The 108984-nt window shown below is 40.7% G+C and overlaps 1 protein-coding gene across 1 annotated transcript; it reads right to left on the bottom strand.

Moving 5' to 3' along the window:
• Positions 1 to 1995: 1995 nt before the first annotated feature.
• Positions 1996 to 87802, bottom strand: nrxn1a (neurexin 1a). Its single transcript, XM_084741093.1, has 25 exons — positions 87531 to 87802; positions 85010 to 86437; positions 77462 to 77479; positions 76625 to 76654; positions 56993 to 57294; positions 54742 to 54765; positions 52029 to 52190; positions 48511 to 48582; positions 47954 to 48178; positions 46589 to 46736; positions 45107 to 45237; positions 43950 to 44202; positions 37541 to 37744; positions 34718 to 34744; positions 30496 to 30618; positions 28590 to 28971; positions 27962 to 28152; positions 27419 to 27592; positions 24789 to 24908; positions 22766 to 22947; positions 19468 to 19639; positions 18423 to 18512; positions 17005 to 17315; positions 7466 to 7544; positions 1996 to 4627 (listed from the first exon to the last, which is right to left on the bottom strand). Exons 2-25 carry the CDS (start codon positions 85740 to 85742, stop codon positions 4326 to 4328), a joined length of 4455 nt encoding a protein of 1484 aa, XP_084597219.1. The 5' UTR covers positions 85743 to 86437; positions 87531 to 87802; the 3' UTR covers positions 1996 to 4325.
• Positions 87803 to 108984: the final 21182 nt, after the last annotated feature.

Here is a 108984-nt window from a genome sequence, read left to right as displayed (position 1 = left end):
CTTTAATGAAAAATAACAAAGGTTTCCATTTCTTTCAGCGACCGATAAAACAATAATATGCCAATTTACGTGTTCTGGACTATTTTTTTGGCTTTGAGTAGTTGCCAGGCAACCAGCGAGAAGTACAGCAAGTTCCTGCTCCTAGCAGAAGAAATAATAAGATAAATAACCCCCCGTAATTGACATTTTTGAACTTCTCTTTTGTACAGAAGCAAACGATATGAAGCGTTAATTAATGAGCCAGAGAGGAGGGCTCAACTGTCCCAGAATCGGCTTTCAGCTGTCCCAGACTTCCAAGTGCTTATTTTTTTCATTTTACATAATAAATATATTTTAATAACTTTGTTTCAGCAACTCACATCACTTAATTGACTCACTGTGGTCCAACATGGAAGTTCTGCTAGTTGTTCCCTGCACTTATGTCTGAAAAAAATGAATGTAAGCCAAGGTGTTTGTCTACAATCATCAATATATGTAATGTTGTAAACTGCAGGAAAAATGCAACAATATTGGAAATTTACACACACACACACACACACACACACACACACAGAACATATCTCACAGTAAACACTTTATTCTAAACACCAGGGCAGTGTGTAAGTGTGTGATGTAGCATAGAGCCAGTGCCACCTCACATTTTTTTAAATTTTAACAACTAACAATTAAAATTATTTATTATTCCGTGACACATAATATAATAATTTTATTTGTAATGATACATTTCTCCGGTCCCAGACACTGTATCTCTGTGTCTCATGTGCTATTTTTATTGTCCCTGGGACAATGAGACATCATTAATTTTGAGTTTTTGCTCACGAGGTGCTGCTGGAAAGGTGCATTTTTTAATTTTCGGAGAGCCCCATGCAAGTTTCCCATTTCCAGCCTTTGTTGTTAATCAAATCTAATCTTAACCAGCCTCTGTATATCTAACAGGCAGACACGACAATGTTCTCATTTAACTCTCCACCAGAAATGAATCACATTTCCAAGAACGCTGAACTTTATATTTGCACCAATGTCACAGTTTGGTCAGTAACCCGGATGCACGGCAATTTTGGAGACGCTATGATGTAATATTAAATTTAAGCCCAATTTAGAGTGTCAAAATTTCAGAAAAGTTCAGGAAATATGTGGAATCTAAAACTCACAGAGAAGGACTCGGTCAGCAGGAAAGAGCGCAATATTTTGAGAAACTAAAGTTAACAGGTGGTGAAGCTCTGTACAAGTTTGCTCCTTCGTCTTGGAACAACGACCTGATGATTTTGGCTTCTATTTCCTGTCCTGACATTGTGAACTACCTCGTTTTCTGCTGCACACACACACAGCTGAAGACCTTAAATGTTACATGGTGTGTGAATGGATGAAAGAGGCTCAGCATCAGCTCATCAGTGAGGTGTATTGTGAAAGCCAAGGTAGGTGATCAACTGAACTTAACGTTTTGGACATTTAACTAAATACAGATTTTTAGGATTTTGTTTCTTTTCTTCTAGAACTACTTTTTGGATCAAAATGCTGATCTGCCATAAACAATCAAAACGTCCCTCTTCAACCAATTTTTTTTAGAGAAACTCGTGTGGTTGACCAGAATTGACCATTTTCTGCACCTATGCTGCCTTTGAATGTGACTCATGATCATGATCTCAGAGCTTTTAGACAACTTCCACTTATAAGGTCGTGAATACTGCAAGAGAGGGGCGTTATTATGAACTCTTCTTGTGAATATGATAAACGTGACCCCATTTGAAGGAAGCAAATAATCAGGAACAGCGGCCAGTTAAAGATGCATTGTCTATGGCCAGTACTGCCGATATGGCCGGCCTCTGGATTGATGATGCATCGTGAAAACTACTCCTTGAAGATCTGCTTGCTATTTGTTTGTCGTAATTAGACTCTTATCTGCTCTCATGGTTGCGGGCGATGTGAGACAGACACAGCATTGTTGTCTGCAGGGCAGATGGGAGCAAAAACCAACACACAAAATGCACTCCGGGCTCACTTGGGTAATATTTTATTTACTCGTTAATCTTCAAAACTATTTTTCATAATAAATTTCCACTTTATGTTCATCAAAGAACCGTAACAATAAAAATAAAAGTAAATACTGTAGAAAAATTGTACATATAGAAAATAAACATGGTTAATGAACACCTAGATGTAGAATCCCATTGGTTTGAGACACCTCCTTTTTGTTTCAGATGGCAACACAACAGAGATAGAGGGAAAAGAAAGCCAGAGACACGGAGGAACTGGGAAGGCAGAGAGGGAAACATACGAAACAAGGGGAAAACAAGAGAGGGGAGGAACAGGAGGTCAGAAAGGCCAGTTAAGGATGGAGAGAATAAGGGAATATGTTAAGTTAATTTTTGACATTATACTTTGAAGTCTCACACACAGTCCTTTTCGTGTCCTTTCTCGCCCTGGTCGTTTTGCATGCATCTGACTGGTTGGAAGAACTCGAGGGGGCTTGTTCACGTCATGGCACTGTTTGTATTGATATATCGTGGAGCTACAATTCTTCAGACACTGCAGAAGTCCATAAACAGATAATTATACTGTAGCCCATCGGAAACCTGTCCTGTGTTGGTCACGCCATGAGTATTGATAATTCAGTCATGAAGACAAAAGGACGCAAAGAGAAAGGGAAGAGAAAAGGGAGAGCCAATGAAATCAAAGCAACTCAAGAAGTTGTCATATAGCCAATGGCTTCATGAACTGGACTTTTCTATCTATTAGCAACACATGGTAACATTTACTTTGTTCTGTTTTTGATTCTTTTCCTCGGCTGGTTTTTGCTATAAAAGGTGGTCGGTTAGAGCAGGTAATAGTGGGTGTGGCCGATAAGACATCAGGCTTAGAAAACAGGTCGTGGCCTGTGGCAGGCGCACACACATCCAGGCGTTGCAACCTCCTCCTCCACCTCTTCCCCTCCACAAACAAACAAACCTACCACCGCTGGACTTCACAGCACAGCTCAGAGACTCAGGCATGCAGCACACTCGAGATGGTCACACTTTAGTCGACGAGGATTTCGAATTCGGAGATTTAAATCGTTGTTGAGTCCCAAAAACCATTGTTGAAGTGCGTATTTAGGAATACTTCGAGCCAAGGTGGTAAGTTTATGATGGTGTGTAACCTCTGGAGTTTCAACGCGGTATAAATCACACGGAGTAAGATAATTCACGTGCAATAAGACCCCCCCTCCCTTCCCCAAAGAGTCTATACTGCCCAAATGTTCTTCATATTCATCATTTGTCATTGCCATAACAATTATCATAATGGTCTTTGTCATTTTTCACCATTTTCTTCTTGTATTCAGTCTTATGAAGATATGGTGGGTCTTTAGCATTGCAGGTATGCGTATGTCTGCTTTATATTTTAGTGTGTGTGCTGCATGTGTGTGTTTTTGCGTGTGTGTGTGTGTGTGTGTGTGTGTGTGACACCACAGTGGCGTCTGTAGGTAGCATCTGAAGTCTCAAGTATCCTGTCCAGGAAAATATCTCTCAGTTTTCTGCTGATTCCACCGTCGTGATTTACAGGGCGCCGTAAAACATCAGCTCTGCAGCGTGAAAACAACCACAGCCCATTCATTATATTAACGGCACCAGCCCTGCCTCCGCCTATTCACTCGTAAATTCACTGTCTCTATGGCTACACCCTGATTTTTCTGTCCCGTTGCTCGGGGCTTTAGACTTGGACCGTCGGTGTGCTTGTTTCTTCGGTGCTTCGTCGAGTCCCGTCTGCTAACAGGGAGGAAGGCCAAGAAGCTTGGAAGAGACACTTGGTGCTTTTCTTGGTACTTGTACATCATCTTTGTTCTCTCGCTCAACACACTCAGTCTGCCATGTGCTTCACTTAAAGTCTTCCTCGACCTCTCTGAGTCCAACAGGAGAGGTCCTGCTGTGGCAGGGGAGTGACTGGTCTCTTTTATCTCGCTGGCCCCCCGAAATGGTTCTTAACTGGGAGTTGAACTGGTGCTTCTTTAAATCATTTGGAATGGTGTTTATGTTCATAAAACGAGCCTCTCTCAGAGGCTCTGCTCATTGGTAAATACTGTACAATAAGGGTCCACGCCCTTGGGCCAGTCTGTATGTGTATGTGTGTGTGTGTATGTGTGTTTGTGCTTAAATGTGTGTGTGCTTGAGTGTGTATGTTTGTGCTTGCAGGTGTGATTATTGGAGAGTAAACATTAACATCAGCATGTCTATGTCAGTGTGTATGTGTGCGTTGTTCTTTTTTTTAGAATATATCTATTTATGTACATATACCATTATATATAAAGGTGTATGCGTATATGTCTGTCTGTATGTTGGACGTCTTCCGCCTCAGACGTAGTACTCCTTGTCTTTGTTCTTCTTGTTCTTGGAGATCTTGGCGATGCCCAGCGGCTTGTCCTTGGTGCTGCCGTTGGGCTGCGTGGCCGAGTTGCTGATGTAGTTGCGGCTCTCGTCCACGTGGTAGGAGCCCTCATCGCGGTTGCGGTACTTGTACATGGCATAGAGGAGGATGAGGATGCAGAGGGCCGCCGCCGCTACGATGCCCACCACCATGCCCGTGGTGCTGCTGCTCTCCCGCACCACTTCAGACGGACCCGGGAACACCTTCACCTCCGGGAGGGGAGGGCGGGCTGTAAGGGGACAGTGGAGGCATGTGATGTTACTACAGCCAGACAGTCAAATATTATCAGCCCAACGGCCTATCACAGCTTTATCTGTCTACATTCAGGATTCAAGAACATTTCTGTCATCGTCAGTAGATTTAAGACTTTTTAAGACCATGTAATTTAAGACCAATTTCACACTGGTACTTGCAAAAAACACAGTCTTTTCACAAAATGTGCCAATCCAAATTGTGTAATGTAAGACATCTTGTCCTTTCCACATTTCCACAAAAACTCACTGGTTGTTTTTGATTCCATGTTGGTTTTGTTTTTTAGTTGTGACAGTGTGACCAATATCACATTATCCAGTCAGTCTCTAAGACCTGTCAAAATCGTATTTTAATACATTTCATGGCCTAAAATTCAGATTATTAGGCTAGAGACTTTTCAAAGACCCGCAAAAGCCTGCAAAAAATGTTTATTGTGTGTTTTTCTCTCTTTTGGCAAATGAATTATACTTGCAAAGTAAGAGCATGGAGGTGGAAACTGAGTCGGTAACCAAAACTGTAAATGATGGACACTGAACACTACGTTAAAGAGGCGCTGGATTATTTACACAATATAATCATATGTGTATTATTAACATAAAATCAATATTTCACTATTTAAATACTGGGGTTATTGTTAATACAAATATATCATGACACCCCTAATATATATTTATATGTTCTTATTAGTGACTATATATCGATATCTGTTTTTTCACACCCTAATATCGGTATCAACATTGGCCCCAAGAATCCAGTATTGGTCGGGTTCTAGACGTTACATTACAGTTTTCTGCATGCATTATTAATTTGTATTACATGCCAAGGTGATGGGTGGAGAGCTGCAGTGAAAAGATAAAATGCATCATCATGATGAATTATTTGACGTGTGTTTTACATAATTCTACAAGCTGGTGAGGAAGGCTGCAGCTTTGAGCCAAAGCTGTTTCCATATTATCACATAATGTGTAAACAGATTACATTACACCATGTTGAGAGGAGGGCCAGAGCACAGGTGCACATTACATCAATTTTTATTACATACATTTGACACTTTATGACATACACAGGCAGCGAGGGCTGCAGGACGGTGATATATAACGCCGTATTAAAAGACTGTTGGTGAAATCATTTGCATATGAAGTCTTTGGGCTGGATGGAGACGAGATGAAGGAGGGAAAGAAGGGAACAGGAAGGATTGTGGCTGAAGTAGTTGGACTAATGCAAAATCCAAAACACAGGAGGCGCAATATTTGTAAAAGGCAAAATATTTAAGTTACATTCTGTTACATTTAAACAATGACAAAAGACGTAGTTTGACATCTGAAGTAGCAAGGGATCATGGGAGTTGTTTCCTTCATTGTTAAACAACCATAGCTGATGAAAATCTATCTGACGTGACTCAGGCAGAAATCATATTCATGGACGAGGTAATATTAAAGTTATGTTAGTCACAATCGTCGACTTCCTTCCTCACTTCTGACAGGAACTAGCGGCTCATACGAAATGCACAGATGCCTTGAATAAATTATGGATATCACCGAGTTTGACCGTTGTTGGAAATATTTGAGATAATGCAAGTATACAACTCAACAAAATATACAACACAGGTCGTTTTTAGAGATTTTTTAGAGCTGCAATGATTCATCGATTATGAATCAAACATTAATCAACTTTTTAATAATAATAAATATATGATATAATTAATATTTTGGTCCCTTTGCTCCTTTATGTCAGTAAACTACATATATTTGGGTTGTGGGCAAAACAAGACATCTGTGGAATCATCTTGGCAAATACTGACATTTTTCACAATTTTCTGACATTTTACTGACCAAACAATTAATCAATTCACTGACAAAATAACTGACAAGTTAACTGACAATGAAAATGAGTTAAATATTGTGGTGCTACAGAGACACCCTGACCTACAAATCATACTCTACAGGCTTAAGCAAAAATATTTATTTGGTCCAGATCCTCACAAAAAAAAAAAAAAAAAAATCACACCTTGATCATTTTAATGTTTTTCAGTGAAGATGAGAATAATGCTGCAACAGTGATCATCCCCTCCAATATTGTGAATCATACCACCATTGCATAATCAGTTAAATTAATCTCACTTCGATATTTCTTCCACGTTGTTCAGCCACAGAGAGGATGAACAGTGCAGCCAGCTGTATGATAATTATCGTGTTTGTATCATGATTTTACTAACTGTATGAGATATGATAAAATATTCAAAAAAAGGCAGCAACAAAACTTGAGAGCACCACAGATCATTTTATTGGTAGCGATGCAGTGATGAGTAGATATGGGCTTTAATTATGATGGGTAAGAACAGAAAGAGTGGTCGTGTGACGGGCTGTGACTGACTCTGTGTGAAGCGATACACAGTTACCGTCTTGTTCAGACGATGGAGCCTCCATGTAATATGGTGCACATGACATAACTTTGCCATTCAGTGTAGCGTCCTGGCCCCTTCTCAAGTTTTTCCATTATATATGTTTTTGTTAAAATATGATCATTTCATTCACAAGTACAATTATTCTCCATCTGGTATAACTGGATGAATAAAAAGGGATCAGGGAAGGTGAAGGGAGAGGAGGGGGCGAGAGCAAGGTAAGTGACGGAGACAGAGATTGTGGAATGGATGGAGAGTGTTAGGTAATGCCTGGAGGCAGAAACCTAAGTGGAAATGAAAAATTCATTGCAGCGAGCGACAAAGCGGTAGCAAAGAGCTGAGCGACACTGAGTGTGGAGGACACATGAAAAACAGAAAGAGTCAAAAAGGCACGGTGCGGTGTGTGTGTCTCACCTGAACTGGGGTCACAGGGATCGATGTCTTCATCATCGCTGGGACACTCAGCCGACGCCACCAGCAGGTCGTCTGCCGACTGTGGAGAGAGGAAAATTGGGAACATGAACAGACATATATAGACTCATTACCCACCAACATCTCCAAGCCTGTGCTCCACACTCCTTCTGTTTATTTTCTACATGTGTGAGCACACAGCACCAATCCATCGCCCACCCGTTCTCCAGTTTGCCACAAACACTTTTTGCCTGTTACGGCCCCCAGCGATGGCAGGCGGCCAAAGCTGGAGTACCAAGGAGAGAAGAAGAAAGGAGGAGGGAGGAGAGAAACAGTGAATCTTGTTTAAAACCACAAGGGGACAGCCAGTTATCATCTCCTACTCTGTTGACCCTCCCCCTCTTTTTCCTTCTCCTCTGGCCTCTCTATCTTCCACACCTCCTCTGTTCTGTTCTGCTCTCTCCATCTGATGTTGGCTATGTGTTGGAGAATGCGCAGTGTGAAGCCAAAGAGAGGAATATTTCATTAAAGGGATAGTTTGTATTATGTGATGGTGGGTTTATAGTCAGTGTGTTACCTACAGTTGATGGCGGCGGACATGCCCCAGTTTGAAGAAGCAGAGAGGAGCACCAGCACAGAAGCTAAGCAATAAACTGCTATGGACAGGTTCAGAAACAAAAGGTATTTTAACCACTTTAAACCTAAAAAAATCAGTTTAACTGTACGCAAAATTTAGAATATTTTGCCACTTTAACTTGATGTCAGACAGCCTTTTCTGATGTGAAACTGCCATTATGTAAGCCAAATATCACTCTCCCCAAACTAACCAAACCCCACAGGTGAAATGAGTCATTTTAGCTGGCAGAACACAGGAGTTGCTGATCTACCGCTGCATTGATCTGTTAGTTTGTTTGTTGTTTCTGTGTGACTTTGGTGAATCCAAACTATCCTCTCACAACATCGAAGTCACACAATAGCACCAACTGACTAACAGATCGAGGCAGCAGTGGACCAGCAACTCTCATTTATGCAAGGCAAAATGACGGGATGTCTGCAGTGAGTGACATTTGCCTTGGAAAACTGCAGTTTCCTGTCAGAAAAGGCTGACTGACAGCTAGGTAAAGCAGCAAAAAATATACTAAATATACTGCACACGAAAACTTTTTTAGGTGCACCTTTTTTAAATGGTTGAAATACCATCTGTTACTGACTGCTTAGCGTCTTATTTCTGCTTCTCCTAATTGAGGGTGTGCCGACCAGCATCTACTTTCCATGCTTCCTTGTCTTTACTTGCGGTGGCTCAAGTAATCCTAACCCTCCCTTTAAATATTACAGCTAAACACTTGATGGCTCATTAAAATCTCCTTTATTTTAACACCTCTCCATAAGCACCATGTCAATAACCCACTTACACTCAACCTCTCACCTACAGCAACCAACTAATATCTCAACAACCGCTCTTTCTCCGTGCTCCTGCTCCCTCTCTGTGGAAAAAAAGAGCCCTTTTTCCTCTCCATTCCATCCCTGCTCCTCTTGTTGCCATGGCAACTCTAAGTTCAGGCTGTTAAAAATGATGGGGAATAAAAAAAAAAGGAGTGTGCACCCTCAGTGGGGACCTGTGCATTGATTCCAGCCAGAGCGTGAGGAGGAGAGGGGAAGGGGGGGAGGAAATGAGTAAAAGATAGATGGATAGAGGGAATTTTTAGGAGAATTGGGGAGAAAGAGAGAGAAAAGCAGACGAGATAAAAAAGAGGAGGAGGACTTCAAAGTGCTGCGGTCTTTACTTAACACTGCGCTAATGTGCTCCGCATATTCATGAACTACTGTTAAACATCGCCCGCCTTGGCGCCTCGGCATGAGAGATATGAATGTGTGTGTGTTTTGTGTGTGTGTGTGTGTGTGTGTGTGTGTGTGTGTTTTAACCACACTGGGCGCTCAGTGCCAGCACTAAATTAAAATTGGATTGTGATGCATTGCAGTAGATGTTAGTAACCCACAGAATAAAGGAGGAGAGGAGAGAGCAGCAGAGCTATAAAAGAGAAGAGCTCTAGAGAGGCAGATTACAACCAGACCAGAACAGATTCTGAACCAAATCAAAGTGCTAAGTGGTCGATGATGTCTTAGCTGAAACCTACAGGCAGTAATTCAAACAGAAATTCATTAAGCCTTCTCTCTGTCCTTGGTTTCTGTTTCCATGCCTTCATGTCTTTGTTAGAACACAGATTACATAAGGTTAGAGATGCAGCCACTTAGTTTATTCATCTGAAAAAAGCCCCACCACACTGTCTGTGTATGGTGTGGTCTTGGTACTGACAAGTCTACTGTGGTTTTAGTTTGGCCTGAAACATACATTAGGTTATTGATGCTTGACTCTGTCTCTTTCCTTCACTGCCTTTCCAATCAGTTCTGCCCACTGGGCTGTCAAATGCTGCTAGGGTGAGCTTAGCCCCTGGAATCCAGCCAGTCAATAAACCGCGTGCCTTTGCCAGGATCCAAATAGCACAAGAACCAATCAGCCAGTAGGAAACACATCACCCCCCGACTGTCACCGATCAATGCCGAGCCACCATGCTCGATTATTGATCCAAAAGAGACACCTATGTGCCCTTTGCGGGAGCCAGTTTTGAATCCTGATTTCAGCTAAAACAAAAGTAAATTCACCAAAGGCCCCTCCTCTCCTCTGATCTGTCAGCTGACCACCCCATTCAACCGGGAAGGAAGGTGTCAATTGGACTATTGATCCACCTATCACATGGGAGACAATGAACATGAGGACATGCCGAACACAACTTAAATCACATCGATGGACCACAGAAGTTTATAGAAGATGTATGCCCCAAGAAACCTCCGCCCCTCCTTCTGTCCCTCCCTCTTTGTCCCCATCTATTCAGTCTATCAACAGAGCATGCTGACATAATGATGGACACACAACAAAAGAAAAGAAGAGAAGGACATCTGCATGCTGAAAGAGCAAAATCTCTACCTGAGCAGCCGAACAGTGCCAACGACCGTCCATGCCTCCCTGACTGCCTAGTTCACACATAGTAGCTGCACTCTGTCCTCACACACTCTTGCAGGAGATTCAACAGCTTGTCTGCTACTTTCACAACTGGAAATCAAACATACACAAGCTCTATGACAGCCAAACGTGCTCCATGGGTCTCTTTCTACTTAAGACACATCTACACAGACACACAGAATCAGGCTGAAGTTGGCAGGCTGATGAATAGATCCTGACGAGAGAAAGGAGAGGAGAGAAGCTAGCTCCACTACTGCAGATGGTGAGATAGACTCATACACCGCCTGCATTAACAGCCTATCACTGAGAGAGAGGAAGGGAGGGAGGAGAGGAGAGGAGAGGAGAGGAGGAGGGGTGACGGGTAAATATGGAAAGATATGGAGGGAGAGAGAGCAAAGGAGAGTGAGAAGAAAGGAAAAGAGAAAAGTGAGCGAAAGGAGGGAGGGAGGAGAAAGTGTCTCCAGAAGATGGATAACGAAAGAAAAAGCGGAAGAAGAAAAAGATGTCAAAGATGTGGAGAAAGAAGAAGCAAGGAGAAAACAAGACAGAGATGGAGGATGGGAGCGAATGATGGATAGAGGTTCAGAGAGGGCTTGTGGAAGTGTCTGGGTCAGCTGATTCCTGAGAGCCAATCGGGGCACTGCTCGCTCTGAGCCCTCAGGTTTCTTCTATCTATCTAGTCTTCCCATCAAACACAGGTACACACACACACCTGAGCACAAACACACACACGCACACAGACAGACAGACACCAAACATCAAAACCAAACTGAAGCTCTGTGACTCAGAAGCAGCCTCTAGCATAAACACTCACACACAATCTCTCCTTCTCTCTTCTCCTCGCTGGTGCTCAGCTGTCATGCATTATTAATCCCTTCCACTTTTCAACACGCCAAAAAAATTCAATAAACTGTGGACTTCAGGAGGAGGCACATAACACACTCTTACTGCACAACTGCGAGGTGTAAACCCACAGGGCGACTTAGGCAGATCCACTCACAACGTGCGGCCAAACTCGTGCGAGAAATCGATAAATTAGTTTGGACCCCGGGCACCTTTTTTTTTTGGAAGACTCACTGCCCCTCCTCTGATGCAATGTGCTGCAATTCAAGCCTATTGTTCTCAATCCACCTGAGTGTTTGTGTGTGTGTTCATCTCTACATTGGATGAGGCCAGGTTGGTTGCCAGGCAACACTCAGGCAGCCTCAATGGAGAAGCTGTAGATTCTTCTTAAACAAGACAAGCACACGCGCAAACACATGGAGTTTGGAGGCCAGCAGGAGTGATTTGACTTGCGCGCACACACACACACACACACTCGCGCGCGCACACTCTGCAGCATGTTGAGCCTATCGTGGGTCTGACCTAGTTCTCATACAGTGATATTGACTCCGGTGCACAACTCTGCATCCCAGATTTAGCACCGACATCAGCATATCATAAAGTGCAGGAATAGTTCGCTTAAAAAAACACATCAACAGGGAGGGATGGAGAGGTGAAAGTGTGAAAACAAGCCCCTGTGACAACGGCTGTCACTCCGCAGCGCTATCCATCCCAGTCTCATATCCATTATTGATGCCTGAGGCTTAGCTCACAGCTCTCTGCGTTCTATTATTTATGTCTGAAACAGCTGGCGGTTTATACACAGAGGAGCTATTCTCTATGGGAGTCTGGATGGGAGAGAGCAAGCAAGCAGCGGGTAGTGGGGCTCACTATCTCCATGGCAACTTGTATCATTGGGAAAAAAAAAAAATCTTTTTCAGTGCGGCAGGCAGGCAGCCACAGTTTTATAACACAGAAGAAGAACTGCAGCACACACAGACGCCCACAAAAGAGCCCGACAACATCTCTGTAGTGATCCGAACAATGGAGCAAAGGAGTCTGAGGCGTACCTGCTGATAATGTATCCTTCGACATTAGCATCGACTCCACTATAAATACGCCTCAATAACACTTATGTGTTTCTATTGTAGAGTCCCATTTGCATCAGTTTACTAGACGCGTATTATGGAAAAGCTATTATGGCCTCCATTAACACAAACATTTCTCCTCCTATAATTTAGTGGGTAGGGACCACTTAGTCGAGAATTTGCCTTCTAATCCATTCATGTGAATGTGATGCAGCAGACAAATTATATGTGTGTGTGAGCTTTCTATTGATGAAATGTTTTCAGCTCCTATTTTTCACAGACATTTGATTCGTATATAAGTTTTGATATACTGTAGCTGATGTTACAGAGCAAACATTATTAATTAGTTATCAGAAAGTTGAAGAACATCAGAGAAAGTTTCATTTCATAGTGATGTTTTCTTATGATATCTGATTATTTGTGTCAGATGAGACTTTCATCTCATTACAGTGGTAAGAAGACCTTTCAGATATCTGGTGTTCCTTGTAGAGGGTGACATTCCCACGGGATGGGAATCAATTTCACTACTCATCATGGGACTGGGACAGGAGAGGGATTTTTTTTAAAATAACTGTGCAGTTCTATGATGAATAAACTCTATTTTCTTTATTTTGAACATAATAGTAGCTGTTTTGTTGTCGTTTTTTGTTCTCTCCTGTCTGGTCACGACATGTCTCGACTGTGGATTGACGGGAACATGAGAGGACAGGACTGGGACAGGACAGGAGTATTTTTGTCGGAATGGCAGGTCTCCTACACCTTTTCTGAGGTTAAAAATGCAATCACTTTTCAAGCATTTTCAAGCTTTTCCTGCACCTTACAATGGTGGTAAATGACATATTTATATACATGCACATATTCACTTTTTTCAGTTATAATCCAATTCCAGTTCCTCAATTTGGATATCTGCTGGTACCAACACCCTAACACCATTATCAGCAGCTGTCTTACTTTTCTGTTGCAGACTGCTCTGCCTGTAACTCCTGGAAACAAACAAAAAAAAACATGGAGACTACTGAATATCTCTCTCTTAATATGCTGCTACAGATTTTTTGGCTATGGACAGTATAATTGATAAAAACTACGATGTAATCTGGATTGCTATGTGGATCCATGATAAATTAAATATGACTTATTGGCTTGGATCGTCCCAACTCTAATACATATTGAACACTTAAATTGATTACTTCACTCATTCCTCCCATTAAATTGGGTGTTAACATTCTACAGAAGGGTGACAAATCAATCAATTAATTAATTAGCTGTAAGTGTCATTTGTCTTTGCCAGTATAAAACAATCACTATCACTGTTTGGTCAGATGGCTATGTAATGTAAGACTATGCCGTTACATTTTAAAGCACTTTCAATTACTTTATCCAAATCCAAGCACTTATCAAACCTTGAAAACGCCACATTAAAATTCAGGCATTTTCAAGGATTTCCAGGAGTGAAAATTCACACTCCCTAGTTCACAGTTTTGCAAATCAGTGATTATAACGTTATTTAACATTATACTAACATTGTTCTGTTCCAAGGAGCTGGAGCTGACTGATAAAAGACTTGTAAATCAAGGGCTAAACCTCTGATGTTTGAGCATACTGGTGGCTTAGAGAGCTCAGACACTGGCCATGTAATCTCAAAATCAATGGCTCGAGTTTGGCTGGGGACTTTAAGGCTAAAATGAAAGATAGAAAATAAAACAGCGAGCAGCAACTGGGATTTCAAAGTTGATTCCTAGTTGGACATTGGATGATATTTGGATTTTGCCCTCTTTTCAACTGGTAAAAGACGTGGTTAAAACATCAACATGTCACAAAACGCAATTTTGTTTAATAATTCTGATCATTTGTTCAGGTGTAGGTTGAATGAAAGAGACTAGTATGAAGGCATTTGAAATGAGGTCTATATGAAGACGTAATTTAAACACATTTAATGTTTCATGCAGAATAGTCATAAATATGCATAGGATGTATGCTGCCAACAAGAAGCTTCTAGGACATCATAATGGGAGAACTTCTATACATTAATATTAAATTGTAGTAAATTGCATTTACTGCTATAGCCAAAAGCACATACATACTTACAGTACTTATGCATATTGGTTACAGCTTTGACTACTCTGAAGGTATATGACCAGGACGTGAGGTATTGTAAGATGTTAGTCTTCAGGCTGGTAGACAGGCTTGAGAAACTCAGGTGACGTGTTTTAAAGAGCAATTAAGTCCACGTAGGAAGAAAGATGTGGTGGAAAACTGGGACTTTCATCTCAAAAACTAAGGAGCCCAATCTGAGGCAATTTTTTCCTTCTTAGTGAGAGGGTTCAAAGTCTTGATATTATTGCACTTTGTAGAGGATGAAAAAATTCACTGCTGCAAATCCAAGTGAAATATGGTCTAAATGTGAACGCTCAACGTCTTCAAATAGTCAGTGAAAAAAACAAAACTGTCACTTTTGAACCTATTGTGAAAATGCTCAGTGGGAACCTTAAAAACAACTTTCATATTCTCGTCTGCCTTTGACCTTAACTTGAGCTTCTTTAACTTCATTATTATCCATCTTGTGCTGAGAACAACCTTCTATTTACCTTTTTGATCGCTTTTAAAATATTTTTTCTAGAAATCTGATTGATGTTTTAATGTCTTATGTAAAACAGTTTGAATTTTCTTTGTGTACGAAATGTGCAACACAAATAAACTTGCCTTGCCTTGAGAGGAGTTTAAAACAATCCCACTCCTCCTGACATATCTTGCTCTCCTCTAGTCCTCGATTAGTGGGCTGTGTGCTCGCTAATCCTCTTACTGGTTTTGAGAAGAAACTTATCAAAGCAAATTAACACTTTTTAATTAGCCATTGTCACACCAAAGGGATGATGGCAGAGGAGTGATAGGACATATATGTACAAGATATCTGAGGTATTACATACAACCACACACAGCAGGGATTCGGTGGATTTTCCATACACACAACAGCAAAGTTGTTAGGCCCCGTGGCAAGTATCTTTTCATGGGGGCTGACAGACTGATTGTCAGCATTAAAGTTTTTAATCACAGCCAGAACTGAGAATTTTAAAAAAAGCAAGATTTCATGGGGCCTTATAAAAGCTCACTGGAGATTTGATAATATGAGTATGTAATGTGTTGTTACAAAAAAGTCACACACATTTCAAAAAAATAATAATTGTAGTAGAGTTTTACAAAGAATCTGACAATGCTTAGTCTTGGAAGGCTAAAATCCCCAATGCTTAGGCCCGGTGGGGTGCAAACTTAGGCCTGGTGGGCCACTGGGCTTGCAATATACTGGTGGAAACCCTGCACAAGCTGTCACAGAAAAACTTAGAGTAAAGGGTGACTTCTGTATTTTTCAACATGAACTCTATTTTCCCATGTTTTTGTGTCTATGTGACAAATGGGGACAACACTTTTTGAAACTGGTCCAGTATTGAGGGAGAGCGCTACAGCCGGCAGCAAAACTGAGTTACAACGTAATCCCTCCAGGCAACTGCGTGCCGTCAAAGTGCATCCTGTAAAAGTGCTTGTTTTGCCACTGACAACATATGATCCTTTTTGTTTTTTCAGAAACAGCTGTTTCATTGCTCATCCAGAGACGGTAACTGTATCCTCATCTTCATTCAAACTCAACAGAAAAAATAATTAAATTCACCAAACCATCTTTGTTTGTCTTTCCACTGTTCCAACAATCACTGCATTAGATGTGAAAATATTGGGAGAGGAGCAAGAAGGAGGTCGGACATTCGAGAAGCAGTGGGGAGAAATAGCATGTACAGACAGAATATTTTCACATCTAATACTGTGAGTTAAGGGTTTATTTCAACCAAACCAGAGTTGGTGATTGTTGGAACAGTGGAAAAATGAGCAAATATGGTTGTGGTGAGTTTTATTTTGTTTCTGTCAAGTTTTACGATGATAAAAAACAGCTGTATCTGGTTAAACAACAACAACAATGTATCTAACTCTTTTACAAAAAGGTGAGTGTCTGTGGGATCATTTCAATGTTGTCAGACACTTAGAATAACAATCTGAGCCTATCAGTGGCAAAAACAACCTCTTTCAGTGGATGTACTTCGACAGAGCACAGTTTCCCATGAGGATTAGTTTAGCTTGGCTTCTGCCGGCTGCAGCGCTCTTCCTCAATATTGGATTTTAAAAATTGCTGTCCCCATTAGTCACTCTGGGCACGTTCACACCAGCCTTGTTTAGTCTGGCTGGAGAATTTATCCCCTGGATGCATTTCATTAAGGTTTGTGTGGACGTCAGACTCGAACTTGGGTGTGGATCAAACAGCCGCTCACTGGGCCACTTCGAAAGGGTGGTGTTGAACTGTGTAAAGTGAACACTGGAGCGGTTCATCTCTGATGTGAACACCATTTGAACCAAGTGTACCATTGTATGTGTCATTTCATTGGTCTCCCTTTTTTGGTGACTGGTGAACAAAAAACTCACAACGAAGCAAGAAATGCCTGCATTATTAATCTATTTAAAACCTGCTGACTTACAGGACCTTTAGGTGTGAACTCGCTTTTAAGACACAAAAATATGGTTGAAAAATATCTACATTAAAACTTTAAAGTTTAAAACAGTGATTGCGCTCTGACCTGTTGTGTGGCGCCTTGTTTCCTGTTGGTGGCCGTGGTGGTTGTGATGTCACTTATGGAGGGGGCGGAGTCAGAGCGGTTGCCTCCAGCTGCAGCGCTGGACTGCGGGGTGATGGAGGAGGACGGCATGTCGCCGACCAGTCGTGCGCTGCCGTCCACTCTAATGTGCGGGTGCCCCTCGGCGGCCATGTTGAGGATGCGGAGGCCGTTGTAGTAGAGGCCAGACAGCTGACCCTGGAACATACCTGCACCCCGCTCGCCTCCACCCACACGCACCGTCGTCTGGCTGTTGAAGATGGTCAGCTGGCGACCTACATGGACACACACGCGCACGCACGCACACGCAAACACGCACCACATACACACACACGCAGAGGCACACACCAAGAAGGAAGGTGGACGGACACACGCAAAAATACAGTCACACACACACACATACCAGTGGTCACATACGTGCATACATACACACACAAGAGTGTTTGAGTGTTACACAATTCACCACCCCCAAGCCATGGTGAGAGGATGGGATAGATTAAGCATGGCAGAGCAAATCGAAGCCGTGGAGAACCGTGGAGAGGGCTGAGACTGAGAGAGATAAGAGTGAGGAGAGAAAGCAGAGAGGGAGAAGAGGAGGGGAGAAGAAGAGGGGGTGAGGAGACTGAGAAGTTGAGGAGGAGGAGGATGAAGAGGCAAAGAACAGAAGGAGAAGGAAGAGGCAGCAGATGAGAGGAGTCAGAGGGGCCCTGAGAAGACGGGGCTGACAGATGGTTGCTATGGTGATGGCTGTGCGGCACGACATTGTATTTGAAGGAGCAACAGACAGGCAGACAGAGAGACAGAGATCTAGAGAACTGTTGTAACAGCCCTATGAAGCATGCACAGGTTATAAGCTCTAGCACTGCTCACTGTTAAAGGGACTAGAGGCTAATTTAAGGAGCTCTGCTTTAAGTTTAGGAGGAAAACTTTTACATTTTTTCAAAAAAGCATTGCTCTATTAAGTTCAAATTTACATAATTCTTACATGTCACAATACTTTGCATGTATTTTAATTTGATTACAAAATATAATCTTTAGTAAATGCTTTATTGTTTACAATTTGATAATAAACAAAATTATTTACCAGTCTTAATAAAGCATCTTTTATCAGTACTTCTTTTCTATTTTCTGATTTATTCACATTTAAATCTCTCCATCGTCCCTTTAACCTGATATTATCAGATACACACTAACAAGATACGTTCACAGGCACTACAGTTTACACAGTATTACACACTACAGCTGCCCAACTTTTAAATACTTAGTTATGGATTTAGATTTTTAGATGTTAGTTGATGGTGCACAATAAAGTATATTCAACTGCCTTCAAATTGTATTTTTTAAAGCTCAAAGTTTTAAGGAATTTTAATCAGGGTTTTTACCTTTGTCGAGTAGCCAATCGTCAACTACTCGACCGAGCCGATAGGGGATTCGCTGTCTGGCGATGGCCAGGCGCTCGTTATCAATGTTGCCTTTAATTTAGAGATGAAAACACAGTAGTAATTACGCACATCCAAACGTGGTACAGGAGCTGGATACAAAAAGAACAGCAATGAAAAGAAAGTAATGGTCTGCTCATTGTTAGCATGTCACTGCGTTAAGGTAAAAGCTTGGTGTGAAGAGGAGCTGAATTCACTATGTTTCCAGTGAGCGGACTCTTACTCTCTGTTCATTGGGTTTAATTTAAAGAGACATTTCAGGGGTTAACATCTGCAAGAGCACAGGGAAATAATGTTACAGCTGCCACATACTGTCTATATGACTGACTGAGTTTAGAGTTAACATACAGGAAGAACCCTCACACACACCTCACAACAACTAACATTTAGCATTTTAGCTATCAGCTAACTAAAGCCTGCATCTCATTGTGTTAAAGACTACTATCTAAGATTACCACTTTAAATATAAAAACCAACAAATATAAAAACAAAGACTAAACAAAATACACTTTTACACTTTTTTTCTTATTTTTTCTCTCTAGTTAAACATTTAACTCAACATATGACATTTTTAAATTATTGTAATGCACCAACTGTTATTATTTTCTTTTATGGTGATGAAAAACAACTGACATCTGAATTGACTATTTTCATAAATTACCTTTAACACTATTTAACAGGCCTAACATGACATAGCTGGCTAGTATACAAGCTATTGTAATAATAACTATCTCATTTTATGGTTTAAAAAGTCATGTTTCATATCAGATCACACATATTTCATTTCAAACACAATAACATAAAACAAAGCTGCAATTATATTTCTCAACCTCAGTGTTTAAATATAGAAACATTGATAGGAACACTGATGTGATTCATCAATCAGGAGGTGGGTTGTTTGGACTAAAGTGTCGTTAGCTCTGTCCCAGGACAGGCAGTGCTGTGGTGGGTCAGTGGGTTGGGCTTATGTGGGCGGGGCAGGGCCTACCTGCGGGATAACGCTCTATGACCGGCAGGTCGTCCAGTTGGAGGGTTGCATTGCCTCCGCTGCGGGTGAACCGAATTATGTGGTACTTCCCATCGTTGACAAACTTGGAGCTCTCCTCGATGTTGATGTCATCAGTGCCAACATTAAACACTACTCTAATGTTGCCTTTGTCCTGAGGAAGAGGAGGAGGAGAGATAAATACCAATGAAGTATGTACCTGTCAGACAAGGACACGTTTTCTTTCGTGTTTGCTTGATGCCTAACATTTAGGGTTGTTGTGGTAACTGATACCACTATTGAAAGATGTCTCCTAAAATGCGGTACGACGATACGCAAAGTTCTGGTATTCAGGTAGGAATTGGTATGAAGGAAGGAAGTGTCTCTGAACATCTCAACTAACAATTTTTATGCCCATGTGACTGACTCTGTTTTTTGTATTAAAGGGGGACTCTTTGTCTGATTGTCTGGTTCTCCACATCAAAGTCTGTTTACAGGTCTTGGGCTGCATATGTGAAAAAAGTTGTACAAAGCCTTTTATGGCTCCAGAAGGAGTTGATAAATTGTTTGAAAGTTTGAGAATGAAAAAAAAGTTAGAAAGAAGTAAGCTTACCTGACATCTGTAGCTCACAGCCCTCATCTCTGCTTGGGCCATGTCTAGATGGTAACCCTAGATTTGCGAAAGTCTCACGCATGCACATTCGATTCAGCACAGGCTTTATGAGCAACAGAGTCTGAGGAGGGAGGAGGTTGTGGTGGATGAATGAGTTAAACCAATGATTTCCAGGGAGAAGACTGGAGTTTGCATCCAAGTGTGAAACTAAAAGTCAAGGTTTGTTGGTCTGTCATCTACTGCACGTCTGTCCATCCTGAGAGAGGGATGCTTTGTCAGTAGCTCCTCTTGTTTCTTTCACCTTTTCTCCATTAAAAGTTTTTTGGAGGGGAGTTTTAGTGTTGTACACTGTACACACAGTAAGGCCCCCTGAGGCACATTGTGATTTGTGATTATATACAAATAAAATTTGACTTGACTTGTCACATAAACAGTGGCTTTCTGACACGAAGTCTTCCAGGCAGAAAACCAGGATGGCAAACTCCTCCTCTGTGCAAGCATGATGTTTCTTCAAAATATGAAGAAACAACACGTTCAAATCTTGCAAGAATTTTGCAAATCTACAGTTACCATCTAGACATGACCCTCTACTTGAGGCTTGCAGCTCGAGCTTACATTAGATGCCACTAGTCTAATACACCTGAATCTGGACTGAACTATCTGCGCTTGGGTTGCAGTATGGTTAAATGAAGGCACAGAGTTTTGACAAAGAAGTGGAGTACTTTTAGTTTATTTATATTGCCATTTTGGCCATGTCTCTCTTGTGATGACAAAAATTGGTCTGTCCATCTTCCCACATTAGCGGTATACCAGGAGAGAAGTGCCTACTTGTGTGGTGAATTTCAGGCTGATGACGAGGATTAACAAGGTGCAACAAGGGTTAACACAGTACAGTATTATGATTACAATGGAAATGGAAATATGCAAAGTGCCTATGCTGCTAAATTAAGGCCTCCTGTGGGTAATTCTCATCACAAAACAGTGCCCTTGATCCAAATTTAAAAGACAGTTTTGAAGAGCTGTAAAACAAAAACTAAAACAGTAGCTGTGTGGTCAAATCACAGCATGATTTTCTCTGCACACTGCAATGTCCTCCGTAGCAGGACATAGACGTAACCACTGAGGCAATAACAGATTACATACATTTTGGCAGTGACAATGTGGTCACCAAAAAGGAAATTATTATTTATCCAAATAGCAAACTTTACAGTACAAAACAGATAAAAGGCTGCATTAACAGGGAAAAAAAAGCTTTTAAAACTCAGGACCATCTGGCACTCAGATCTGTGCAGACAGAACTGAACCGGCAGCTGAGAGCAGCAAGGAAACGACAGACGGATATTCTGGAGGAAAATTTTAATAGTTTTATCATCACAAACTCGAAACCAGCTAAGAAAGTGCTTTGTCACTTCAGATGGCCTGAAAATGACCGATTTAAATATTTTTTTTAATCTGAGGTTTGAGAGAATCCTCTGTGACCCATCCCACATTCAGTACCCACAGTATGAGCTATTACCGTCAGGCAGAAAGTATGGAGCTCAGTGATGTAAACTGAATCAGTTTAAGAACTCCTTTGTGTCTGTATCAGTTGGAATTTTAAACAGTAGCCTAAAATAACCAGAGGTTACGTAGTATCTCAGTGCAGACAAACAAACTGATTAAATCCTCAGGGTATGTAATTTTGCATTATTGTATTTCTATTTATGAACTATTTGTACTGTGTTTATTTATCTTTTTTGTGCATTGTGTTTATTTGCTGGCCCATACACATGTTGATGGTCAAGTTTTGTAGACTCCCTGTGGCTTTGACAAAAAAATAATTAAAATGATAAACAGTTCTCATTTCAACATTTTCATTTTCACTTGTGTAGCCTAAACACCAAAAGAAATGAAAAAAAAAAAAAAAGCTGTAATATTTTGTTAAATAAAACGTGCGTCAGAGTCTACAACTCAAACCTTCAACAAAATATATGATATTTAATATTTGTTTAACTTCAAATCAGATATGCAACATTCTTATGAATCTCATCATTAAGAATAGGTTATTGATTGACAGCCATCTGTGCAGTTTCTGCCATACTTGTGCGCTGTTTTGGCCTGAATAATATTGTTCATGCTGAATTCAACACTTCTTCATGTTTGTGTTACCCCAACCACTGAGCTGATGTCGCAGTTTTCACCAAGTTAAATTTAACTTTTTAAGATCTTTTTGAGACTGTTATCAGTGCAATTTCACGCCCATACTGGCAAAAAAAGTGCATGTATTAGTGTTTACTGTTTCCATGTTGGTTTTGAAGTTATCACGATGTGATAAATACATTTTTTTTCCCAAAAACAAATTTAAAAGTGAGACTGAAGTTAATGCAACTTCATCAAAGTATGTTTTTCATAATTCAGTCAATTTTGACCTGTCAGATTTGAGACATATCATTTTATTTTATTGATTTTAAGAGCTGTAGAAACCCTGGGTGTTATGCAGTAAACTGTAGTGTATGCATACATGGTACATGCAGTGTGGCTATCAGGACAGACCCAATGTATCTCATAAAACTCTGTGGTTACATAAAATCGGTATACGTAGTATAGTCAGTATACAGTATGCATTATAGGAATTATTTTTCTCAAGTATGAAAAAATATAATTTCTTTCTTTCCTCCTTAGAGTTTGAAGGTGAGGGTGTGTACTCACTATCTGCAGCTGAAGGTAGTCTCCCAGGCCAGATGCGCTGTCCACCCGCAGCAGAATAGCATGTTTCTGTTGGGTGCTGAACCCAAGGGCGAGCCGGTCTGCCCTGGTGCTGGGACGCTCATTAGGAGGCCACGTGTAAACCACCACACCTCCATCACGGCCAAAGATATAAGTGGTCCCAGCTGGCCCACACAGATAAAAAATTTAATTGCGAGCATGTCTATGTGCCGTAAACAGTGCTATCTATCATCAGAGAGCCCCTGCTGCAGATGGCAGCTTGCTAAATGTTTAATACGAAAAGGGCACAATGGAAAGTAATGATAAAACTCTAAAATGTCACAGTTGACTGGCCTTCCACATTCTGCTTGGTCCTCCTACACGATGAAAAAAAAAAATCAGTATTTCCCAAACTACTTCTCGAAATTACTGCAGGAGGCTGACTGTAATATCTGACTCATACAAATAACAGCATACAATGGTTTGACTCACTGTAGGGTGACTAAATAATCATTGCTTGCACAGTAAGGCTGCTGAGGATAATTTAGAGTCAAAAGCTAGAAAATGTAAAGAGGAGATTATTATGAGTGCACAGAAAGAGACCAGATTAGAATAATCAAACTGGAGACTGAGCAGGTAGTATTTTTGAGCCACTTCAGAATCAACAGATGACAGTGCCCTCACGTGGTGAATCTGATAAAATGCACGTAAAAATGCTTTGATTCAGTGTTGAAACCAACCAAGTCATCCAAGTGCATCAGTTTATAGCTCTGCAGTTCTATGTCAGGGGTAAAGTGAGACCGGGTAAGTTTTCTAAAGGTTAGAGACATTTAGGGTGAGAGTTCAGGACAGAAGGGCGTTATACACATAGGATTTACAAATGCATGTTTAAACCTGAGATGCCCAATCTGATATAGCCAAAAATGTTATCACAATAAAAATTGGTGATAAATAGTGATTTATGCTCCTGGGAGAATCCTGAAGAAACTAGATAGTAAATTCTTTATTGTCAGAACATGTCAAACATTTCCTAAACAGCAGAGCATTTCTGACTCTCTGCGGGTATTACTGTTTTAAATTATGAAGCAGGTTTGTAATGTGGCCAGTCTGAGCTGGCATGTGTCTTTAGCACAGTTTGTTCTGTTTTTGGTCAGATTGTAAATAGCTAAAATATCTCCAAACTACTGAAGTTGAGTGAACTTTCTTCTTGATGATGAATTTGTCCTCCTTAGAGCTGGTCAGGGACACGTTTTCTTCTGTGTCACTCTTACTCAATTCACTTACAAGCACTGCCTCTGTTCCTGCAACCAGAGTCTTTGCATTTTTGTGTTTCTCGTTAATTTTTATTTTGTTTTTAACTTTTATTTTAAATTAAATTTAGTTTCTGTTAGTTTTCAGAGTGATTTTGCTTCTTTCAATTTAGTTTTTATAGTTTGAAAATGTTTAGTTTCAGTTTAGATTTATTAGTTTCAGTATTAGTTTTATATTTCTTTATGATAATAAAGAGGAGATATTTCAGCAGTTCAGTAAACTCTGTAAAGGTGACTGTGTTAGTTTTACTTAACATATGCACCAGTGCATCCTCATACATGTTGTGTGTTTGACCAGATTGACAAAAACTAAAACTAAAGACATTTCCTGTGTGTCTTTATTTTATTTTAGTTAGTTTTCTTAAATCTAATTTTTAGTTAACTGATGTTTTTTCAAACCTAGTGTCAGTTTTTAGTTTAGTTTCAGTTAACTATAATAACCTTGCCTGCAACATGATTGTCTGTTTGTCTTTGTTTAAGGTGGGTGGGTTTAATTATATCAAACTTTTATCTAACGTTTGTTGTATTTCTATCAAAGAAAATTCTATTACGCCACTTATTGTTATTGTTTCATCGCCCAGCCCTTGGTCACACATACTATTACAACAGACAACAGCTCCTCCTACACTCTTACTGTAGCTGTCTACACCACAAAAACACTGAAATGTTCCCTAATCGATCTCGGTCTAAGAGTGAAAATGAAAGCAGAGACTCACCATCATTGCATAGCGGCCCAGCGTATGAAGTCATGCTGCAGTCACAAGTGAAGCCCTCCCACTGCTGCAAACAAACCCCCTGATTTGAGCAGGAGTCCTCTTGACATGTAGTGCTGGGACCTGCAGCGAGAGACGTGGTGGGGTGGGAGGGTGCAAAAGTTAGGAGGTAAAGATAAACGCACGCACTTTTTTGTGATTTTGTCTGGAGCCCAGTGTGTTCACAACAGTATGCCAGTACAGTATGGTTATTTTTAGACCACATTTCCGTCAAACATTTTGAAATGGCCGGGTAGACTGTTGTACTGCGATGGTGTCACGATTAGTAGTATTAGTAGAAAAGAATTGTGAGACTACGATATTGTGGATAGGCTCCCATTCTTTAGTTAGATTATCCATGAAACTAAACTGGAATCTGTGTCACTAGGTGAAAAGAGCCATATGTGGAGAGCATGCAGGTGGTGAGGCTAGATGAGTGGGGCGAGGACAGGAGGAGGAGTTAAACATAAGAGGGCAGAGTTATGTTTAAAGGCCTTCATCTCAATACTCTTTCTTCAGCAGTCTGTCACCATTCTCTCCCGGCCTCGTGCTGAAACCACGCAGGAGGAGAAATGTCAAAGCACCAAACTTACTTCTCCTTCGTTGCACTTCGAACTCGAGGCATGGAGGAAAGGGTGTGAAATGATTCACAAATGGAGTATTGAAGTTTAGGTTGGGAGTCAGTAGGAGGGGTTAGAGAGCATGCTGCTAGGCAACCCGGGTGGGTGGAGCTGTGGTCAACTCAAGTCAAGCGGTGGTGATGTCACTACTGTGATGAAGTCACTATGGTGGCTAGGAGAGGACAGGTCACCTCTGACCTTTGACTCTGGATCACTGGGATCCACACAACACTGGACATCACTGGGTAGTTTCAACACACGCACACACACAAGCACACACACACACATACGCGCACGCGCTCACACACACATTTTCCCCGCCCTCATACACGTGTCTCACATGCTCACACAAAGCGATATACCTTGCAAGTCAGCTTTCATCAATGTAACTTTTGTCAGCCAAACAAAAAAGCAAACAAGCAAATTAAGTTAGATGGTTAGTCAATGCACACAGATGCCTGTGAACTGCTGAAAGAGTGGAACAGAGAGAGAAAACACAATGTGCAGAGAGAACGAGGATACAGAGGACCGAAACTGCCAGATGCCCAAATAAATAAAGCAATAAATAAATGACTCAATAAATAAATAAATACATATGACATTAAATGCACCGAAATATTAAAAATAAATGTAATAAATAATAAGAAGTAAATAAATGTCCCATAAATTGATATTTCTGATTTAATTTGCTTCTGTATTTATTTATTTTTGCATTGATTCTCCTATTTATTTACTTTCCAACATCCTGTTTATTCATTTACTGTAGTAAATCATAAAATTACAATGATATGTCATCAGAGATTAAGGAAACTAAGTTGAAATACTCGCTTCTCTGACAACGACGCTATAGCCAGTATACTCTCCTTTGAAATTTCTATTCTGGCCAGGAACTTGTCTGTTTCACATTAACTAGAGTTAAAATTAATGCCGATTGCTCGCTAAATGAGTAAGTGTCTGTTTATGAGTTGTAAGAAATCATTAATGATCTTTTAGAAGGGGTAGATGTTTATAATGTCTAAATTAGGCAATTTGTTAATGGAGTCTGGCAGGCAGTGAGACAGACAGTCACTGAACTCCAGCTCCAGAGTGTGTATTTTCAGAGCCGTGGGCTGACAGTTATAAACACCTGATCAACTTACAGCGTAGGACTCTTGTTGAATCACTTGTTGAAGTGTTGTTGTCAAATTACAATGTTGCACTCATCTTGCACTCCTGCAGTGTTCCTGCAGCCTGCCTGAGCTTCCTGGACTTAAGCAAGGAGGGGGTGGGGGAACAACTCACCTTCACCTCAACCATAGATGGTATATTAAATAGGATTTCAACCCATTTAATATACCATCTGTGGCTCCAAGTTGCTATTTGCACTGCAGTCTTCATATTGCTCCTTTACATTTATTTCTATATTATTTTCCCTTTGCTTTTCCTCTATTTATTTACCTAAAATTATTCATATCTGTACTTTTTAATGTCTTTATGCCTTTCTGCTTCATTATGCAGATGTGTATTTTTTCTCCTCTTGGCTGATCGACATCACAGTGCATAGATGAAATATACACATGATTTTAAGGGAAATTTAGAAATAAGCTTGTGGAAAGAAAATTGGGGGCAAATAAGGGAAAATAATACACATATGCACACTTGAAAAATAACAGGAGCAAATTAAAGCAGCAATATCAATTTATGGGAGAATTTATAAATTAATTAATGCTTACATTTATTTTCTATGCATTTAATGGCATACTCACTTATTTATTTCTTTTTTCATTTTTGATTTTGGCAGTTTCGTTCCTCCACATGAGGAGGGGATGAGAAAAAAGAGAGTAAAATTTACATCTAGTAGACCACAAAGCTGGGTTAGTGGGTTATCCTAATAAGAGAGAGCATGAGTTAAACGAAAAACTGAAAGAAAAAGCAGTAGGGACATGGGACCAGGACAAGATCTACTGATGTGTTGTCTGTGTGTCTGCACCTCACCTTCACAGCCTCTCTCTACTTGTCCCATGGTTGCCAAGGCATCAGCCAAAAGGTCAGGGAGCCGGCCATTTAGATCAACTGTTGCTAGGCAACCCTGGAATCCCTCGCGGGAGTGGACCAGCTTAGGCAGGTCTCTGTACATCTCTTTGGAGATGCCCCCGATGTACAGGTCACCTGACGAAGAGCAACACGGTGAATGGCAGCTTCGTGAAACAATTAGATTGCCAGACAGTACCAGCGTCATTATTGATTTGTCTAGACATTATTTAATTGAATTAATTGATTATTTTTCTGTTTATAAAAGGTTAAAAAAAATAGTGAAAGATGTCTGTCACAGGTTCTATCAGCCCAAGGTCTTCGAATTGATTGTTTTGTCTGACCAACAGCCCTAATATAAAACAGAGAAAAGTTGCACGATTTCTCATTTTTAAAGCTGGAGCCAGTGAATATTTGTCTTTCTTATACCAAAATAAAAGGACAAGCATACATTTAATCAATTAAGTAAATTATTGCTCATTAGCACGATTGTATCTTTGTGCATACCCTTCAGGTCGAGGTTCTTGGCACCCATGGTGGTCTGCGTGGTGACTTTGGTGTCAATCTTGACTGTGTGGAGATTGTTAGTGTCTCGGGATATATGCACATTGTGCCAGTGGTTGTCATTTAGGGGACTGTTTGAGTTGCCTTTGATCAGGTGTGCTCCATTGCCCAAATCAGAGATGTAGTGTAGGTAGCTGGAAAGGGAACAAGGAAAGGAGAGAGAAGGGGTTTAAACATTTGAGGAGAGAAAAGGCAAATTAATCGTATTCATGATGAAGAACAACACAGGGTCATACACTTCAGGGCATTATAATCTGTCTTGGAGAAATGTAATTACAAGAGGAGAAAAAGAGCAGCTTGACTTGTGCATTTTTCATATTTGATATTTCAGGCTCATGGTCTAGAATTTTCTCTGGTTTTGTTAATCAAGGACAATGTAAGCTGTAAATCTTCAGTAAAAATGGCAAAACTGAACATGCAAGTGCATTTCTGCAAGACAGATATTACCATAAACACACATTTAAACTGCATAATAAAGTATTTTCCTTTTTATCTGTTGTTATACATGTTATGTTAAATGTAATGTGAAGACATTGCACTGATACCAAACACTATCCTTTGTGCAGCTCACCCTTTAACCAGCTCTACCACTATGAAGTCATTGCCGTCTCCCCTGTTGAAGAGAATAAGGCCGTCGGGGGACGTCGTCTTGAACTGCATGAAGAGATGCATGGAGTAGTAGGCCTGCAGCGTGGGCAGTGTGACGAAACTGGAGCGCGAGCGGAAGGTGACGGGGTCCGCCACGATGCTCTTATAGCCGATAACAGCGTTGAGCTCACAGTAGTCGATGTCGCCGTTCTTGCACAGGTCGATGTAGGGCATGCCGTTCAGCGCCAGTCCCTGAAGGTGGCCGATGAAATTGGAGGGCACGGCAGGCATGAAGCGCTTCTCCGTCACAATACCCGTCTCCACATTGTGGAACTCCAACTGGGTGTGGTCGCCCGCCATCTGACCTGGTGGCGGGGGTAAACTTCAGAGGTGAGGGCTACGGAAAGTTGGGTGTCAAGTGGAACTGTTCAATACTAAAACTAATACTAATGGTTATTACAACACTCGAGCTAACGATGACAGACTGAGATAATACTAAGTAGTGTAACAGACACTAATACTAACACTATTAGGGCTGCAACTAATGATGATGGGACATTTGTTGGGGTCTGTAGCAAACAAAACATGTTTTCTTACATCTGGAGAACAAGATTTGAAGTCCAGAACATTTCTGCAGCACTACTCTACTTAATTATAACGCTGTTTTATCATTCCATTTTTTTCTATCTATTTAAGAATTGCAGCTTCTGCGATGAGGACATTTCACTTGGCCATATTGCAATTTCCATTAATTGTGCAGTCCTCCTCATCACAATTTCTCAGAGCTCAAAGTGACATCTTAAAATTGTTTCTTTTGTCCAACAAAACCAAAAGAAAAATGACAAAGAACAGCAGCAAATCCTTACAATAAAGAAGATAAAACTAGCAAATGTTTGACATTTTTGCTTGAAAAAACGACTGAAAAGATTAATCGATTGGTTGCAGCTCTAAATACTAGACCTAAGGTAAGTAGTAGGGTAGTCATGTGGAAGCTATGATCACAATCATGATTAAGAATGATTATTTTCACTTACACAGGTATAGATGTTCTCTAAAAAAGAAATAAAACCCTTAATGTTGGTCTTGTAGCATTAAATCCAAAAAATAATAACAATATAAAATAGAGGTTTTCAAAGTGTGAGCTTCAAACAGTTTCAGTTCAGTGAATCAAAGTGAAAAAATATTACAGTAGTTTGAGGCTGCAACTAACTATTAATTTCATTATTGATTAAACTATTGATCATTTTCACAATTAATCTATTTGATATTTGGTCCAGAAAATGTTGATCACTGCTTCCCAGAGTACAAGTACTGTCCTCAAATGTCTAATTTTGTCCACAACCCAGACTGAAAAAAAGAAAAAAAAAAATCACATTTGAGAAGCTGAAATCAAAGAATTTGAACATTTTTTCGTAGGAAATGACTCATAAAAATTAATCAAACATCAAAATAGTTTGATGTTTGTAAAAAAATTGACTCATCGTTGCAGCTTCACATTAGTTATCACAATATTAATCAAAAGGAGAATAGGTTAATATGTGTTAATTGGTTAAAGAGATCATAGACACACTAGTTTTCAGACACTCAGACACTAATAAATGTCTTTGGACTGACCTTTTTTATGTATTTGTGTCTATGGGATCAAATAACATAATTATGACCCCGCAGAACAGGAATTTATACAGTCTAAGCAAGTAAAGTAAGGAGTAGGAGGGGGCACCTTCTGTCTAAGCTTTATCTAATGGGAGGCCCAGAGTCTCAGACTTTGAAAACCCCTGATATTAAACATATTCATATAGAATACAAGTAGATACCAACACAGAGACTCAGCACCTGGATTTATAGAGTTTAGTCATTTTATGGTGTGTAAGTATTGTTGCTGTGGTTACCTTCAACAAGCTGCAGGTCGTCCACGGTGAGTTTGAGGCTCTTGCCACGCCGGACAACCCTCACTGTGTGCCACTCATTATCATTGAGGCCCGACCCCGCAAAGATGGTCTCTGGGCCTTTACCTACACATAGCCCAGAGCACCATTAACATAATACACAGAAAAGAGGTGGAGAGAGAGAGAGACAGATAGAAAGAAATCCAGAGACAGAGACAGAAAAAGAGAAGTAGAAGAAGAATCCAGGCAGGTTGAATTCAAATTTAAGGACAGAAAGTGAGGAAATGGAGGGAAGTAGCAGAGGGAAGGAGTAACCATACATATCCGGGGAGACAAACACCTCCGTGTTGACACACTCGCTCCACAGATAGACAGACAGACGGACAGGTCTCTCTGCTGATACGCCAGCGAGACAGATGATGTGACACAGACAGACAGAAAGATTAACATAAATGGATGCCATGGGTGCCTAAGATGGAGACTGTGAGTCACAACAGGCCCACACACTGAGACAATCCATCTGTGGACACAGATCACACCGCCATGATGACCACCTACTGCCCACACATGCACGGACAGCACATTCACACCCCCCCGACTCCTAAACTGCTACACAACCCGCTCTCGCCCCCGCACACAGAACATATAGCCTGTGTCTACATGTCTTTTATTTTCAGCAAGGGCGCAGTACTGCAACGAGCCTCATGGTGGCACTAGACACACAGTGGAACATCAGAGAGCTCTCCAAGGTGCTGATGTGCAGCAGAATGAAAGAAGCTGAGCTGTCCTCTCATGATGTCTCTCTCTGCCCATCTACCAGCTCGCATCTTCACATAGTTGACTGCACACGTTTGACAGCAGACTGTTCCCCAAACCTCAGTGTCCCCGTCCTCCTACTCTCTACAAGCACCCCACCAACCTCGAACACAGCACCCACCGTCCCACCAACACACACACACATGCACACACACACACTCTTCCCTCCCTCCTCCTCCTCTGAGCCCTGTTGGTTCGAGGATCGCAAGTGAGTCTGCTTACGGTGACCTATAGGAGGTAATGATGGGGGAGGTGAGAAGTAAACTGACCCGAACGGATTCTGCTGCAGAAAATGTCAAGCATGTCTACATCACTCATGGAGGCACGCAGGCAGACACACACACACACACACACACACACACACATCTACACACACACACTAGGGCTGCAACTAACAATTATTTTCATTATCGATTAATCATTTAGTCTATAAAATGTCAGAGAAAAGTGAAATTGCACATCACAATTTCCCCGAGCCCAATGTGACATCTTCAAATTAAACCTGCAACAATTAATTGATTAGTTGTCAACTATTAAATTAATCCATGAATCGTTTTGATTCATGAAGAATGTGCAAATTATTTGATTTCAGCTTCTCAAATATGAATATTTTCTATTTTCTTTAGTCCTACATGACAGCAAAGTGTCTATCTTGGGTGAGCTTTGGGAAACAGTGATCAACATTTTCTGACATTTTATGGACCAAACAGTTCAATCAACTAATCAATGTTGACTAATCATTGCAGCCTCACACATACAGGTAAACAGGTAGAGAGAGAGAGAGAGACATGTTGACACGCAAACATAATTAAATGAATATGAGAAGTCAATCAAAGTGGATATGGCAGTGTGAAATGCATGTGTGTATGTTTGCAGAACTAAACGAGTGTGTGTGGTGCGTTCAGAGAGGACACAGGGTTCCCCTGAGGAGACTCAGCTGTGCTCTGGGCATGAGCATCTCATCCTGTTACCATGGATCACTGCCTAACACTGAGTGAAGGAGAGAATATGTGTATGTATGTGTGGGGTTTTCAGTGTGTGTGTGTGTGCGCGTGTGTGTGTGTGGGTGTGAGTGTGTGTTTTTGCATATGTAACCTAATACTCAAAGAATGAGCAGACTGATGTGAGAGTGAGGCAGTGATCTGTGTCAACCTGGGAACAGGGAGAGGCACAAATACACACCAATAAACACACACATGGAGACACACACATGCACCTATTTTGGGTCAGTGCTAACAGTGCGTTCAGCAGCCTGGTGAGCTCGGTTTAATGTGGAGCCACACTCTTAAGAAATAAAGGTGCTGACTAGAACCATAATAAGGTTCTTCTGCTTGTCCCCACAGAGAAGACCTTTTAAGGTACCTGGAACCCTTTCCGTGGGTTCTATCTCGAATTCAACATAAAGGGTTAAACCTTGAACCATCTCTGAGAGGTTTCACCCAGAATACCCTATGAGCGTTTCTACAGAGAACCCCTCTGAGGTGTAATGGTTCCACCCAGAACTGTCTCTTTCCAGAACTTATCCACCTTCTAAGATGATAATAAGAAGCCACCCAGATCTACAATTCACCCAGAGGATTCTACTGAGAACCGTTCTCTACTCCAAGGGTTTCATCTACAATCCACCCTGAGAACCTTTTATAGTCCAAAAGTTTAATCTGGAATCCAACTGGGTGGTTCTATCAAGAAATCTTTTACATGCAAAGGGATTCAGCTAAAACCCACCCTAGAGGTTCTACTAGAACCCTTTTATATTTCAAGGGTTTATAACCCACCCAGCAATCTAAAAATACCCTTTTTATTAGGATTTTACTCATCATCCTCTTGTCTTGTAAGGGTTCTATGAAAGGTATTATTTTATTTGACAGATGAGGCAAACAAATAATTAATCAATCCCAATTATCCCTATGAGGGATGAGCCCCTGTGTCTAAAAAGGGTTCTACAGAAGCAAATGGGTGGAACTGGGTAGAACCTCAGCACTTCAGGAAGAACCCTTCCGAAACCCTTATTTCTAAGAGTGTACTAGCGATCGCTGTGGCGGTCAACAGACAGTCTGCGCTCTGTGCTGTTAAACCAGAAGACAACGAGGCGAGACAATTTAACAGAGACAAAAGGGGACTGTTTGTTGCAGTGGAAACACAATTCAAACCAAATGACAGGCTACTGGAGATTATAAGAGCAGGATAATGAAAACAAAATTACAAAAAAGCGTTTAATATTTCATTAGCTCTAAATAACAAATGGCTTTTCTGCTGGATAAGCCTCAATCTCTCCCATGCCGAGGCTTTTATTTGACTGCTGAGTGGACTATTTCAGTGGCGCCTGGCTGTTAAATACATTTTTTCTCCCCCCCCCCACCCTCGAATATGAGATGTATAATTTATTGTATGCACACGGTGTGCCAGAAAAGTGGCTGCCTACTGAAATGTTCATTGAGACAACCGGTCTAAAATTGGCCGACAGGCATGCGGGATAGCAACAGCGCTGTGTGGCTAGTAGGGTTTCTATGGCAACTGCAGTCGTCCATTTCACCACCTCTTTGCCGTCACAGAGCATTCGTCTCTCTCTCACTCTCTTTGCTTTCTCTGTGGTCGTGACAGAGAGAAACTCCACGTGAGGGAATTAAACTTCATCAGGGATTCAGCTCCACTCGCAGCAGCATGAACAGAAACACACACACACATACACACACACGCAGATGAGCAATGAAAAGGATACAGAATGCACTAAACACACTGAATGAGACGCTAGCCAAAAATCCCTCATGTACAGTTTAGACAGAGACAACAAGCAAACAAAGAAAGCAACCAGACAGACATCGGGATGAAGGTGCGACAGAGAGAAACAGAGGGATAACACGTCTTTTGTCTCCGGCATGAAGGAGAAGTAATTACCCTGCAGCCCTGAGATGTATTCATCCACCAGTTACCACTCTTTCCCAACATGCCTAATTGTACCTGAACACCTCCTAAGTCAGGATTTTGTCCTCTTTTTTTCTTTGTCTCTTTCTTTTTTCTCCTCCCCTCCCTTCAACCCCCACCGTCCTCTCTTCCGTCTATCCTTCTTTGCTAAAATGGCCGACCTGGAAAACCCTGGCCCTCAGCAAAAAATCGCACCACTCCTGTGGTGTAGCTGAACATGCAGACACAAACACGCATATGTGCACCTTCCCTGTCCAACACACACTCTCACACACACACACATATATGCACGCAGACACACAGTAGGTACAAAGATATGTCGAATAAGGGATTACGGGAAGATGGACTGACAAGACAGAGAGAGTGAAAAATAGTCAGACAGACACATTAAGAAAACCACACACACTCTACCAGGCGCACACACACATACTGAGGAGGAGGAAGAGGAAGGAGGGGGAGGGGTTAGGTGAGATGGAGGATCACTTACTGGCTGTACAGTTTATCCTGATACAGTCTGGAGGGAGAGCAGAGCAGAGGGTTAATGCTGCACACATACACATACTCTCCACGCCCTGGGGACGCACACATCGACACACCCTGCATGCATATATACAAACACGCACACACACACTGCTGAGAAAACACACACTCTCCTTTGCCACAGGACCACAAACTGGATCGTATATTTTCATTATACAGGGTGCAATTTTTGTTAGTTAATAGAGTAAAATCTGGTTTCAGGGTTGGTGGATGTTCACATTAAACTGTTGACATGTTAAAGGAGAGTGGTGTGTCCCAACATGAGCAGTGTGCTCATTGGCTGCTCTGGCCTGAGCGACAGTTTCAGTCACCAATCAAAAGCGCCAGGTGACTGAAATGGGTCATGTGTGTCAGTTTGTCTGAGGACATCGAACACATCCCATGATTTTTGTCGCCCACCCAGAGCACAAATCTCTGCAAATGGGTAGAAGATTCAGCCCCATTATTATTACAGTGGAAATCGCTTATAGAAACCACAATTACAGTGGTCAACCCCTTGTATGGACCAGAAATGTTGCTTAAATAATTTGATTACAGTGATCAAGTAGTCTGCTTTCTGGGTTTTGTTTTGAGTCTTTTCATGCATATAGAAATAATATTCAAAACTATAGTAATTCTACCCTTTTTTTTTTTTTTTTTTTACTGTACTTTACTCTCATGATACTGTCTTTGCCTTGTGGTAACCCGTCTGGATGGCTACCCGAGGCTGGTGCTGTGTGCACATTGCTTATGGGTAAAGAATGTCATCAATGCAGAAATTGCTATAAATGCAAAGTGCAAATTGCTGGAGGGTTAATTTCACTTTTTAGATGTTGGTATAGCAATTAACAACATTAGCTTTAGCATAGCTAGCTCCAGAGAGCTTAAATTTGGTGGTTTCTGGCAAGTAAATGCTTCCTGAAAAGGTTAACTTGTAATGTGTATAGAATATAAAGAAGAAGAACTCATCCCCTTATTGTGATCAATTTGATCTAGACAGACGTGATCACTAAAAGCGGTTTCCACTGCATTTACTGTTGTTTTTACCCATAATGCCTTGGTGTGTCGTGTGGCGTCAACCACAGAAAAGACGCGGCTGCAGACAACCAGAGACCAACACATGCACCCCTCTGTTAAGTTTGTGTGTGTGTTAGCATGTGAGTGTACCTGAATTTGAGTGAAAGTGTGTCTGTGTGTGCGTGAATGAGTGAAGGTGAAAATGCATTTTTGCAGTTGAGCTGTACAAAAAAGAAAGGCATGTGCTTTTCCTGCAGTTATGTGTGGAGTGTGCTACCTGTGTGTGTTTGTACAGTTTGTGAGTCTTTGTGTTGATTGTTGCAGGTGTTGGGGATGCACAGGTCCACTGGGAGTGAGCAGAGAATGCAGCTTGAGGCTTGACCCTCTGTTCAACATAAAAACAACTCCTCTAACCTTCAGTTGTGTATGTTTGTGTGTGTGTATTTAAAAACATGCTGCATATGCACCATGACGCAGAGGTGGGACCAAGTCATTGCTCTGCAAGTCACACATAAGTCTCAAGTCTTTGCATTCAAGTCCCAAGTCAAGACAGGCAAGTCTCAAGTTATCCTGCTGCAAAATCTGCACCCGGTGACATCACTGGAAACTATGGGCTATTTCAGCTTGGATTTCTAGTCTTCACCTCAGCACAGCCAGAGGCACACTAGATTAGTATTTTTCTCACCTAACGCTATGTTTTGGCCAGCACAGTAATAGTTACAGGCTAAGGTAGTACATGAAAACATGGGTGCAGGAAACACAAGCTCACCCACAATGCTTCCTGTTACATGTAAGCACTGCTGCACGGCGTTATGAGCAGAAAAATCATTTCTTTGTCAATGTAGCACACACTGAGAAAGGTATTGCTTCAACTGATGACATTTAACATCAACACTAACTGGGCATCCACATGCAAAGTGCCAAATTTTCCCTCTAATAGTACTATGTGTTAAGCACAGCAGCATTTAAGTTAATTTACTGCTGACCACAGTCAAGGGAGGCAGAACTATGTGGTCACTGCAGCAGTTTGTGTGTCAACTCTCTGTCAGAGAGAAGAGAGAGCCTGAAGCGCTGCTGATACTGTGTATCAATACTGCAGAAAATAAGCATCGCAAGCATTTCAAATATTCAGTATTGGAATGTACAACACTAGATCCATATCCGTCTGTAATTTTTCAACCCAAATGTTTTGCAGACCGCAAATCATTGTCATATATGAATATAATTGTCTCTGGTATATTTTTTCCCATTGCAACTCAGTAACATAATGTTACTACAACTTGATTGGATGCTGTTGGATTGGTTGAAAACAAAGTGGATGTGGGGAATTAAGTGTCAATTTGCTTTTCAAATAAGATGCTTTTTGATCTGTGGGCTTGGGGTAACATATCAAGTATTTTCAAGTCAAAAGGCTGAAGTCCAAGTCAAGTTGCAAGTTTTTTTTTTGATTTTTTCAAGTTGAGTTTAAAGTCATCATAATTGTGACTTGAATCTGACTCATGTCCATGTCATGTGAGTCCACACCTCTGAAATGAAGTCCGTCAAAAGGGTATAAAGTATTTACCAAAACCTGTGAAACCTGTGTCTTCAACATAGTGAGTATAAACAGCAGAATCATCAGGATCATCAGTTTACTTTCTGGGGAAAATATTTATTAATCAACATTTAATAACATTCCTATGCAACAGCCAAGAGGCCAATATCAGCTGCATTCCCCTGACAAGTAATTAAAGTAACGTTAGAGAATCTACATGTTTGTGTTGCATGTGTGTACCTAGGTTGACAGTGAGTCGGACACGGCCCCCATCCAGCTCCAGACGGAGGGTGTCTGCGGAGTTGCGGGATGTGGTTGCCATGAGAACGCCATAGGCCCGCTGGGAGCGAAAGCGTAGCGAGACGTCCTCCGCCTCGGTGTGCATCGCCACAGGCAACTGCACCTTCATAAACTTACTGCCGTCGTACGACAGGATAGTCGCATCTGTACACACAGACAGAAAGAGAGACAGACAGACAGAGAAGGAGAGCGGATGAGAGAGGGAGGGAAAGCAGACAGATATGATGGTGGAGGAGATTGAGGTGGGTGGAAAAACATAAAAAAAGGAGACAGACAAGATTGACAAGGAGAAAACACATGAGGTGGGAAGAAACAAAGACATTTGACATTGACTGAATCAGATTTAAACATGACGAAGTATGTTTCAGCGTGGCGACACTCCCTTGTTCCCCCGCCACGTCATGTTCAAACTCCAAAGCCTTGTAGCTCCCTACGAAATTACCCCATCACTTTCCACCCTTAATTCATCATCACTCCCTCACAAAAGAGGGTGTAAAAATAGCCGCAGCTGGTTGGCTCGCCCCTATTATCCGGTTAAATCAGAATGCATGGCGATGAGTGTGTTAGCCGCCGTCGCTGACATCCCAGACCCTGGAGTCATAATGTAACAAGCTCAGGTGATCCCGCTTTAATGTCTTTTGCATACTCATTTACATATTCATAATCTTCTCTCCCTGCTACCTGCTGGGGCCAATCCCCGACCGCTAAACTGTTTACCTCCGAGGACCCTGTTTTTTATTGGCCAATTACATACACAGCTAAACACACTCTCCATGTCTCTGTGTCTTTATCTCTCCCTCTCTTCTCGTCTCTTTTCTTCTTATATCTTTCCATTCCATTCCTCCTTCGCTTTCTCTCCCTTTCGCTCTCCCTGTTTCCGTGGGAGACGGTCGGAGCCAAGGCGAAAAACAAGAGAACAGGAAGAGAGGGAGGCCTCATGAATACTGATGAGCTGAGAAGGAGGGAAAGAGAGAGATAGTGTGTGCATGTGTGTGTGTGTGTGTGTGTGTGTGTGTGTGTGTGTGTGTGTGTGTGCATGTCAGAATAAGTGAGTGAATTTAAGTGTGAACAGAGGAGGGTTTAGTAAAGTGAGAGCAGAGGGGGAGAGAAAATAGGGACAGAGCAAGACAGAGAGAAAGAAGGAGGGAGGAGGAGGGGGGAAAGGGAGAAAAGCTCTTGGCTAAAATGCAAATGAACCCTCATTAACTTGAGGAAAAAAGGAGGTGGTTGGCCTGTTATATCACAGATAACATAACTAACAGCCACACACACACACACACGCGCCCAGGCACACTCGAACACACACACACGTGCACACACATTTCTGATAAGGGAGACAGCTGACTAAATTTTCTCCACCACGGCACCTGACTCACCACCAGGCAAATAGAGGAGGGAGGGTTGGCTGGAAGGAAGTATGGAAGCCAATTTATGCCAGGGAAGGGGAAAAAAAGTGCAATGCACACTGACTGTGTCGCATACCATCACATCATTTGATGCGTGGCGCACACACCAGATGTGCTACATGCTACAGATGTGTTGTCAACGGTGAAAGGACTGAAACCAACAGCATGTTAATGCATCCATCAACACTTTCTAACATTCCTGTGGTTCTTAGACCCAAGCCCACTGGTTCCTACTGAAGAGATACATCTTTTAAAAAAATGGTCAAAAATACGTAGTTTCACTGTTAAAAAGGTCTTAATGATTTCCTGAAACAGCTGGTCACTGTTATTTTCAGCAAATGTCACTCTAACTGGAGTGAATGATGCATTTCTTGGGGACTTGGTTCGCTAATGACTATTTATGACAGCATATGGGCACGTCATGCACTGCCCTTTGCTTTCTCATAATTTTAATTAAGTGGTAAGTCATAATCCTCAGGGAGTATCTAATATATTAGACTTAGGGAGTCCAAATTTTAACTTATGTCATAATTTTGACTTAATTTTCTCATTTCCACTTAGTATCATGTAATTCTTTCGTGGATGGGGCATTTTTCATGCCTTTATTCAGATAGGACAGCTTGTAGATATACAGGAAACTAGGGCGAGAGAAGTGGGAGGCGACCCACAGCAAAGGGCTGCAGGCTGGAATCAAACTCACGGCTGCTGCAGCAGACTCACAACCTGAGTACATGTGGCAAGCACTCTACCAAGTGAGTTACAGGGTGCCCCAGTATCTCATAATTCTTACTTAGAAATGTATGTTTGATTTCCTGTTCAATCATTTTGACTGACTTCTCTTCTCAATTGGTTGACTGATCCGGGTTTTTCAGTGGCCAATTCCAATAATTATAAAGCAGGGCAGCCGTCATGTATGTATCCATTATGCCATGCATATAATAATCTAATATGCATTGTCTACATCTTAGCCAGAAACATGTTGTTTTAGATGGATTTTTTAAAATTCATGAAACAGAAAAATGCACTGGGCTATGCTGTCAGAACAGGACTGGTATTTAAGGGAGCGCGGGCTTCAGTATTCAACTGTACTATTATATACCTTATAACAATAGTCAGTAATGGCTTTAGAGTAGATCTATTGTCATTTAGGCAAGAAAAAGAAGTTAAAATTTACAAAAGACAACAGTGAATGAGGCAAAAGTTTACAGCGTGGTGCATTAGAGTTACACAGGACTTGAAACTTTGACTTTGTCACCACCTTTCCAAAGCTCACAAGGGTGAGCGTCAACATTGCTCCCCAGCAGCCAGCACTTTATCAGTATTGTGAACACAGACATCAGCCAATGGCGATTATCTCAAAATGACAGGCAAGCATCCCATCGACTCATAATTTTGATTTAGCATGAGCATTTTTATTATTTCAGTCCTCAAAAAACTTAAATTGTTTGAGAGCAATATTAACTTTAGCTAAAGGGGTTGTTGTTAAAGTCAATTGCAGATTGACTGAGACATTTATTAGGGCTATCAGGAGTTATTAAGATGTGGAGATTTGAATGTACTTTGTTTTGAACAATAACTGAATTTGCTCTTCTGTACTGAAAAATGAAGATCCAACTTTTCACCCATTGATGGATCAAGATTAGGGATGATAACAATTAATTAAAAATTGATTAATTGGTCATTAAAGAGAAAATAAGATAATTTATTTGATGTACTATCAAATAAAGATCTGAAGTATTATTTTTATGAGTGTGCTTCGTATGTGATCTGGTGTTCAGTGATATGTGTTTAATATGCAGGCCCATACATCTTTACACATGTTTCACAGGCTATATGATGCTGTCAGAGAATGTGCAACATGTTGCTGTGGAAATAAAGCTTTAATAGAAGCGGGAAATGTTTTTATGATTATTCAATTGATTGATTGTTAATGTTACAAAGGACCAATTAAGGAGTGCTTACAATTTGCAACCCTAGTTAAGATAAAACTTGTTAATTCCTCATATTTCATCTTTTTTTTGTCTTTTCCTGGCAGGGATGAGCTTCCATAGAGAAATCAGGACAGTAAGAAAAAAAATCCCACCAGTGTGAACAGCAGCAAGCAAGCAGGAGGAGGAAAGAACTGAAAATGTGTTAAGAGGAGATGTGCAAATGTGCTGCTAGAAATATGTGTGTGACCGCTCTTTACAAAATAAAAATTCATCTTGGAGCTTCGAGCGTGCAGACCATCTTTGTTCATTAAAGAAGAGAGAGAGGGGGAACAAAGGAGAGAGGGAGAGAATGAGGAAGGGAGGAGGAAACCGCAGGTAGAAGGCGTAAACATGGCCAATCACTCTCTCCATCTGCTTCTCCATCTGTGCTTCCTTTAATCCACTGAACCACCAGTTAGTGACCCCTCAATGCACACAGAGAGGGATGAAGAAAGATGTAGAGGAGAGGAAGACAGAGCTGAGAGAAGGAGGGAGGGTGCATTGCTACGATAAACATACACTGCGGATGTTTGTCCTCAGAAATAAAACATTTTCATATCAACGCCTTTCAGAAAGTCTGTGTGTGTGCGTGCGTCTATATCTCCTGTTAGATGATAGTACAATCATCACTTGAGACGCGTCAGCAGTTGTGGCACAAACAACATTTCTTCTCTTCTCCTTGTCTGACTCCATCTCGCTTCTTTCAACAGGCCCGTATCAGTCGCTCTGCCAATCTCTCCTGCTTTCCATTTCTCCCTCGGCCTGAATTCATACCTTTTTCTCATAACTCTCTCTCTGTCAGATTTTCTACTCCCGTCTCCCCATTCCTCCTCATCTCCTCACCTGCTGTCATATGGTGGTTCCAGCCCGCTGGTTCCACTCTCCTCTGTCACAGCTCCTGCTCCCTGCTTTCTGCACATTTCCTCTCCCATCGATTCCCAGTCTCTACATCAACAGCAAGTCCAATAGTCCTGTCTGCAGCTCTGCTTCCTCCCACCTCTTCTCTTTCACCCTCATTTGATCCTCTCCTTTCCCAGCCTCCACCTTCCTACTCCCACTTTAACACAGGAAATTTGTGTTTTTGAATTTAAAAAAAAAGATAAAGCCAAAGAGAGAAAAGCTAGACTATTATTATTATTATTGTTGCTGAGCAGGCTGGTTCATTTCCCAACCTGTCTCTACCATACTAACTTTCTACCTGCCATCCTTCCAGTTCTACAGATCATTTTCCAGGACTTTTCTAGTTCATATTCAGTGATGATCAAGCTGGTATGACAGACAGGGTTCACACCATACACTGATACATTCCTCTCTTTGGGAGTCTGATTTAAAAGTATAGGCCTATGGGCAAAACTTCAGATGTTTTAATGTCACTACTTTTACTACTGTCTTCTCATATAGTTGTTTTTAATGTTTTTCCTTGTTTTAAAGCTGTATTTCAATATAATAGTCATCGTATTTATTTTTTATAGTCTTAGTTGTTTGAGTACACTTTATAATAACCATCATTAATAAATGGTAAATTGTTAGTTAATTGAATTATATTTAAAAGTTATTTCACTGTTAACATTAAGTATTTATTAATGTTTGCTAAATGATTTGTAAATATTTAAGAGATTGTCACAGAGAGAGAGACAGCCCAGATATTTGAAACACTTTGTTGATTGTTAAAAATTAGTTTGTTAACCATTATTAACATTGCTTGGATGGCTATTAAAACCTTATGTACTTACATTACATTGAGTGACATTATATTCATGAACTTACATAAGTTACATACTTATTTTACCCCAAAGCATGATATTTTCGTTAACCTACCCAAATAGTTTTGTCACCTGAGCCTGAAATAGTAGTTTTGTTGCCTAAACCTACCCAATAAGTCTTGTGCCTTTATTTTGAAAGTCTGGGAAGCTGGGAAGAAAGCAATGTTAATCTACAAACCCAACAAAAACTACCACATTCACCAGCCAGCAGTGACGAATATTTACATTTGCAGGATAATCTATTTTATATTTTTCTGAGTTTTGGACATTTAAGCTGTAATTTCATCCAACCTGCAGGTGCCACCATGAGGCATTTCCACAATATAACCAAGAGAAGCCTATTCTCATACATAAACTACCATTTGAACAATATCATCCTAAATATAACTTCACTGTAAATGCAAACATTGTCCTTACTTAAATTAAATTGCATTGCATTTAACTTTTTAGCCCTTTCAGATGGCATTGTTATCTGTTTTGATTTGCTCTGATAGATTGCCTAGCAGTCCATTTTCAGTCACAGAAAAATCATTGAAATCATTTTCAAGAACACAAGACATTTGAGAACATTTTACTTTTTTTCCATGACTGGAAAATTGCTCAAGCCTTTTCCAGGTTTTCCAGGATGCATGGAAACCTTGTTAAACTAATCTTGGAAGCCTTTTAGTCTCAACAGTTTAGCCAGATTTTTATCTGCTATAAATCTTTATGAGGGTTCCTTTTTAACGCACATCAGAGTAAGGACTATCAAACTCATGTAATCTCTTAGGACGGTCCTTTGAAAAGAAAAGAAAAAAAACATAACTTAAAGGTATAATGAATAAAAAATTTATGGCCTCATATAACTGGTGATCATAATATATTTTCAGCGTTTGATGGAGTTATCTCTGACTTTGAAACTTCAGACTCTCCACCCCATACCATCTGTCTTCTGTCACTCATCCACTTGGCATTACTCAGTGTTCTCAAGCCAAAAAGCAAATGACAAAGCTGTCATCATGACTGTGTTTTCTCTTCATGACATATTATTAATTTTTCACAAAATGTTGCTGTTTAGTGACTGTAATTAGCCAGCTTACTCATCTCTATTGTGAAATGTGACTTCAGCACTCATGCCAATTACTACACTGGCTGCCAAAAGTCCAGCTGAAGTGTTATTCTCGTCGTCGTCCTCCTCCTGCTGTCCTACGTCCCACCACGTCATTCTCACCTCTCTCACAGGAGCGTCCCAGGTATCCCGTCCCCGAGCAGTCGCAGACGTAGCGATTCCAGCCCTCCCTGCAGATGCCATTGTGCTGGCAGGGGTTGGACAGGCACTGTTTGGGTGGCTCTCTGGAGCACGACGGCTTCACACCCACTGCCTTCTGGGCCTCGGCCAGCCGCCGGATGTCTTTGCTCTGCCCGTCCACAAAAAGGTCTCTGATGCAGCCCACATAACCGTAGTTCAACAGAGCCGTCCACACCTGAGGAAGAGGTCACCGGTGTTTAGTAATTTCACTTAAAGGACTGTGAGCGCAAGGTAGAATAGTTAGGGTTTGTTAATTAGTTAATGCACCAGAAAGATAGTTTTTCTTGAGCGTCATTTCAAAGATGTCAAATACCAACGTTTTGTGTTGGTAAAGTGTCACGAGCGCAGCAAAATTATGATAAATAAGAAGGTACAGGCAGAGGGAGGTCCACACACTTCTGGTGAGTTGTGGGTGATGATTGAGAGGGATTATTTTGGTATGAGTCAATGCATTAGTTTTTGGGAAAATCCAGCATAGTTTGCCTTTAAAGTTTGTTCAAGGCTCAGTCGGGCAGCTAATCTTGGCTTTGAACACAAAGACATTCTGTCATACTTTCATCTTGATAATTTTTATGTATATCTTCCTTACACAAGTTGCCTAAATCAGGTGCTCAAATACATTTTTAAGATTATTTACTGCATTATGTTCATTTGTTTATGTTTTGTTTTTTAACAACATCCCAAAATGAATTGTTTCATCCACATTTAGATCCAGACTGCAGTCTACAGTCACTTACTGGTTTTTAATTTGCATCTCGGACTTCTTCTGACAGTGAACTGATTGTTGCAGCTCAAATATGTCATAAAGTAGATGCATAACGTTACCAGTGTGCATTTGTGTATTGTGGTATATGTGGTATCTTATTATGTTTTCCATATCTATAATTTATTGTGGTTTTATACTGGAAGATACAGCACATGTAAGAGCCCAACTAGGGACAAGAGTTGAAAATTAGCAATATATATGAACTGACTGTGCAGCAAAGCATCAGTTTCATGCTGTATTTGAACTATGTTAAATTGCATGCCCCCTATCAAATTAAATTAAGAAAAAAACAAAAATAAGCAAACACACAAACCTCTGTAGGGAAGATGAGTCCGGCTCGGTCCTCCGGTAGTCCTCCGAGGTACAACGTGTCATCCAGGTCTAGGATCTCACTGTCTCCCGGAGCTGTGTACGCTGTTCTTACACTGTTCACCGAGATGGTTCCTGAATTCACACACGGCAACGAGACAACAAAACAACCTCAGTAATCGTTACGACCTTCAATGTGAACATCCTCATCACAATCATCACCACCACCACCACCATTATGACTACCATCATCATCTTTATCATCGTCATCCTTCCACCTCTCTGTCCTCCTCCTCCTCCTCCTCATCATCATCATGATCCCCACTCATCACTTCTATAATCAGAAGCAATGGAAATAACTACAGGCTGTTGGTTTAAAACTGTCATGTCCAACACTCTGTCACAAAAACAGTAATAAATCATTAATACATTTATTTTTAGACATTAGTACAGTTATAGTAAACAAACAAGACCCCCATTGAGAAGATTGGCAGCCTCTACTGTAGTTTTCTAGACTGCAATTAACACTGACATGCAAACTATGGCTGGAAAACATTAAAAATCCTGGAACTGGAGATATAGTTCCAGTCCTTTGGCTCATGTTGTGTGGTCGATGTTCAAAGCACTGAAATGAAAATACATTTAAGAGAGGGATGCAACATTTGTGAAAGACAACAAAAGGCACTGTGCAAGTTTATTTTTTTCAATCTACCCACAGGAGGCATGGGTTTAATGGTTTAATGGCAAATGTGGCCATAACTTTTAAAAACCTTAAAAGCACTACCAGTAGCATGAGAAAGAGGCAACCAATCGCTTTAATTGTAGACTCAGTGTTATGGTAATTATTATACCAACGCATTACAATAAATTTGACAGTGCTACTGTTTATTTATTGTGTTATAAAATAGTTTACACAGAACTGCTGTGGACAAGGTCAGCAGCAAAACATACTTGAGCCACTAAAAAGAGCCCATCTACAAAACTCTATATTGGTTTAAGTGTATGCTATATTAAAAATATTTGTATCGCCTTACCTCGCCATTAGACGGCCTTTTCGGGTGAGAAACCGCTGTTACACAAGCAAATCACTGCTCTCTCTCACCTATTTTGCCAGACTCCATTGGCGAAATAAGTAATTTTACCTTAGTGAACACGGAAGTTACTGATCTACCACTGCCTTGATCTGTTAGTTAGTTTGTGTTTTTGTGTGACTTTGATGAATCTGAACTACCCTTTTAAAACACCAGCCATATAATAACACAAAGAAACTAACAGTAGATCAGTAACTCCTGTTTTCTGTAGGTAATGCACTCACTAAACTATCCCTTTAAAATCCCAAATTTGTATTAAGTACAGACAGCAGGCAGATGACAGGCCCTAACTAAAACGTTGAAGTACAATCTTGTCTACTCCTCAACCTCCACCTTTTCCTAATCAACCTCCGTGGACAAGGTTAGCATCAGAATTGAGAGGGATATAAGTGTACCTGAGCGTCCGTCCCTCTGGAAGTCCACGTGATACCATTCTCCGTCGTTGACCTTTCTGTCGATGGCCTTCGTTTTAGTGGTTCCCGAGCCCATGTCCAGCAGCAAGTACAGGTGCCCGTCCAGCATCTCGATGGCAAAAAAATCCACCTGTAAAGAGACAGACAGCTCAGCATTCTCTAGAAAGCAGGGGCATTGATGGCTAAATGCTAATTATAGCTGCAAGTTAGAATAAGGTGATTAGTCTCCAGTCAAACATCTATAATCGGGTTCTTTTTGCAATGTCATTCAATTTTTAGTGTGGATTAGTAAAATGATCTATCAAGCATTTTCAAGTAACCTAAATCAAAAAGTTCAAGTCTCTCAGAGCCTTAATCATCACAAATTGTTACTATGAAGGCAACTGCAAAAATAAAGTTTACAGAATTCATTTATACTCACAGCAATCAATGTATATTGCCACTTTCGTTATTTAACCAGCTGTTTATATCAACTTTGATTGTATGTTTTGATCATGATTATTTAATGCTCGATAATTTCTAGAGCAATAAAATCAGCAAGCTGCCTAAAATGATACATGTTGCTTATGTGATAACAAAATCCACCTGTTTTCTCATAGCTGATGAGCAGGTACAATAGTTAGCTGGCTACCTTCAATGCCTGCACACCGTCAAGGGTCAGGGGACATGCACGCATTGGGAGAGCATATGGTCACTCTCACGACGCCAGGTGAACAGAAAAAAAGGGAAAAACGCCAGAATGCATGAATGCACACGCAACTTTTCATTCAGGCCCCCATGTCAGTCAGTGTAGCACCGATCTGGTGTGAGAAACCAGGAGACAACAAACAAATGTGCCGACAGGATAATTTCATTTCAAATATTACGATTTTTGCTTCATATGAGTCATCCTTTCGTTAAAACCCCAGATTATGCTGAGAATGAAGCAAGGAGTATATGCAAATTCAAGCATATTCCTACCCTTGAAAATATAATGTTTAAAATTAAGAATTTTCCAAAAGGACTTTGTATAAATCCTCTATAGGAAAACATGTATAAAGGCATACTTTCTGGCAGCCATCTTGGATTGTAAGTAAAAGCAAAATCTCATATCAATTTTTAGAGTGGAGGTTTCAGTTTCACTTAAACCTCTCAATTAAAATAATAAAACTTAACTATTTACTTAACTTTTCAGCTATTACCACCATGAGTTGCATACATTGTTAATGACCAAACACCCGCTAAATTAATGACATTCCCAATTGTGTGCCTTTGATCTGTGTACAGAGCCACCAGCATGGCTGTAAACTGTTTCTTTTAGTTTGAGTTTGGCCGTGTGTTTCTTCACAAACTACATTACATTTTCACCTTGAGTGTAGGAGGCGTGCGTGGGTCCTTGCGTTGCTGCTGCCGGGGTTTGCCATGGCTGAAAAGCATCAACCCGTTAGGCTCTGTCGTCCTGAAGTCAAACGAAATCGATCCCGCCTTCTTCGCCGTCCACTTGCTCAGTGCCACGAAAGACTCTGGGGTGTCGAAGGTCACGGGGTCCAGCGTGGCCACACTCTCGCACTTAAAGGACACCACCCCGCTTACCTGGGGAAGGTAAGAAGAAGAAAGATAAACACTTAGGGGTTCAGCATTAAAATATGGGTTATAAACTGATGTCCAATGAATATCAAGGCCAACATGGTTCCTTTCTAGTCTGGCATTGAAATAAAGCCAGCTGCTCCCAGCTGTGAACTGACTAAAAGACAAAAGCTCATGGCTACCTCTCAAAAATATAATCCCATTTACTTAAAATTCCAACACTTTAAGCCGTGCAGGGTCTGACAGGAGGTTTGGGCACAAAACGATGTCTTTGTTCTGTGTATAAGAGGATAATGTGTTGTCTGGCTCAAGATGTACATGCTGTTGAAAGTGCATACCTTCATCTTTGGGTCTCCCTGTTTAGCCAGTCTAGACAGCTCCAATCGTACATCATTGTTCTTGTAAACCACCTTCAGGGGACGAAATTGAAGGGAACAGACAGAAACATTAATTCACTCTGGATTAAATAAAAAGAAAGCTTTTTCTTCACTTTTGGTCAATAGATGTAACCTCTCCTTTGATTCATTTGAAATACTTACGGTGTGACATTGTGATAAGAGCTGTGTATCATTTAAAAAATCACCCTTACCAGTACCAATGCTAAATAAAGTGATACCAATACCAACAGAATACTTCATTTGATACCTTTTTTCCACTTAACTCTATACCAATCATGTGAATGGAAGCATTCCTGAAATAGGCCTTTCACATTTTATGCACAAGTTTCATTAAATCGAAGAACACTTGTGGTGATTGGCTGTGAGAAAACCCTGGAAATACACTGTTTACACCAAAGTTAGTTTGTATATGTGGGGTTTTCGCACGCAGTTTAACCAGCCAAAGAGACCCGATTGACCCTTTTCCCATTACCAGTCGACCCCGAGTCACAACTCATGTCTGTGCTGGAGAGCAAAGCCAAAAGACATTTTTCAAAGTGTCTGTGTGTTCAGCTCTCAGCAGTTTTGTAGCTTCTAACTGAATCTCTGTTGTTTGAAGTTTAGTTTCTTTCCCGCTTTTAGGAATTTGCTTTCAGCCGTGTTAAGTGACTGCCAACCAAACAATTCCTGATTTTGCTGCTTGATAATAAAAGCTTTTCCGTAGCAAAATAACAGGGAGTAAGGAAGTCGATATAAAAATGTTTATATACCACTCAAATGCTCAACTAAAGACGAGCACCTTCAAGCAGGTGCAAACTCTGCCATGTTAGGCTGATGCACCGAGTTAAAGCAAGTCAACAAGTGTGTGCATGAAAAAAAAAAGCAAAAGAGTGGACAAGCCTTCACTGCCTCTGCAGAAAAAGGGCAAAAATCAGGGGAGACTATAAATACTGTGACTGCTGCAGAGTCATTTTACCTGTGAGTGAATGCTGATTGTACCCTTTCCCAGTGAAGAAAAAAAACAGATGTTAGTGGGTGTCAGTGGGTTTTTTGTCTAGTTTTACACAAGGGCTCTAGTACTTTTTTTCTAGATCTGGGTACAAAAAGGAACAAATGCATCATTTGACCAGAAAAGCTCCGATACTAGTTGGTTCTTGGTTATTTTGGTCGGTACCTTAAAAGCATCGAGTGCTGACACCTAGCCCTAATTGTGATATTTCTTTATTTAACCTTAGTGTTTCACAACAATAAGAGAAAAACAAGCAAAAAAACTAAAACACACTGTCATTAACCTTTTCAGAAGGCAAAAAAAGAAGAGAATGTTAAAGAGATAAAGAGGGACAAGACAGTTTAAAAATGACCAGATATCCATTAATCTTCCAGCCAACTTTTTTTTTCATTCAAGTGTTTTGGTATTTTTATATGAAAGTGACAACCTCAAGAAGAGCGAGCCACTCCAGCCTCATCTTTTGATAACTCCCATTTGTCCCTGCCACTTGCATGATCGCTTTTGCTCTTTCTCTCCTCTTCCCTTTTCTGTTTCTCCACTCTTCTCTCCCTGACACAGTACGCTCTCTGACTTAGCAGTGTGAGTGTAAAGAGTGTGCTTGTGCTGAGCATTTTGATGTCGAGAGAGACGAGCACACACAGGCTCTGCTTTATTAATCCAGACCTCCTTCTATGACCTGTGAGCAATTCAGCAACATCACAAAATTTCTCCTCTGCATCGGCTCTTTCACCTCAGCTTTTAATGTTTTGTATGTCATGTGCATTTTGGGTGATTGAGGGTGATTCTTGAATAAAAGTGCTGCAAAATGGGCAAAACAGTGTTAGCGTGTGGGTGTGTGTGTGCCTGCGCCGCTTCAAATGCACAAAATTGTTACAGCCGTGATCGTTCATGCGCGTGATTCACTGCATACATCTTAATTTGCTCACATGGATTATCATATCATCGTATTAAATATGTAAATGTGCCAGTGGAGGGTTCACTTTGACAGCGGCAGCCTCGTTTAAACACCATCAGTCTTAATGAAGCAACACAGAGCGCATTCACCACTGATACAGATAGCTCTCTGTTTGGCACATCATCTGTCGGCTTGTTTGGTTGTTTGTTTATGCCTCTGTGTGAGTCTGCGTGAATGAAAGTGAGACTCAGACGTGGTGTGTATATACGGGCTGAGAGGATGTATTTGGGAGTTTTGTTGCGTCAAGTGCTGTGTATGCATATGTATGATTATTTGTGTTTGACTATTTTTGTCTCTGTGTGGTATATTTGTACGTTCCTGCCCACATACGCTCACGTACGCATCTGTGCATACATGCTAAGTTTGTGTTGATGTGTATAGGCAAGCGTGTTAGTGTGTTTCCATGAGTGTGTCATGTGAGTTTTTGTTGTTGCAGTGTTGTGGCCCATTTCAAGCACAGCGGATGGATGGAGCGTCTCTGTGGCGTAGCTAATTAGCATGTTAGTGCTTAGTGCTGTATCTACTCCCTCAACGACACTCATCACTGATTCTCTCTGATGCTGGGGAGGGTGTGTGTGTCTGGGACTGTTTGTGTGAGTCTGCCAAATGGAAGCATTTCTGTGTGTGTGTGTGTGTGTGTGCTTTATAAAATAATGTGTGTGAAGTGTTTGCGTGATGCATGACAGAAGACGGGAGGAATAGAAAAAGAAAGAAAGTCAGAGAAAAACAAGAAATGTTTGTTAAAACCTGAGAGTATACAGAAATATGAGCAGCATGAGTGTTTTAACAAGGCAATAATTAAATATTAGCATTCATCGTCTTTCAGAGGAATCATATTGTGAAGAAATGATCATGTGGAGATTATATCCGCAGCTCATTAAGTCTGTCTAAATTAATAATTCTGAACAAATTATTGCTAAAAACTAACAAAATTGTCTATTAAAGATGTTGTTTTACATGTGTGCATAGTTTTATTTGTTATTTTTCATCCATACTGCCTGGTACAGCAAATCAAAAATGTTTTCTTTGTGCAGGTGTACACCAAGATTATTTCAGTTAAATAAAACTACACTAAAAACTAAAACTAGGTTTGGATGAACACTTTAGTTAACTGAAATAAAAAGACATTAAAAAACAGACTTTATATAAAAAAGACAACTAACTAAAATACAATAAAAATATACAGGAAATGTCTATATTTGTCAGTTTGGTCACATTTGTCAACACAAACATGAGGAGCCTTACAAATGTTTATTGGCTGTGAGACGTCTACATGACTGTGAGTCAACTGCCTTCACTAGGTGTTGTTTTCAAATTGTAATACCTGTCCTCAGCTTTTTAATTCTTGCGCCTGACAAATATCCCCAATATTAAAATAAAAAGATACTAAAATACTAAAAATAATATAAATTAAGCTGAACTCAAGACAAAATAAAAAAAAAAAAAGCTAATGAAAAATACAAAGCTTTAATAATTCTGCTTTACACACAGACATTCTTCACACATGCATCCCACCTCTTTGAGACAGCCCATGAAGTTATTGCTGACAGGAGAACCGGGCAGGTCAGCGGTGCTGGGGCTCCCTCCCACGTAGAAGAAATCGTCTGAGCCCAGCATGGTGTAGTCCTCCTGGGTGTAGCCTGTGGTGGTCAGGATGCCGTCCACAGAGATCGTCACCTACACAACAAAGCACAGGGAAAGGACACGCTATATACTCACACCAAAGGCAGCGCTAAGCGCTAGCTAGGCGCTGACCAGCCAAATTAGCCCCCGTTACTCTGGTAACCAATGTGTATGCAGTCTGGTGGGGAGAAGGCCTGATTGGTTTGGGGAATTGGCTAGTTTGTGCTGTTGGGACTTTGATTTGGTGTTGGATGGATCAGTGCTAACTGTGTGGTGTGAAGAAATTGCTACTGACATTTTGTTGCTATGCACTGCTAGATGTCACTCATTTAATCTGACTATACGCTCTGTAACCACATCTACCACCTGAATACTCCAACTGGAGTCAGACTGTGTGGTCTGCCTGCTTCTGCCTGTCAACAACTATAAGTCTATTGTGCAGAATGACAACTAGATCCTGTGCGTGATCAATAAAGATTCACTGATACCCAAAGTTTCACGGCCACATGGATTGTGACTCTCCACCCAAACTTCAAAGACACGTCTGTCACTGTAATGTGCTGACTACAAAATATCTGTGCAGCATTGTATTAGAAGTAGAGGTGTCACAATTCTCCAAATCCACAATATGTTTTGACTTTTGATTTCAAGGTCACAATTCAATTCAGTTTTTCAGTTAAAACTTTTTCCTTTAGCACCGACAGCATGCCACAGACTGTCGAGTCTTGATTTGAAAAGATCAACAGATCATTGGTTTTACGCCCTGAAAACAGTCATTTCAAATTCTTCTTAAAAAGATGGAAGGTATCTAGTGTGATATAATGAAGCTACACCATGTCGTGTTTAAAAGGTTGTTTTTTCCTTCACTGGATGCTGCAGGTGTGCCATCATTCAATCTCATCCTTGGCACTGCCTTTACATAGTTGCATTGTTTTTATCTCTATATTTTTGTGATATATTTATGTATTGTACTGCTTCGTATTATTACTGAAGGACTGAACAGACGACATCAGACACTAATTTATTAAAAATTGCCCAGGAACTACGGATGAAAATTAGCTTCTTAGCTAACTCTGACACATTTATGTTGAAGTATAAATCACAATGCTGATTAATGTGCACTGTGCCTGGTAAATTAATTAATAAATAAAGGAGGAAAAATTGAAAAAAAAAAATACTGGGATAATTGCTGATTGTGCCTTTGATTCCAGTGACTGAAACTAAAAGCTCATTTCGATTGATTTTTGATTTAATATTGAAATTGTGACACCCCTAATTAACTGACAAAGCTCATCTTCTATATACGCTAGATCAACTTTCAAATTAAAAGTCCCTGCTACAGACTCCAAGCTGCTTTATCTAGTAGAGGATGTGCTTTGATTTACTTCCTAATATACTAACAACAAATGTCCTTAATGCTCCACCTAAAGTGACACTGACCGTGGTGTTCTTAATCATTCAAACAGCTCACTCTTCTATATTAGAGCCTATATGGGGGCTTTTATCTTGCACTGGTTGTAAACCCTGTCACACGCAAGTCACAGTTAGTGGTATGTTATCACCCTGTTATTCTACAGACCATAGACAGCCCTTTACTTCCCCACTACAGTATGTTCCCTCTCACTGATGGTGCCAGGCAAACTTGCCCAGCCAGGCAGGCAGGTGTTAGTAAAATCTCCACAGGCTTCTTCGTGCTATACAGGTAGGTGTTAGTACTATTTACTTGTTAGTAGTTGTTAGTTGTTGCACTGCTGACAGCCACAGTAGTGTTACTTGTGTCAGGCCAAGCTGTGTTGGGTTACTGAGGTCAGGGTTAATGATTTCAATGCTGTTAGTAGTTGTGATGATGTTATGTTGTTGTGTTGTTAGGGTGATGATGGTGTTAGTTTGTTAGTTTGTGGTCTGGGGGGGGTTTGTTAGATCAGCGATTCTGAATGGGATGACACATGGACAAAACACACACATATTGATGTACACACGCACGCGCACGCACAGGTGTTAGATGGGTTACGGCTCATTCCACACATACACACACACATAAATATATAAACATGCAGCCTGTTCCTCTCTCTGCATGCAACCGCTGGCAAAGAGGACACAGTAGATTTACAAAAACGACAACAAACGGAGGACAGGATGAATCAGAGGCACCATGGAGAACATGCAGTGGCAGAGTGGAGGACGAAAAATCAAAAGAAGAAAGAGAAATAAAGAGTAAGGGGGGGAGGAGGGACCTCTCTTTCCATTTTACAGACCAATCAGAGAGGGGAAGGGTTTCTGAGTCACGCCATGCAGGAAGGGGGGGGCTCGCCATTTGCGTGCAGGTGAGGGATGAGCCAATCAGTACACGCCTACATGTCAGTCACAGAGTGATGGGGTGAAAAAAACGGTAGAGAAAGGGAGGGGAGGGGGGATTTAAAGAAAAAAAAAAGTGGTTGGCAAGGAGGGGGTACGGGGGCTTTTTAAGCGTAAAAGATTACCAACCGCATTTATCCTTTTATTGGTTTAGTTTTGATGTCTATGGTTCAAAAGGAAATAGACACGGGGCAAACCCAAACTAAGAAACAATTAGAATGATATCTACCGAACAATGGAGTTTGTTTACCATAGCGTGTCCAATGCCTGAGTGCTTTGTAGGAGAGGGGGAGAAAGGAAAGCAAAAAACTGTGAACAGAACAACTTCGGGAACAAAAAAAAGGAGAGCTAGAAGGCCTCTGGTGAGGTTAGTAGGTTGGTTGGAGTGGTTTCGCTAGGAGAAGGGCACAGGTTAGGTTAGTAGAATGAATCATTCCATGGATGGTGGTTAGTTTCACTAGCAGGTTAGTAAAGTTAGTAGTCAAGTTAGTAGTACAAACAGGCAAACGGTAGGCAGGGCACAGGTGGGTTACAAGCACCTGAGTGCTCGTCACCCTCGTTGTTCTGCAGCTCACTCTCTCTTTCACTCGCACATTCATTCACACAAACACACCCACAATTGAAGAAGCACTCACCTAGAGCTGAAAGCAGTGCTGGTCTGGTGGTTAACCCACTGTAAACTAAGACCAAAACCTCAGGTATTTTCTTCCTACCACAGCATCACTGCAGTTGGACAACAGACCACTGACCGTAGCTTCTACATTGATTAGTTTCTTGCTGCGGACTAAAGTCTTTCCTGCTGCCCACTGCCCCTGAAACATCTGCAGCAGTAGTCACTGTGGTTCACCAAAGTCAAACACACAATGGAACTATTTAACAGGGAATTAAAAATTAACGCTGCAACTGACAAACAGTTTCATCTTTAATTAATCTGACAATTCTTTCTCAAATAAACATTAATCATTTAGTCTGAAAAATGCCAGAAACTACAGTGGAAACCGCTTATAGTGACCACAGTTAGTGATTAACCGCTTATGTGGACCGATCAAAAATCTTGGGACAGAATCATTCCTGTACAAATGCTGTTAAAAATATTTTTTATACAAGACAACATGTTCAAAAATGAGTACTGCAGTCCAAATAGTAAGTTGGAGCCACAGATGGCGTATTGAGTAGGTTGAATCCTTATTTAATATGAAATCTATGGTTGCATAAGAGCACAAGACGAGAGCAACATAATACATTAGACAATAACAACTGACGAGTCCTACACCAAGTTGATCAGCTGTTTATAACTGACAATTGACTATCAATGTTAAGCTAAGCCTGAAAACAAAAGCCCACTGCTCTGAAAATACACACTCTGGAGTTTGAGTTCAGTGACTCCCAGACTCCATTAACATATTGCTCAATTTAATCTTTATAAACATGTTTTCTTTCTAAAAGATGAGCAATGATTTCTTACGACTCAGACAGACACTCATTCAGCAAAGATTCAGCATTAACTTGAACTCTCATTAACGTGAAGACGTTCCAGACCAGAATGGAAATTTCAAAGGAGAACAACCCCGTTATTTCAACTTAGCAAGTTTTCTTAATCTCTGATGAAATATTGCTTTCATTTTATCATTTATTACAGTAAATATATTACAGATTTCTCCTTTAAAACTACGGTAGGCTAATTCTATTTTTCTTTATTTCACTCCAGTCCCCCGAGGTAACTTGCCTTCTTCGGCAACTGCTTCTGATTGCTGTGTGCACAATGCAATCATGATGGTAAAAAAAAAAAAAAAGAAAGTCATTGGCAGTGAGCCTGGGAGAGGACGATTTCAAAGTTTCCATAGTCTGGTGAACACTGTGTTTAAGAAAGTGGATGTGGAGGCTGCTGAGACTGACAAAGCTGTACTGTGTTTTGAAATTAGTCAGTAAATATTAATAAAATACATTCAGCACTATTTTATATTCAAGTAATAAATATTCAAATGTTGTTTAGATGATAATCTGCATGAAAAATACAGACAGAGAAAAAAGTTCTGTTATAATAGTGGTCAGTTTAACGGGAACAAACATGATCACTGCAAGCAGTTTCCACTGTAGTCAAAAATGCTCATCAGTTTGCTAGAGACGCCTTCAAAATTCTTGTTTTGTTCTGACAAACAGTCCAAAACCCTCAAATAATAAATAATGATATAAAACAAAGAAAAGCTGCAAATCTTCACATTTGAGAAACTAAAACAAGCAAATGTTTGGCATTTTTGCTTGATAAAAGACTAAAAGGATTAATCAAGATGATCAAAATTGTTGTCATTTAATCATTTCATCGCTAACTGAAATCCAAGCATGCTTTCACAATTAATCTACCACTTGCCATCTTTTTCCCTCCCTATGACCCATTAAATCTTTCTTCTTCAGGGCTTATCAATACCATAACTAATTTTATATCTCCTCTGCTCCCCTCTCTGCTCGGTTGCTCACTCCTCCGCCTCCTGTTGTCTGGTTACCTGTCTCAGGTTGCGGGTGACCTTGACGTCGTGCCAGGCGTTGTCGTTGAACTTGCCGTTGACGGGCTCCACCAAGGCCTCGAAGGCCCCGGAGCCAAGGTTGATGACAAGTGACACGGCACCGTTCTTCAGTGCCAGGTTGACGTAGTCGGCTGACTTGCCGGTGTGCAGCATCAGGCCGTTGCGCTGCAGCGTCTTGAAGGAGAGCGTGATTTCATCGCTACTAGACTGGATGGGGTTGGGCGACAGGTCATAGCAGAAGTACTCAGAGCCCTTGAAGGTGGCAACATACTCCTCGCGAGCTGCGACAGGAAAGGGAGAGGTGGAGGAGGAAGAGGAAAAAGGAAACGGGGAGGAAGAACAAAGAAGCATGGAGCCATTATACTCTTGTTGAACATTATCATAATGATTAGAACAAAATCCAAGCTATGTAGCTTCTACCCACACTCCTCTTCACAATATGCTCAAAGATGATAAAATGGTGGGTGTTCATCAGAGCCAGCCGAGTAAAACAAAGCTCTGCTGGGCCTGGTTAAATTTGATTCGGATGTGCAGTACAAAACATATTGTTTAAGATGCCTGAAAATGTTGTTACTGTCAAGCAAAGCCTCACTGATGCCAGCACTTGGAAGAAACACTTCCTTCCATACCTCTAATCGTACCATGGAGTGGTGTGTAAACAAGCTTTGATCACTCATGTGGGTTGGAGATTAAACAGTGTGGATGTGAGAGAGACAGTCGTGAGTCTGTAGCATTCCAAACTTGTTATGAAACCTGCCATCCTCTCTTTTGAGAGAACAGCTGTGCTGGCAGTCTGAAGTGATGTGGTCTTGTTTGACAACATGGCTCATTTCGTGATGTTCATCAAATGCCAGAATGTGTGTGTCTGCGTATGTATGTGCAGCAGCGGTGCAGGTTAGAGAGGTTTTGAGAGAAAGGATGGTGAAAGATGAGGATGAGGATGGAGAACTGCAGCCTGGAAGCATCATGGCAGCCAAAGCAGATGGGATTGGCCAATTAGAATTCAGAATAACAAGCAGACAGCCAATGGCAACTTACCTTGCACACCCTTCGTGACCCCCAAGGACACTAGACCAAGGTTTTGCAATCCATCATCCTTACTCTCTTATCTACTCTCTCACACCTACTCATACAGAAGTGCACAGCCATATACGCAAGCAAGCAGAGGAACAAATATGCACACCTACACACACATCTGCGTGCAAAAAAATGATCATACTATTGTGCTGGCAAGCCGGGGTGACATTATCTGTCTCCTTCACACCCATCCCCCCCCAAAGCATCACCCTTCCTCCGCATCCACTCTAGCATTCTCCTCACCACCATCCTTACATCTCTCACACCTCCCTTCAAGCTTCACGCCACCATTCCTCTCTCCGCACAGCTCGTTGGCCTCTTTTTCTCTGCTCTGCGGAGCCTCCGGCGCAACCGCCAACTTGTAGTTCACGATAATGAGGAGAACAGAGGGGAATTTAACACACACTAGGTCAGGCTGGAGCAAGACAGACACTTGGTGAGGAACCGCTGGAGAGGAAGAAGTTGGCGGGGAAGGAGGGGGGGACTGCCACGTAATGAAAAGACTGAAGTGTAATAGGTTATTAAGGTAGTGAGAAGCAGGGAGAAGAGTGTTGAAATAGAATCGGCTGCACTTGAGTGAATATAACACAGGGAGAATAATGAGAAGGAAAAAAAGTGAGAATATATCACAATTCAAAGAGCAATTGTGGCAAATTGTCTTTCTTTTGCTTTTGTTGCATGAAAAAAAAACCAAAAGCGTGAATGCCAATATATGAGTGAGAAACAACAAGTTGTTTGCCAGCATGCGTGTGAGTTCCCCCAAGTGTGCGATTCCTTCCCTCCCAGCATGTTAATTAAGAGTGTGTGTGTGTGTGTGTTTGAGTATGCCTCAAGAAGAAAAAAAAAGTGTGTGGAAGTTTGTGTTCCAGCACGTGAATGTGTATGTGTGTGTGGACAAGAAGTATATGTGCATGAAATGTGCAGGGGTGTGGGTGGGTGCTGGTCTCTGTAAATATTGGTGTATTGCTGTCAGAAAAGCTATTACCAACTCAGGGCCTCGGGCTAGTCTTTACTGAGAGGAGCGAGAGCGAGGAGGAGGGAGGGAGGGAGGCAAGAAAACACACACATACACAGAAGGAACAGCCACAAATGCCAACCCAATCACACAAATGCACTGACACACACGAGCAGCAGACACGTAGATAAATGTAGATGAGGTGGCGGAGTGAGGAGGGGAGCCAAGTTGTTCACAATGAGAACACACGCAGCCGTCCAGCAGCATTCTAGTGGTAATTTACAGAGGTGCCATTAGGTTTCAGTGTGGTGCTCCACCATTCTGTTGCTAATTTACAGACATGTCATTAGACCAGACAGGAGCACATAAAGCATCTCTGCATCGATCTGGAAGCTCTGGCCCGCAACAACAACGCACACGCACACAAATCAGCCAGGAAAAATGCATATTGTGTGACACAAGCACAATGAGGAACATGTGTCGTGCCATGCATGTATTCCATGTGCAGACACGCCTTAAACACACACACACACACACACACACACGTGCTGCAGAAACACGCACGCTCTCAAGTGGGCAGGTTGGAGTGGATCTGTTGTAGCTCAGATTAATGGAGTGAGTCAGTATTAGCTCAGAGTAAACAGTGAGACAGACACTGACATACACACCACATGTCACACTTCATCCTGTGGAGAGCACTGTCGATCAAAGCAAGCGAGCAGGAGCACGGACGAAGACATTGAAAAGACTGAGGAAAACGCGAATGAAAGGAAAGATAGAAAGTAAATCTTTCAAGCTATTTCAATTCATTTATTTTTATATTAGTTGTTTAACTGATGCTTTCTTGGTTGGTTGTATCTAAAAGGCTGTAAATGTTTTTCACTGCTTTCAGGTCACCTTGATCTTACAGTAATGACACTACATGATTGAATAAACATAGCAAGCAATGGAAAGGAAAAAATAATCTCTCAAGATAAGTTATATCATTTTCTGAGGAGATTTTAAAGCTTTATTATCTGTTTTTATAACTCCTACCCTGTAGTTGACTCTTGATTATGTCTTAAGGGTTGCTATACATTTTTCGTTTCAAAATTCAATACTTTTTCAGACTGTATATTTTCAGACCATATTTGACATCTAGCGCTCTTTTTCCATTTTGAATCCTTAGCTAATCAGGCTTTATATTTGCGGTTGTCAAACCAGCCCTTTGAAAATTTGCCTTCTGTGTCTATTTATCGTACTATAGCCACTACGCAGAAAGCCAAAAGAGGAAGTAAACTAACCACTGCCATCTGTCATTATATTATTTTCTCTTAACAGATTGAATACATTTTCTAAAATTGTATGTCTTTGATGTTGAGTCAATTTGTACTCCTGGTATCAAATGTCAATATTTTTTAAGGTATTGTATCGAAATAGTGTGACAACACTGACTGGCATCAGACCAAGGCTCTAATGTCTCGTTGTGTCTTGACTGACTGTTATCTGACCATTGTTAATTGTATGTAAAGTCTGATTACAAATGTTTTTCCATTGCACTCAAGTCTCTTTCTTGAAAAATATATTTACTATACACCAATGAGACAGACAAGAAAATCTCTCAAACAATACCTAAACTATTTCCTGTCCTTTGGAGATTTTTAAACGCTCTTATCTTGTGTTTTATATGACTCTTGTCGCTATATTTCTATTACTTGTTTAACTAATGATTTGTTGTGGTTGCATGAAAAGACAAAATGTTTTTTCATTGCTTTCAGGTGACCTTGATCTTACTGTAATATCACAACATGATTGAATAGTTAGTAACTAATGGAAAGGAAAAAGGAATCTCTCAATCTAGGTTATTTCATCTCCTGAGAAGATTTTAAGCTTTTATTTTCTGCATTTTCTGTGACTCTTATAAGTGTTTCTTATCGGTTGATTGTTGGTTGTCTGTGTGTGATTGAATGTACCTCATTGATTGCTGGGGGGAAATTGATCACATTATATCAGAAAAGAAAATCTACTTGTAAAAACAACTTCTCAAATATTTACTTTGCTATGGAGACTTTAAAACTTTTGTTGACTCTGAGTTAAGCTTGGGCATAGTGATGGAAAAGAGTCATCATTAATGGAGCTTCATTTAAACATTGTATGTGTATCCTATACATGAGAGATACACCTACTGACATAAACCTGTGCATCTGCATATGTAATCATGCGTGACAAACATCTATTCTTGTAAACCCCCCCTGGTTAATACCACTTGTTACTGTCAAAATATTTAATGGGTGTAGATCAGGGCAGGTCAGACTACCCCGACACTGTGCAGATGAGGCAAGCAACAGGATACACACACACACACACACACACACACACACACCCCTCATATCAAGCGAACACAGCACACACACAGTACACCAACACATGTTACATGGGATATTGAATGGGAATAACTAAAATGTGAGAGATTGGTTGGTACCATGAAAATAAAGAGAGAGAGTACTTCTTGTTGTATCTCTCTGCAGACTAACTCAGATCTTCACTATTGCCAAAGGTCTTCATTTTCCTGAGTTCCTCTGACTCTGTGAGTTCTTTCCCCAAGTTTAGAAACCCACTACACTGATTCACCATGGGAGCAGGTAAATAAAAGGCAGAGCCTCCATTTTAATCCAGTGGGCGTAGAGATATTAATGCATGTAGACGCCCATGCACATTTATAAGGGGAAGCGTGGGTAAAGTGTCAATAAGTTAACACAATAAAGTTTTACTCAATGTTGTCCATTAACCATTTTACATTTTAAAGGTTTATTCTGACAGGGAGGCCAGCTACTGATGATGAACAATATCGTTGAGGATTTAGAAAATATATAGATTACAGACAAAGAGACATGATTGTAAGCTCATTATCTGATGCAGTTATAATGTGTTGCAAAATACAGCATATTTTTAAATTTAGACATCTATTTGTATATTGGGTAAACAGCATTCAGTGACTCAGCTACTTTAACAAATGAAGTAAATCTAAACATTGTCACTGAAATGCTGTTAAAACATGTTCAGACTAAACACAGCCTGTTTCAAAAAAACTCCCTTTCAAACAACATTCTGCAGCTGCACCTCAATCCTGCTCATTCAGAAGTATTAAAATATAATGTCCAATATTTTAGGAATTCTGTTCCACTAGTTTGAGCAATCACATCATGAGTGATAGGAATCATTATTCACTGACATTTTGTGCGATAAACATTTTAATGGAACTGCTCTAGCAATTTGACAGCTGCTTTGTGTGCACAGTCACAGTGAACCTCCATTCGCAAAAAGGACATACTGTTCAAAGAAATTACTGAAAACACATAAAACTTTAGATAGTACTGAGTAACAAAAAAAAACAATCAGGATTTTGAGTCTTCCTCAAAGTATAAAGCTATAGTGATCTGTTGTATGTGTGTGTAAATAAGCCAATATTGATGAGACCATTATGATTCATAGATACACTGGTCCTATTGTCTGTTACTGTATTATAAATTACAGAGTCTCACTTGAAAAACGTCACTTTTTGCAGGCAGACTTTAGACTGCTATGTGAACAAATGTAGTAAATCTAAACATTTTCACTGAAATGCTGTTAAAACATGTTCAGACTAAACACAGCCTGTCAAACAACATTCTGCAGCTGCACCTCAATCCTGGCCACTCAGAGGTATTAAAATATAATCTCCAATATTTAGGAGTTCTGTTCCACTGTTTCTGAGTTTGTCACATCAGAAGGATTAAAATAGAGTAATTCAGAATAACATCAGACTGATAATTTGTTATTAATATTATGCAGATCAGTAACAGATTTTGAGGGTGATATGACGCACAGTGTCTTCACTGTGTTTATAAGATGCATGAATCATCATGCACAGGTGTGTCACAGTTATTTTCTTTTCAGGAGCAAAAGACTGGAGAGAGGCGAAAAGTTAAAATATATCAATAATCCATTAGTTATGATAGCTTCATCAGTGCAGCAGACAAGTGAAAACACATCAATAATACTCTGACAAAACCAAACAAGGCATTTTTAATATCTAACAGCAGGAATTAGAACCTGCACAAGTGATTTGATCAATTTTTCAGGACATCTGGTCATCCTGGGTGTATTGTGTAGATTTGTGTATTGTGAGTTGTATTTTATGAATGTTTATGCTGAGACGATGTGTGTATTGTTATTCTATGAGTTGGATTTTTTATGATTGTGTATCCTGCAGGGTCTCAGTGAGAGTCTCTGATGAAATTAGACTACGATGTGGTAGGAAGGTAAGCAGGAATAAAGGAAAGGAGAGAAGTAGAAGATTATGTGAGAAATAACCAGGAAAATATGCAAGTAACTAGGGTGGGAAAGAAAGTAATTACTAGGGAGGCTATAGAGTAGGAATGTAAAAGATGGAGGGTGATTGTCATTAGACTTCGATGGCTATCATTATTACTTCTAAAATGAATAAAGCTGTCTGTGGGGAAGCAGACCTCTTAATAATCAATTAAGTAATTTCTCAAGTAAAAAAAGCAACACATTTGTTGGCTCAAGCTTCTGAAATATGAGGATTTGCTGCTTTTCTCTGTTTTATATCATAGTAAATTAAGTATTTTAGATTTTGGTCCATTAGTTGGAGAAACCAAGCAATCCACAGATGTCATTTGGGGTTTTGGCAAATTCAAACGAACATTTATTCTTTATTTTATGACATTTTATGGTTAAACAATTATTCAACCAATTGAAAAAAATGAATAGTTTAAGTGATACTGATAATAGTCTTTAGTTGCAGCCCTGTGGGACTAAAAATGTTTTTCTTTTTCTAAACTCTCTCTTGAAAAGCAGATCTTGATCGCAATGAGAATAACTGATTACTTTAAGCTACTAAAGGAATGAAAAGAAGGAGAAGAAAGCAGGAAAAAGGAAAGGAAAAGGGGAGGGGAAGGAAGCAAGAATAAAGCAAAGGAGGGAAGTAGAAAATTACACACAACAGGGCTGCCATGTCTATAGAAGCGTAGTGTAGGAATGTAAAGATGATGGGTGATTGGTATTAGACTTTCTATTATTAAACTACTGCTCTTATGAAAAAAGCTGTCTGTGGGGAGGCAGGCTGCTTCAATTGATTAAGTCATTTCTCAAGTAAAAAAGCCAAACATTTGCTGGTTCAAGCTTCTGAAATATGGGGAATTGCTAATTTTCTCTGTTTTATATAATTATAAATGGAATATATTAAGGTTTTAGACTGTCAGTTGAACAAGTCAAGCAACTGGAAGATGTCATTTTAGGTTCTAGGAAATACTGATGAGCATCCATTCTCTATCTTCAGACTAAACAATTAAATGACCAATTGAAAAAAATGACCAGCGGCTTAACTGATACTGATAATAAGCTTTAGATGCAGCCGTGTCTGACTGAAGATGCTTGTCTTCTCTTCAGCTCTCCCTTGAAAAGCAGCTCTTGACTTCACTTTAACTATCTGATCAAATTAAGCTACGAAAGGAAAGGAAGGGAAAGGAAAAAAGAACAAAGAGGCAGGAAAATGTGTGGGAACTAACCAGGAAAATATGCAAGGAATGAGCATGGGACAGAAGACAGAGATTAATTAATATGGACGGTGTTGTAATGTAAAGATGAAAGATGATTCGCATTAGACTTCAACTGTTATTAAACTACTGCATAAAGCAGTCTGAGGGGAGGATGACTGCTTAATAATCAACTGACCGTTTAAGTCATTTTTAGGTAAAAATGCCAAACGTTTGCTGGCTCTGACATGTGAATATTTGCTGCTTTTCTCTGTTTTGTATCACCGTTAATGGAATATTTTAGGATTTTTGACCTTTGGTTGGACAAACAAGCAATCTGAAGGTGCCATCTTTGGCTCTTGGAAATTCTAATGGGCATTAATACCCTATTCTCAGACTAAACAATTAATTGACCAATTGAAACAAGAACCAATAGTTTAAGTGATACTGATAATAGTCTTTAGTTGCAGCGCTATCTGATTGGAGATGCTTTTCTTCTTGTCAGCTGTCCCTTGAAAAGCAGATCTTGATCTCTCTCTATCTGCTTAAAATTAAGCTACTAAAGGAAAGGAAAGAAGGAGAGGAGAGCAGGAAGAAAGGAAAGGAAAGCAGAAACAAAGGAAAGGAAAGGAACGAGGTAGGGAGCTGTGTGAGAGATAATCGGGAACGTATGCAGGGAATTAGTATGGGAAAGAAGAATGAAATTAATTACTATGGAAGCTACGGGCAGAGTAGAAATGTAAAGATGGAGGGTGATTGGCATTAGACTTCAATTGCTATCATTAAACTACTACTCTAATGAATAAAGCAGTCTGTGGGGAGGCAGCAGGGAGAGTGGGAGAGTGAATAACTGATCTGATGGTTGCTGCTACTGGGACCAGCTGCAACTGCACCGCCCCTCTGACGATCAAACACACATCACTTGGATTTCTCTGTGTGTTTGTGTGCATATGGCGAGAGTGTGTTCGTGTATCTCATATGGCTTTGTTTCTCCTCATGGGTCTCCTCCTCAACATTTCACACACTAATTTGTCATTTCCATGGCAACCCTGTGTTACAGGGGGCTACGGCAAATATGTGCATGTGTGTTTCAGGGAGGGAGAGAGGAAGAGAGATGTGGAAGGAGGGCAGGAGAGAGAAAGAGTGATTGAGTGAACAGTACATTATCATGGACAGCTGTACTGAATCAAAATGGCGGATGGAGGCTGGGAGCACATCAGGGGAGCCTACATTATACAGCACCTGATAGAGGGAGCAGGGTGGAAAAAGATGCAGGGTGGAGAGAAAAAGGGGAGCGACGCAAAGGGGGAATTTGAAAGAAGGAGGAATAAAAGAGGGGAGATGGAAGGGGCTCATTGAGATGGGTAACACAAAATGGAAGAGAGGAGAGAAAAGAGGTAGAGGGTTAGAAAAAGAGACAAGGAAAGGGAGTGGCAAAAAAAAAGCAGGGGATGGATGGCTAGAGAGGAGGAAAAAGAGAAAAATGCTGGTGTATCTAAATCCTAGTGTAGCAAGCCTCAATCATGGCAGCCCTGTCATTCTGGAGATAGCACACTGCAATTCCCCTGCACCTCGTTTTTAGCCCACCATGCAGTTCTGCTATCAGCTCCTCTCAGACTGTCCACACACGCAAATGCACACACACACACACACACACACACACACACACACACACACACACAGGCAGCATAAACTCAAACATCCTGCATGAAGGCGCCCCTCCTTAATAACAGACAGGTGGATTAACTATGCACTCATACAGTATACAGATAGATGACCAGCGTTGTAAATGTATGTAAATGTATGCTAACATATGCATAGTCTCTATATTAAGTTAAAGTGTGAAAATCCATACAGCCAAGTTCACTAAAGGCTACGACTGCCGTTTCCATCTCTATTCAGTGATATACAGCATCTGGCTTTGAAAGCGATTGGGCTATCACATCACTGCCAAGGGAGCAATACTGTAGAGGAGGATATTACTGTCAGGGCACAAGTGACAGATTGGTGGTCTGCAACGTCGAGCTCTTATTCCTGTTTTTGTTGTTGTTGTTGTTAAATTGAAGGCATTCATTTCCAACAAGAGATATACTGTTTTAAAAATTGGACACCGGCTCTGCCAAAGGTGTTACAGGCCCCAGGAGTAAAACTAGAACAGAAACAAATCGATTAGTTGAGCAACAGAAAATTAATCAGCATTTGTGACAGCTGATTAATTGTTTATGGACTAATTGAGCATAAAGGTGAAGATGTCACATTTAGGGCTGCAACTAACGATTAAAAACACTCATCACAACTTTCCAGAGCCAAAAGTGACATCTTGATATTTCTTATTTTGTCCAACCAACAGTCCAAAAACCCAAAGACTCTTCATTTGCCATCATAAACGACATATTAAAGAAGCTGGAACCAGCAAGTGTTTGATATTTCTGCTTGAAAAATGACTGATATGATTATTAGATTATCAAATTAGTTGGCAACTAATCATTGCAGCTCCAGTCACATTTGACTCCATTTATCACTATTTCATGTCACTTTATAGATCAAACAATTTACTGACTCTTATTTTAATGAGCTATTGATCTGCAGACTGTTTTGTTTTTTCTCTGTGAATCAGAAAGTGAAAAATGCCCATCGCAACTTCTCAAACCCTAAGGTCATGTCATTAAACGTCTTGTCTTATTCGATTGTCCAAAACCCAAAGATATTTAATTAATTATAATGTTAAGACAATGAAAAATACTAATTCTCACTTTTACGAAGCTGGAACCATTACATTTGGGGCATTTTGTTTGATAAATGTCTTAAACAATTATCAAGCTTATTCATTTTCTGTCAATTAAAGTGATCTATTAATTATTGCAGCACTAAACAATTAAAACCTGCCTTTAAATGGTCGACACATTACATAATTAGTGCTAAAAGAATCTTTACTATTAAATTAATTGTCAGCTATTTTGATAATCAATTAATTGCTTTTTTTTAAGAGAAAAAAAAATGTCTAAATTCCCTGATTTCAGCTTCTCGATTGTGAATATTTTCTGGTTTCTTTGGTCTTCTATGACAGTAAACTGATTATCTTTGGGTTGTGGACAAACAAGTAATCAAGTGACTGAGATGACCATCAACAGATTAATTGATCATGGAAATAGTTATAGGGGTTATATTTATAATCTTTTGATCTGCAGATTGTTCTCTTGGTTAATGGATTAAAAAGTAAAAAAAAAATGTCCATAGCAATTTCTCAAAACCTAAGTTGATGTCATCAAATGTGTTGCTTTGCCTGTCAAACAGTTCATATTGATTAATTGAGAAATCACAGACAGATTAATAATTGTTAGGTGCAGGCCTAGTCACATTGGGTTTATTTTCATAACCTATTCATCTGCAGATTGTTTTCTGGTTAATTCATCATTTTATTTATAAAACAAAAAAATAGTGAAAAGTACCCATCAAAATGCCTCAAAGCTTAAGGTGATCAATCAAATGTTTGTCAAACAGTCTAAATCCCAAAGATTTTCAATTTATTATCATTTTCAGACAACGAAAGCAGTAAATTCTCACCCCAGAGAGGCTAAAAACATTACATTTGGAGCATTTTTATTTGAAAAAGGTCTTAAATGATTTCCAGCATTGCTCTGTTGATCGATTAATCAACTAATCCTTGCAGCAATAATTGACTAGAAAAAAAATGCTACAAATTATAGTAATGGCACAGATCACTGAGAAGAATCTTTAGTTGCAGCCCTATAGTGAAAAAAATGTTTGATTTATAAAGTCAGATAAAATAGTTCAATTGGATGTCTGCAAAACCCAAAGCTATTCAGTTTACAGTGATAAAAACAGTCTTAAGAAGCATTATTAATAGAAAAACATATTAAAGTTGAGATTGTTTTTGAGCAGATATGGTCTTATCTTTTCTAAGTGATTTTCAAAATGAATTTCCTTGAGACACAAATAGAACTCAACAAAATAATATCTTATATTGTTAATCCCTTTGAATTTCATTTTAAGAAAACAACTATGAACAACACACTTCCTTCCACTGTTTAATCTTTTATTTCTTGTCCCTTTTTGTTTCTTTTATCTGTGCTCATCTCTCCTCTCTCTGTCTGTTGCTTGAATTTGGCCTTCTCTCTGGTACCCAGGGAAACCAGCTTGTTTCCATGACAATGTCTGCAGGCAGAACAGTGTATTTGTCTTAAGCTGGATAAGATCAGAGTCAGTTTCATCCGTGTTAGACACACACACACACACATATACACACAACCGAGCAGGCATGCACACAAACACACGTACATCATGGCACATATGCACAGACTAAGACCATAGAAAAAAGATGTGCATTTGTGCATACAGGCATCCGAACTGATTTGAAACAATGAAGTTAAATATACCCACACAAAAACAAATGCCCAGATTTGCATGGATGTAGATCCACACACACATACTGCAGTGTCACACAAACACACACACACGCCTAATGAAACCCCCTTACAGCAGGTTGTTAACAAATAACAAGAGCATAAAGACCTCTTTTCATAAAGGTAATGTAATAGGCTTTTAATGAATGCTGTGGCTATTTCAGTCGTTGTAGTTACGCCAGACAAGTACCACGAGTAAATGAGTATGTGTGTGCGTGAGCAATGCCTGTGAGTGCAACTGTGTGTACGCTTGTTCATGTGTTTGTTCTTGTTTTGGCAAACAGCAAAGAAATGAACTTCAAATGCCAGATGGGGTACTGGAGTGAATCGCCAATTGGGCCACTACCCTCAGCACCCGCCCAGACACAATGGAAATTGCTAGAACAGGTAAGAGACAATTGGAGCAGCGACTAGCCTGTTTCTTTTTTCTTTCTTTCTAAAAAGGGAGCATGCGTGTGTGTGTGTGTTTGTGTGTGTGTGTATATGTGTATGTGTTGGATGAGGTATCTGCATCTCTGATGAATACCATCCTGGCTGATGCGAGACTGTGTCAAGTCGGGGAGCCCAAGGAGAGATGCAGCGCCCCTGCTGAGAAACGCTGCAGTCTTATCTCCCTTCCTGTCTCCCTCTGCGTCTCCGACCTTCTCTTTCCAACCCTCTTTTCCCACTTTCTGAATGCGCTCCTATCTTTCCTCACCATCACTTTTCTACACTCCTTTACCCTATCCCGCCCACCCCTCCTCCCGCCCTCCCTCACACACTTGCAGCCAGCCTCCACTCTATCTTTCCCCTTCATCCTCTGTAAACGGGGAGTCAGTTTGATGTCTTTATTTTTAGGCGATTACAGGGTGCAGCGGCTTTGTGTGTTCCCTATTAGTGTTGCAGTGAATGTGCAAAAATGTTAATGTGAACACTTGTTAACAGGATGGTAATTGCATACAATTACCCATAAATGTATACATTTACTAGTGGGATTGCTACACATTTCCCGTGGTGAATTCAGTAACTGTGCATCTCCCTGATAATGTGGGGGAAGAGCTCTGTATGTGGTGCTGTGACTTTCATTACAAGAACTGCATGGGTGTTAAGCATTAATGAGCACTGTAGTACAGTACCATAGTGGTTGTTAGTAGCGGAGGGTGAGGCAGAATTAGTCCCATTAGTGTAAAGGGTATATCTAGAAAAATTGGGCTTTTTGCAATAAAAACTTTGTTGCAATTGCTTTTTATCACTGCTGATAGCCAGAGCGGGCACAACTTAGTTTTTAACAGTTTCTTTTTCTCACAGCTCAAAATGTGGCCATCGGGAGCCAAATTCATGCCAGTCCGTCGGGCAGGCAGCCAATCACCAGACACTTGCCTCTTAACACCAAGCGGCTCCCTCTCACCTCGAGTCGGGTACTGCTCACTTGCCCGTCTTGCTAAATTATGTAAGCATTACAACTACAGTGGCTAATGTGTGGCTGACAAATATGTTCTACTTACAAATATACAGTATGTTACAGTATTTATCTCATCCTGGATGATTTTGCAGATTTTACTAGCAGGCACAAAAATTTGGCAAATAAATATTCAATATTTTGCCATTTTGGTGATTTTAAAAGCGGAACATATCTATTACACACGGGAAAAAAAGGGACAGTTGATTCACTACACCCACGGGAACAAACATAAGGCAACTTCCTCCACTGCTGTCTACGAGGTCTACAAGTGACATTTATTTCCAATTGACTGATTAATCGTTAAGTCTATAAAATGTCAGATTATATTGAAGAAAACCCATCCAAAGTTGCCAAAACCCCAAATAATGTCTTCAAATTACCAACTATAGACTTGACAGCTGAAAAGATATTTTATTTTAGGGCAATGCCATTTTTGGTACTCATTATCGGTGTCCAAAATCACAGGATCAGATATTCAACTAGACTTTGAGCAACATGCGTAAAGACAGATGTGTCATGAGTAACACTTATGAACTGAATGAGTCATGTTAACAGCAGCTAGAACGTTAGTGAGACCTGTCAGCAGTGCTGTCAGCATGTCAGCTGTGTGGAGTTATTTTAAACTCACGTAAGAAACTAGAATTACCACCTCGCGGTTGTACGCACCCGCCAACCAGTTTATTGCCATGTCTGTATAATATATGTAGTGAAGACAGGTATTTTTATCATATTGTTGAAAGTATGATTCCAGTGATTAATTTCACTTCTTCACTTAGAGACTATTTTTACAGCAGTACAGAAGACTGCTTCAAGTGTTTTTGCAGAACATTATGTTGCTGTGAAGTTGACTTTTGACATGTTGGATATAAAATGTCATCACATCATCTTTTTATCCTATTAGATATTGTGCATAATTAGCATATTAATTTTTGAGTTATGGTAAATTAAATTTTTTTATGACAAGACGGGGACCTTTGACCCCCCAAATCTAATCAGTTTATGCTCAAGTCCAAAAGGACACGTTTGCCTAATTTGAAGAAATCCAGGCAAAGCATTCTTAAGATGAATTCAAGAGAATGGGAAGTATAGATGGATGAACTTGCGCACAGACAGACAACCCAAAAACATAATGCCTCCGGCCACGGCTGTTGACAGCACAGAGGCATGAAAAGCAAAACGGCCAAGGGCAATTTTTGTATCTATGCGATTTATTTAAATTTCATTTGTGTTTGAATGGTTCTGACACAATCAAAAATGCAACCAAAATATATGAATAAAAAGACACATCAGTTTTAACTGAGTCATGTTGTGAGCTGTGTATTTCTTCCTTTATGGAAACAGAACATAAGGCTGAAAAATCAATCAAAATTCTATTAAAATTGCAATATGGTCTACTGCAATTTTTAAATTACAGCAGGTCCAACATTTGTTAAAGGCACAATTCATGTCAAAATACCATTTTAAATGAAATATTGTCAAGCTGAAGAGATGTTCTGGCCTGAACATCATATTCTACTCTTAACAAAACAAAAACATCTTTCTTTGTTTTTGGTGCAGATCCCTGCAAAAATCACAGCATAATTCAATATTTTTTTCAGTTTTCAGTTTTGGGAAATTATAATGGGTTTGCATTCACTATTTTCTGACATTAAATTAGCAAAACGATTGATGGAATAAATAATCAGCAGATTAATCAATAACAGTCATTGATTGTGGCCCTAAATATTTATTTAAAAATCAGGAGTGGGTGATATGGACAAAATCACAATATTTTTGACCAAATACCTTGATATTGCGAGTAGTATTGTGGCAATGATTACTGGTGCTTACACAATCAGACTTTTGATAAATAATCACCAATAATGTGGATATTATGACCAAGTGATTATAGGCAAGTAACAGAAGAACTATAACAGTCTGGTAAGTTCAGAAAATGCGATCATTTTGCTGAGACGCGGCCTTTAAAACGAGAAAACAACTCTTATACCAAATCACAGTATGACGACATTCAAAATAAGACAATATCTATTCTCATATTACAATATCAATATAATACTGATATGTTGCCCAGCTCTAACTAATATTTCCAAATAACTGATGAATCATATGTGCCTATAATAATCAGAAGAGTGAAAAGTACCCATCCAAAGTTGCCAGATCCCAAGGTGACATCTTCAAATCACAACAATGGACCAACAGGCCCAAACCAATCGATATTTAATTTTAATTTTTATTTATTTATTTATTAAAGCTGCAACGATTACTCGATGACCCATTAGTCAGCAGTATTTCTCAAATGTGAGTATTTGAGGCTCGTTTTTGTCATTACATGATAACAAAGTAAGTCGAGAAAATAAGTCAGTAAATGTTTGGCATTTTTCTTTACTGTCAGAGGCAACATATTATTTATCATTTTTTAAAGTTGTTGATCCATTTTTAAATGGCTGATAGTTTAACAATGTAATTATTTGGGCTTTCCCACATAAAAAACAACACTTGAGTGAAATCATTGTAACGGCATAACTAAAACAATATAAACATGTTTTTTTTTTATTTAGTTTAGTTCAGTTTAGCCTGTGTTATATTAAGGAGTAATCAGTCATTGTGTGATTTATAATTAGGATTGTTAGATGATGATGAGTAAGAGGGAGGAGACATGCTGTACTTTGCTGGTACTGACTGGTTCCTCTTGTCTTGGCGTCTGCTACCATTCCCAACCCCACATATGGTGGAGTCAGCACGGAGCTCATCCTCTGCGTGAGTGTGTGTGTGTGTGTGTGTGTGTGTGTGTGTGTGTGTGTGTGTGTGTGAGTGTGCGCGAGTGCGTGTGTTTTTGTGAGAAAAGCACGCACATGTGTAGACAGCACGAGAGAGGTGGAGGGACAAAAACAATGGAGACAATTCAGAGAGAATTCCAAGTGCGAGTGTGACACTAAACATGTGTGTTGTGTGTGTGGAGTGTGCGCCCATCTGTGTGTTTTTGCCATAAGACAATGTGTTAAAATGAGCCGCTTTGATTGCCGACGCTTTATGAGTCACAAGTGATGACTCACAATCCACCTCCCCTGAACACGCACTCATGCACTGACACACAAACATACGGACGCACACACCTCGTTCCCTCTCCTGCCTTCATCCACTGACCGTGAAGAATATGTGCAGGCAGCCTTACTCATGCATATTTACACTGAACACACACACTCACTCACCTACTCAGCGGGCACTCTCTAAAGGTTATTGTGTGTGAGTGTGTGTCTGTTTGTCCGTCCGTTCACGTAAGCGCGCGTGTGTAAAGGTCACTTCAAGCGAGGCTGACCACTTGTTTATGCCGTGCACAGATTGCCAGATTGATATCGAGAGAACACTTGGACACATGCAGACAAACAACGTTATTAACTGGACAACCCGCCTCAAAGCTTAAAATAAATAAATAAATATCTTAAACAAGCATCGCTGCCAATTACGTCCAAGAGCCACTCCTCGATCCTATTCAGAATCTACAATCACTCATTCACCCAGAACCCCTTCACGGTCTATTCTTGGCCAGACAGAGAGAAGAGAAAGGGCAAAATCTGCTACTTGGCTTTAAGCACATTTTCCATCCAGATTATTGCTGCTCAATACTTTTCAAAAAAAGAAAAAAAAAATCCATTTCCCCCTCTTCCTTTGGCTGCTCGATACTTATGAAAATCCAATTTGGCTCCCTCTTTTCTTTCTTCCCTCCACAATTCGTGCATTTTCACCCACTCAAAGTGATTAGTGATCTGTGGGTATCGTTTCCAGGGAGAATGATAGCTGTGTTTTATGGAGGAGGGGAAAGGTCCAGGGCTCCCCATCAGGGCTGATGTCCCTTAGAGAATGACTGGGCTGGGAGGGCAGACAGGAGCACCGCTGTCCCTTTGCAGATACAGGCGGTTGCTCTACATCACAGGAGAGAAGACGACTCACTTTATCTCTCCCCCCGCTTCCTCTTTCCCTCTCCACTCCCTCTATCATTCATTCCTTTAGCTCCCCTCTCTCGCAGGCACAGTCGCTTTTTCTCAATTTCTCCGGCGCACACACAAGCAGACACACACATGCTATATATCTTTCTAAGACACCCCTCCCCGCACCCAATCCGCCCCCTCAAAGAAACTCATTTCAGCTTTGCGGGCTCCTCAAAAAGCCTCTTTACGCTGAGCTAACCTAAGCTAGGCTTCGTCTGCACCATTTGACAGCCTTTACATCTCAGTATGCAGAGCAAAAACACACTCGCACAAGCACACACGCACGCACACACACACAGCTCTTTCATGTGTACAGTTTCTGAAAGAGACTTCAAAGGTTTTTTCTAAAAAATAAAAGAAAAAAATCAGCCACAGTTCTACTTTCAGCCTATCACAATCCAAGCATCCGTAATAGTGAGGGCATCCACTATACACAAATACACTGAATACATTGTGTAATAATGCTGCAAACATATGTTAATACATGTCGGTCCTTAAGAAGGTGATTTAAAATGCTGAGCATAAGCCAGATGAAGCAATTAAATTTTCACTGCCACCTGGATGATTCATGGCAGACATTTTAAGGCAGAAACTTCAGCACTGGGAGCTTACTAAGCAATCAAAACACAGCTCAGATAGAAATATACTTGTCAGAATAGAGATGTCTCACTGTGATAGATGGTAGAAGACATAATTTGCGCTCTATTCAAGATATTTCTATCCACCGGGCTTTCATTAAATAGCACATTTCACTGAATACGCGGCCGCCCTGTCTCAATGGGAGACAGCCGTCATCACGTCCTCTCTCATCCAATCAAAGAGCACAATAGACGCAGATCAGCCTGTCACGGTCAGGCCTGTCTTCATGTGGGTCAATCAGTGTATTCATCAGCGTCATGCAGGGCCGGGCCGATCCAGCAGCACCTACCTTCAGATTTTCAAAAGCACCGTAGGCCCGGAGCTCCTATTCATGCATGCACGCACCCTCGCACACACATGCATCAACAGCTTACCTTACCGAAAAATGAAACATTCCGATTTAACCGCAAATAAGAACTTGAAGCTCTAAAGGTCTGCATTACCATACACACAAGAGCCTGTCAATACATTCAACTTCAAAACCATTCTGAACAGCCCATTAGCCATACACATGAAAAAAATCAGGGGGAGGGGGGGTACCTCTGAGCTTTCCTAAAATTCACAGAGGGTGGTGTCCCAAACAGTGAGAGAGAGGGCAGGAACAAGGAAGGGGGAAAAAGAAGAGAAAGAGGGCAAGAAGAGAGAATTTTGTTCATCAGTGAACAATTTTCAAAAAGCAGCGAGCAGTGGTTGCACTTGTTTTTGGGCTGTGTTCAAAAACACTGGACAACTTGGGGGTTGAGGTATAACAGCGTTGCTTTCATACGCAGTGAACATCTGTTCGGAATCACATGTGCTCGCCAATGTGTGAGCGGGAACCCATGTGAGGACCAGCGACGGCAGAGCAGAGCAGAGCAAGGCATGCTGGAAGCCGATGAAAAAGCGCACGGATGAATGTGGATGAGTGTTCCTGTGAAAACTGCCACAGTCGCTGGTTTAAACATGATGGGAAAAAAAAGCACACATGCATACAGATGTCCGCCTATATGTCGTGCACACACACACACTCACTCACTCTTCCATCCCCTCGAACACAAAGATGAGAGAAAATGAAATGAGGTGGAAGAGTAAAGACGTATTCAAACCATCCATGGAGTCAGTCGGTCCATTCTTAGCTCCAATTCCATGACCACATCTAACCCAGCCAAGCACCGTCAAGCTGGACCATCCCACATCAGCAGCCATGATTACAGTATATCACAGCAGAAGTTGCTCTCAGGCTCATCAGTCTCTTAAAATAAGTAATCTTAAGGCCATATTTCATTTATTATCATTTAATTGTTCCACTGCAAATGCCCAAGAAGTCATCCATTTCAGTTTAAATTAAAACTGAAATTTCTGATGAGACCAAATGGGACCGTTTTAAAATGAAGAAATCTCAATTACAGGAGAAAAAAAACTGACCTTACTTCTGTGCCTAGAGAGACAACTTCCTCCTGCGCCAGGTGGTGATGAAGTGTGGGGTGGAGGGGGGGATACAGGGAGTTGTGAGTGTGGGAGTGAGGAGGAGGTAAGGGGGGAGGATGATGGTATAGCAGAGGACAACAGGAAGTGAGGTAAGAGGAGGCCATACCTTGGTCGCCAATCATCAGGTGTGCCAGACCTTAAAGGAAGACAAGAGCACAGTCAGCACAGCAAAGGTTCATGGGGTGTGAAGTGTGTGTGTGTGCATAATATGTGTTTCTGTGATACAGGAGTTTGTCAATGACATGCTGTGAAGGCTAAAGTGTAAAAGTGTGTGTGTGCAACTGGGTGTTTGAGTCGTCTAAATTATTCCAAATGTCTAAAAAAAGACACTTACTCATCCTAGGCAGCGTTCCTACGCACAAACAGGTACGCACACAGACGTTTGCACACAGCTATGACCTAGCTCATATACGGTACAGTATCTGTGTATGCCTAAGTCTCTGTAACCTTGAGGCTAAAGCCACTTCAGATGATTACACATGGGGATGTAGAACTTACCAGATGTCAGCAACCAACACCTACATACTCTCACAGACCAACATGTACATTTACGCTGGCTACCTTGTACTTTTATTTCCATAACAGAGAATGTAATGAGAAAATGAAGGCCAGAAAACAATAATATAAAGGACAACACTGGCATGGAAAACATATAAATGGTATAGAGAGGGTGAGCAGTGAAAAAAGATGACGATAGAGCTAAAGGAATGTGTACTCAAATAAATATTTCATAAATTCAAGAACGTAGAAAAGAGGGAATCAGATAGAGACGAGGCAAAGAAAGAGATGTTTGAAAACAGACAGACAGACAGAGATGATTAGATAGACAGATAGATAGATCAACAGACAGATAGACAGATAGACAGATAGATAGATAGATAGATAGATAGATAGATAGATAGATAGATAGATAGATAGACAGATAGATAGAAGTGCGACCTACCTGGAGTGTAGCTGTGCTCTGGAAAGGTGTTGCGGCCGGCCGAGGAAAGAGAGAGACAGACATTCATTAACATGCATGCTAAGCCCTTGGGTTACCATGGCTACTTACTGTACATGCACACCCGTCCAGGGTTACCGTGGTAACATACATGCAAAGTCCACGCAAACGTCACAATGGATACCATGCTGCACTGGTAGCCAAAACTGAGGTTTGTCTAAATATATAGAAAAGCGGCATTAAAATAATGCACAATCTCTCTCTATGACTCGACATGTGTGCAAATACACTTACATAAGCGCACACACACATCATACCCACCCACACTTGTAGATAGATACAGAGGGTGGAGGGGTGTGGGGCGGGCAAACATATACTTTCCTACCTGTATGTTTGGATTCAAGAGCCGTTTTACCCCAGAACTTACCTTGCAGCTGCTTCCTCTCCCCAGAGCCCCCCGACAGATAGCATGCAACACGCACACAAACACACACACACATTCAGTCTCACAATCTCTCCCTCACTCACACACACAGGCACACACACACTAACATTGACTATGGCAGTAATAATGATGTGGAATAGCAGGAAAACATGTAGGGATGGATTAGCAGTGCAGGAAGACGAGGGGCATGCATGGTTCAATACTGGGATTGGAGTGTGTGTTTGTGTGTGTGTGTGTCATTGTGTGCATGTGCAAGTGGTTGTATTCTGAGCTGTGTGTGCTCATCTGAGTGTTTCCTTGCCTCTGCCCTTGTGCTAGTAGCATGGCAGAAACAGGTGGAGCCATTAGCATGCTAACAGCGATTTGCCCTCAAGGACAATGCAAGCCAGGCCAGGCCTAACAAGCCAGGTTCACTCTGCCTTCACTGGAGGGCACAGTGGCTTTAGACAGTAATTATATTTATGCATAGCCCTGCCCAAAACTCTCTCTACTAGATTTTGAAATATCTCATAATAAGTTTTTTTTTTTTTTCCCAAAACTTGACACATTGTTGTGCACTGGAATAAAAACCTGATAAATAGCTCTCTTCTCACACTGGTATGAAAAATGTAATATACTGTCTTTCAGGGGAGAAATAATGCTATATACAATATTACATTGCTTTGCAAAACTTTCAAAGCTTGTCACAAATCTGCAAAAATATGAGTGTGAACAAAAGTGGATCGTTAGGGAGCCTTGATGTAATTGTAAACGTGTACGGAAACTAGCACTGCCACAGCCAAATTACTTATTTCTGGCTTCAAACACGGTCCTAAGGATCCGTTTTTTTCCTCTAGAAGAGCAAATTCATTCCATATTAAAGATTCATAACTGAGTTTTTTTTTTTTTAATTTTCAGAGGGTTATAATTTTATCTCAGAGCTTTATTGTGCAGCCTCAGTGAGGTTGCCGGGTTCAAAATAACAATAATTTCAAGGTACCATATAAGAGATAAACCTTTATACCCGACTGCCTTACTCTTAGAAAACAGCTACACAGCCCAGACTCGCATACTTGCAAATAATGATCACCCTCATTTCTAAAGAGACAACTATGGTCCAATCAACACTTTACAAAACCTCCAATCCTGTCAACATAATAGTTTTCTTTATTCAAAAAGGAAATTTTGACCTGAGCTTTCCCTCCTTTTACTCCCTCTGCCCTCCACTTCATTTCTTTGAGAAAATACTTTTAAAATGTTCTTCTCCAGAGTGCTTCAGTGCACCTGAAGAGAGATTTCTTTTGACATACATAAGTTTGTATGAGTTATTCATTGGTAGTGATATTGATGCATGGATATTAGCTCAGCCTGGTTGGAGATATCCCACTGAGCCGGCATCTTGTTATACAGAAATGAACTGAATGAATTTTATGCCACAACACAGCACTCCAAAACACTTAAACCATCCACAAAGAATACATCATCTGCTCATCTTCGCTTTCAGGCCTCTCTGAGTTTCTGAACTATTTTCAGAGAATGAGTTTGATGATTCAGAGGGGTCTAAGATAAGAACCAAGAAATCAGAAGATGCTGTTGCACTCTGCTATCCAAGGTTTATGTTTTTTGTTAACAGGTCCCGTTTGCTGCTGTTTATATCTGCCTGAAAAGATGCTCGTTCATTGGAATTACACCTTGAATCTATTTCCTGAGCTTATGTCCATGAATTAGCGTATTATCACTACCAGTGAGTAGCAGCAGAAAAGACACAAAGTAACCTTTTAAAACCAGTCATTAAGCTCTCAATTTCCTCTATCATCTAACCATCATACTCTAAACCCTGCAGGAATTTCTGAAATATTTAAAAGATTCTAGTGAAAAAACAATCTGAAGTAATACACTCATACCGACACTCAAGAAGCAAGCTTTGTATTTCCAATGCAGTCTCACAGCAGAATTCAACCCAGGAACAACTCCTCATTATGTTTCATCCCAAGCTGCATTTTTATCCTGTGCAGAATATAGGTAAGGCTGGGCAATACGTGTGAAATTTTATCCATATTGTGATATAAGACTACACACTGTCCTAGATTTTGGATATTGTTGTATCATGAAATTGCACAAGCGTTGCCTTTTCCTGATTTTAATGCTATATTACAGCAAAATAGGGGTAAGTATTGTTTTAGTTTTAAAGATTCTGGTGATTATTACATAACGATTCTTGATTCTGATTCTTTGTGTGAAATGCTAATGAACTTGGACAAATGTTACCTGCAGAAACACTGAGCTAGCTAGACAACTGTGCCGATGGTGGACTTTTTTCTGCTTTCTTGAATATTCTGGGGTTTGCTTCAACTACTTGACGGAAACAATAAAGATTCCCATTCTTGTAAAGTGTTTTGTAGCATAGCATTTGCTAAATTGAGGTGGTTGCTGCTACTCACACAATTCTTGCTATTCACCTGTTAGTCAAGCAGCATAGCAACAGCTGAGATTGAGAATAATGTTAGACTCGTTATTCAATAAGACAAATGCATCAGGAAACAGGAAGACATGCATTCATTCAACTCGCATGTCTTCAGGAGCAGACAGATAGCCAGGTCAATATACAGTAGATATTTGCAGTACATGGTTTAATTTTAAACTAGCGAGAGTGAAATTTGTGTAAGAATCAATAACTAGAATCGAAATTGAAACTTTGATTATTCGGAATCATAATTCGGTGATATTTTCCTTTTTTTGTAATCTGTCCTCAATGCCCACCTCTACAGAAAAGAGATGCAGTTTTCTGTTTCTGTTGTTTCAGTTCTGGCTGTTCTATTATTTGCCTTTACCAACTTAGTCATTATATCCACATTATGATTATTTATCAAAAATCTAATGGTGTTAATATTTCATGAAAGCTCCAATAGACGTCCCTGTAATATTCTCAATTCATCAATGTATACGGCCAAAAATATTCTGATATTGTCCACATCACCCAGCCTTGATTTATATACTATTGAGTAGTTTAACCTACTGTTACAAAATCTTATTGCAATTAATTTGACAGATATTGTGACATGATTCACACTTGATTATTTTTACATCACAATTTTCAATTTTGCTGCAAAAAAACTATTCAAACCAGGATGATGTGACATTTGTTGAGGGTTGCACATATCAAACATGTTTTCTTACATTTGCAGACCCAGATTTGTTGGCCAGGGCATCACTGCAGATCCACAGTACTTCATTATGACGCTTTGGTCACACATTTTACCTTCATCAAAAAATTTCAGCTCCTGCAATTTGGATATTGCACTTGGTCGTATTGTGTTTTGATAATACTTTTGATTTATAGTGCAGCCCTGTTCTACAGCAAGGCGTCATTTTCTATAAGATCATGACTATCTTAGAATTTACAGCATGTTATTTGAGACAAAATGTGTTTAATCAGATATATATTGCAGCATTGCCTCTAAATATTGAGATATATAACATATCGTTCAGACTTTAATATAAGCATAATTTATTCTGGTAAAGCTATATGATTTCACAGGATAGGAAATCCACTACAACCAAATATAGTACATCCATCCAAGCAGACCTCCTAACTGGAACCATTTTATGAGACTACTATTACTAACATCAGCCACTACTGCCAAGAGAAAAAATTATGTTAGCACTTGTTCTCCACAGCCACACTTGGCATCATTCACAATTGAAATGTGAGTCCACCTCTAGGAATATAAAACAGCCCCTTAAAAGGTATAAGTAGCCTCTTGTTGGGCGACAAAGTGCCAGACCAAAGCAGGTATCTGGTGAGAGCATTTATGTAAAATGTCTGCACCTCTTATTTAGCCTGTAGAGCTACACTGATATTAGGTACCTCAATGGTGTAGTGACTAATGGCGCTGCTGGAGCCTGCACACTGTGTGAATGTGTTTCTGTGTGTGTCTGTATGTTTGTGTTACATGTGTTTGTACAGGTATGTGTGTGTCGGTGCTCTCTGTGTCTCCCACTGTGCCCTAACCAGCAGCAAAACAGCAGACTGGATTAGACTGGCTTGGATCACACACGATTCTCAGCGCAGCACTGAGATTCTGCAGAGCACTGATCATAGCTTCACCTGTCACTTCCTGAACGTACAGACACCTCACAAACAAAATCGAGCATTGGGGCAAATAATGGTTGTTGTCTTTATTGAAAAACCGGACAATTATTTTGGCTTATTAATTAATTGTTTGGTCTATGAAATGCTGAAAAATAATGAAAATGCAAAATCTTTCCCAGAGTGAGGTCTTTAAATTGCTGATTTGTCTGACCAACAGACCAAAAACCAAAGATATTCAATTTATGTTGATGCAAAATGGAGAAAAAACAGCAAATTCTCACACTTTAGAAGTTGAAACAGTGGAATGTTTGCTATTTTTAATTAATGTACCAAGTATCTTCAATGTAAAGCTGCAAATAACAAGAATTTCCTAAATTAACTATTTATTTGAGTAATTGTTTTGTCAATAAAATGTCACAAACTAGTGAAAAAACCCGGTTTTCCACAGCCCAGTTTGATAATTTTAGATTTTAGAACTCAAAGATATTTAGTTTTCTATAATATTTGACAAAGAAGAGCATAATATGCTCAGATTTTAGAAGCTGAATGAGGAGAATGTTTGGCATTTTTGCTTAAAAAAATGTTGGCTGCAAATAATTATTTTCATGATCATTCTGCATTTTATTTACTTTATAAATTGTTTTGTCTATAAAATGTTAAAACGTGAAAAATTCCTGGTTTTCACAACTCGGTGATGTCCTCAGAAAGCTTGTTTTATCCAATATTAGTTTTGCAACAAAGTAAGTCAATTCATCGATTAGTCGAATGCAAAAAATTTAGTTGCGGACTACTTTGATAATCAATTAATTGTTTCAGTCATTTTTGAAAGAAAAATGTCAAACCTTTGCTGGATCCAGCTTCTATAAAGCAAAGATTATCTGCTTTTCTTTGTCATTTATGATATTAAAAGATGAATCTTTGGGTTTTGGACTGTGGACTGGACACAAGAAGTAATCTGAAGATGTCACTTTTGGCTTTTTTTAAAGCATTTTTCATTATTAATCTATTAATTGTGAAAATAATTAGATAATCAATATTGAAAATAACAGTTGATTACAGGTCTATTTAAGTTCAGTTTACTGTCATACATGACAAATAATAGCATCAAATTCTCATGTTTTTGAAGCTGGAAGCAGCAAATGTTTGACATTTTTCCTTGAAATTATCAAAATAGCTGAATTAATTTTCTGTCAAGCAACTAATCAATTAATTGACTAATTATTGCAGCACTGCTTAGATAATTGATTATTCCTCCGTCAATCAACAAATCACTTCTGCACTAGTGAGCATAATGCACCAGCTACCTTCCCCACCTGCTTGGAAAACTAAGACCAGTGGTCAAGAGACAGTCACTATTGCCTTAAGGATGCCTGTCAAACACAACCATACATGCACACACACTCACCACCACAAACATGTAAATACAGTAGCTTTGAGTGGCAGACATGATGCCTGAAGTCAGTCAGAGCTGAGATAGAGCTGTACGCAGCAAGGAGTCCGGGAAGGGAAGGCTGGAGCTGAGGAGTGGGGGTGGGGAGGAAGGAAGAGCGAGGACGGACGGAGAAACACTCCTGGCATGAGGTCTCCCTATTAGTCCTGTCTCCATGGTAACCTAGGCCATCCCACTGTCCACTAAATGCTAGGGTGTGATACAGTGGGTGGCTAAAGGGAGGTGTGATGCTTACAGCGGTGCAGGGTGGGGTGTGAGGTCAGGCCGGTGACAAACGGTGGCAGCGCAGCAAGGCCACTCAGATGCATTTGTGCCATTAAAATATCAATAGCTGGGGCCAAGCTGAAAGGTATCTTCAGCGTCGAAAAGATATTTTTAAAAAAAAACATACGGGAGGAGTCGAGAGCGCTATTGATTAAGAATGTAGATTTGCTCTGTGAATGAACTGAAGCAAATCTGACGACACACACAACTAAGCAGGGGGAAATGAAAGCATTTGCAGCACTGGCCATAACAAGGTAGCGGAGTTCATTAAGCAGCTGTTTCGTTTTTGTAATGGCCATCATTACAGTGCCCTGTGTATTGGCACTTGTATTGACCAAAGGCTTGTTTGACAGTAGTAAGGGGGGGGCTGAGATTTTAAATCATTTGTGAAACAGCATTTTTCTTTTTGCCTCTTACACATAAAAGTTTTATTTTTCTATCAGGTGGTTTATTGTCACAGTTCTTCATACTTATAAAGTGCTACTGACAGGATACTATTTCCTCTTTTATAATGCATAAGAAACACATACTATACACACTCACACATACACAAACAGAACATCTTCACAGGCTGCAAGGTGTTCAAATTAATGGCAGGCAATAGACTGTGCACACTTCATTTCAACAGCCTATGTATGGTACCTGTGAAGGCCATCTAGAATCAATGAAATCCATTAACACAGGCAGCCAGATATCAGCCATGTAACAAACCACTGATTTCCAGCCTCTTAGCCTAGTTCCAATTAAAGTCTCTCAACACGAGCCAACAAACACATCCATAATGGATCTATATGGTTATTGTGTTTTGCCAAACACACCAACTGAGTTCATCAAGGCTTTAACACTGCCAGCAGCCAGGTAACAGGTTTTCAGTGAGTTCCAGGAATTTGTCTCCAAATCTCCTGACTCTCAAGCTTGACGGTCTGAATGCAGCTCAGAACAGCTGTTCTCAAGATCTCAGCTCCGGCTTCACTAAACTGACTGCACTTCTTGGGAGGGGGCTTAGAGCTGAGCTCTGGAGGTACATACTAAATTGGCATTATCACTGGCAGCCATAAAAAATCAATATCAAACATAATCAGTATGCATGTCTTGCACTGTTTGTGAAGGCTGTTGGTCCATACACACCACTTGAAGGCAGCTATGAAAGTGTGAATGAAAGATAGATGTCTACACTGAAGGATCTGGTGTTTGGAACTGGAGGTATAAATTTGGAGATATGAATCCACAAAAGTCATGTGCACATGTATATTTAAGTGTATGTGTGTGTATGTAAAGAATGAGATGTATATGATGGGTCAGCATGGTTCTGGGCCTTACCTTCGCTGCAGTCGTTGCCTTGGTAACCGGTGTCGGAGCAGTCGCAGACGGCCTGGTCGTTGACCACGCTGCACACCCCTCCGTTCTGGCACTGGTGATCCGGCCCACAGCCAGCTGTTACTGTGACGCCCTCCGAGCTGTCCAGTGTCACCAGTGAGCCGTTGATGCTCACCGCCGTGATCCAGCCACGGAAGGCGGGGTGGTCCCGCACCGAAGGGGATGTGAGGCGCAAGGGCGAGGAGTGGAGTTCTGGCGTCACCCCGCCCATGAAGGTGTGGCTGAATACTGTCATGTCTCTTCTCTTGCTCTTCACTTCTGCCCATCCCTCCAGTCGCCCGTCCACCTCCAATGAGGTGTTCCTCCAGTCCCGCTTGACACGCACTGCGTGCCAGTGCCCGTCACTCACCGCCACGCCTGACTGCAGCTCGGCTGGCTCAGCACAGAAGATGGAGAAGCGCAGGCGGAGGTGGCCGTGGAGAAGCAGCAGCTCCAGGAAGTCGCAGAAGCCCTCATCATCCAGGTAGAGGAGGAGGCCCTCCTGACTGTGAGTCCGCAGGCTGAAGCTCAGCACACTCTCGCAGCAGGCGTTCCACACCGGGAACCGCCCCCACTGGCTGGACACGCCTCCAAACTCCAGGACCTCCCCTTGGGCTTGGCCCCCCACGCTGCACAGGCACAGCCCCAGGAAGAGCAGGGGGGCTGCCGCCCAAACACACACCGCCATCACACTCATACACACACTCGCTCTCACACTCACACACACACAGGAGGAGATAGAGGCTAGAGCTGGGGTGTTCCCTCTAGCCTACAGCTCATGGTGACTACTGTAGGGCACTTCGTAGAACACCTTCTCTGTGTCTCAGATGCACCCTACTTTCTTGGTAGCGCTCTTTACAAGAGGAAGCTCCTACACCATACAGCTCCAGTGGGGGTGGGGGTCAAACAGTAGCTCCCGTCGTCCTCTCAGCACACTTGGGGAATCTTCTTCTGCCTTGGCCTGGTGTTTGTGTCTTCTCTGAGATGTTCAATGTCTTCTCTCCTTTCAGTCTTTCATTCTTCACTTCACACATATGAGACTCCAGGTGTGTGTATTTGTGTGCGCATCTATGTGAGTGTTAGATACGTGACGAATAGGATGTGAACTCCATCTTTGTGCCCTAGATAGGGCCTTATCCCCATGAAGGCAACTCCCCACGGAGTATGAGTGTGTGTGTGGGTGTGTGGCTCACACATTGGTAATGGAGAGAAATGACACCGTCATAGCAGAATTTTCTCCCCCTCTTCCCTGTCTTAGTAGGGCAAAACTTAAAGTGTGTGTGGGCAAAATATGCGTGTGTGTGTATGTGTAAGTGTGTGTGTGTGTGTGTGTGTGTGTGCGAGTGAGGTATGTGTGTCTCTCACTGCCACGTCATCACTCTCTCCAGCGACCTACAGAGAGAACAGAGACGGCACAATCAACCAGGGTCACACACACACACAACACACACACGTAAACATGCACGCGCAAACTCCCGCTTTTATTCTCAAATTACTCTCTCTCATGCATTTTGTACACACACACACACACACACACACACACACACTGACATCACATTGTCACATTACACATTTAACAGGCCCAATTCAAGACGGAATATGAACATACTGAACATACATAGAAGAAAAAAAAACATTTTTACTTTCACACAACACACACACACACACAATAAAAATGACTTAACCTGGACACATACTAAACACATACGGTGTAAGCACACCACATACACATTTACATATACAAACAGCACCTCCTCAGTAGAGCTCCCATCATGCCGCAGGAGATTTTTATAAGGTGGCATACCTGCAACTGCCTTAACGTATTGAAGCATATTTTTTAGTCACTTCTGAGACTTGACAGCATTTTTGCACGACACCTTAACCAACGCCCGTTGTTTTTTCATTTTTTTGGCTTGTTTTTATGCTCCTTTTGAATTAGTTACGGTTAATAACGGGTAACGGTCGAATTCTGTTAGCTACATCACAAAGAGCGGGAGCAGCAGCACCGCGCGCGCTGCGGCGGATGACTCAAACCGCCTCGCTTCTTTATCGAATTAACGGCTCATTTTCTAACGGGTGAACACATTCACACACAGAGGCAGAAAACAATACATATGAGCTTTAGAGGTAGGCTACACAGTTTGTTCTGCGCGTCTTCAACATTTTGAAAGAGGCGACATCATAGTTATTGATAGACGGGGGTGAATGAATGCGGTTGAAATATCGATTCTCGATTTGCGGCCATACCTCCTCTCCATTTTTTCTCCTACGCGCCCGCTGCTTGACTACACCGGGGGTTCAGTCAGTCTCATCACCTGCGCTGTAACTGCAGCTTATTTAACCGGTGACACGGTAATTAGTTTTTTCTATCGTTTTAATTGACACCACAACCTGTAACGGTGTTGTGACAGCCTCACCCTGGCAGGTAAGTTTTAAAAAAACAACCAATATTTTCCCCTTAATGCGGGCTAGAAAACCGACCTACCTTACTCGCGTCCTGTGGTTCCGTGGCAAGAAGAGTGCGGCGTACGACTCATCGATTTCCCTTCCCATCTGAGGAGAAGCTCAAAGCACCCGCACACCCGGTGGTAGATAGAGCCGGTGTACCGGACAGCAGGGACAAAATTATCACAGGCTCGCCTCCAAGCGACAAGGTGCTATTGGTCTCCCCCCCACACTCTCTCTAGTTCTCCTTCCCTCTCTTCCCTTTCTCTCAGTCTGACTCAATGTCTCTCTCTCCTCTCTCTCCGCTCTCTTGAGGAGGAAAAGGTGCAGTCTGATGCTCTCCGCCAGGCAATTTTTTTTCCCCAGGATGGCAAAGTCATGACCCGCCCTATTCTGACTCTGATTGGCTAGTATTCGATGCCTTCGGTAGTTTGGGTCGTTTGGATTGGGTAGATTTACCCTGGTGAAAAATAAATATGCTAAGTACATTAAATCTTAGCATACTTGGGAGGCACTTACAGGCAGACTATCAATATACTTTAAAGCGTGTATTTTGGAATAAATAATTTTGTACTACATATATTTTAGTTGTAATTAAATAGTAGAAAAGCATATTAATATTCTTGTACATGCTAAAGTGGAACAACTTAAAGTATACACTTCACGTGTATGGATTTGTATGTACCAATAAAATTAAAGTGTACCTTGTTTATTCTACTACAAAGTATACTGATGTACAACTTTAAATAAACTTGAAATGAAGTGCACTTTTTGTAAGGATACCTTTATACACTTCTAATGAAGTGAAAATAAAGTACACTTTTAGCATACTAATATTACAAGTATCACAGAGGACTTGAATTCTACCTTTCAAAATTAAACTAACTTACAACTACAGCTGCACCTAATGATTATCAGTTATTTTCTCAATAGTTGTTTGTTACATAAAATCTCAGACAATAGAGAAAAAAATCACTACTGTTTCATAAAAGCCCAATGTGATGTCCTAAAAATGTCTTGTTTTCTTTACAACCCAAATATTTTCAGTTTACTGTCATGAAGGATTAAAGAAACTAGAAAATATTCACATTTACAAAGCTGAAATCAGAGAATTTGGATATTTTTCTCTAAAAATGCCTCCAAAAGTTTTATCAATTGTTGATTAATTTAATGGTCGATTAATAATTGATTAATTGTAGCAGCTCTACCACTGTAAGTATTTGTGATTTATGACACTATTATACAACTTACACTTACAGTATAACACCTTTCTTGTAAGTACACTGAAATACCACTTTAAGTATTGCAGAAATAGTATAAAGTCTTCTTCTCTTGTACCTGGGTAGGCATGAAGAGTGCGATTGGGTAAGAATATGAGGTAAGCCAATCAGAGGCAGAGTAGGGTGGGACATGCCCTCGCCATCCTGGAAAAAAAAATATTTGCCTCCCAGAGACTCGGCAGAGAGAGCGTCACGTGGTCGCGAGAGAGCGTGTGTATGTATCTGTGTGTGTGTGTGTATGTGTGTGTGAGAGAGAGAGCGAGAGAGAGAGGGATCGAGAGGATGGGCGGGGCCGCGCGCTGCTGCAGCACCTTGGACAGCGCGCTCTCACCGCCCGCACGAAACAGAAGAAACGCAATTACCGGAGGCAGAAAATAAGGCGAGAAGCGACCGGGGTAGATCCGAGTGATTAAATCCGTGAGTGACAGTGACGATGGCCTTTACCTCTCTCGTGCTACAGGAGAGTAAAGGAAGACAGCGATTTAGTGAAAAAAGAGTGGGGGGAAGGACGTTATGAAAAGGAAACAGAGAAAGGCCGTCTCAATTTACAAATCTGTTTGTCTTTCCCTCACACACATTTTCACACCGTTACGCTCACGGAACACACACATTCATTTGAACAGACATAAACACGGTTCTGAATGGACAAATACACTTTATGGTCAAAAGTATATGGACACTACACTTGTGTAGTACTTGTACTTGTGGTTTTAGCAAGGCCCCCTGGTTCAAATGAAGGAAAATCTAAAGTTTATAACATACAGTGATATAGTTAAAAAAAAATGGTTTGGAGGAAGGCTCTTTCCAGTTTCAGTATGACCATGTCCACAGTTACAAAATCAGGTCCATGGCGAGTTTGGTGTGGAGGACCTTAACCTACCTAAGCTTGCCTTTACATTGTCCTGACCTCAACCCCGTCTAACAAATTTAGGATGAAATAAACCACCAGACTTTATCATCCAACACCAGTGCCAAACCTCACAAGCGCTCTTGTGCCAGGGGTGCAAGTGTAGGCAGTGTATTTGCACCAGCGCCCATGGGATGGGGCAGCACAGAGATAGTGGGCTCTCCAGATGTGTTGGGCAGAGAATTGACCCTTGTAAGTAATTTACAGAAGTACTCAAACAAGAACTTACATTACATTTGAAGTAGAGCTATTTACTATATATGCCCTTAAAAAAGTGAACCCATTTCTGTCATGGTTTTCATTTTTATTTTTTTGGAAAACAGTCTGTAGGAATCTGTTCCAAAATTATATGCTGACTCAACTATTTTTAAAAAAAAGTATATATTTAAAAACTAAGCAGTTGAATTAATAAATTGTTATTTTCTTTGGTTTTTGCCATATACAAATGAGCAGCAATGATTGCTGGGTAAAATGTATGTTGATGCTGTGAAGTCTATTTGATCATGTGACAACTTTGGCCATCGGAGCGCTCTCAATGGTTCTTATAGCTTTATTCTGACCTCTTTCTTAAAGCAAAACCCTAAGTAACTCATTTGACTGTAAAAATCCAACACATTGTTATTAAAACATGTACACACATAATGACGTGTGTATGCAGCCACGTTCCAAAATCTTATGGAAAGCCTTCCTCAAAAAGTGGAGTGTATTGTATGTTAGATTATTGTACATGGAATGAGATGTTCAATAATCACATATGGGTGGAACGTTCAGTTGTTGGGCATATAGTGTATGAGATCCAACTGAGGTTAACTCATTAGAGCCGCAATGATTAGTTGATCAGTCATCATGATTAGCTGATCAAAAGAAAATTAGTTGCCAACTGTTTTCATAATGGATTAACCAGTTTAGTAATTTTGAAGAAAAAATGTCAAACATTTGCTGGTTCCAGCTTAAATGTAAAATTGCTGCTTTTCTTTGTCATTTATGATAGTAAATGACGAGTATTTGGTTTTTGGATTGTTGGACAATCCGAAGACATCACTTGTAGACTAAACAACTAATTAATCATGACAATAATCAGCATATTAATCGGTTTGTTGCAGAACTGATTTGTGTGAGATACATTTTGATTCAAGCAGTAAAACAATCACATATAATGTTTAGGTGCTCTCATACTTTTGGGCATGTAGTGTATTTACATTCATACTGCACGTACAGATATTAAATTTTTAAATCAAATGAGAGAACACACATGCAGATAGGGATTTTTCTAGCATGTCCCATGGAGGGACTCCAGCTGTGTTGAGCCCAGCTCAGAGGTGCTCTCCCTGAGCTCCCCGAGCCAGCTGCTCCTGCTGCTCTTTTTTGTCTCTCTCTCCCTCTCTCTCAATCTGTGTATGCCTGTCACTGACTGGCCGGCACATCTGCTTTATACTCCTTTTACTCTGCTTTAACACTCACCTTCATCGAGTGCTTTAACCGAAGGAGGAGGAGTAGTAGAGCTAGAAAACTGGCAACCAAAGGCTGGGGCTTCCTGTTAGAAGAACAACCCTGACCTGATGCAGAGATGCTGATTCAAGATGAACTCAACAGAAACGATGAATGGAGCAGCATTCACCACTTAAACTCCACAGCCGTCAACTGTGCATACATCATTTCTTTTTTGTACAGTAGTGGTCATCTTTATGTGTCTGTTTGCAGTGGAATGTACTGACTGTGCCGGCTGTCTGGTGCTGTGAGATATTTGCTTATGTACATATTTACTCTAGCAAGGCAGACGGCTGCTGGAGAGGCAGTTGAGCCACAGTATATCATATGACCACACAGCTGGAACATGAAGGCTCACATTGATTTGAGCAACAGATATTAACGCGAAAAGGGGGTTGACCACAGAGACCAGCACTGGGATAAAGACGGGAGGTCTGAGCATGCAGTTGTGCACGTTTTTGAGAGTGTTCGAGAGGAAAGAACGAGATTGGGAGGAGGAGTTACTATGGAAACTATCTCAACATCAGCACCTGGTTTCCCATTGGACTGACCACCACCACCACCACTCCTCAAACCTCCCTCAAACTCTCCTCCTCCTCCTCCTCCTCCTCCTCTCTCCCCCCATCCCCGGGCGAGGCTGACCTTTTGGACCAAATGGCATTATCAAATAATAACGTTCTTCCATCTCTTCCCTGTGCAATGAAAATGGAAAAATCTGGTAGATACATGCTCTTAGTCTAGAGGACCATGTACAACCAAAATAAAAAAATAAAGATTAGAATTACTGCCCTGACAAAATTAAAGCTGAAACGAAATCATGGTCAAATGATTCACATTTAATGCAGTGAGATGTTTATTCTAAACTACAAATATTTCAAAAATTCTCAGTATTATCAAGCAACTTTTGTCTATTGAGCCACGAATGTGATGTTTTCTTGAAATAAGTGAGAGTGAAATTATCTGCCAGTGCAGATTATTTCAACTGCTTCTCAAAACAAATCACCCTTTTTCAAGCATTTTCAAGAAATGCACGTTAGTATCTTGAAAGAGGACATAATGAAGCTTCACCGGGCAACAGATGGTGAGGCACCAACTGCAATGGCACCGTAACCACCATAACTGCCAAATAAAACTAACAAAGATTTTAATGAAGTATTTTGTCAAGTATAATTTCCTTATATAGACTTATGCAACATTTTTAATAATTTTGTACAGTAGCCTGTTTTTTTAAGATACACAGACCAGTGTAATGGTATTGTAAGCATCCTCAGTTCGCCTAAATGTATGCATTTAATAAGGAAAGCATAAATGGGAAGAGAAGTCCGAACTTCTCAGTAAGCTTTGCTTTTAACCTAGCAGTTGTTAATGATTTGCAGCCCTCACCCACCAGTTGTGCAGAGCAGACAATAAAATAGGTTTTTCAAGGTTTTTCCAACACATTGTGAATCATTGCAACCACAAAGGTCTGTGAACATACAGTCATAAATGTCCACAAAAAATATTAGGCTTATGGGTCCAGCAGTATGCAAAATTACCAGCAGCTCCAGCCCTGTTGGTCACGCACACACACACACACACACACACACACACACACACACACACACACACACACAGGATCTCCTTTAGTCGGATAATAATGACACTTTCTTCTAGAGAGTTATTAAAACAAATTGATTTATTTTGGAAAACAATTTGAACAACATAATCGCACAGGCAATTTTTTTCGCTTGTTTTAAGAAAATATCATCATGATTCAATAATGAGACTTGATCATGTAGAGGTGTTTGCAGCAAAGATATTTTAAAAATATATTCACATTTGGGGAAAAAAAATCCATTCTGAGAAAGAAATTAAAACTCTGTGACAGATATCCTTTGTGGCCTTTGTAGGAGCATTGCTTTTGCCTGACGAAACCATAAAAGAGGATATAATTATCTGCAATAATTCCGAAAGATTGAGCAGTGAACTTCAGGTAACTTTTGTTTTTTAAATGGATGTCGAGTGAAACTTCTTTGTAGCCGATTAAGATAAAAACGAGCAAAACGGTCAGGCATAATGGAGGCCCCCCATTCAGCATGCATGCGGAGCAGGTTATCTGTTTCTACAAGAGCCATCAAGGCGTGATGTGATGCATCATCAGTCTGTAAGAGGCACAGGGAAATGCATTATACCATGAGCATTTTAAATTGCTGCGACTCTATCAGCCAACATTAACCGTGACAGATATGGGCCGGCTCTGATTGCATTAGTCTTTATTGAATGATGAGGCGGAGGAGCTCCATTCTGTACATTCCTCCAACCACGTTTGCTCTTCCTCTGCCTCTTCTCACTTCCCCTCTCCCTTCCTCCCTCTGACAGGCTGACAGCAGGCACTGACCCCTGACTCTTTGCCTACTCAGCAGAGAGAAGGTCACTGTATATGTGTGTGTCTTGGGTGTGTATACATATTTTCTTTATATATATGTGTGTGTGTGTGCAGGAGCGCTTGTGCACGGGTAATATGTGTCTGAACTGCCAGCAGAGAGAATATACAGCCAAAAATAAAAACTCATCTGTCAGCATCCAGTGGGTATGTGTGTGTTTGTGTTTGTGCGCCCATATTTTGTGCTTGCATTTATGTCAGTTTGTGCTACAGTGTTCGGAGCTGAGCCTGAGACGGTGAGGTTTACCTAGTTTGTGCTGCGAATGGTGACAAACGGCGCAGAGGGGGGGTGAGGAAGGGAGGAGTTGAAGTGCTTCATGTAGAGAAATCTTAGGTTTTTAATGCTGATATGGTGGAAACAGTGGGATTAAATGTATGGAGCAGACCTACTGTGTCATTTAAAGCTCCTTACTTACACAGTGGTGAGAGCATATGATTATAAGGGTATAATTTTATGAGTCAGACAGACACCCCTGCTGTCTTTCATACAGTGAGGGTGGTCTTTGTGTAAGAACAAATGTGTGTGTGTGTCTGTGCATGCGCATAAGTGAGTTAGTGTGTGTATGTGTGAGTGTGTTTGACAGGCAACCACCCTTTTCTAAATGAGATTAAATGGGAGGTTTGTCTCTAATCGTGTTGTAATGAGTTTCTGTGTAGCTCATACATTTACTAATTCCACTTGCCAATAGTGCAAACAGCCACGTGCGCATGTGTGTGTATGTGTGTGCGTCTCTGTGTGTGGTAGGAGAGGTCACCTCCCTGCAATCTTACTCTCATTTATAACAATAGCGCTGACCTGTCGTCATCAAAGGATTGCAATTTCTAAACACAAATAACATTAGCTCATGTGCACAAACATGCACACATGGATGCCCACACACGTGCGCGTGCACACACACACACATGCAAGCAAGCACAGGAGCAAATGTGCAGTCCCCCTGCGTATGGATCTCAGTGTCATTAGAACTCTCAACAGGCATTAGCATTGATCATCTGACCAGCAGATGGAGAGTGACCGACAAGAACCAAACAAACCCTGTGTGATTGTGTGTATGTGTGTGTGTGTTGACTGAGAAGAGGGGAGGTGTGTGTGTGTGAGAGAGTGGACTTGCTTACATGCGTGGCCAAATGGAAAAAAAAAAGTCTCTAGATCCATAGTTCATTAGCCCTCGCACCGCTGATTTACGTTTGTGTGTGTCTACAATGTGGAGAGCTTCGTGTGTGTCCGCGCGCATCAGAGTGACCATAAATCTTGACCTACGAGCTGCTACCGGTTGTCATGGCGATGCAGCCGCTCTCAGCCCGCGGCACTCTATGCCCTACAGTAAGAGGTCAAGGGGTCAGAGCAGTTTTGTGCAGTGGAACAGACTTGAAGAGCGGATAATGAACAGGGAAACCAGTAACAAGGAACACATCAACCCCCTTTTACCTTTAACTTTTGACCTTTTACCTCATGGCCTCCAAAATGTCATGATAGCTGCACAGCACAGAGACCACTGCAGCGCCCGACAGCCTGAGGCTACATGGACCTCACGGAGAGGAGGAAGGAATCAAATAAAGTGGATACACCTGCATACCTGACCACACACACTGTACAAAACACACACACACAAATCATGAGTCAACTACCCAGACATCAAAGGCCAACCCATATACAATAGGTCTTTTTCATAGAAGACATTTTGACACGTCACAGCAGGAAAAGCAAAGGTGGGAATTAATAAAATTAATGATGCCTGCACTCCACTTAGCTGCTCCAGTTTCAGGGTCCTGGTATAATACATGCTGGCTCAGTGTCACACTGTCATAGCTTAGTGGGACACTTAAATGCAGCCATCGTCAATGTTATTATGCTGCCTTCAAGTGGAACTCATGAATGCGATGTGGCAAACCGTGTACATGATATTCTTGGTGTTCAAGCTGGCCTGGTCCTTAAAACAATAGTGTATGTACTGCCAATCATCAATAGCAGTAAGAAAATTGTTCAGTCGAATGTTCAATATTTTTGCTTAATTGCATTAGACGCAAACCATCATGAAGATACATAACAAGTACACCCTGGCTCATAAACAACTTGTCATATCCCTCGATAATAGAGTGCCATGCAAACAGCCAGTAATTTAACAGGTGTGTTCAGTTGCACCGTCGATGTGACAAACTCAGCTCAACTCGACTCAGCTTTATTTATATAGCACCTTTCATACAAGCATGCAGCCTGAAGTGCTTCACACAGCAAAATTAAAACAACAGCATGGAAACAATAAAAATATATAAAAACAAATTAAAAATGGAAGAATAAAATTACAACAGTAAAATTAAAGATGTTAGAATTTAATAAAAAGAAACCCGAGAAAAAGAATAATATAAAAAACCTAATGATTGAGGTTAAAAGACTGAGGTTATAACGTTACCCCCAAATTAACAATTAAAAGCCAGACTAAAAAGATAGGTCTTTACTTTCCTCTTAAAAATACAGACAGAGCTTGTCGATCTAATGTCCAAAGGCAAAGAGTTCCACAGTTTAAGGGCATAAAAACAGAGGACACTCTCGCCAGTACGTTTGTGGGACACGTAAGGGACATTTAAAAGAAAAAGCGGTGAAGGACCTCAGTGATCTGATGGAAAATAAACTGAAAGAAGATCTCTGATGTATGGAGGAGCAAGGTCAGTCAAAGCTTTATAAATGAGCAAATAATTTTAAAATCAATTCTAAAAGAGACGGGTAGCCAGTGAAGTGTTTTAAGAAGCGGAGTGATGTGATCAATTTACTTGGTTTTGGTTAAAACTCTGGCCGCAGCATTTTGTACAAGCTGTAGTGTCTTTGATGACTTTTTGGGTAGGCCAGTAAAAAGCAAATTGCAGTAGTCTAAACGGCTGAATATAAAACCGTGGACGAGAACTTCTGCATCCTTCTGAGTTAAAAGGGCCTTATTTTTGCAATAATTCTAAGATAAGAACATGATAAATTCAACCTAATTACAAATGATCAATAATTATCCATATCAACAGATTTTTTTTAGTTATGTTGCCCAGCCCTGTGATCAGGTTCTTAAGCTGTGAGAAAACCAAAACTATTGGTATCTAGAAGCCTCTTAGGCTTACAGTCTCACAAGCTAGTGTACACATAACATAATGCAGTTTTGCAAATGCAAAAGCATCATCATCTTTTTGTCTGACCTTTATTTAAGGAGGATGTCCCATTGAGATTTAAAACGAGAGAGCAGGCCAAGGCAGCAGCCGATGACAACATATTCAATACATTGTGAACAAAAATCCACAATAAGCTACAAAGACAAACTCCATACAACTAAAATGAAAATAAATTAAAGCCACTACAAGGACTTTTTAGCTGTTAGTGAAACAGTCTCAATTTAATACTGATGCCTCTATATGACCTAAATGACGAGACCATCTGTGAGACGATCGACCATTTCTGTGTAGTTATTCTTAATCAGGCCACCAAGTTGGATTCTCTGTGAAATCAGATGAAACGGGCCTGTGTTTATATTTTCCCAGGCAAAGTTACAGTGAGAAGCAGTGGTCATCTCTCCTAACCTGTGCCTTACACAGTGTTTTGTTGTTTTTTTCCCCACCAAAATCTTCCCAAAATGACTTGATTACATTAATCTGAGTTGTTGTAATGAGTTACTTCCACCCCTGCTTTCTGTCCACCAAGACATCAACTTTCATGGCCTCCTCCATTTTTGAACACACCAGCAAACATATTGCGACTCGAGAACTCTGAGCTTTTGAAAAATTTCCACTTCAGAGGTCGTGCATACCACAAGAAGGGGACATATTGCATGCACTCTTCCCATGAATACGATAAACACAAACCCATCTGAAAGCAGCATTATTAACACCACTGCAAAGTCAAAATGTCTTCTGTGAAAAAAGGCCTGTTGTTGAACCACCATTCCAAACCATGGGCATTAATCTGCTGCTGTAACAGCCTCCGCTCTTCTGTGAAGGCTTTTCACAAGATTTTGGAACCTGGCTGCAGGGATATGTTCCCATTCAGCCACAAGAGCAATAGAGTTGGGTTAGGTTGAGTACGGATGTTGGGTGTACGGCCTAGCTTGCAGTTGGCATTCCAGTTCATCCCATGGGTGATGTTGTGCAAGCCAGTTCTTCTGCACCAAGCTTGGAAAACCATTTCTTACTTGTCATGTTGAAACCGGAAAGGGCCTTCAAACTGTGGCCGCATACTTGTACGCACTATATTGTCTGTATCATCACAGTATTAAGATTTCCCTAAATGAAAAACAGCCCCAGACCAGACTCACAGAAAACATAGTTTGTATTGATTATACACACAAAGTGCACCGTGTGTGTGTGTGTGTGTGTGTGTGTGTGTGTGTGTGTGTGTGTGTGTGTGTGTGTGTGTGTGTGTGTGTGTCTGTGTGTGCAGGAGCATGAAGGTGCAAGTATGTGCACTCCGGCCACAGCGGAGAGGGGTAGCATGAATTAGGAAGTGTGAGCAGGGAGAGGAGGGTTACTATGACAACGGGGGAGAATGTTCCAGGTGACAGTGAGATCGTTGAGATGCTAATTGTCCATTTTCAATCCTCCATAAAGTTTAACAGCCACTCTGCCTCCACATGTTATTCTAACTCAGTCACAGAGTATACCTCTGGGATGTACAGCTATTCCTCTGTTTCTCCCTCCCTTCCTCCTTTTTTTTTTTCTCGTTTATAATGACACCCCATCCTCCCTTCACACCCCTTCGTCCCCTCCTCCCTTCCCTGCCATCACTGGCAGAGAGAGGGAGACTGTGTAAATATCATAGACGAGCTGGAGCATATGTGTGCATCTCTCTGGAGGCCAACCAAACACCTGATCATCAGACTCTCTTTTCCATCCATCTCTTGTTTCATTCGTCTCGTCCTTGCTCTCCTCCCCTCTTCCTTCTTTTTTACGCCTGTCTCCCCTCTCCTCATTTCCTCCTGTCCAAATTCATCTCCCTCCAACTTCCCTCTCCATTTTTTCCTCCTCCTCCTCCTCCCGCTCATTCCCCGCTGTTTATCTCTACCGCCGCTCCCTCCCAATGCAGTGCGTTTAACCACTTTGTTCCCCTTTAAGATAAAGATAATTAAATCAGCAGCTAAATGAGAGAGAGTGTGCTGCTGGCGTCACCATGGTAGCGCTTTGATGTTCTATTTCAGCGCGATAGTATCAACATCAACTCATCAGTCCCAAACTACTGTTGCACACACTCTCTCACACACATACATACATACATACATACACACACACACACACACACACACACACACACACACACACATACACACACATACACACACATATATATATATGCACAATTCATGCATTCACACCCCACATTCCTCCTACCACCTCCTTCCTCTTCAGCCTACTCTTACAGTACACACAAAGACAGATTGGACACGCTAAGCTCTACTGTCTTAGCTCTTATTTCCTGTCATCCAACCACAGCATCCTTTACTGTTGATCTCACCCACTTCTCTTCCTTCTTCCCTTCCCTCTCCAGACCTCTCCATCTCTCCCTTTTCTAATCTTATGCCTCTCTCCCTCTCTCTCCCCCGCCTCCTTTCTCCCGATCAGCAGGTTGCTAGGCAACTGTGCTCCATTGATCTAGAGGAGCACGATGACAAGCTCCCATAACTGTCATGCAAACACACACACACACACACACACACATATACACACAGATGAACACACACATAGTTATTGGAGATGTCTAGTAGCACCTTTAGAATGAAGGCGTCCTCGCTTATCTGATAAGGACAAGGAATGGGAGGAGAGAAGGAGGAGGGACAGAGTGATACAAATGACAGAAGAAGAGGAGGAGGAGGAGGAGAAGAGAATGGCTCTTTATGTTGCTTACCTACTCATACCCTGCCTCCCCTCTCAGTCTTCATTCGCATTCCCTATTTCTTCCTTCAGCTGTCCCATGTAACCCTTGCCATCCCTGGAAAACAATTACCTTCCCTGGTGGCCTGGCTAAATTTTCCAATCTGACCCATCACACAGTCACGGCCACCTCATCATCGCAAGCTACAAACTGGTTCCGTTCCATTTGCGCCCCCACTTCACCACTTATAACACGCACTGCCACAATAAAATGAAACAAAAGAGGAGGTGGTGGGTGAAAGAAGAAAGGGAAGTAGAGCCTGGAAGTGGTAATAGGTCCAAGGCTGTGATGTAAAATGGATGAATTTTCATTTATAGATGATGCAATTGTCAATACGTGTCTCAATTCTTTAGAGTGAAATATTACATAAGTGATGTCAGGTTTGTTGATGCATTTGTTCATCATATAAGGTATATCTGTCTCTGGGAAATAAACTTATTCACTTTCTTGGCAAGAATTAGATGAAAATATACCACTGTAATGCATAAATCTATGAAAAATATTAAACTACAGTGAGATGGCTTGGTTAGCTTAGCATAACAACTAGAAACTGTGACCTTTGCTATGTCGAAAACTATAAAAATATACCTACCAGCACCTCTAAAGCTCACTAATTTATATGTTATATCTCATTTGTTTTCTCTTAATGAAGGTGATAAAACAACTAGTTGTGGTTTTACAATTGACCCTTCCTTAGTCCCGCCCCTTTTTGTTCGGTGCTCCAAAAATTAAGCAAGCTTGGTACTTCAGTCAACTTTCTCCATTCCTGTTTCCTGTACATATATGCTATGTGCTAGGCTAATCTATGTTGAAAGCAAAGTTTTAAGACCTGTTACGACCTTTAAATGCAACTATATGGTCACATCTTAAGTTAAGTAGGTAGTTAATGGTTGGTGGAGACTAAAAAGCTAACAGAGACAAGCCAAGCTGATAGCATATCTAAGTACAGGAAACAGAAAAAGAGAATGTTGACATGTTGTTGAGGTATTTGGGTTCAACCAAACCAAAGAGTGTCGGGCTTTGAAGCTAGTTTGACATAGTTGCCGTGTAATGACATCACATAATGCTCAAAGGTTCACTTTGTTAAAGAAGTGGCTACAACATGGCGGATACATTTTGGTTTTCATAACCCCTGTGAAATGCTGCATCAGAATTTGATCCAGCCTGCCTCCAATGCTGTATCCAGTTCTTTATAATAATGATTCAACACGGGTACCAAGTTTGCTCAATATTATTGGAGCACAGAGCGAAAAGGTGCAGGACTTAAGAGGGGTCAATTGTTGTTTTACAGCGACTGCCTATTGATGCGACAGTCCATTGTTCCAAAACCCCAATATTCTGAAAAAATGTTTCACTGGACAAAAAGCCCATTCTGACCAAATACAAATGTGCATTGCTCCAAAAATACACACTCTCCCTGCAGTTGGATGAGAGTTAACCCTAAAGACGGGAACATGCTCTAACTGAGGTAAAACACTCATGATTTCATTCTGACATTGAAAATTTTGTCCGTGACAGTAAAATCGCTCGAAATGTCATTTGTTGTAAGGCCAGAAAGATTCTCTAATAAGGGCGAAACCTCTGCCGATTCAGCACCATGGGCAGGGTCGGCAGTCACTGAATTAACAAACGAGATACAACTTAACTATGATTAGTGAGCTTTACAGGAGCTGGTAGGGTGATTTTTTAACCTTTAGACAGAGCCCAGCTTGCTGTATTTCCCTGTTTCTAGTCTTTATGCTAAGCTACAGCTGGTTCTAACTTCATCCATAACATGCAGACATGAGAGCTGTATTGATCTTCTGATCTAAGTCTTGGCAAGGAGGCAAATGAGCATCATATTATTAAGATTCAATATTATTATATATTATTAAGATTCTCAGGACCTTCAATCAGCAGCCCTGTGTGCAGTAAGTGATATACAATTCAGTTATAATTAGCCGAGTGAAGAACATATGGTCAACATTTCAAACCACTGTAATGATAGTCAGTAGTTAGATCAGTGAAAGGGAAAATGCATCTGTTTTTGATCATTATAGTCACTAATTACTGATTTTACAAGACCGAAAAGGAAAAAGGAAAAAAAAAGGAATCCCCAAGAATCACATCATAAACAATTCATATAGAAAACGCAAGAATTCATTCAATCTTCAATCAACTTCATTTACTTTGTCTGCTATACCCATATTCAATGGATGATGTTTGTATCAAATTATGTTTACAGATTAAACATGTCTATGAAGCCTGCGATGAATGTGAGTTGTGATTTCCTTCTTTTCCTTCCAGCACTTCATCAATGGTATTTCATCGTGTCCATTACATGCTCTGTGTTATGGTGCTATGAGCAGCGTACTTACTAGATGCACAATTTACTGATCTACTATTTCAGAAAGCACTTTTTGCATAATCTTTTCTCTTTCAGACCTATTTAAGAAAAAGTAGAAAATAAAACGAGGCTCTGCACAAGGCTGAGGACGAGAGAGAAGAACGGGTCATTGAGAGGAAGACCTTGAGGTGCATTAGTAAAAAGAGTAAAAGCAGAATCTGAGGATGAAGACGACTTCATGGACAAATGAATGTTTTGCCCTGAAATTTTGTGCCAATCCATCTAAAACATATTGAGATGTTTTGCAGGATAAAGGCCCGTGCAGACCAAAAATAATAACCATAACAATAACAACGTGAGGAGGACACACTAATGAACGATAATGTTCTGTAACCAGTGGCGCCAAGCACGTGCTGTGAGCGCCAGTTGTGGCGGCAGCTTAAGAAAATGAATATTAATGACCTGTTACCTGTGTGACCGGTTGTGGGTCACACAGGTAACAGATTTTCACAAAAAGAAAACCAGAAGAATATGGGTTCATGAAATTCTTCAAACATGAAAAGAGCTGGGAAAATCCAACACTCTGCTGTGAGAGCTGTTGTCTTTTGAAGACAAATTTTATTCAGACTTTTGCATGAGTCAACACCCGTTTGATGGTATCCTGGCAGTCATCAAAGAGGACCAAATGAACTTCAGAGACCCCATCAGCACCAAAGACAGTTTGGCAGCATATCTCAGGTAAAATTATGTTTTATGAATTATTTGCTGCCTTATTTTATGAGATCTAGGCTATACCTTGTAAATTAGGGTGTGGATTTTGCTTGGCTGTCGGCGTTTCTATCGTTCATCACATCACTTGGAAAGCGATCCAAACTATATTTTTAGTCACTGTTGTTTTCGTTTCCAGATTCTGGTGTGGACCATCCAGTTGAGTTAGACCGATTTTTAAAGGTCAAGGTAAAGGCCAACTTTATACAATCATACAGAGCAAAATTATACAGCCAAGTTCATCCTCTGCACTAACTCATCCTATTATTAGGAGCAGTGGACAGCCATTATACAGCACCTGGGGACTAACTTCCATTGTTAGCCAGCACCTTGGTCAGGGGTACTGACAGGACAAGTCACCTATATGTTTTCAGGGTTGGCACCATGGGAGGGCATTCGTGAGCCATGCCCCCCCACAAATTAGTTGTTTTGCCCCTCACCTCCACCCGTACGCAGGGCAGCCTTTGGCATTAAACTTTAAAATTTATATTTATCATATTGAACATGAAAACCTTAACATTTGGAGCCTCCAAAGCAATGTGTGAGAACTCTTTCTACCCCACTGAGAAACGTATTTTTGGACTATAGGCATGCAATGCTCCACAAAAGAAAGGCCCAGTTGGTTCAGTTGCTGTTCAAGAGGACCCTGAAAATGCACAGTTGAGTGAAAACTGAGTTCTTGAGCGGCAGTTTGTGCCTCCTCCCATTGTTACCCCGTACCCCTCCAGGTAGATTTGTTCTTGATTTTGATGGTGCGGGAAACTGGAGCACCCGGTGGAAACCCATGCAGGCACTGGGAGAAACGCTACACCACTGTGCCACCCTTATCATCATAATTAGCATTGTTGATGTGGACAACCCTTTAGTGAAAGCTCTGACCTGCTGTTGACATAAGAGGAAAAGTCAAAGGATTATCAAAGTCACACGGATTCAGCCTCTGGAGATCATGAATGTCTACAAAATTTCATTGCAGTCCATTCAGGAATGCAGTGAAGGAGGACTCACACACAGAGAACTTTCCTCAGTGCAGAATGAAGCATGCATGATGAGCCACCCAATTTAAACATTGCTCTACAGGTGCACCTAAGCAACGATCCAGGGCTTGATTAAACACACATGAGCACATTAAACACATCAGAACAGTAAAATCACATAGTGTTGACAGGATTCTCATGCACATACTGATATGTAAAAACAAACAGCAGCTTCTATATTTGACAATCGGAACCACTGGTATGTGAAAAGTCACAGAAAACAGGTCATATCCAATTCTTCCATTAAGTCACTGGGGTGTAGTGGTTTGAGGTAATCCATTCACAAAAATATGCAAACATGGATCACCCTCTGGAGGTGGGAAAGATCTTTCAGGGAAAATATTTCAGAAAAAGAATATTCAGTTACCTTCATTAATGGATAAGGTGGAAAAATAAGGAGACAAATACAAATAGAAAGAAAGAAGAATGGATGTTCTTTGTCTGAGATAAAGAGGAAAGAAAAATACTTTGACAGACTTTGTTGGAGGAAGACAAAAGGACAAAACTGTCATTCAGGATGCCTCTATAGGACATCTGCTACATCAAATTATTTCATTTGAAAATTAGATTAATGACTGATTTGATTTTGAGCTCTGGAATAGTTGTAGCAGTTGCAGGGGTGCAGGTCAGAGTAAGATCTGCAGATGACAATATTTACAGCAAAAAAAAGAGAAATGTTCTTTTCTGTGGCTACCAGCAGCGAGGCTGTCAAGTGTCCAGACCAAAATGTTCTGTCTCCAGCCCGAGTGACAGACTCCCTTTCATCATATCAAATCAGGCCTCTTCACCTGCCAAGCTGAACATATTCATTGACAGCACAATTTTTCTTCGTCAGCTTCACACTGTTCTCAGCTTCTAAATTCAACACATCGTTAAGATCAGAAAAGGAACGGAATGGAGGGAGAAAGAAAGAAAACTTTCATGAATCTCCAGTCTCTTACACCTCTTCATCTCAGTTCTCCTCCCCCACTCCAGTTCTGTCTCTGACTTCAGTAGAGACTCCAGCAGCTTTATGCTGGCTCCTCTCCAGCAATTATCTGGTTGGTTCCACTCTGACGCAACTCAGACTCCACTCATCTTCTTCTTCGTCATCAGCTCTTTCCTCAGTAAAAGCGAGACTCCCTCTCTGACATCAACTCCTACTCATCTCCAGAACGGGCATCAGCTCCAGCTTTGCTCAAATTTTTCTCTGGCACCGGCTCAATCTCGGCTCCATCTCCTCCGTGGCTCTTCGGCCAGATTGGCGCCAGCACCGGCTCTGCTCTGATATGGTTATGACTCCACTTTGGCCCTGACTCCATTTTGATTCCAAGCCAGCTCTCCACCAGCTCTGGCTTTGACTCATCTCTGCTCTTAAACCTCAGACACAAGCCTGTTCTCTGTCCAGTCCAAAAGCTATGCCAGCACAGTGGTAAGACTTTATTTCCTTCCAGGAGTTCTGCCTGAACTTACGCAGCCTGTTACAGGCTCCATTTTTAGCCATGCTAGCAGCGAGCCATAATTGTGTGACTGACTGACAGGCTGATATCAGTGTTGGCCTGTCCACCACTTTGGTCCAGGCTGCAATATCTCAACACCTACTACAAGGATCGCCATGAAATTTTGTACAGACATTCATTGCTTCTAGATGATATATCACAATAATTTTGGTAACATCAAGACTTTTCCTGTAGCGCCACCAAGAGGTAGACATTTTTGGGTTTTACTTCAAACTCTTGATAATTATTGGAGAGACTGGCGTAAAATTTGGTACAAATATCCACGGCGCTCAAAGAACAAATCCTAAAGATTTTGGTTAATCCCTTGACCTTTACTCTTATCACTTCTTGCAGGTCAGAATTTTCATTTATGCATTTGCATGCCTGAAAATGTACTGCTTGGATTGGCAGAAAATTTTGCACAGACATTCATGGTTCCCAGATTATGTATTTTAAACACTGATCTCTTCACTTCGCCTATTATATTTCCAAACAAACACCCACACAGACAGCTGCAGACACCACAGACATGTAGTAGTTCTGTTCACACTGCATGTTGCACCCATGTGCAGTTGATTGTGTCTGAGGGATTGCCATAGCGACTGCATGGACATATTTGCAAGGCCACAACAAATTGGCAGTATCTGTACAGAGAATGTGTGTGTACCCTCTGATGGTGAAATTTATGTTACACAGACCTTTGTGCGCTTGCAGACAAGGAATGAACAACACCAACTTAACACCACCACAAGGTTCACATTAGTGCTCTCGAGTCAACTGTCTCAATCATGTGCCAGAGGAAAATTTTGGTGACCCCCTTGACTTTTGTTTAGCACCACCGTCAGGTCAAAAGGTTTGTCCAAAGCTTTGATTTATGATCATACATCACATCACCCTCAGCCATACTGTGTACTGCATTTAGCGCTTATTAGCTAACCACTATTCTGTAGAAATTACATTTGTATATTACTAAATTGTTTTACACAATTACTTTGTGGTGACAACACAATTCCTGCCTGCATTATGTTCAACAGCTTTTCTGGGGTTGGCATCCAGACTCCTGCAACAAAAGTGCTTTGGCTGAGCAAAGGAAAAGATTGTCATTTTGATTAAATATTGATTAAACGTCTCAAGTTACTGCTGGCTTTTGAACAAGGCTGTTGTCACATCTGGATAGCGTATTGCAAAATAGCCTTTTTTTGGTGGATTTCAATTCAATTTCAAACATTTTACTGGTACATTCAATATCAACATTTTTGCGACTTGCCAGGTACATTAATTTGCAAGGTTTCCTAATTATGTTAATTGTAAACGTATTTGGGTTGGCATTTGTTCATTGTTTGGTTGGTTAGTTGTATATATAAACAATTTCTAGGGGACAGGGCTGTATTAGCGAATGTTAGCATGCTAATCTATGATGGTGAACATGATAAATATTACACGTTTAACATCACCACAGCATCACAGAGCTGCTAGTATCACTGTTCTACCCAGATTTCTTCCTGAATATTATCAGCAATGCAGCCAATTTCAGGGTCACTCTATCTTCATCCAGCCCTCTCCTCTACAATACCACTCAGATGTGGAATAATTGTCATTGCTACTTGAGGACTGCCGTCACTTCAAATATACTTCAAATACTGTAGCACCAACTTGAGCTGTGTAACGTCTATTGAATGTCAAGTTCTGAGCATAACGAAAACTCATTTTGAACGGTCGCATCTTTTCTCTTTAAAAAGAACATCTGAGCCATTCAGGCTCTTAAATGAGCAAAAAGAGATTACAGAAAACACTTTGGGGGGGAAAGCCATCCAAGGTGTTTGCTGAGTATTGTTCTACCAACCCAGATATGTACCACAGCTCCTGTTTCTGCTCTGCAGTTTGTTACTTTTTTGGGGGGGTTACACTTAATTTATAGAGATGTGCATAAGACTGACAAAATATTAGATGTATTTTTTTCTAACAAAATACTTTAAGGTGTTGTTTTATTCTCAAATCAGACACATTTTTATCCCTGGATTTAAACTGTAGAATCACATGACGTCCTGTTAGAGCAACACACTCATTGTGAATATTTCATCATCATGACCAGTAGCTTGAAGAGAGAAGCTGTTTTTTGTGTTTGATGCAAATTTGCCCTAAGACAAAGCAATGTCATCAAAATATGATGAGATAGCCAATGCTAAGATAAGCTTACTCAGTGACACTAAAATACAACAGAAGAGCAATTAGCGATCACATATGTTCTCCAACTGGCAGATACACTTACTGTACTGTCAAGAAACCACCAACACGTTCTCATATCTGAACAACAGAATGGGTCGATTGTCAGTGACTCCCAAAACATCCAACATGACTGTTGGAGAGCAGCAGCGACAGACATACCAGATGTTTAAGTATGTAATATAAGGGTTTAGGCTTTAATAAAATAAGTTCAAATTAGTTCCATTTCATAAGTCATAAGTGTCAAACGTAACTAAGGTATGAAAGTATATAAAGAAAAATTTAAATAAGTGCTGAGGTTTCAAATGGAACATGAACCTGTGTTCTCTTGGATGAAAATCCTCTGTTTGACCCATCCCTCCTAACGCTCAGGCTTTCGCACTCTTTATACTCCTCTCATCATAATTACTACAACCACTAGAGGTCGCCACCCAAATAAACGATAAACCTCTGAATTTGCAATATCCACCTTCAAGATTAGGGGTGCAATGGATCGCAGTTGACCCGTGTCCCACACGGATCGCCCTCTACGGTTTGGCACGCTTGTGATCCGCGGACTACATGTGAGCATCATAGTTTTACTGTCACTGTTACTTTTGTATAAGTTATAATACCCGAAATCTCAATGCAGAGTTGCAGTGAAAAGACAGGACAGATGCCGCTGTGTGGAGCGCATCCCTGCGAAGAGCGACTGATTTAAAAGCCGTCACATCGCCTTGAGTGAAATCCAGACTGTATCTTTTTTCACTGATGTAACTGTGCTATCACCAAAGAAACAGATCATAAAACTGTGATGTTTATTGAAACTTTGGTGATATCAGCTGTCTTAACTTCTACACGGCTCCTCTCTGCTCACCGGTGCAGCTCTGTCTAACCCCGTCTGTGACACAGTGTGTCTGCTGATTGATTACTCGTGACTTCTGATCAATCAGATGTGCTGCTGTAGGCGAGACATTGAGCCAGACTACAGAGTGTAGTTGTGTATTATACTGTACAGTGTATAATGATCTAATATATGCAGTGTTGGGCAAACTACTTGGAAAATGTAGTGAGCTAAGCTACAAGTTATTCTACATTAAATGAAGCTTCACTACACTGGAGCTACACACCAGAGAAATGTAGCAAGCTAAGCTACAATAAATTGACAAAAGTAGCTTAACTACATCAAAGCTATTTTAAAGCAAAAATAAAGTATCTATGTATCTGTCTGTGTTTAGTAGTATATTTATTGGCCCCCTTTTGTACTAGAAGCCATCTACACAAATATCAAAAATTTTTATTTAAATTGACCACAACAATTTTGTTTTTCTAGAGAAGTTTGTAAACCAAAAAAAAAAAACAAACAAAAAAACCCTGCATAAGCAATATTTCTGAGTAACATAACCCAAAGTTATACTTTTCAGCTTCTCCTGTCTTTTCATTTTTCCTACCTCTTCCTGCCTAAATTCCCTTCACACACACACACACACACACACACACACACACACAGTTTTATTCTTTTGCTGCCGAAGGACATGTTGCTAGCTAGCGCCATGTTAGCTGTTGGTGTTTGCTGACTGAGTTGTGATGATTAGCTTAGCTAGCTGATTGTTGTGTTAACTTCGGGAAATACCTGAATGTGTGTCCTTAAATTTGTTGGACGTCTTGGATGTTGACTTCCTTTTGGGGTCGC

The sequence above is a fragment of the Lutjanus erythropterus genome, chromosome 17 (assembly GCF_056507025.1).
Source record: "Lutjanus erythropterus isolate fLutEry1 chromosome 17, fLutEry1.hap2, whole genome shotgun sequence".
Lineage (NCBI taxonomy): Eukaryota > Metazoa > Chordata > Actinopteri > Lutjaniformes > Lutjanidae > Lutjanus > Lutjanus erythropterus.
This window is presented reverse-complemented; position numbering and strand designations above follow the sequence as displayed.

Excerpts from the sequence above, each read along its gene's own strand:
- nrxn1a (XM_084741093.1), bottom strand. The coding sequence starts at position 85,742 with ATGAGTGTGATGGCGGTGTGTGTTTGGGCGGCAGCCCCCCTGCTCTTC. Across the intron at positions 54,766-56,992 it reads TCACCCGCAACCTGAGACAG|CACTCAGGCATTGGACACGC; the intron begins GTAACCAGACAA and ends TCTCCTACAAAG. Across the intron at positions 34,745-37,540 it reads CCGACTCACTGTCAACCTAG|ACTGTATCAGGATAAACTGT; the intron begins GTACACACATGC and ends CTCTCCCTCCAG.